We start from the raw sequence: 144,179 nt of genomic DNA, 5'->3' as shown, positions 1-144,179 counted from the left end.
AGCCCTTTTCCTTTGTATCACAATATGACAGGGCACGCAAGCCAATAAAGCCGCCATAACATAATCACATATATCATCTATCAGGTAGACCCAACTGAATCAAACTAACATACACAACCCACATATATATGTCTGCAGACCTCTAAAAATATAAATGAGAACATATGGCGGGATAGGGCCCTCGTCGTACCCTCAAATGGACAAAACAATGTTATACATTAGGGGACAGTATCAAAAACTAGGCCTCGATACAATGGAGCCTCTTCCAATTGAGCTGCATGAAATCCTAAGCTGATAGACTCCCAAAACATGTATTTGTACCTGCGGGCATAAATGCAGCCCCACGAGAAAGGGGGTCAGTACGACATATGTACGGAGTATGTAAAACGTAACATTGTACAACTGGAGGTATATCCAAAATAGAGAAGCAGGGGAACAATTGTCAAATCAGAAACATGTACCAGTACTCTATGAATCACAAAAACATACATGCTCAAATTTTCAATATAGCCGGCCCCGTCAGGCGTCCGGTGAATCATATATGTAGTATCAGTATCAGGACCGGTGCCATCACCACCTTATTACAACACATCATCATAGTGTCAGTAGCAGGCCCCAGACCATCATCACCTTATTACAATACATCATATAGTATCAGTATCAGGCCCCAGGCCATCACCACCTTATTACAACACATCATATATATATATACGGATGCCGGCCCTCTAGCGAGGGACTCAACAAATAATGCAGTGAATTGCACGAATCTGACAACCGTCTCGGGACTCAGAGAAGAAGTGTTACAGTAGACACGAGTAGAGTAGTGAGAAATAAAACACAGTTTAAATCATTATCTGAGACTCAATAAAGTCATCAAGTGAACCTTCACTTGGGGATCAGGGCAGAAGGTATCTGACATATACTCTCTATCTGTCACTAAGGACTATGTAAAAAGGAGTTTTTTGGAAATCTTAGACATATACCAATGTGAAATATCTTATAGCAGTCCGAGCATTGGTTATCTCAGAGCCTTTCTTTTTTACAAACAAGAGCTTAGTAGAATCAATTGTTATACAGTCATATAGAAGACTCGAAGATAGCAGCTTAATACTTTAAAGTTTAATCATTCAAAAGTGAGTGAGGGTCCTGAAGTCATATTCAGAACCTGGGAATGGAATTACCCCCAAAGCTCATATCATATCCTGCTTACATCTAAGACATGCCAAAAGAGAAAAGATAGGCTTTACATACCTATACCAAAACATACCAAGAGAAGCTTCACATACTTATGCCAAAAACATGCCAAAAGAAAGCTTCACATACTTATGCCAAAACATGCCAAAAGAAAGATTCACATACCTTGTCTGAATTATTCCTTATCCTGTTTGCCTCGCCGTCCTTTGAACCTATTCAACATGAAATTAATATGAATATCAACCCGTCTTAACTTTCTAGCACCCTAGGTTACACCTTAGTATTAATGGAATCTATTTCCTTAGTTGTTTCCCCGACTAGTTCTGTTATTTGCTAAGGCGTTGCCGAAAATTGGGCAGAACCTCCCCTATAATGTGCCTTATCCAAATTTCCAATTAGGTCCCTAATACCTAAAGCCAACCAACAACAACAATCTGCAGAAATTCACGCCAACAATATACAACATAAACTCCAAATGACTCATTCAAAAAGACGATATCAAAATAGGGCATCTAGTTTTTATTCTATAACTCATTTCATTGTACGACACGAGGGGTCGTGTGGCTTCAACCAGAAGAATACACACCCTTTTTAGAATGCATTTGGTCCCTGCAACAATACATTACACCCCTACAGCAACAACTCACAAGAACGACACTTTATTTCGACGACAATTCACTTCTAGCGACTCCAATTTAGTTTATTCCGAATGTCAAGTGTTCCAATGATATTTACACACTTCTAGACACCTATATTGAGTGTAACATGCTCCATAACAACACCATAAAGTCCAAATTAGAATGAGAAACCTTACCTTACCGAAAATTGGCCAAAATTGTCAAATCACAACTCAGAACTTCTTCAAACGCGCTGAAATTGAGCGGGCTGTTTGTGCGACCTCCCCGCTGCCCCAAATTGGATTTTCTCATTATTTAAAATCATCATATAACCACGGGATATCATAATTAATTAATTTATGGAATGAAAGGCGGAGGCTTACCTCCAATGGACTAACCCGTAGCCCCTCTCCCTAGGTTCTCTAGATTTTTCTTTCAACTTTCTCCTACTTGTTTCAAGTGCAAAGAAGAAAATATGGTTCCGTATACATCGTAAAATAAATATATACATATCCACGTATTTAAGGAACACCGTATATAATTAATTCACAGAAGAAAATCGAGAAACTTACCTTTAATCTTCCAAAGCCATGGCTGCCATCTCTCTCATGTTTTCTCTCTATTTTTTTGGACTGGTTTCAGCTGCAAAATGAACTAATAGTCATCAACACACATGTATCCACCTTTTAATAAGGTGCCACGTGGCATCCCCTTAGGGTGACAAATAGCAGCCCCCTAGAACGCCACCTAGGTTCATGCGGCCTATCACATGCCGCCACGTCGCAGTGGGTCCACCCCCCAAGTAGGCAGGTGAGTCACCTGCTTGCTTGTCACCTTCTTGGTTGAGGTGCTTGCTTGTCACCTGCTTGATTGAGGTTCTTGCTTGTCACCTGCTTGCTTGACTTTTGTAAGTTTGGAAACTAGGTTTTGCTCCCTCTCGTAGGTTCGTTATCTCGTCTTATTTTAAGAGCCTATGTAAACCATGCTACAGAATCTTGGTACATACTCCAATAGCTTAAGTATGTAATACTTCCAAGTTGGTAGCTTACATGGGTAAATCAAGTCCTACAACTTATTTTTTTAGCCTCCAATTGTTTCCGCATTCTCATGACTCTATTTCCAACCTTCCCTCTCACAGGGTATCACATTCTTCTTTCCTTCGAGTTATTTAATGTGTGAGGATAGTAGGGGTCTCATGTCTACTTTCAAGAAGATTAGGGATATGTTTCAAGGTTCAAAAGTTTGGGGTGTAACATTCTTCCCCCCTTTAGAACATTTGTCTCTGAATGTTAAATAATACTTTCCTCAAGACCTTATACCGATTGTAGGGAGATTGTTCTCTATTGCGATCACACCTATTCTTATCCAGGTAATTAACATACAAGTTTCAGGAGTTGGGGTTCCTGTAGACATCGAGAATATGTGCGAATACTTGTGTTTCATGTTCTCTTCAGCTTCTCCGGTTATCCTCTTTTTGGTTTTGGTTTTGCCACAATATCTTGACGGAAGGCATGTCTTTAGTCTACAATCTTCTAGTTTGCCAATATAAGATTGCGATAGGTTGTTCCTCATAGGATTCCTTTTCCTGGACATCATCTATGGAACATACCCGGCGTGGCTCATCAGTACCCTTACGAAGCATCCTTTATTTGGTGGGCTAGGCATATAGTTTCCAAATAAGGTGGTAAGCTCCACTTATCGGCCATGTTGCCCATCTTACGAGCAACTTCATACCGTCTAATATGGTTTGGGTTAAGTTTCCTTTCTTTTTTTTTGGGTGACCCTGTTATGAACATCCAATCATCAATTTGAACTCTATGTGTCGATATCGATCATCTGTATATCATTTCTGCTCACTCTAGGTTGTTAGTCACTAGTTTGCTTAATCCTGTTTGGCCTACCAGCTTAGTATTTTCCTCAATAGGGGGACTTATACACTCTGCCTTACCACATCTTATAGGAGGTTATCTGGTTACTAAAATAGTAGCCCTTCTTGTAGGCAAACTCAATAAGTGAGGGACGATTGTATCAGTTACTCTTAAAGACAACCATATTAGTCCGCACTTATATTTTCTAATGTCTGATAGTATGCTCAGTTTGTTCAGCAGCTCGAGGAAAAATGCGGTACGAAGACCTGTCTGTGCTCCCAATCTCTTCTTGGACTGATCTCTAGACGTTAATCATAATTAAAGTCCCTCTATCTGAGATATTAACTGGGGAAACCTCACGGAACCTTACCATCTCCATGTTCTATAACTCCCCCTAATTTCAGCATCATAGGTGCTCTTGATTGGAAGCAAATGGGCTAATTCATTAGCCTACTCACAATAACCTATATAGCACCCTACTTTTACAGAGTATAAAATGGGTGTGTAATGACGTTGATAATTTGGGAATCCTTAGCCTCGTATAGGCCTTCTCGACTCTTTTCAGAACTATAATTGGCATTCTATCTTTTGGGTCCTTCTTCTCCTCTTTTTTCCCACTCCTTAGGGTTGGCTACCAAATAATGCTGCAGTCCCATCATGTAATAGCTCTCATAGTCGTTCTATGCTTTGTTTAACATAATCTGGTATAATTCCGATGGAATTTTGGCGTATATACTTTCCATCTTGTAGTAACCGACTAGTTCTACCAATTTCGTTTAAGATCTTTCACCACTTTCCTTACCCCCACTTGTAACCCTCTAGACACATTATCCTGTGTCATTTTCTTCCTTACAAAATAACGAGAGGGTACAAGAAGTATACTAGCGTTACCTCGCTAGTCTTCATGTTTTACCTTGCTTTTTTCTACCTTATCCTACATTCGATGTCGGGGGAGATCTTTGGCCCAATAATGTCCATGTATTATGTCACCCGTAGTACCAATTCCATCTCAATAGTTTGGCTTAACTTATCTTCACATCTCTCGGTAGTTAATTGTAACTTGGGCTCCTTCGCTTGGGATAATAGCTGTGGGGACTTTGTACGGTCCTACCACCCTTTTACCCTATAATTTTTCACCTTCTCGGCTAAGTAGGTAGCCTGTAATCGAAGGAGCAGGGGCTAATATCATTAATCCCCGAGTAATATTCCCTCTAGAGTCATCTGGCGCTGGAGTGCAAAGTGAGTCTTGTAGTCCTGGTCATATTGTGGAATTTTCGACCTTGGGTATTACTTCCTATCATCCGTAACTTACATCAGCTGGTACCCTTACCTTTTGGGTTTTGCTTTTTTGCTTTCAGAGTTGGCTGCCAAGTGGTGTCGAAATTCCCTCGCCCACTGGCTCGTATAGCTATTCAGTCTTTTGCTTATTATTAACTTATACTATATCGACGAACTGTGGCATTCAAGTGCGCCATCAGTTAGCAGTTAGCTAATCCTTTTTTTCTTGCTTAAATCCTTCTTACAATATCCGCAATATAGCATATAGTAATCCGGGAACATAATCTTGTGTCTTTTTTCCATTGCTAGTTCAGATTCTTCTATCTTGCGCGATCATACCAGCACTAACACATTAAGTTCCATCGGAATTCCGAAGTTAAGCATGCTGGGGAAGGAGTAATATTGGGATGGGTGACCTCCCTAGGAAGTCTTTATGTCGGTTTCATTGTAACCTTTTCCATAATGTGCGGGCACTCAACTTAGCTCCAGAGTTACCTCAGCGTTGTCTCGCGAGTCTTTATTTTTTTCCTATCCTTTCTTCTATTATCTTGCACCCAGTATCAGCGTAGACCTTTAGCCCCACTATCCTCTATTCACTTTGTGTTCTCCTCAATTTCTACCACAGGAGGCTTTCTATTCCTTTTTCTTTGGTTATTTATCTATCGCAACATCATTTGCGACTAACTCTATAATGAACATTTTGGCTTTTGGTCTAGCATGCTATCATTATCCTTTGTAATGTATCTTAAGTTGATTGATATCCTTTCGTGGTTACATTCTTTTGTTTTTGTACGCAGTCGCCTTTTAGTGTTATATTTGTTCAGGGTCTTGTCACAACTCTTTAACGATGCCTTATGTAGCACTTTGGCTTCCATCCAATTATTGGCGGCTTTTAGACATTTCTAACTTGGTGCAGGCACTTAACATTTTGCTCATTAACTTCCCCCCTTTAGAGGGTACTCGTACTTTCATCTACTTGTATCTTGCTCTATGTCTCTTTGTCCAGTCTCAATTTCACAAATATCTTCCTTCAATCTACTTGGCACTGCATCATGTCTCCGTCTATTTTCATATTTTATAATTAGACTATCCATGTACGGAGCCTTGGCTAAATCACGAAGTGATGAGAAATTTTCTATACATAGTACGACATCTCCTTTATTAATCTATACTTGAGTAGTGGGGCTCATGGAACAACTCATCCAAGGCCACCTTCTACTTATCTTCATCAAAATTTAACTAGTACTTGTAGTCGTTCCAATCTCAATTAGGCAGTGCTAGTATTCCGACAATAACTGTTCAAGGTTCTTTTGAAATAGTAGCTTTACCCCAACCTATATCCTTTATTCCTTGGGGTGAATGTAGGCTACACCAATTATTCCTTAAGTTTGTCGTCCTCGTCCCTTAAGGGTTCCACAATTTTTGGGGAGACGTTGTATTCACGCGTCATTGTTTTTTGTATCTTAAGCCTCATGCTCTTACTGCATTCTCAACGTAGGCCTTTAACTTAGTCAACGCGTACTAGGTGCGTCTTACTAGTGGTTCCACTTTGTCCCTACATACTCGTATCACACTGTTCACTTCATACTTACATATCCCCTTTTTAATTCGTATTCGCGTTCAGTTCCTAACATCTCTTTGAGGTGCTTCTGTTAAAAGTTCTATCCCCAATTAGTCGGTGGAAAATTATAAACTGTTATCGTAAACCATTTTCAACCATTGTTGGAAGAAACCAGAACCTCTTAAACATCATAGTACTTCCATTTTAATACTTTCCCGACCTGGTCTCCTTCGGGGTTTATCCTCGATTTATGAACAACCTATCTAATTTATAATTAGGAGTTGGGGGCTTGGTACTTTCAAAATGAGTGAAGCTTAATTACTGGACATCTTACCTTTCAACCTGAGAATCTTTTTTTTTTCTACAGCTTAATTACGGCTAGAGATACTGTGGTCTGAACTGTACTGCTCAGATAGACTTTTGTTTTTCCGAAATAAACTCCCCCAAGTAAAGAGGGTATCCCTTATCGATGACATGAAGAGTGTCTCTTACAGCTTTAATTTAGCATCCTATAGGTACCCGGTATCCATTTCCAAGATATGTTATAAACTATGTTTTATTCCCTTCTTCTTGTATTGGGAAAATTTCGGCAGAGTTTCCTCTACACTTCTTACTATCCCAAAACCTGCGCGCAGAAAATATCAATAATGCCTCACAGGGCTAACATATATATATACATATCATATCACAACCGCACAGGGCTTTCAATGTCATCTCATATTGCAGTCACACAGGGCTTTCAACATCAACAATAATATAAAAATATTGGACTTACCTCATACGTCAAACTTCAAACTGCATTTGTTGCACTTCCTGTCTTCTTTCCTTTCAAGTCTCGACATTACATTCCAATATTACTTCCATACCTTACTCAAATAGAAAGATATCTTTCGTGCCTTCACTTTACTTACTTGCATGCTTCGTGACATCCCATATCGTCAATTACTTCCTTCGGTTGATGTCGTCTTTCTGTTAAGATCCAAGGTTAGTATAAGGAATTTTTCTATGACTCGGATCTATAGCACGATCTCAGATGTAGAAGAAAGGTAACATCCTAAATGTCTTGTAGCTTCCTGTTTATAGATATGGCGCAGAACACATCGATAACCAAGACTCTACTAGACACGGTCTGCAGACAATCCAAGGACGAACTGCTCTGATACCACTTCTGTCATGACCCAACCCCGTAGGCCGCGACTGGGGCCCGACCTTGACCCTCCATATACCTAGCTATCAGTTGTGGTCAAATTGAACTATAAATAAAACAATATTATGTAATAGAGCCCCGTTGGGCGATAACATTTTCATAACCCTATAGCCCTTTTAATTTGTATCACAATATGACAGGGCACGCAAGCCGACAAGGCTTCTATAACATAATCACATATATCATTTATCAGGTAGACCTAGCTGAATCAAACTGATATACACAATCCACATATAAATATTTGCAGACCTATAAAAATATAAATGACAACATATGGCGGGACAAGGCCCCTGCCGTACCCTCGAATGGACAAAATAATATTATACATTAGTGGACAGTATCAAAAACTAGGCCCCGATACAATAGAGCCTCTACTAGCTGAGCTGCGTGGAATCCTAAGCTGACGAACTCCCAAAACCTGTATCTGTACTTACGGGCATGAACGCAACCCCTCGAGAAAGGGGGTCAGTACGACATATGTACTAAGTATGTAAAACATAACATAGTACAACTGGAGGTATATCCAAAATAGAGAAGCAGGGGAACCAATTATCAAATCAGAAACATGTACTAGTACTTTGTGAATCACAAAAATATGCATACTCAAATTTTAAATATAGACGGGCCCGTCAAGGGTCTGGTGAATCATATATGTAGTATCTGTATTAGGCCCCGTACCATCACCACTTTATTACAACAAATCATCATACTATCAGTATCAGGCCCCAGGCCATCGTCACCTTATTATAATACATCATATAGTATCAGTATCAGACCCCAGGCCATCGTCACCTTATTACAACACATCATATATATACATACGGATCCCATCCCTCTAGCAAGGGACTCGGCGAACAATGCAGTGAATTGCACAAATCTGACAACCGTCTCGGGACTCGGAGAAGAAGTGTTACAGTATACACGAGTAGAGTAGTGAGAAACAAAACACAGTTTAAATCATTATTTGAGACTCAATAAAGTCATCAAGTGAACCCTTACTTGGGGATCAGGGCAGAAGGTATCTGACGTATACTCTCTAACTGTCACTAAGAACTATGTAAAAAAGATTTTTTTGGAAATCTTATACATATACCAATGTGAAATATCTTATAGTAGTTCGAGCATTGCTATCTTAGAGCCTTTATTTTTTACAAACAAGAGCTAAGTCGAATCAATTGTTATACAGTCATATAGAAGACTCGAAGATAGCTGCTTACTACTTTAAAGTGTAATCATTCAAAAGTGAGTGAGGGTCCTGAAGTCATATTCAGAACCTGGGAATGGAATTACCCCCAAAGCTCATATCCTACTTACATCTAAGATATGCCAAAAGAGAAAAGTTAGGCTTTACATACCTATACCAAAACATACCAAGAGAAGCTTCACATACTTATGCCAAAAACATGCCAAAATAAAGCTTCACATACTTATGCCAAAACATGCCAAAAGAAAGCTTCACATACCTTGTCTGAATTATTCCTTATCCTATTTGCCTCGCCGTCCTTTGAACCTATTCAATATGAAAGTAATATGAATATCAACCCCTCTTAACGTTCTAGCACCCTAGGTTACACCTAGTATTAATGGAATCTATTTCCTTAGTCGTTTCCCCCGACTAGTTCTATTTTTTGCTAAGGCATCGCCAAAAATTGGGAAACACCTCCCCTATAATGTTCCCTATATAAATTTACAATTAGGTCCCTAATACCTACATCCAACAAACAACAACAACCTGCAGCAAATCACACCAACAATATACAACATAAACTCCAAATGACTCATTCAAAAAGACGATATCAAAATAGAGGGTCTAGTCTTTATTCTATAACGCTTTTCATTATATGACACGAGGGGTCGTGTGGCTTCAACCAGCAGCAGAAACACCCTTTTTAGAATGCATTTGGGCCCTGAAGCAATACATTAAACTCCTGCAGCAACAACTCACAAGAACGACACTTTATTTTGACGACAATTCACTTCTAGCGACTCCAATTTAGTTTATTCCGAACGTCAAGTGTTCCAATGATATTTACACACTTCCAGACACCAATAAGGAGTGTAAAATTCTCCATAAAAACACCATAAATTCCAAATTAAAATGAGAAACCTTACCTTACCCGAAATTGGCCAAAATTATCAAATCGCAACTCGGAACTTCTTCAAACGCGCTGAAATTGAGCGGGCTGTTTGTGCGACTTCATAGCTCACCCAAATTGGATTTTATCATTATTAAACATCATCATATAACCATGGGATATCATAATTAATTAATTCACAGAATAAAATGCGGAGGCTTACCTCCAATGGACTAACCCGTAGCCCCTCTCCCTAGGTTCTCTAGATTTTTCTTTCAACTTTCTCCTACTTGTTTCAAGTGAAAAGCTGAAAATATGGTTCCGTAGAAATCATAAAATACATATATACATATACACGTACTTAAGGAACACCGTATATAATTAATTCACAGAAGAAAATCGAGAAACTTACCTTTAATCTTCCAAAGCCATGGCTGCCATCTCTCTCACGTTTTCTCTCTATTTTTTGGACTTGTTTCAGCTGCAAAATGAGTTAATAGTCATCAACACACATATATCAACCTTTTAATAAGGTTCCACATGTCATCCCCTTAGGGTGACCCATGGCATCCTCTAGAACGCCACCCAGGTTCATGTGGCCTATCACATGCCGCCACGTGGCAGTGGGGTCCACCCCCCAAGCAGGCAGGTGAGTCACCTGCTTTCTTGTCACCTTCTTTCTTGAGGTTCTTTCTTGTCACCTTCTTGCTTGACTTTCGTAAGTTCGGAAACTAGGTTTTGCTCCCTCTCACAGGTTCGTAATCTCTTTTTATTTTAAGAGCCTATGTAACCCATGCTACACAAGCTTGGTACGTACTCCAATAGCTTAAGTATGTAAGACTTCTAAGTTAGTATCTTACGTAGGTAAATCCAGTCCTACGACTCATTTTTTTAGCCTCCAACTCTTTCCGGATTCTCACGACTCTATTTCCAACCTTCCCTCTCACGAGGTATCACATTCTTCTTTCCTTCGAGTTATTTAATGTGTGAGGATAGTAGGGGTATCATGGCTAATTTCAAGAAGATTAGGGACACATTTCAAGGTTCAAAAGTGCGGGGTTTAACACAAAAACACCCTGCACCATATAAATATAAAACATGGCGACATCACGAAACATAAGCTCCAAATAACTTGCTGAAAATTACGACACCAAAATAGGTTTTCTAGTCTTTATTTCGCAAAGCCTTTATTTATACGAAACAAGGGATCGTTTGGCTGTTTCCAGAAGCAGCCACACCCCTTTTAGAAAAAATTTAGGCCCTGCAACAAACCCCACACACCTGCAGCAGTACACCACAAGCACAACACTTTACTTCGACAATAATTCAACTATAGCGATTCTAATTTAGTTTGTTCCGAACGTCAAGCGTTTCTATGATGTTTTCACGTTTCCAGCAACTTAAAAAACATATAATACACTTCATAACAACACCATAAACTCCAATTTGAAGGTAAAGGTCTCAACTTACCCGAAATTGGCTAAAGCTTGCCAAAACTGCACCTCGGAAACTTCTTGGTATGCTGAATTGGGGCGGACTGTTTGTGCGCCTTTTCCGCTGCCCCAAATTGGAATTTTATGTTATAAAATACCATTACATAACTTTGGGATACCTTAAATAATTAATTCACGGAACAAAACTCCGAGTCTTACCTTGGCAGCCCCAAACCCGTAGCTCCTCTTCTTGCCCTCCAACGTTTTCCTCTTCTTCTTTCATACTTTCTCTTATTTGTTGCAAGTGTAAAGCTGAAGGTATGGTTCCGTAGGCATAATAAAATATATATATATACCTTGACGTACTTGAGGAACACTATAGATAATTAATTCATGAAAAAGAATCGAATAACTCACCTTTAATTCTTCAAAACCATGGCTGACTTATTCATTTTGGGTTCTTCATGTTTTTCTTCTTCTTTGGCTAATGTTTTTGGATGAAAAATGAGTTCAGAGTCAGCCAACATGTATATATACACCTCCTTAGGAGGTGACACATGGCAGCCCCATAGGGGTGACACATGGCAGCCTCCTAGGGTGCCACCTCATCCAAGCTTCCAATCCAAAACTGCCACATGGCAGCGTGGGGTCCATCCAAAGTAGGTGAGTCACCTTCTTTCTTGTCACTAGCTTGCTTCTCACCTGCTTGCTTGTCACCTACTTGTTTTACTTTCATAAGTTCGGAAACTAGTTTTTGCTCCCTTTCGTAGGTTCCTCATCTCGTCTCATTTTAAGAGTCTATGCACTCCTTGCTACTTAAGCTCGATGTATACTCCAGTAGATTAAGTGTGTAGGACTGCTAAGTTAGTAGCTTATGCAAGCAAGTCGAGTTCCATGATTTATTAGTTGGCCTCCAACTCCTTTCAAATACTTATAACTCTATTTCCCACCTTCACTATCACGGGGCATCACATCCTCCCTTCCTTAGAGTTATTTGGTAACGTGATAGATAATAGGGATCACATGGAGATTTTCAATAAGCTTAAGAACACATCTCAAGGTAAACAAGTACAGGATATAACAGAGACACCCGGTGGTACCTCACCCAAGTCTCTTAGCATTCACTTAGCTTTTCATAGGTAATTTACTTTAAAATCTTTTTCATACTTTAATATAAGGACACTTGATAAATAAGCCATCTTACAAAATAATGAGCCAATATATGCTAAGATAGGTAAATAAACTTCAAATATTCAATAATTTATGCATTTGGAAATCATATTATGAAAACTCATAAAATCCACACTTTGAATGAGCTAAAAGGTTTAGAAAATTCTTGGGTTTCATCAGTAGAAGAACCCATGAATGAGATCCACATACCTTAGGGAAATAAATCCCTATGCAAGCTTAAAAATAGAGGCTTGAAGATGGAATAAACCCTAACTTTCCTTTGTGAGGAAGAAGACATTGAGAGGTTAGGGTTTTGAGTCTTAGGACTTGAGTGAGAATATTGAGTTGGGAGAGGCTTAGGTTCATTTAGATAGGGTAGATTCAGTCCCCAAAATGACCTCCATTTGCTAATAAAACATAGTAAAAGACCAAAATACCTTTCTTAAAACTAGAGAGACTGGGCTTCACGGAGGACCTTCGCGTTCTTGATCATCACCACGGCCCATGGTGATGTCTCGTGACAAATGACTTAGAGTAGAAAACTTAGGGTTTGCAGGGAAAGTCTTAGTACTTCCTCCACGGAGACCTTCATGGTTCGTAGAGGGTATTGCGGTTTGTGAACCGTGGTTATGGTATAGGACCAGCAGGAGGCCTAGAGGAGTGACCATCACAGAATACACCACGATCTGTGAAGAGCTACACGGACCGTAGTGGTCAATTGTGGTCCTTGCCTTGGAAAGTTTTCTTAGGGCCTTAAAGAAGGGGTCACCATGGAGAGCACTATGGTTCGTGGTGCTCACCACAGTATGTGGTCCCTTGTTTTAGTCCCTTCTCTACAGGACTTGATTTCATACCCACCACCATAGTGTCTCACCACGAGGTGTGGTGCGGACCACAGCCTCTGATAGCTTTCATGGTCATCACCTGTTGCCATTTCTGCATTTTTCTGGTATTTCATCCTTTGTTCATCATTTTAGGATTTTCAAACTTCTAGGGTCTCACAATGACCTCAAGTTCATAAAGTTTTCCAAATATGCTGCTTTCATGGTTGCATATCCAAGGGCTTGGATGAGAATGTTCATTTTGGGTGTGTCCGATTTGGTGGTCATGGAATATTGAACTTCCATGATAATCAAAGAGATGGATATTTCAAGACTTATAACACATGTCAAAATAATTGATGAGGAAAAGTTGAAGGAGCTTTTTTGATAACACTCAAACAAACTTTTTGTGATTCAAAGTGTAGGCGATTATTATCAATATATACCAACCATATAAGGTTGTAGTTGAATTCCACAAGGAACGAATAGGAATAAAATCCGATTAAGAAGTAAGAGATTGTTCTAGACTTTTATAGCATAAAAATAAGTGAATTGTAACATCAATTAAATCAATAGTTTCAGGATATCAATTTAGAAGAGTTAACTACATTCAAAATCAACACGATCAACAATAATTGCATTGTAACAAGGTATAGGAGGGTTTTAGGGCAGGTGCGTAGTTAAACTTGTTGTTCGGATAAGGGTAAATTCACAACCCAATTTCATTAATGATGCATGGATAGGTAGAGATTAACCAAATGTACGAAAAGCTTCTTTTGATCACTATTCATCTATCTATGCTAGCACTTCAAGCCTAAACATTTGTACTAGCACAACTAATCCGATCCTTATCAAAACCTCCTCTCAAAAGAGATTATAATTGATAATTTCAAATAGCAACTATTTGCTAATTTATCCACTTCACATGACCATTTTGGGCTAAGATGAATATTTAACATAGACATGTATTTGCAAACACAAATCATACACGAATACACGACAAATTAATAATATCCATATCAAATTAACAATTCTTGAGATGATATAAAAACCCAAATCCAAAAAAAAGGCATTCGAGTGCACTAAAGCTCCTGCTATACGTAGGGTCCGGAGAAGGGCCTGACCACAAGGGTCTATTGTACGCAACTTTACCTTGCATTTCTGTCAAAGGCTATTTTTGAAGCTTGAACCCGTAACCTTCTAGTCACATGATAGCAACTTTACCAATTACTCCAAGGCTCCCCTTCAAAAAAAAACCTAAATCCAAAATAACAAATTAACTACATAAGCACCCTCTAGAAGGATAAGGTTTAGCTACACATTGAAAAATTGAAAGGAGTTTTACCAAAATAATTGTCTTCCATTTAATTCAGCAAAGTGTCACCTCTAAATTTCAATGCCCAAGTCTATAATCCCACTAATTTACCCATGAACAATGTTAAAAACCCAAAGATAATTGAAATGTTTTATTCTCAGGTTCTTAGTAGTGTAAAAAGTAGTCTTTTCCGACTTTAAAAATCAATTTACAGTTTCTCAAAACACAGGCCAAAATTCCCTATGCAGACCATTTCGGTGAGTTTAGTTGTGCTCACCGAAGTGGTTGGAGAATCACTATCAGCATTGACTTCTAACCTTTTAGCACCACACTTCTTAATTTCCTGAACTAGCAAGTTGATATATTAATCGGGCTCAAATATTAATTCGGTAAGTAGTCATTTTGACCTTTTGCTGTGATCTTTAATCGACTAGTTTTCAGAAGTTTTGGATCTTTTGAGAGAGCTCAGTTGAGATTGCCTTTCCACTCATTATGTCTCCTTCTTCTCTCTTTTATCACCCATTTGGGCCTTCATGCAAATCAATGTTTCAGACAGTTTATGCAAGTAGAATATGCCTCGCCTTTTTCACCCGATGAATCACCAAGGCGCCTTTATCTCACCGAGTTTCCTTGGTAGTTGTCCTTGGTTTCAGGTCACTTGGGTAAGCTTTAGGGTCCTCTTGGTGAGTCACCATGGGTTCTTTGCAAGCTACAAAGTTTATTTTTCCCATTTTCTCACTTTTTAGCTCTTTTCTTCGACATCATGGTCATGACTTGTCCTTAACTCCTCACATATACAAATAATCACTTTGAAGTCTATATTGGACATAATGTAGGCAAAGAGTAGACTAGTTCATTGAGTTTTTAGCTTTAAATGAGTGCAAATTCCTGACTTATCATGGTATAGAAGGGATTTCAAGAAGGCTCAAAGCAATGGTCGTAATGTCTCTTAGGGTAATTCCAAGAATGGTGGTCATCCTTAGTTTTTTCAAATGAATTTCAGTGAAAACATTTTAATCACTCCATCTCCAAAATTTGATAAATATAAGGTGAAAACTAATCCTAAGACATAAGGAGTAGCTCTAAGTGGTCAAGACATCCCTCCATGTAAGAAGTGTGAGAGAAACTACTTTGAAGAATGCTTAGCAGAATCAGATGTGTACTATAGGTATGGAAAGCTGGGTAATCATATGAAAGAGTATAGGAGTGGTGCTAGACCCTGACTCTGACTTAGGCTACCGGTCGTCTAGATCAGCATGCTACTACTTCGAATGGCGGTCGGTGCCAAAATAGATTTTATGCCCTTCAGACACATAAAGAGTTAGAGGATTCGCCTGATATTATGAATGGTATGTTGAAAGTGTTTGACTTTGATGTTTATGTATTATTATAGATGGGTTCTACTCTATCTTTTTTTACACCTTATCTTTCTAAGAAATTTATTGTTAATCCATAGATCTTGTAAGAGCCTTTTTCGGTCAACATGCGTTTTGGTTATTCAGTTGTGTCTAAGAGAGTCTATCGAAATTTCCCAATTTTAGTTTTCCATAAAGTTGCATCACTTGATCTATTAGAGCTTAATATGACAGACTTTAATATTATTCTCAATATGGATTGGCTTCATGCATTTATGCTTCTATATGTTGTAGGACCCATATGGTCAAGTTTTAGTTTCCTAATGAGCCAGTCCTAGAATGGAAATATAGTAATTCCATGTTTAAAGTTCAATTCATTTCATGCATAAAAGCTCAGAAAATAATTTTTAAGGGTTGCATCTATCATATAGTGCGGGTTGGATATACAAATTTCAATGCTCCTATTCTTGAGACAGTGTCAGTTGTTAATGAATTTCCAGATGTTTTCCCCGATGAACTTCCAAGCATCCCTCCTAAAAAAGAAATGGACTTTGGTATCGATCTTCTACTTGATACGCAACTTATGTCTATTCCTTCTTATCGAATGGTCTCGACATAATTGAAAGAGTTAAAGGATTAGTTGAAAGATTTGTAGGATAAGAGTTTCACTAGATGGAGTATCTCTTTATAGGGTGCTCTAGTTCTCCTTTTAGGATGAAGGTTGGTTCTCTCCATATGTGTATTGACTACACACAATTAAACAAGGTCACAATTAAGAATAAGTATCCCATTTCAAGGATTGATGACTTGTTCGATCAACTTCAAGGAGCAAGCTACTTTTCAAATATTGATCTTCGATCGGGTTATCATCAACTCTGAGTAAGCAAATGTGACATTCTGAAGATGGATTTCAGAACTTGTTATGGACACTTCGAATTTTTGTTTATATATTTTGTACTCACAAATGCTCCTATAGCTTTCATAACTATGTTCATTGATGATAATTTGATCTATTCTCGGAGAGAGGAAGATCATACTGATCATCTGAGGATTTTCTTGCAAATTCTCAAGGACCGTCAATTATTTGTTTAGTTCAGCAAGTGTGAGTTTTGGTTGAGGTCAGTTACTTTCCTTATCCATATTGTCTCCGGTGAATGTATTATGGTTGATCCTAATGAATTAAAGCTGTTAAGAATTGGCCTACAACGTTGTCTCCTTCTGATATTCGGAGTTTTTTAAGCTTAGCCAGTTAATATAGACTATTTGTGGAAGGTTTCGCTTCCATCGCATCGCTCTTGACTACTTTGACTCAAAAGAAGGTGAAATTTCAATGGCCTGAGGCATGTGAGAAGAACTTTCAAGAGTCGAAGGATAGGCTTATCTTTATTCCAATGTTGACTTTGTCATAAGGCTCCGTTGGGTTTGTTATTTACTGTGATGCTTCATGAGTCGACCTTTCTTGTGTTATATTGAAAAATTGTAAAGTTATATCTTATTATTCTAGGCAACTCAAGGTGTGTGAGAACAACTACCCGACCCATGACTTGGAATTAGCAGAAGTGGGTTTTTCTTTGAAGTTGTGGAAATATTACCTTTATGCTTTCCATGTTGATGTATTCACCGATCATAAGAGATTGCAATATGTGTTCACTCAAAAGGATTTGAATCTTCAACAAAGGAGATGGCTTGAATTATTGAAGTATTATGACATGAGTGTTTTATACTATCTAGAAAAGGTAAATGTGATTGCCGACACTCTTAGTAGATTGTCCATGAATAGAGTTTCCCATGTTGAGGATGAGAAGAAAGAGTTAATTCAGAATTACATAGATTAGCTTACTTGGGTGTTTGATTGGTTGATTTTGAGATTGGTGTTGTTATTTTTCAAAATAGTTCTGAATCATCTCTTGGCGGATAATAAGTCCAAGCAAGATAATGATCCTACTTTGATTGTTTTAAAGAAAGAGGTTATGGAAAAATTATTAAGGCTTTCTCCCAAAGAGGAGATGGAATTTTGAGATATCAGGGTAGATTGTGTGTTTCCGATATTGATGATGTGAGGGAATTGATATTGTTCAAAGCTCATAATTTGCGGTATTTTATTCATATGGGTTCCAAAAAGATATATCATAATTTTAGGAAAGTATTTTAGTGGAATGGCATGAAGAGGGATAATGTAGAGTTTGTGGATAAATATCTTAATTGACAACAAGTGAAAGTTGAGCACCAAAACTTGGAGGGGGGAAGCCTTGAATATGGACTTCATTACAGGTTTGCCTCGTACTCTAAGAAACATGACTCGATATGGGTGGTTGTTGACCGAATGACTAAGTCAACTCATTTTCTTCCCATGACATCATATTCAATAGAACAATATGCTAGATTAAATATTCTATAGTTGGTTAAGCTTCATTGTGTTCCATTGTCTATCATTTTGGATCGAGGTACTCAGTTTACATCTAAGTATTGGAGATATTTTCAAAAGGGTTTTGGTACTCAAGTGAAGATTAGTATAGTTTTTCACCCTCAGACGGATAGTCAGGCCAAGAATACTATTCAGACCTTAGAGGACATGTTGAGAGCCTGTGTTATTGATTTTATAGGTAACAGGGAGGATCATTTTACATTGATAGAATTTACCTATAATAAGAGTTATTATTCCATTATTTAGATGACTCCATTTGAGTCCTTATATGGTAAGAGTTATAGATATCCTATTGGTTGGTTAAAAGTAGGTGAATTTACATTGATAGGATCCGAGTTGGTACATGTAGCTATGGAGAAGGTGAGATTGATTAGAGAAATATTGAAGACTACCCAAAGTTGACAAGAGTTCTATTCGGATGTGAAGAGGATGGAACTTGAATTTGAGGAAAAAGATTGGGTCTACTTGAAAATTTCACCCATGAAGGGTGTGATGCACTTTGGAAAGAAAGGGAAGCTTAGTCTATGCTAAGTGGTCCATATCCGATATTGAGGTGGATTAGCAAGGTGGCATATGAGTTGGACTTTCCTCCATATTTTGCATCTGTGCATTCGGTGTTCCATTAGTCCTTGTTGAGGAAGTTTGTTAGTGATCCTAACTCTATTATGCCTTTGGACAACATTGGTGTGAAAGATATTCTTTCATATGAGGAGGTTCCAAGATCCTAGACCGCCAATTAGGAAGTTAAGAAACAAGGAAAAAGCTTTGGTGAAGGTATTATGAAGGAATCAAGAGGTTGAAGGTGCTACATTGCAAGCCGAAGAAGATATGATATCAGGATATCCTAATCTCTTTCCTCTCATTCCTAGTTGAGGTATTGAATTCCTTCATGATCCACTTAATCGAAACCATGTGTTTCAGTTAGTCTCACATTTTCATATGCATTCATGTTCATTAAATGAGTTTTAAAATCATGCACTTTCTAGATGTTTTGCATGCATGTTTGGATGGTATGTCTCCTATATATCCTATTCATGCTAGTTTGAGTCCCATTCAAGGATGAATGTTCTCAATAGAGAGATATTGTATGACCCCAAAAGTTTGAAAGTCGAAAATGGAGTTCAAAGGAAGTTTTTTTTAGAAAATCTCAGCTTTTTGGCTCCAGGTGAACTTCAAGGCGACCTTAATAGGCCGTGAAAATGATCAATTTGAAGACCTGAACTAGGGCCTAGTCGTAACACGGCAATTAAAATCTCAAGGGACTCCAACCAAGCCTCTTAACATATCATTCGTAAGAATACATAAAGTAAATTAAGTAAATAAGGAAGATCAAGATACAGAAGCAACATCTCAATAAAAGTATAAGTCTCAAAATTAGAAAGTGACGACATAGACTCTTACTATCTAATATGCCTCTACTACTAGATGGGCGTAAAAAAACCTCCTAGCTCACCCATGAACATATAAGATTAATGACTTAGTCAAATGACAACATGAAAGTAAAATGTCATGCCCCGAGAACATGAGGACTCACAAACAAAGTATAACTATAACAAGCTCTAGCCATGAATAGGAGGATGAGCGTGATCGTCGGATCCTACATTATGATACTATGTAGGAAATAATCAATATGAATGATGAGATGCAAGAACAATATCTTAAAACATGAGTAAAATCATGGAAATATTAAAACATTCATCTCATTGGCCAATGCATCAAAATCTCATAATTATCATGAGAACTCATAACCTACTTTAACCGACATATAAGACTAGGCAAGGTAATACATGGAATTTGATGACTCCCACATCGAGACGGGGGAGGCTACATGGCCAAGGCTTACTCCATTAAGTAACTCTTTTAACTTTTCTATATGGATTCACTAGCTTTGCTATATTGGCTTTATTGAACCGACGTGGGCAACGTAGTTTAGGACTAAAGGTTTCCTATGATTCTCTTGGGTAGCTTCAATAGCATACCTCATAGAAACCCACCTATAATTCCTCTCATTCCTTAGTCAATGACATCATAAGGAAATATAATAATAGTATCAATCCATGATTATAAAGATAACATAAGAGTAACTCATCTATCATAATCATAGTAAAGTCATAAGAATAACTCATCTATCATGTGATTCATGTAATGTGGGTGTGGACCTTCCATCATTACGAATCCATGTTCATAAAACATCTTTAGGGTATTAGGTCACCCTATAATTAACTTTTTTGAAACATCATAAAATCATCATTCAAAACCTTTCATAAATCATTCATAAACTATGAAGATAATTCAAATAAGATTTCATTGAATATAACTTGAAAATCATACTCATAACTCATAAATCATAATTAAAACTAGAATATATCATGAATCATTAAATATATCTTAAAATAATGATATATGATGTCAATTATGCAGAGTAGGCTAATAGTTTTGAAATATATCATATCTAAAAAGACCTAATGCAAATCATGAAAAATTAGGGCTTTTTGATTGAAGAAATCATCAAGAAATTGGAGAGAAAACTTTGGGATTCCATAGGTGAAAGGTACCCATGGATGAATTCACACATACTTTGACATTTAGGAGCCCTATAATGAAGTGAATTGAAGATTGACCTTGAAGAAATTCTTTGAAATTGCTTGGGGAATAAGAAGACTCTTGAGAGGAACCTTAGGAGAGAAGATTTTATGATTTGGGGGTTAATGAGAGAATGAGAGGGTTAAGGGTACTTAGGTTAGTATTAGGTGAGAATATAGTCCAAAAAACCGTCCACATTCATTAATGAAGTATAGGGAATGAAAAAAATACCCTTCATTAAAAACTCAGACAAAGTGCTTCGATAGGACCTTACCACGGACCATGATGAGCAATACGATCCGTGCTTACCACTATGGTGAGGGACTTAGGATTCTTAAAAAGGGTCTTCAAAGGGGTGACCACTATGAGACACACCACTGCCCATTATGGGTACCATGCCACACCATGAGACATACCACAGCCCATTATGGGCAGCACGACCTACCATGAGACACACCATTACCCGTTATGGGCACCACGACCCGTGATGGTAAACGTGAACTTAGAGATTTGGGTTTTTTAAGAGGGGTTTACAAGACTTCCTCTATAGAGACCTTCACATTCCATGGAGATAAATATGGACCGTAGAGGGTGGTCGAAGCGAGAAGTAGGATAAAGGCATATATGAGGTGTTCATAATGGAGGACATAATGGTCTGTAGTCCACACCATGGCTCATGGTGTCCCATCACAAACAACACATCTAAAACCAGAATTGCAAGGCATGGACCATAGTGGTTCTTTATGTCCCGTGGTTGTAATACCCCGTAAGTTGAAGATTCAAAATGAAGGAATGAATTCTAGAAAATGGATTGAATGAGATCCTACAATTCAACCTAAGAGTTGTAGAAACTTCTACTAGTCGTAGGAGTGACAAGCAAGGCTGAGGATGAGGGCTGAAATTTGACAAAGGGAAAAGGGAAGTCTATGAGTAGATTTTATGACTCACAGAAGTTTAGATGAGTCATCGAAATGAATTATCAAGAAACTTATAAGGCATGGAATGCCAGGTTTTCCAAACCCTGCAGGATGACTCAATTCTATGACTCGTAGATATGAGTCGTACAAGGAGTTAAGAGACTTACTCCTTAGGGGTCCTAAGACCCTATAGGATGAGTCACTTCTACAAATCTTAGATGTTTCTATGACTCGTAGTCGTATAGAAAGTCCTGAGGGCCAGTCCTCATATTACCAAAAACCTACATGAAGAGTCATTCCTATGACTCGTCGCTCCTTCTACGAGTCATAAGGAAGACTTAGAGGGCCTTTCCAGCTCATATTTTTAAAAGGAATTTTAGTCCTTTCCCGTGTTTTATCATCAAATTATGGTCATTTTGGGTCTTAATTGACCCAATCTAAGGACCCTGAGCTATTCCAATCCTTCATTCTCACACTTAGACTCAAAAACAAAATTCCCTCCTCTCAAGTTCTCCTAAGGATTTCATTTTCTAAGTGTAGGATTCCACTTTAAAGATCTTCAAGTCTCCATTCTAAAAGTTGCATTAGGTTTTATTCCCCAAGGTATGTGGGTATCATTCATGGGTTCTTTCACCCATGAACCCCAAGTATTTTCCTAACCTAGCAACTCAAATTTAAATGGTGAATCTTTATGGATTTTTGTACTATAATTCCAAATATATAGATTCTTGAATATTTGAAGTTTATATATCTATCTTAGCTTATATTGACTCTTATTTACACGAAATGGATAATTCATCAAAGGTCCTTGTATGAAGTCATGGAAGTAGTTTTAAAATGTATTGGTGGTTTATTTATTCAAATGATTTGAAATTTAAAGGAAATAGAACCCACCAAATTCTACTATGTCTCAATGAAGTTTGAATTGAAAGTTTTGAATTCAAAATGAATGTTTATGAAAGAAAATGTCTATGTTCAAATGGGAAGCTTATGAAATGAAAGAATGCTGAAATAATATGAATGAGGGGCTCTTTATGTGATAAGAACAATTCTCATATATTTGAATCAAAGAAAGGTTATTAATGAGATGTTCTACTGATGGATGGTTTGATGATCTGAAGCTATGTAAATGATTATGTTCTTATTATATTAACTATTCTGTGGGAATAAATTAGCACCGAATTGAGCATTGAGGTGGGATTCGGTAGGAGAATCCTTGTAGCAACCCCTTGTCTTATAAACTAGGCATCAACATAGGATGCCTTGTATGCTCAGGCTAGTGGATCTACAAATAGACGTTAAAGATAAAGTTAAAGAAATGAATAAAATTGATGGAGTTCTACCCGAGAAGTACTCTCCATGACAAAGTAGGGGCTTATGTTGGATTCTATGTAATAGCTCGCATGTTCTTAAATGCCGATTATGGTCATCATCCCACAAAATAACATTTTAAATGTGATTTACATGATTGATCATGCATCCATTAGACTATGTTCCATACTATACCAATGTTCTAATGTTTCTTCAATGTTGATGCATACCTATGTATTTAGTATATTCAAACTACTAATGCATACTCTTTTGCCTACATGATATAACAATGTAGGAATCGACGTTACTCCATATTCACCTCCACGTGGCTAGTAGATTGCATTGAAGGTTATCATTTTGGCGAGTTTCCATGTTTTGGGAACAATACCCTTTTCTTTTCTAGATCATGTCCTATAAAGACTTTTGGATAATTTTTGTAATACTTGTTTCAATTTAATATGAGGGTAAGCTAGGGACATGTCTTAGCCCCCGCCAAATCTATATGTAGAGGAATGTTTGGACATAGATGTATGGTGTTTGAAGACATTGGCAACTCTTATTCTATGATTTTCTCCCTTATTCCTAATCCTTTTTTTATTTCCTCTTATTGTTATTGAATGTTATTATCTATGAAAAGCTAAATGAATGCTAGGAGGCTTAGGCGAGGTACCTCAGGTGTCTCATTTTCCATGTTGCGTCTAGGCCCTAGGCTTGGACCATGACAAACATGGTATCAAAACTCAATATTTTGAATGGTTCTCGAAGTCTAACATACCACATCGAATAGAGTCTTGTTCATGGTTGTGAAGCGCACCACAACTATGAATAGGAGACTATGGGACATTTAGGAAAGTTTTCACTTCTTTCAAATTCATGTTGTGCCCTAGAGTGTCATAAAACTTCCTCTAACTAACACATCATCTTTTGTTATCTAGATCATGCTTCAAAGAAGGGTACCTATTCCTAGAGAAAGGGTTGAAGATAAGGACCAAGCTCCTCTGGTTCCCGAGGCTCCACATCATGAGGGAGTGATGCATGCAGAAATTCACAACATCATTACTTTGTTAGCCCAATCCATAGCCAACCAAACCAATCAACGCATTTCCTCCTCCTTCTCCTCAAGTGACTACTCTGACTTATATGATTCAAGACTTCAAGAGAATGAATCCACCCTAGTTTGATGGTTCTAAAGTAGATGAGTACCCTATAGAGTTCATTGAGGAGGTCTATCAGATTGTGGCCTATCAAATTAAGGGCATGGAAGGGGTTTTATGAGAGTAATAGGTTGTTGAGAGGGTTGAAGATATGGGGCCTATACAATATGAAGAGTTCAAGGGTGCCTTCCTAGATCACTTTTTTCCTTTGGAGTAAAGGGAGGAAAGATCTAAGAACTCATTAACCTTTTCCAATGGAGAAGGAGTTTTAGGGAATATGCCATTAAGTTCACTAAGTCATCCCAATATGCTCCTTTCATGTTCTCTGACCTAAGGTCAAGGATGAGTAATTTCATTTCTTGCATTTCTAGTTTGGTGTCCAAGGAATGCAAGACGGCCATGTTGCTCAAAGAGATGGACATATCTTGTCTCATGACATATGCAAAACAACTTGAGGAAGAAAACTTAAGGTAGAGGTCAACAGGGTTCAAGAAGGCTATAGTTGATCGTATAGGCTTCAATCATCAAAGGTTTGGATATGGTGGTGGGTTAAGCGCTAGGGTGTACAATGATTTATAAAACAAGGTTCCACCAATACTCTTCCTCCAAGGTTCAACAAAGACAAGGGTGCTATCCTAATGGTTCGAAGAGAGAAAATTGGTACTCAAGCTCTCCCCACTTATATAAAGTGTGAAGGACTCATAAATGGGAATGCTTATTCGGCTCTAATGCATGCTTCAAGTGTGGTAACAAGGGTCACCATGCTTGGTATTGTAGAGGTGGTAGTGGTAGGTCTTAAGGACAAATTTATCATGGTCAACAAGCTCAAGGAAGCAGGAAATGCACCAACTGCTTTTATGCTTTGCATGGGAGACAAGAGGTTGAGGAAGCAGCCGACATTTCTACCTCTATGTAAAGGTCTTTGCCAAAAATTTTTTCATTTTTTATTCCATTTCTAGCTAATAGGTTTGATGTGTTACCTAAAATATTATTAGAACCTTATTTGGTGTCTACCGCCATTGGTGAGTTGGTTATTGCTAGAAAGGCCTATAAGGGTTGTCCCATATCTATCTTGCACAAAGTAATTCCCTGTGATGTCATTGAACTTGACATTTTATATTTTGATGTTATTCTTACGATGGATTGGTTTCATGAATCTTATGCCTCTATATATTATAGGACTTGTAGAGTCAAGTTTTAATTCCAAAATCAGTCTATTCTTGAATGCGAGGTTCATGATTCGGTAGTGAAAGGTAGGTTCATTTCTTGTCTTAAGGCCTAACATCTGATTTCTAAAGGTTGCATCTTGATTGGGAAGTTCATGATTCGGTGGTGAGGGTTAGAGATATAGACTCTGAAAGTCCTTCTCTTGAGTCGGTTCCCAACATTAATGAGTTTCCTGATATCTTTCTCGATGACCTTACCGGTGTCTCAAAAGGGAAGGTTATTTTGGTATAGACCTTCTCCCTAATACCCAATCTATATCTATTCCTCCCTACGAAATGGCCCCCAGCTGAATTATTGAAGTTAAAGGAAAAATTAAAGTACTTGTTAGATAAAGGGTTCATAAGGCCAAGCATTTCACCATGGGGTGCTCTTGTATTGTTTTTAAGGAATAAGGATGGGTTACTTCAAATGTGCATAGATTACCGACAATTAAATAAGGTGACCATTAAGAACAAGTATCTAATTCCTAGGATAGTTGGCCTATTTTTCCAATTGTAAGGGGCAAGTGATTTCTCTATGTTTGATATCTTTTCCAACTATCATCAACTAAGGATGAGGGAATATGACATTCCTAAGACGACATTTTGAAAAAACTATGGTCACTTTGAGTTTGTAGTAATGTCATTAGGGTTGACAAATATGCAGACGATGTTTATGGATCTAATGAATAGGGTGTTCAATCCCTACCTTTATACTTTTGTGAAAGTCTTCATTGAATACATTTGATTTACTCTCGTGGTAAGGAAGAGCATAAGGACCAATTAAGGATTGTTTTTCAAACCCTGAGGGATAGGAAATTGTTTGCCAAATTTAGTAAGTGTGAATTTTGGTGGAAAGAGGTGGCATTTTGTCATGCCCCAGATTGGAAGGAACGGATAACAAGGACATATTTGAGCACCTACGAATATATGAATTTAACTCATAATAAAGTTGTAGACTCATAAGCAATGGGACATACATCCAAATGCATACTAAACATATATAACAAAAAGGCCCACTAAGCTAATTACAATTGAAACAAAACTAAGTCTAAGAAGGCTCTAACAAGTGCATCTGAGTTTCTGATAACTGGTCGGGATAGGGTCTAGAGATATCCATTCCAACATATGTACATACATAACAAAATAAAGGCTCTAGATATCTGATAGCTCCAGATAGAGGTTGAGCTTACCATTGATAAACTGGAAGTCTATGGGCTACTAGAAATGTCTGCTATCTTGAGTACCTAAGCCTGCATCAATGTAACTGCAGTGCCATAATAATAGGGACATCAGTACATATAAAACATACACTGGTATGTAAAGCAGACTGAATAACAAGTAGACAAGTAAGAATGCTCAAATGAATCAAATATCAAGATAGGCAATCTGAGCATATGTATGTGGGAGATGTAATTCAACACTGGAACTGTGACCAATCTCAAGGGTCCTCATCTAGTGCTACATGGCTTATTCATTTATATATATAAGTGTTATACCCCATACATTTATGCTTCAGAACATTTTCTTAAGCTTCTTCAAAGTTGTTCCATGACCTAGATTATCTATAACATGATTAAATAACTTTAAGGAAGGGAGGACGTGACGCCCCTTAAGAGTGAGGGTTGGAAATAGGTCTATAAGGATTTGAAACGAATTAGAGGTCAAAATAACAAGTCATAGGACTCGACTTACTTACGTAAGCTACCAACTTGGACAACTTACATAACTAAGCCATTGGAGTATATGTTGAGCTTACGTAGCAAGGATTATATAGGCTCCTAAAGTAAGACGAGATTATGAACCCACGGGAGAGGCGGAAGGAGGCGTAGCACCTACTCGGAAGCAAGCAGGTGATGCACCTACTTTGACTAAGTAGGTGATTCACCTACTTGGACCAAGTAGGTGACACACCTACTTGAGGTGGGTCCCACATCGCCATGTGGTAGTATGTGATTGGTTGCATGAGGTGATGTGGCTGCCTAAGGGTGTGACATGTGTCACCCTTAAGGGCTGCCACATGTCGCTCTCCAAAAAGTCATATATATATATATATATGGATGACTAGGAACTTCATTGTTCATTCTTTGCTACTCTTAAAAATTCAGAGAAAAGTTAAGAGGGAGAAGAGAGGAGCTACGACAGCACCTAGAAAGAGGTAAGTCTCCAAAACAATTTCTGTCAATTAATTATCTATGGTGTTCATCAACTACGTGTGAGGTGTATATATGTATATTATGATTCATACGGAACCATATTTTCAGTTCTACACTTGGAAAACTAAGAGAAGCTAAAAGAGAAAACGCTAGGGAACAGACCCATTTTTGAATTAAACCGCTGTTAGTAATACAAGTATAAATCTTTGTGTAAGCCTTCGTTTCAAGTGATTCAAGATGTTTTGGAAAGATATTTTATAGGTATATAACTTTCATTTAGACTCTAAAACCCTTTTTTTCTTTTCTCTGCTCGAAAAATGGTGGTGAAGCATGGGGGAGCTGCTGCCCAGATTTCATTTTAGAAATTCTACAAGGACTGTTGTTGGTATTTTGGGCATATCATTTTGTACAAAATTGTTGTAGCATTAATTCGTAATTGTATGCGACCATAAGACACATGTATATAACTTTAATTGAGGCCACAAATATTGTTTCCCTCAATTACCCCTTCGAAACTAAGAGACAATACAAGAAAGTAGGCTGTCCAGAATTCACGTTTTGATAGTTTTGGCGAGTTTGATGAGTTTAGGTTAAGGTAAGGGTTTTCCTTTCAATTTGGAGTTTATGGTGTTGTTATGAATTTTATTACACGTTTTGTAAGTGGCTGGAAATATGAAAATTCCATAAATATGCTCGACGTTCGAAACAAACCAAATTGGAGTCGCTATAGTTAAATTATAGTCGAAGCAAGGTGTTGTGCTTGTGGTGTGTGGATGCAGGTGTGTGGTGTGTATTTCAGGACCTAAATGTGTCCTAAAATAGGTGGGGGAGCTTCTGGTTGTAGCCACACGACAGCCCCACTTCGTACGGTTAAAGGTTTTGCAAAACGGAAATTAGAAACCTTACTTTGGTATCGTGGTTTCGAGCGAGTCGTTTGGAATTTATGTGGTATAAGATTGATGTGAATTGTATATATATATGCTGCAGGTTATTGTTTTTGGTTGGCTGTAGCTATTAGGAGTATAATTGTAAATTCGGATAGGGCACATTATAGGGGAAATGTTGCCTGATTTTCGTTAACTCTTTAACTATTTAGGTAACTAGTCGAGAAGGCGAGCGAGGGGATGAGTTCTACAAATACTCGTGTGTATCCTAAGGTACTGGAAAGACAAGGGTTGTTAATACTCATATTTCTTTTATTTTACTTAGGTTTAAAGGACGACGAGATGAACGGGATAAAAAGTAACCCGTAAGAGGTATGTAAAGCTAACGTTTTCTTCTTTTGGGCATGTTTTGGCATACGTATGTAAGGCTTATACTTTATTTTAGCATGTTTTTGGCACAAGTATGTAAATCTTATTCCTTCTCTTAGCATGATTTGACATAAGTATACAAAGCTAATCTCCCTTTTTGGCATGGTTTTTACGAAGCAAGTATATGATATATATAAGATTCCCAGAAGTTCTATTTTGATATAGTCCATAGCAACTTTCAAAAGGTACTTGATATGACTTTTGTATCGATTTTGAATGAAATCTCATTCTGATTATTCCATTGAGTCTCAAACATGATTTAAATTGCATATAGTTTCTCACTACTCCACTCGTGGATGCCTCAATATTTCCGTCACCGAGCCCGGGCTAGGTTTTGTTATCGTGCGTACTTCTCTGCATTATTCACTATGCCCCAATGTAAGGGAGAAGGTACGACCTGTACATGGGATTTGTGGAATTATGATGTTCCATATACACATATGATATGATATAATATGACTATCTGATATGATATGATCTATTTTGGAGATATTCCCTACTCTTGATGTATGCTTGGCTGTGGCGCCAGTGACGGGGTGGCGACCACGTTTTGTTCACCGTATCCCATAATAAGGCCAGATATGGCATATGTTTATCTGCATACATTATTTTTGGTTATGAAAAACATTTTGATATTCTAGGTATTTAGCTCACTTTTGCACCTTCTGTTCTGGTAATGGCTTTACTTGTTACACTCTATGCTTTACATACTCAGTACATATGTCGTACTGACCCCCTTTCTTCGGGGGGCTGCATTTCATACCTGTAGGTATAGATGTTAACTTTGGAGATCTACTAGCTTAGAGTTTCCACTCAACAATATTGGAAGTGCTCTACTGTTCCGTAGCCTAACTTTTGATACAGGTCATTTCATATAAATGTTTGTTTATTCAGGGGTACGATATGGCCCTGTCCCATCATATGACTAGGCTAGCATTCTGTAGAGGTCTGTAGACTTGTGATGTGGGTTCTGTATATATGTTTTGGGCTTTATGTTCCGTGATGGCCTTAACGGCCTTCGTATGTTACATCTATTTTCGTGCGCTCTCTACTGATTTTTTTTCATTTCTTTATATGTTTATTTGGATAACATACTCAGTGGGGATAAGGCTACGTATGGGTGCCCTAATCGGACACCAGTCATGGCCTACGGATTTGGGTCGTGACAATAAGATTCCTAAAATTTACCTAAGCGATATCTTTAATTCATTATATAACTTTGTGGCAATTTATAAAACTAATTGTAAGGGAGTCAAATGATGGTCTTCTACATGCAATTTGTGAACCCTGTACGACATATGTAGCCCACTGTCATGACCACGCGTGAAATATTATAGTTCAGGTAACAAGGTCTATCAAGGTATGCCACCCCCGGGCTCTTGTACGGTATATCTGTTGGCCTATATAGGTCAGGTGAATCCACTATGAGAAATTCCAACTGAATCTATTTGAATTCTATGCATAGAATAGTATCGCACATAGTGGGCCTATAAATACCCACTCCATGCTGCAGAATAGGCTATAATCTCAACTTGCATACAAAGACTTGTAATAAGAAACTCATGAATCATATAGCTCATAAAACATTTGTTATTTATCTTTTTAGCGTAAGAATCATATAGCAATGTGATATATGGATAATATGTGACCAATTGCTTCTTTTAACTTTATTATATATAAGTACCCTGTAGCTTCTTGGAGTTTTAACTGAAAACACATATGGTGAGATGAAACATATGACTTTCCTCACTAGAAAAAGAATACTACAACTCTATAGATTTGTTATATCCCGTACTTCTATACCTTGAGATGTGTTCTTAAGCTTCTTGAAGATCGCCATGTGATCCTTATTATCTATCACATTACCAAATAACTCTAAGAAAGGGAGGATGTGATTCTCCGTGATAGTGAAGGTTGGAAATAGAGTTATAAGTATTTGAAAGGAGTTAGAAGCCAAGTAATGAGTCCTAGGAATTGACCTACTTGCTTAAGCTACCAATTTGGACGTCTTGCATAATTAAGCTCCTGGAGTACATGTCGAGCTTAAGTAGCAAGGAATATGTAGGCTCTTGAAGTGAGATGAGATTACAAACTCACAAAAATAAAGCAAGCGGGTGACAAGTAGGTGACACATCTACTTGGGCTAAGTAGGTGACCCACCTACTTGGGGTGGACCCCCACACTGACACGTGGCAGTGTATGATTGGTTGCATAGTGTGAGGTGGCACCTTAGGGGAATGCCACATGTAACTCTTATGGGATGCCACGTGTCACCCCTAGGGGATGCCACGTGTCACATCCTAGGGAAGGCTATATATACTTAGTCTTATGATGAAGCCTTCATTTTCCATCCTTTTTATGCAAAAAACTAGTATAACTCCTTGTGTAAAGCTTCATTTCGAGTGATTCATTTAGAAATATATTTCATAGGGATATAAATTTTATTTAGCCTCTAAAACCAGTTCTGCTTTTATTTGCTCGAAAAAAGATGAGAAAGTATAGGTGAGGTGCTGCCCAGATTTTGTTTTGGAAATTCTACACGGACTGTTGTTGGTATTTTGGGCATATCATTTTGTAAAGAATTGTTGTAGGGGTGACTCAAACTTGTATGTGACCCTAAGACACATGTATATAACTTTTCATTTAGGCCACAAGTCCTGTTTTCCTCAATTACCCCTTCAAAACTAAGCGACAATACAAGACAGTGGGTTGTCCCGAATTCACGTTTTGATAATTTTGGCGAGTTTGATGAGTTTAGGTTAAGGTAAGGGTTTTCCTTCCAATTTGGAGTTTATGGTGTGGTTATGAAGTGTATTATACATTGTGTAAGTGGCTAGAAATATGTAAATTCCATAAATATGCTTGACGTTCAAAACAAACCAAATTAGAGTTGCTATAGTTAAATTGTAGTCGAAGCAAGGTATTATGCTTGTAGTGTGTGGCTGCAGGTGCGTGGTGATGTGTTGCAGGGCCTAAAATTATTCTAAAATAGGTGGAGAAGCTTCGGGTTGAATCCACACAACCCCACCCCCACCCTCCCGCTTTGTACGGTTAAAGGTTTTACAAAATTGAAACTATAAACCCTATTTTGGTTGTGTAATTTCGAGCGAGTTGTTTGGAGTTTATGTTGTATATTGTTGATATGAATTTCTTAAACATATGCTGCAGGTTGTTGTTGTTGGTTGGCTTTAGGTATGAGGAGTTTAATTGGAAATTCGGATAGGGCACATTATAGGGGAGATGCTATCCGATTTCCATTAACGCCTTAACTAGTTAAGGACCTAGTCGAGAAGGCGAGTGAGGAAATGAATGCTGTGAATACTCGTAGGTAATATAAGATGCTGGAAAAGTCTAAGGTGGTTGATATTCGTATTGCTTCTATGTTAAATAGGTTTGCAGGACGACGACGTGAACGCGATTAATAGAAGTCCGTAAAAGGTATGTGAAGCTTTCTTTTGGCATGTTTTTGGCATAAGTATGTAAAGCTATTCTTCTCTTTTTTGGCATGTCTTAGACATAAGTAATGAATGATATGTATATGAGCTTGGGGTAATTCCATTCATAAATTCCAAGCATGAGCCATGAGTTTCATTGACTTCGTGATATTAGAACTCCTGTAGTAGTTGAGTTGTTGCCTTTTAGGGCTTCTATATGACAAAAGGTAGTATGTGTAAAGCCAGTCTCTTCTTCCTTTAGTAATGTGTTAAATGTAAGTGAATTGAGGTATGATATAAGTGTAAAGGCAATTCCAGTTGTAAGTCCCGAGTATAACTTGTTACTCGAGTTCACTCCTAAATGCTAAGGGTCTTGAAGTAGTTAAACGACGACCCTCAAGCCTTCTATAGGCTGAATAGTGATTGGGTGTGTAAATTCCTAAATCTGGGATTTCTTAGGCATATTTATGATAATGGTTGGGGGATGTCTGATATGTTACCAAGTCTTACATGCACGTATATACATTATTATATGATATGTGGATTGGACCGTCATTCCTCAGCATTATTATATGATATGCATATATACGGATCGGGTCGTCGTTCCTCGGCACTAATATATGAGATACGGATCTGGCCGTCGTTCCTCGGCACTAATATATGAGTTACGGATCGGGCCGTCATACCTCAGCATTATTATATAATATATGGATCAGGTCGTCGTACCTTGGCATTATCATATGAGATATGGATCGAGCCGTCGTACCTCGGTATTATCATACGATATATGGATTGGGCCATTGTTCCTCGGCATTATTACACGATATGTGGATTGGGCCATTGTTCCTTTGCAAGTGCTTGCTATATACATGGATAGGGCGGTACATTCCACAGCGCTAATAGTCTATATATGTCTATCATGATAGATGATGTGTTTATAACACCGAGTCCCCGAGCAGGCCGTATACGGTAGGTGATAATGGTATACAGGACTTTATTTTGTGAGGTGCAGGTACAGTACCCTATTAAATATTATACTTGGTTTCCTGCATCCCTGTTTCAGTTGTTATCTCAGTTATGTTATGCTTATATACTCAGTACATGTATTGTTCTGACCCCCTTTTCTTCGGGGGGCTGCGTTTCATGCCCCAGGTACAGATGTTCATTTCAGAGATCCGCCAGCTCAGGATTTCCGCTCACCTATGATTGGAGGTGCTCCACTATTCTAGAGCCTAGTTTTTTGTACTGGTCCTCTAGTGTATATATGTATTTGTTTATTCAGGGGTACGGCGAGGGCCCTGTCCCACCATATATTTCCGTACTATTCTTAGAGGTCTGTAGATATGTATGTATGGGTTGTTCATGAGTTTATTTCGGTTGTGCCTATATGTAACATTGTAAATATTTTTACGTTATGGCAGCCTTGTCAGCTTGCATTATCTTTCATGATACGACTCGAATGAAGGAGGTTGCATAAACATGAAAATGTTTTAACCCATTGAGGTTTTTGTGAGTTGTATCACATTATACATAGTCTAATTTGACTAAAGTTGATAGGTAGGTATACGGAGGTCTAGGTCGGACCCCAATCGTGGCCTACGGAATTGGGTCGTGATAAGATTTAGGCATCCAACATGGACAGATTTTCAATATAGGAAAACTTCATCATATTATATCATATAAAATATCTATTAGGAACATACGACCCTAGGTCGTGCCTTAATGGCGTAACAAGTTTTAGCTTTACATACCTTATTTCGAGACTTACTATCTTACGTCTTGTCATCAAACCCGTTTGCTAAGAACTTTATCTATAAGATAGAATCATATAGGTAAGTATAAGAAGAAAACAAAGAATAAAAACAAGGCTAGAAAGACAATAATGGTTCACGAGTGCCAAGCTCAAAATTTACAATATATAAATGGCATATCGCCACATTCTCATCTTTATCTACTCAACAAGTGGACTCATAAGTTAACTATGAGGTTAATATTACTCCCCAATCCATACTTCATGAAGAAACAACCCCTTAATCATTCAAATTATACATGTAAACTAAACCTCATAGTTTCTGAACATCATTCCGTGAGTTCATTAAAAAACGATGACAAATTCCCTTATAAGCTCGTAGTTTAAGTTGGTTGGGAACTACTACTATCAAAAAAAAAAATAGGAGCTCATATTAACACTTACAAATATTTATTAGCAATTTAGGAATTTCATAAAACACCTGGCGAGCAACAAGCTTGCAAGAACTATAAAAATCATGTTTTCTTTTCCTAGCCTTCCATTTTATTGTAATGACGTTTCTGTCTCAATACAATACAACTAAACCATATTTTAATAAAAAACAGCAAATATATCCATCTATATAATCCCTCCTCACCATTTACATCAATTACAATCGGTAAAAGATGGATTCACGGCTTCCTATCATCATTCCGTGAGTCCTACCCATAAATTGAACTTAAAACTTCTTTTAGAAACATATTTATGGAGATAGAACAAGAGTCATACCTCTATGATCAAGAGAAGAGATACCTACTTTTTAAATCTTCAAGGAAAAAGACCTTTTCCATCAAGAAAGTACTTATACATATATATGATCTTTGGAGAAAAATACACTTGATTCTTGAAGAAACCAACTTAGCTTAAGCTTGGGAGGATTAAAGATGAATAAGAGTTGAGGAAAACAATAAGAAACTATGAGAAATAAAATCACTATGTATTAATATAAAAAAAGGATGTATGGCCGACATTCCCTTAAGTACCACATGTCTTGCAAAAATTTGGTAGTACACACGTCAGTCGTAGAATTGCCATGACCTTTTACTCCGAAGTCGTATTGATGAGCAGTTTATTTTGCTGGAAATTAGATTCATATACCTTTCATTCGATAGGTCGTATACCTTCTAACTCCTTATATATTAGTATATATTATCGTTCAAAGTTAGATGATAAATTAGATTATTTAAAATACTCCTCCAAAATGAACCTTTAAACTTAAACCTTTCTTTAATGATCTCTTTGGCCTATAAATTTTGTATAACACTTCAAATGACTTAATATATGGATTACTTGATATTCATAACTATTTGCAATAATATTCTTCCAATATCACATCGATACATCGGTGTTTACGAGACACCGGCATACTTTATGTTATGGGCTATTACATTATAACCCCTTGGTATCATTCATCCTAGAATGCAGGCTGCACCTTAAAATTATTCTAACACTATTAATCTACAAAAATCATGGCAGAGTTTCCTTTGTAAACAGGCCTATCCATAACCTGTTAGCTAACCCGAATACATACAATATGCTACACAGAGCATCACAATAAAATAATATTCATAGATATCCACGAGGCCCTTCTTGGACTTATTTGAATGAGGGATGCATTAACTATAAGAACATACCTTTTATAGTAGGTATCTCAACTATGAGGAACATATGTGATACTAAAATGGTATATTTGTATCAAGCACCCTAACATATAACATATAATTTAAGTAGTAATACAAGGTAAAAATAAAACCTACACTTGAACAAAAGGAGTAATGACTTTAAGAACCTTTGTGTGGATACTAAAATAAGTGGGGATACTTGGCCCTCATATCATCCTATATTTCCCAAGTGGCTTCTTCTACATTCTGATTTTTCCAAACTACCTTGATGGATGCTATGTCTTTGTTCCTAAACTTCTTAACCTATTGGTCTAAATTGCCACTAGGACTTATTCAAATGATAACTCTTCTGAGAGTTCAATACCTTCTATGGGATTAACCTGTGTAGGGTCTCCTAATCATTTGCATAACATAAGCACGTGGAATATTGGATGAACTGTAGCTAACTCTGGAGGCAATTCTACTTCATAGGCTACTAGCCAACTCTTCATATAACTTTGTATGGCCCAGCATACCTGGGGCTCAGCTTACTTTTCTTCCCAAATTGCATAACGCCTTTTATAGGAGACACCTTCAAGAATACCCTTTCATTAACCTGGAACTTTAAGTATCTACACCGCACATCTACATATGAGTTTTGTCAGCTTTGAGCAGTGTTCAAATGTTCTTTTATCAATTTTATTTTCTCAACAACTTGGTGCACGAGACTTGGTCCTAATATTTGAGTGTCACCTTCTTCGAACCAACCAATAGGCGATCTATATCATCGTCTATAAAAAGCTTCAAATGGAGCCATGCCATTGCTATAATGATAGCTATTATTATAGGCAAATTCTATCAAAGGCATATGATCATCCCAATTGCCTTTAAAGTCTAGTACAGATGCTCTTAACATATCTTCGAGTGTATGAATAGTATGCTCTGCTTGGCCATGTATCTTGGGTGAAATATGGTGCTAAGGTTAATATGTGTGCCCAAACTCTTCTAGAATAACCTCCAAAATATGCAGGAAACTGGGCACCCCTATCTAAAATAATGGGCAGCGGAGTCCCATGTAAGAAAATAACTTTACTTATATATAGTTTGGCATACTCTTCAGCTATGCTGGTGGATTTAACAGGAAAGAAGTGGGCTGAATTCGCTAATCGATCAACAATCACTCAAATAGAACCATGTCTCTTAAAAGAGAAAGGCAAACCTATCACAAAATCCATATTAATAGCCTCTCATTTCCATATTGGAATGTCCATAGTCTATGCTAGGCCACTGGGTCTCTGATGTTCTTTTTTAACATGTTGGTAATTAGAGAATTATGCCACATACTCTGATATATTTCTCTTTATGTCGTTCCACCAGTACACCTCCTTAAGGTCATGATACATCTTTGTAGAGCCTGGATGAATTAAGTATCAGAAAAAATATACGTTAGCCACAATTTACTACCTTAACCCATTTATATTAGGAACACATAGTCTGCCTTGGCAACTCAAGGTGCCGTCTCCTGCCAAATCAAAAGCAGTAATTCGGTGTTCTTGAATCCCTTCTCGATAATAGACCAATAAAGGATCATCATACTATTTTGCTCTCACTAATGCTAATAGTGATGACTCTGCAGTATTTTGCATAACTATGCCTCCATCTTCAGAATCCAGTCATCGAACTCCTAAGCTGGCTAATGTGTACACATCTCGTAGTACTTCTTGTTGTACCCATGGTAAATGTACTAGGCTACCCATAGATAGTTGATCGAGTGCATCTGCTACAATATTAGCTTTTCCTGGGTGGTAGAGAATGTTTACATCATAGTCCTTTAGCAACTCTATCCACCTTATTTGCCTTAAATTAAACTCTTTTTGCTTGAAGAGATATTGAAGACTCTTATGATCTGTAAATATATCAACATGTACCCGATATAAATAGTGATACCAAATCTTAAGAGAAAATACAACCGATGCGAGCTTCAAGTCATGAGTTGGATAGTTTTGCTCATGTTTCTTCAATTGTCGAGTAGAGTATGCTATAACCTTTCCATGCTACATCAAAACGCACCCTAGGCCAACTCTTAAAGCATCATAATAAATTTTATACCCTTCTGTACCCCTGGTAAAGCCAATATTAGTGTCGTAGTCAATTTATCTTTAAGTTCTAGGAAGCTTGTTTCACAAGCATCTAGTCATTGGAACTTGGCTGCCTTCTCAATAAACTTAGTCAATGGGGCATAAATAAAAGACAATCTCTTTACAAATCTTTGATACTAGTCATCTAGCCCTAATAAACTACGTACCTCTATCAGAGTAGTAGCTCGAGACCAACTCTTCACAGCCTCAATCTTCTAGAAGTCTACACTAATGCCTTCACAGACACCACATGGCCGAGAAAAGCCACTGAATTTATCCTGAACTCATATTATAAAACTTGGTATATAGTTGGTGTTCTCAAACTATTTGTAGGACTGATCTCAAATGATTTGCATATTCTACGACATCACGTGAATATATCAAAATATCATCTATAAATATAATCACGTACAAATCAAGAAAAGGTTAGAAAACCATATTCATCATATCCATGAAGGCTATTGGGGAATTTCTTAGTCTAAATGACATGATGAGGAACTCAAAGTACCCATATCTCATTTGGAAGGCTATTTTGGGAATATCTACTTCCCAAATCCTTAGTTGATGATATCCGGATCTCAAGTCAAATATTGAAAAGCATTTAGCTCCTTGCAGTTGATCAAATAAATCATTTATCCTAGGAAGGGGTATTTGTTCTTTATTGTCACTTTATTCATTTTCTTGTAATCTATACATATTCGTATGGTGCCAACCTTTTTGCATACAAATAATACTATAGCCCCAAGGCAATATGCTAAAGTGAATAAAACCTTTGTCAAGTAATCTTCCAGTTGCTCCTTTAACTCTTTCAACTCTACAGGCGCCATTCTATAAGGACGAATCCATATAGGTTGGGTACTCGGATCTAAATTAATACCAAAATTAATTTCTCCAATTAGAGGTAATCCAAGAAATTCATCAAGATCTGGATATTCATTCACAATGAGCACAGATTGAAGTGTTGGCACCTACTTCTCAACTGCAAGGTCTCTTAATTGGACCAGGTGATATAAACACCCTTCCTCTATAAGCTTTTGGTCCCTGCATAGGAAATAAAACTTTCTCTAGGCATGAAAGAATTTCCTTTCTAGTCCAGAACTGGCTCACCAAGGAAATGTAATTGAGCAATCTTAGATCGGCAATCAACTATATCATAGCAAGAGGGCCACCAATCCATGCCCATATTAACATCAAAATACACCATTTCTAGCTCTATTAAATTTTCCAATATGTCCCGGCCACATATTATTACTAGGCATCCGTAATAGACCCTTCTAGATATAATAGATTATTCTATTGGAGTTGATAATGCAAATGGCTCACGTAATAACTTTGGCTCCACTCTAAAGTTCTTAGAACCCAATAAAGTAACATATGATAGGGTAGACCCTAGGCCTATCAATGCATGTACGTCATAACAGAAAATAGATAAGGTACCTATAACCATATCTAGGATGCTTCTAAATCCTTCTAACCAGCCAGTGCATATATGTGGTTTGGGCCATCTCCCAAACCAGATCCTCTGCCTCTGCTTGAACCCCTATCTATTGATGATTAAAGACCATGCGATGAAGAAGGTGCTGGTGATGAGGATGCTTCTGCCAAATCAGTATACTATGGTCCATCACCTCTACCCTCAGCTCCAAGTCTAGGAAAGTTACGCATCTTATGACGCTCAACTCCACACCTATAGCAAGCGGTACAGCCAAATCAACACTTTCTTAAATAAGACCGAAAAAAACATTTTACAAGTAGGTTATTGTGGTAGTCCTCAGCTAGCACTTCTCCGATAGTGAGGGCCTGGTGCTCCTGAAGTCTGACTCTACTCCCATCAAGATCTCTCTGACTGAGTTGAGGCACTAGCTATGGAGCAGTCAACTAACTGAGCTTGCCCTTGTGAACCTCTACTGTAATAAGCTTTATCATCTCTCTGAAATATGTTGGCGGTCTTAGACCTCTTATTTTGTTCTCTTTCTCTCTCAGCCCTATATTTTTGTAAGCGTTCTTCTGTCTGCTAGGCATGTGCCATCAATAGAGGAATATCCATATCCCGATTTAATGAAGAAAACACAATAAGAGCCAAATAAATAATCTCTAAGACCAACCATAAAGCGGTGTTTCCTTGCATCCTGGGTGTTGACCATCTCAGAAGAGACTAGCAAACTGAGTGAATCACATGCTATACTCTCTAACACTGAGGTTTCTCTGTCAAAAGTTTAGAAATTCTTTAACCCTCGCCTCCCTCTGCTCTTGTGGTAAAAAGTTCTTCATAAAGGCCTTAGAAAAGTCATTCCAAATTGGTGGGGGAGCATTTGGTCCCCTAGAATCCACTAACATCGTATACCATGCAATGGTGATATCTTTCAACTAATAGGAGGACAATTCAACTACCTTAGTCTCTGAGATATGCATGACCCTAAAAATTCTGTTGATCTCATCTATAAGATGTTGTGGGTCCTCTTTCACACTAGATTCGATGAACACTAGGGATTCATATGGAGCAAATCACTAATTGTGGATCCAGCTGCCTCTCTCTAGATATTCTAGGTGCAGATGCATTTTTTCCTTGGACCTTAGCAGTTACTAACCGAGTAAGCAATTGTACTTCCCCTCTAAGATCTTGCTCAGAGGCACCTAGTGTTGTTATAGGCGGTACATGAACCACTATTAATGCTACTAGAGGTGTAGAAACTCCCGCAGACCCTTATGTCCTTGGAATCTAAGGATCTGAAAGTATAAGACATGGCAAGCTTTCCTAAGCGCTGGTTCGATCACCTAATAGTGGAGTCTACTTAGAAATAGCTACCTCCTAAGTAGTGCTAGCAGTGGCCCTCGGGCCTACTTTATCCTTGTTTGTAATAGACATGATCTATATCACAAATAAAATGAATATACGTCAGAATTGACTATCTACAACTTAGATCTATTGTATAATCTATATTATGAAATAAGGTCAAATTTCTAAATCACCGTGTAGTCTCTTAACTATAAATATGGTGCGTAACATATTTATAAGAAAGGTCTTACTAGAAACGTCTTTATAGACTCCCTAGGACACTTGAACCTTATTCTTTGATACCAAGTTTTGTCATGCCCCAGCTAGGAAAGAGCAGAAAAAGAGGACTTATTTGAGCACCTACTAATATATGTATTTAACTCATACTAAAGTTGTAGACTCATAAGCAGTGGAACATATGCCAAGACACACACTAAACATAGATAACAAAAGGGCCTACTAGGCTTCTTACAACTAAAATTAAACTAAGTCTAAGAAACCTGTCAATAGTGCATATGAGAATCTGTTAACTGCCCAGGATGGGGCCCCGACATACCTATTCTAACATATGTACATACATAACAAAATAAAGGTTCTAGATATGTGATAGCTCCAGGTAAAGGTGGAGCTTACCACTGCTAAATTAGAAGTCTCTGGGAATGTCTGCTATCTTGAGTACCTAAGCCTGCATCAATAGAAATACAGCTACACAAAAATAGGGATGTCAGTACATATAAAATATGTACTTGTACATAAAGAAGACTAAATAACAAGTAGACATGTAAGAATGCTCAAATGAATCAAATATCAAGTTAAGAAAATTTGAGCATATGTATGCAGGAGATGTAATCCAACACAGAAACTATGACCAATCTCAAGGGTCCTCATCTATAGCTACATGGCTTATTCATTTATATATCTAAGATACCTAAAATTTGCATAAGTGATATCTTTAATTTGTTATATAACTTCCTTGATCTTTGTAAAACTAACTATTAGGGAGTCACATAATGGTCTACTGTCTTCAATCTGTGAACCCTTTATGGCATTTGTAGCCTACTGTCACAACCACATATGAAATCTCATAGTCCGGATAACTAGGTTTATAGAGGTACGCCCCCTGGGCTCTTATATGTTCTGCTTGAAGGCTAGGATAAGTTAGGTGAATTCATGACTAGAAATTCTAACTGACACTATCTGAATTCTTTGCACAGAAAAACATCACACATAGTGGCCCTATCAATACCTACCCAACACTGCATGGTAGGCTATAATCTCATCTTGCATACAAAGACTTGTAATAAGCAACTCATGAATCATATAACTTGTAAAACATTTTTTATTTATCTCTGTTATCTTAAGAATCATATAGCTATGTGATATATAGAGACTCTGTGACCAATTGCTTCTTTTAACTTTATGATACCTATGTACCATGTAGCTTCAAGGAATTTTAACTAAAGAAACATTTGGTGACGTGAAACATATGACCTTTCTGACCAGAAAAAGAGTAATACAACTCTATAGATTTAGGCATCCAACATGAAAAGATTTGCAAGATATGAATACTTCATCATGTGATCTCATATGAAATTTCTAATATGAAATTTCTACTAGGAACATGCAACTCTAGGTCGTGCCTTAATGGCGTAAAAAGTTTTAGCTTTACATACCTTACTTCGAGACTTACTATCTTATGACTTGTCATCAAAATCCTTTGCTGAAAAATTTATCTATAACATAGAATTATATAGGGAATTATAAGAAGATAACCAAGAAGCACAAAAAGGATAGAAACACAATAATGGTTCATGAGTGCGAAGCTCAACATTTATAATAGATAAATGGAATATCACCACATTCGCCTCTTTATCTACTCTCCAAGTGGAGTCATAACTTACCTATGAGGTTAATAATACTCCCCAATCATACTTCACAAAGAACCAACCCCTTAATCATTCAAATTATACATGTTAACTAATCCTCATAGTTTCCAAACATCATTCTGTAAGTTCATAATGATGTCCAATTCCCTTATAAGCTCGTAATTTCAGTTGGTCAGGAACTACTACCATCAAACACAATAATAGTAGCTCATATTAACACTTGCAATATATTCTTTAGAAATTTAGGCATTTCATCAAACACTTGGCGAAAGACAAGCTTTCAAGAACTATAAAAATCTTGTCTTCTCCGCCTAGACTTCTATTTTATCATAATAAAGTTGTTGCCTCAATACAATACAACTAAATCATCCTTTAATCAATAAAACAACTAATATATCCATCTACATACTACCTCCCCACCAATTACATCAATTACAATGGGTGAAAGATGGACTCACGGCTTTCTATCACCATCCCGTGAGTCCTACCTATAAATTAAACTAAAAATATCTTTTAGAATCATATTTATGGAGATAGAACAAGAGTCATACCTCTATGACCAAGAGTAGAGATCCCTAAACTTTTTACTTTTCAAGAAAAATACCTTTTCCATTATGAAAATACTTAGCTAAGTACATATATATGATCTTTGGAGAAGAATACACTTGATTCTTCAAAAAACCAACGTACCTTAAGATTGGGAGGACTGGAGATGTCCAAGAGTTGAAGAAAACACTAAGAAATAGTTCTTAAATGTTTTGAAGATTATGGGAAATAAAATCCCTAAGTCTTAATATAAAAACAAAAAGTTTAGCCGACATTCCCTTAAGTTCCACATGTCTCGCAATGATTGGTCAGTGCCCAAATGGCCATAACTTTTTCTCTGAAGTCGTATTGACGAGCTTTTATTTTACTAAAAATGAGACTCAAATACCTTTCATTTCATAGGTTGTATACCTTCTAACCCCTTATATATTAGGATATATTTTCGTTCAAAGTTAGATTATAAATTATATCAATTAAAATATTCCTCCACAATGAACCTTTAAACTTGAACCTTTCTTTAATGGTCTCTTTGGCATATAACTTTTTTATAACACTTCAAATAACTTTATATAAGGATTATTTGTTATTCATAATCATTTGCAGCAATATTCTCCCGATATCACATTGATGCATCAACATTTATTAGTCATGGACAAACTTTAATTTATGGGTTATTACACATTTCTTGGTCAAAATGTCCGGTGATGGGATCAAGGTTGATCCTAAGAAAGTAGAGGCGGTAAGAAATTGGGATAGACCATTGTCTCCTTTGGACATTAGGAGCTTCTTGGTTCTAACCGAGTATTATAGAAGCTTTGTTAAAGGGTTCTGTTCTATCTCATCTCCTATGATAAAATTGACTCAAAACAAGGCAAAGTTCCTATGGACTGATGAATGTGAAAAGAATTTCCAAATTTTGAAAGATCAACTTACCTATTCTCCTATTTTGGCTCTACCAAAAGGATTAGAAGGGTTCATAGTGTATTGTGATGCTTCAAGGGTTTGTTTGGGTTGTGTCTTAATGCAAAACGGCAAAGTTATATCTTATGCTTCTAGGAAATTAAAGGTGCATAAACATAAGTACCCTACCCATGATCTTGAATTAGAGGTTGTGGTTTTTGCTTTAAAGAATTGGTGGCATTACCTTTATGGGGTGCATGTGGATGTGTTTGCTGATCACAAGAGTCTCCAATATGTGTTTACTGAAAAAGAACCTCAATTTAAGACAAAGAAGGTATCTAGAACTCCCCAAATACTATGACATGAGTGTGCATTATTATCTAGGTAAAGTCAATGTGGTTGCTGATGCACTTAGTAGAGTGTGTATGAAGAGTGTGGCTAATATTGACAAAGGGAAGAGGTAGTTGGTGAAGGATGTTAATTGGTTGGCTAGATTCGGGATGAAGTTAATTAGATCCAATAATGATGGTATGTTTGATCGTAACAGGTCCGAATCATCTTTGATGGTGGATGTTAAGTCAAAACAAGACCTTCACCCGACATTTGTGGAGTTTAAGAAGTTGGTGAAATAAAATAAAGTAGAGGTATTTTCACAAGAGGGAGATGGAGTACTTTATTAACAAAATCTGTTATGTGTTCCGGATGTTTATGGCCTAAGGAGTTTGATCTTGAAGGAGGCTCATAATTCTTCATTATTTATTCATCCTAGTTCAACTAAAATGTACTAAGACTTAAAAGAGTTTTATTGGTGGGGGTGGCATGAAAAATGATATAGCAAGGTTTGTGGTCGAATATCCGAATTACCAACAAGTTAAGGTTGAACATCAAAGGACGGACGACCTAGCAATATACGTTGAAATCCCTACTTGGATGTGGGAAGATTTGAACATAGATTTTGTAGTGGGTTTTCCACGTACTCAGAAATATCATGACTCAATTTGGGTTATTATTGATAGAATGACAAAGTCGACTCACTTTATATCAGGCAAGACACCTTATAGTACTGAGGATTATGCTAAGTTAACTATTTAGGAATTAAAAAGGTTGCAGGGTGTGCCTTTGTCAATTATTTTAGATCGTGGTACCCAATTCACTTCTTATTTTGGAGATCATTTCAAAAGGTTATTGGTTCAAAGGTGAAGCTAAGTACCACATTTTGTCCTCAAACCAATAGGCAAGCTGAATGAACAATTTAAACACTAGAGGATATGTTAAGAGCTTGTGTGCTGGAGTTCAAAGGGAGTTGAAATGATCATCTACTACTTATTGAGTTCTCCTACAATAATAGATACCACTCAAGTATTGATATGACACCATTTGAGACTTTGTATAAAAGACCATGTAGGTCTTCATTTGTTGGTTAGAAGTGGGTGAGATGACCTTGTTGGGTCCAGATTTTATGCTTGATGCCTTGGAGAAGGTGAGAGTCAGTATAGAAAGGTTAAAGATGACTCAATGTCACCAAATGTCCTATTTCGATACAAAGAGAACGAATCATGAGTTTGATGTAGATGATTGGGTATACTTGAAAATTTCACCCAAGATGGGTGTAGTTTGAATTTCTAAGAAAGGGAAATTGAGTGCTAGATATGTAGGGCCATATAAAATCTTGAGACGTGTTGGCAAGGTTGCCTATGAATTGGAGTTGCCTTTAGGAATGGCTATGGTTCATCCGGTGTTCCATGTGTCTATGTTGAGGAAATGTGTGGGTGATCCTAGTTCTATTGCGCCATTAGAATTGGTGAATGTTGAAGAAAGCTTAACCTATGAAGACGTCCCAATTGAAATGTTAGACTGGAAAGTTAAGATATTTAGGAACAACGAAGTTGCATCTACCAAAGTCCTTTGGAGAAATTATTGAGTTGAAAGAGTTCTGTGGGAGGTGGAAGCGGATATGTGGAAGTGTTACCCTCATCTCTTTCATTCTACTAAAGCCTAAGGTACTAAGCTATTCATGAATTGTTTAGTACTCCTACATTTTAGATTTCCTTAAGTCTTTCATATGCATACATTTTCATGAAGTTCAATTTTAGATTCATTTTTTTATGCTAAGTTTAAAGATCTCATGTTCTATGCATTTCAAAGTATCATTGTATTCATGTTGGGTTGGTAGGCATGTCCCTTCTATCCTTCTTAAATATCATTCGAGGATGAATGTTTTCAAGGGGGAGATATTGTAATACCCCATATATTGAAGAGTCGAAATGAAGGAGAAAATTCTAGAAAATGGATTGAATGAGCTCCTACTACTTAGTCTACGAGTCATAGAAACTCCTATGAGTCATAGAAGTGACTTGTAGGGTTGAGGAAGAGGCCTAAAATTTTACTAAGGGAAAAAGAAAGTCTACGAGTCAATGTTACGACTAGTAGTAGTTTAGACGAGTCATAGAAATGAATCGTCAAAAAACTTCAGAGGCATGGAATTGCAAGTTTACAAAACCCTGTAGGACTACTCAAGTCTATGACTCATTGTCAAGTCTATTACTCGTAGAAATAAGCCATAGAGGGAGTTCAGAGACTAAGTCTTCAGGGGTTCTCAGACCCTGCAAGACGAGTCACTTTTATGAATCATAAAAGTGTCTACGACTTGTAGAGACTACTAGTAGAGAAAGTCCTAATGGCTAGTCCTTAGGGTATTCCCAAAACCATGCAGGACAAGTCATTCCTACTACTCGTCGACCCTTCTACGAGTTTTAAGAATGACTCATAGGGTCTATCTGGTTCAGCTTTTTAAAGGGTATTTTAGTCTTTTTATGTATTTTTCATCAAAGTGTGGTCATTTTGGGGACTGAATTGAACGTATCTAAGGACCCTAAGCTATTCCAATCCCTCATTCTCACACTTAGACTCAAAAACAAAATTTCCTCCTCTCAAGTTCTCCCAAGGGTTTCATTTTCCAAGTCTAGTGCTCCACTTCAAAAATCTTCAACTCTTAATTCTCAAAGTTACATTAGGGATTTATTCCCCAAGGCATGTGGGTCTCATTCATGGATTCTTTTGCCCATGAAGTCTAAGTATTTTCCTAACCTAGCAAGTCAAATTTTAAATGGTGAATCTTTATGAGTTTTTGTACTATGATTCCAAATGTAGATTCTTGAATATTTGAAGTTTATGTATCTATCTTAGCTTATATTGACTCTTATTTACATAAAATGGAAGATTCATCAACGGTCCTTGTATGAAGGCATGAAAGTAATTTTAAAGTGTATTGGTGGGTTATTTGAATATGTTTTAATTGATGCATTGCATTACTTTCATGCATTCTAGCACTGATTCAAATGATTTGAAAGTTAAAGGAAATAGAACCCACCAAATTTTACTATGCCTCAATGGAGTTTGAATTTAAAGTGTTGACTCCAAAATGAATGTTTATGAAAGCAAATATCTACGATCAAATGGGAGTATTATCAAATGAAATAATGATGAAACGATATAAATGAAGGGTTTTTAATGTGATAAGGATAATTCTCACATATTTGAATCAAAGAAAGGTTTTTAATGAGCTATTCTAGCGATTGATGTTTTGATGATCTAAAGCTATGTAAATGATTATCTTCTTATTAAATGAACAATTATATGAGATTTACTTAGCATCGAATTGGGCATTGAGGTGGAATTTGGTAAGGCAATCGTAGTAGCAACCCCTTGTCTCATTAACTATGTGCCAACATAGGAGCCCTTGCAGGCTTAGGCTAGTGGATCCACAATAGCCCTTAAAGTTAAAGTTAAAAAAATTAATGAAATCGATAGAGTTCTACCCGAAAAGTAGTCTACCCGAAAACTAGTCTACCCTTGCCAACATAAGAGATTTTGTTGAATTCCATATAATAGCCTGCATGATCTTAAATTTTAGTTATGGTCATTTTCCCAAGAAAAAAAATGTTTCAAAAGTTATTTACTTGATTGATCATGCATGCATTGAACTGTGTTCCATACTCTACCACTGTTCTAATGTCTCTTCAATGTTGATGCATACCTACATACTTAGTACATTCAGAGTACTATTGCATACTTGTTTTGCCTACATGATATCACCATGTAGGGACCGGCGTTGTGCCACATTCACCTCCATATGGCTAGTAGATTGCGTTAAAGGTTATCATTTTGGTGAGTTCCCATATTTCGGGAATAATACCCCTTTCTTTTCTAGCTCATGCCATGTAAATACTTTTGGATACTTTTCATTATACTTGTTTCCATTTATTATGTGGGTGAGCTAGGGACATGTCTTAGCCCCCACCAAGTCTATATGTAGAGTTATGTTTAGACATATATGTATAATGTTTGAAGTCATTGGAGACCCTTATTCTATGATGTTCTCCCTTAGTCCCGTTCCCCTTTTTATTTCCTCTTATTGTTTTTATATGTCATTACCTATGCAAAGCTAAATAAATGCTAAGAGGCTTGGGTGAGGTACCTCTGGGTGTCTCATTCACCGTGTTGTGTCTAGGCCCTAGGCTTGGATCATAGCAATTGTCCTCATCAGGGCCCGTTAGGGCCTGTATGAAAGTCATATGGTGCCTTAAGCAACATTTTTCTGGGAATTAATCTTTTGATCCTTGTTTTAGGACTTTTCACCTTCTGGGGTCTTACAATGCCTCCTCTTTGGGAATATTTTTTTCCTCGAATGAGACTCAAACTAGCATGAATGGAATATGAAAGGAACATAACATCCCAACGTGAATGGAAAACATCTCAAAAATGCATAAAATATGAAATCTTTAATCTCAAGCTAATACATGACTTTAAAATTCAATTCATGAACATGGATGCATACGAAAGCAATAGAATGATTGAAACACATGATTTGGGCTCATTGGATCATGAAGGAACTGAATACCTCAACTAGACATAGAAGGAAAAAGATGAGGATATCAGGACATCATATCGTCTTTGGATTCCCATGTAACACCCTCAACATATTGATTCCTTCATAAGACTTTAACTAAGGTTAGTTCCATGTTTATCAACTTTTTAACTTGCCAGTCCAAGATTTCAAAGGGAACCTACTCATATGAGAGAATCTCCCTTATGTCAATGATATCCAATTGCACTGTGGAACCAGGATCACTAATAAACTTCATCAATAAGGACACATGCCAAATCATAAGACAAATCCAACTCATAATCCACCTTACCAATCCGCCTCAAAATCAATATGGGCCAATATAGCAGGGATTTAGCTTCCCTTTCTTTCCAAAATTCATCACACCTTTCATGGATAAAATTTTCAAATAAACCCAATCATTAGCCTAGAATTTAAGTTCTCTTCTTCTCACATCTGAATAGGGCTTTTGTCGGCTTTGGGTTATTTTCAACCTCTCTCTAATGAGTCTAACCTTATCCATAGCCTCAAATACCATCTCAGGTCCTATCAAAGAAATTTCACCTACCTAGAACCAACAATAGGAGATCTACACCTCCTACTATACAAAACCTCAAATGAGGTCATCTCAATGCTAGAGTGATAACTGTTATTATAGGCAAAATCTATGAATGGCAAATGATCATCCTAATTTTCTTTAAAATTAATAATGCGTACTCTCAACATATCCCCTAATGTCTAAATAGTATGTTGGGCCTAACTATCCGTCTATGGGTGAAAAATGGTACTAAGATTTACTTAGCACCAAGACCTTTTTGGAAAGATCTCCAAAACATAGATGTAAACTGAGTACCTCAATCCGAGATGATAGAAAATGGATACCATAAAGCTTAACCAACTCCTACATATACAATCTAGCATATTCCTCGACTGAAAAGGAAGTCTTAATAGAAAGAAAATGAGCCTACTTATTCATCTAGTCAACAATCACCCAAATAGAGTCATGTTGCCTATGAGTACGAGGAAAACCAGTAATGAAATTAATATTCAAATCTTCCCAGTTCAAAGTAGGAAGCTCAATGTCTTGAGACAAACCTCTTGAGTTTTGATGATCAACTTTCACTTGTTGATAATTTGGGCACTTATCCACAAAATCTGAAATATCCCTTTTAATTCCATTCCACCAATATATTTCTCTCTAATGTTGATACATTTTTGTGGAACTCGGATGAATAAAATACCTCAATAACAAGCTCTAGCTACAAATGAGAGAATGAGTGTGATCGTCGGACTCTACATTATCATTCAATACAGGACATAATCAATATAAATTATGAGATGTGATACTATTATATTAAGACATAAGTAAAACCATGAAAACATTAAAATAATTATGTCATTGTTCAATGAATCAAAACCTTATAATTATCATACGAGCTAATAACCTGCTTTAACTGGTATGGGATAGGACCTTTAACTAACATATAAGATGATGTGAGCTAATACATGGAATTCGTTGACTCCTACATCTAGAGGGGGAGGCTACCTTCCATGACCCAAGCTAGGCCCTAGGCGTGACATGATAATCAGAACCCCGAGGGACTCCAACCAAGCCTCTTAGCATTCATCACATACATAAGGTAACCTGAAATGTAACTAAAACATAAGTAGAAGATAAGTCTCAATATAATTAATGCATAAAGAAATATGATCAAACATTTGGAAATATAACTCAATAGACATCTAAACATGCCTCTACTTTAGTCTAGATGGGGGCATAAGACATGTTCCAAGCCCACCCAACAAAAGAAGTAAATGTCAAGAAAAGAGTGAAAAATCATATTTGTTACATCCTCAAGACATGAGGACTAACCAAAATAAGATATACAATCAAAATGACTCTAGCCATGAATAGGAGGAGCGTGATCATCATTCCCTACATTATGATACAATGTACACAAAAGGGTATGCCTTAGTGCATAGAATGTACTAAGTATGTGAGAAGTATTCATGAACAACAATTATAGGACATAAACAATATGAACGTGAGATGCATGACCAATAATCTTGAAAACATGAGTAAACTTGAAAATGGTTGAAACATTGTAATCATGGTCAATGTATCAGAAACCAACATAACTGATCATATCATAGCAAATATCTATGTGGGATAGGACCTTTAACCGACATTTAAGATCATATGATTTATAATATGGAATCCGATGTACTTCGACATCGAGAAGAGGGAGGATACTTGCCAAGGTAGGCTCTTGATAGGATCTTTTTTTAACATGATGAGCTATACATGGATCCACTAGCTAGGAATAAGGAAACCTACGGTGGCAATGTAGTTAGGGGACTATAGGTTGCTACAAAGATTTCCTTGGGTAGATTTTTTGGATACCTGACCGAACCCCACCTAAAAGTCCTGTCGGTGCTTAGTCATTATTCCAATAGAATTCTTTAAAATATCATCAGAACATCATCATAAAATAATCATAAGAGTCGCTTATTACATGAGTGATTAGTAAGAATCCATGAGGCGGTGAGAAAATCCTTTCACCTCTTAAAAAATAAGTTGTGAGAAAACCTTTCACAATCTTCATATATTGCTTGAAATATCATTGAAACATAGTTCATAAATTTTCATTGAAAGCCTTTGTAATTCATGATCGTAAAACCCTTGAAATAAACTTGAAGTAACGTATAACATGGGTCAATGTAACTCAAGTTAAAATCATGCAATCTAATGTGTACTATGCATAAATTCATCAATAATCATAAGATACATCAATTATTAAAAGACCAATATAAATTCGTGAGAAATTAGGGCTTTCAGAAGAGAGTCCATTAATAGAATTTTAGAGACAAACCTTGACACTCCATGGGTGAAGGGACCAATGGATGAATTCTTACATACCTCAATTGATCAAGCCCAAGCAATAAAGATTGAAGACTTGAACCTTGAAACCCTAGCTTTTGACTTAGAGAAGAAGTTTATCTTTGGAAGAGGATTTCTAGATAGAGAAATATTGGTTTTTTTCAAATCCAAGTTTGACTCTGATTAAGCAAGCTACTACTTTGTGGGGTAAAAATTGAGGATATGGAGTGATTTGGGGTGAATGAATTGAATTTGAAGGGCTTGGGTTGATATATTCTTAGGATATAGGGTCAAAATGATGTAGTTTAGGAATTAAAATGAGTTAGAAAGAAAAAATTGCCCATTCTAAATATTGAAAGAAGGAAAAAGAGCGAGATACGTCATGTTCGCAGACACTATCAGCGAGTCGCGGTTCTCCCCTGTGGCCTCTCCAACTTTTCTCGACCCTGAGAGGATTCCTCGGACCCCATCAGTGAGTTATACATAGCTAGTATACACCTTCGGTGGGTCGTCGATCTTCCTCTTCCTTGTCAACTTTCCCATCCCTAAGACCCCTTTTCCATAATATTTCTAGAACTTTGGGCGAGCTAAGGTTGCCCGCCTAGATGACTCGGTAAGTCATAGAGTCCCCTCTGTACTCGCCTATCTTTCCAACTCCTGAACCTCCCATCCACATGATTTTTGCGATCTTATGAAAAGAAAGGGCGAGTATCCCAACCCGATGGGCGAGACACCTATCACATTAGGCGAGCTTCAGGCCAATTTTTCCCAACTTTTCCTTTTTAACTCAAAATTCAAGCCTTCCAATTTCAAGGACCTCACAATATCTCCCCGTTGGGAACATTTGTCCTCGAATGGGACTCCATTTGCATGAGTAAGGAAGAAAAGGAAAACATAACAACTCAACATGAATGCAACACAATTTTAAAATGCATAAACTATTTAAATTTCAACTTAACTTAAATCATAGCTTTTAAAAATCCATTTCATGAACATGCATACATCTGAAACCATGAGACAAACTTAGACATTTGGTTTTGAAAAAGTGATCATGGAAGAAATTTAGTACCTCAACTTGGAATTGTAGGAAAGAGATGAGGGTATCGTGACATCATATTTGCTTCAGCCTCTCATGTAGCAGCTTCAACCTCTTGATTCCTCCACAACACCTTAATGGATGAAATTTTTTTATTCCTTAACTTTTGAACTTGCTAGTCTATAATCTCAACCAAAACCTCATCATAAGACAAACTCTCCTTCATACGCACCTTATCCAAAGGAACAATCAAGCTAGGATCACCAATACACTTCTTTAATAATGACACATGAAACATGGGATGCACCGTGCCAATTTCAAAGGCAAATCTAACTGATATTCCACCTTGCAAAATCTTTTAAAAAATTTATACGGGCCTACATATTAGGGACTACGCTTCTTATTCCTTCCAAAATGTATCACAACCTTCATGGGGGAAATTTTCAAATAGACCCAATCATTATCCTCATACTCAAGTTCCCTTCTTATTACATTCGAATAAGACTTTTGTTGACTTTGAGTGTCTCTTCAATCTTTCTGTAATGATTCTAACCTTCTCCATAGCCTCGTGCACCAACTCAGGACCTATCAATGCAACTTCACCTTCTTTGAACCACCCAATCAGAGACCTACATCTCCTACAATACAAAACTTTAAATGGTTCCATTTGGATACTAGAATGGTAACTATTATTATAGGCAAATTCAATCAATGGTAGATGCTCATCCCAACTTTCATTGAAATCAATGACACATTTCCTTAATATGCCTTCTAAAATGTGAATTGTCCTTGTGGATTCACCATCGATTTGAGGGTGGAAAGTGGTACATAGCTTAACTTTAGTTCCAAGAACCTTTTGGAAAGAGCTCCAAAACTAAGATGTAAATTGCATACCTTGATCTTAATAATAGACAAGGGAACACGATGAATCTTTACCAAATCATGAATACATATTCTCACATAATCCCCAGCCGAATAAAAAGTCTTAACGGGAAGAAAATATGTTGACTTAGTCATTTGATCAACAACAACCTAAATCGAATCATGTTGCCTATGAGTATGAGGCAAACCCATAATCAAGTCCATATTGAAATCTTCCTACTTCCAAGTAGGAATCTCAATATCTTGAGCGAAAACTCCCAGCTTTTGATCCTCAACCTTCACTTGTTGACAATTAAGACATTTAGCCACAAACTTCGCAATATCCTTTTTCATGCCATTCCACCATAAACTTCCCTTAAATCTCTATAAATCTTGGTTGATCCCGAATGAATAGAATGCTATGAACTTTAAGCTTCGGACAATATCCTCTCTCTCAATCCATCAACATCAAGAACACAGAAATGGCTTTTTCGACAACCTCTTTCTTCAACTTAACCAAGGTAGTATCCTCATTGTCTTTTTCCTTAACATCCTCCACAAGGGATAATTCAGAACTATTTTTAATAACAACACATCCTTCCTCCAAAATCACTAAGAGGAGACGCAAATGAGCTAGTCTGTGAACATCACGGACCAACTCCTTCTTCTCATCCTTTACATGAGAAATATTATTCATAGATAACCTACTAAGAGCATTGGTAACCACATTAGCCTTACCCCGATGGTACAACACACTTATATCATAGTCATTTAATAATTCAAGCCACCTTCTTTGCCGAAGATTCAATTCCTCTTGGTTAAACACATATTATAAGCTCTTATGATTGGTAAATACATCAACTGGACACCATAAATATTGTTTCTCAAAATTTTCAAGGGAAAAACCACCACCGCTAACTCCAAGTCATGGGTGAGATAATTTTTTTGATACACCTTGAGTTTCCTAGAATCATAGGCTATCACTTTACCTTTTTGCATTAAAACGCAACCAAGATCAACCCTTGAAGCATCACAAAAAATAACGAACCCACCAAAACTTTTTGGCAAGGTCAACACCGTGGCAGAAGTAAGTTTATCCTTCAACTCTTGAAAACTTTTTTCACATGTCTTGGGACATTAGAATTTTACCTTCATTATATTCAAAGTAGTCAAGAGCGACACAAAAGAAGAGAAGCCTCTGATAAATTGTCTATAATAATTGGCTAAGCCCAAGAAACTCCAAAAATCAGAAGGAGACAAAGGCCTAGGACAATTCTTAACCTCTTTCGTCTTCTTGGGTTCAACCATAATACCTTCCTTGGAGATGATATGGCCAAGAATTACAACCGACCATAAGAAAAACTTGCACTTGCTAAATTTAGCAAACAAGTGATTGTCATTGTTGACTTGCAACACAATCCTCAAATGATTTTCATATTCCCCTTCACTCTGAGAGTAGACCAAAATATCATTGATAAAGACAATAATAATTATATCCAAATATTGCTTGAACACCCAGTTCATCAAATCCATAAAAGCTGTAAGAGCATTTATCAGTCTAAAAGAAATAACCAACCATTCAAAGTGACCTTACTGAGTTCTAAAAGTCATCTTTGGAATGTCACATTCCCTTACTGCACCTAAAGAATGCATTCGAACCCGCTAAGCACTCTCCCTTATGGTTCCTTCTATACTTCTTCCATGGAGGAATTACTTGGCCACTCAAAGCTCCTTCTTGAATCTTAGAGTTAGATACCCTCTATTTATCAAACCTTGGAGCCAGAGTTTTTGAAGAATTTTTTGCCAAATACACTTGGTGAAATTGAGGATGAACACCACTTCTGGACCTAGAGTGTGAAAAGTTACCACTATCGGTCCTTGCCTTCTTAAACTCTCTTGCCCTCTCCCTAAGTATCTCATCCTTAATTTTCTCGGCATAGGTCATGAGCCTTGAGATATCCATCTCCCTAATTAGGATGGCAATTTTTCACTACTTGGACATAAAGTCTAAAACACCCGACACAAACTTACTCACTCAGGCTCCTGAGTCGGATACCATAAATGGAGCATCTTTGAAAATTGCGTGAACTTGAGGATATACTCCCTCACAATCATATTACCATGTCTCAAGTTGATGAAATATTGGATATTTGCCTTCCTTATCTCAAGGGAAAAGAAACGGTCAAGAAATACCTCTTTAAAGTCATCCCAAGAAATTAGATCCATTTTTCTAGCCCACTCAACTTTCTATTGCTTAAACCAAATCCTGGCAACTCCTTTTAATTGGTACACAACTAACTCCTCCATTTCCACCAGACTAATCCCCATAATTTCCACAATCTTATGATTTCCTTCGAAGGACTCTTGTGGATTCTCATCAACCTTAAGCCCATGAAACTCTAGGGAACTCATCCTCATGAAATCACAACCCTTGTCACTGTCGTATACCTATTTTGGTTCATAGAAACAACTACCTCTCAGTTGTCTTTAGCAGCCACTGGTTGTGCAAGTACTTGATATGTGGCTCAAAATTTTGCATGAGAGACTTGATCATTCAAGGGATTATTTGGAGCTTGTTTCTCCTCTTCAGTGTTCCTTCAGATGGGGTTTCTTTGTGGAAGCATCATTCTAAAATTACAAAGAGATAGTATTAGAGTTAAACTCTATCAAACGATAAGTTCATGAAAGAAATAGAATTTCCTAAATGCCTTGTAGCTTTCTGTTCATAGATGTGGCGCGCGTCATACAGATGAACACGACTCTACTTGATATAGTATGTTAGACTCCCTAGGATACTTTAAACTTTATGCTCTAATACCAAGTTTTTCAAAACCCAAGCTAGGATCTAGGCATGACATGGTGATTGGAATACCAAGGGACTCCAACCAATCTTCTTAGAATTTATCACATACATATGGTAACTTAAAATGTAACTAAAATATAAGCAGAAGATAAGTCTCAATAAATAAATGCATAAAGCAACATGAACTAACATTTGGGGATACAACTCAATAGACATCTAAACATGCCTGTACTTCATTCTAGATGGGGGCGTAAGAAATATTCCTAGATCAACCAATAAAAGAAGTAAATAATGCAAGAGAATTAAAAATCATATCGGTTGCGTCTTCAAGAAATGATGACTCACCAAAGCAAGAGATAACAATCAAAATGACTCTAGCCACGAGAGGGAGCCTAATCATCGGATCTTATATTATGATATAATGTAGGAAAAATAGTATATGTTAGTACATGGAATGAACTAAGTATGTAAGAAGTATGCATGAATAATAGTAATAGGACATAACAATATGAACGCGACATGCATGACCAATAATCTTGAGAACATGTGTAAAACTTGAAAATGGTTAAGACATTGTAATCATGGTCAGTGCATCACTAACCAACATAAGAAATCATATTATAGAATACACCTTTGTATGGGATAGGATAATTAACTAAAACTTAAAACCATGCGAGCTATAACAAGGAATCTAATGTACTACCACATCGAGAAGGGGGAGGCTACTTTCCAAGCTATACTTCATCATAGGACCTTTCTTAACATCATGAGCTATACGTAGATCCACTAGCTAAGACATAAGGCGACCTGCAGTGGCAACATAGTTAGGGACTATAGGTTGCTATTAGATTTCCCTATGGTAGTTACTTTGGCTACCTGACTGAACCCCACCTGCAAGTCCTCTCTGTGCTTAGTCATTATTGTCATGACCCAATCCCATAGGCCATGATGGGTGCCTAAACTGGACACCCCTGTCTACCCTGGACAACTACACATAGTCTGTCCCCTGGTTATACTCAAAATATATCAACAAATAAGAAAACTCATAAGCCGATAAGGCTATTGTAACACATAGGGTTGTCAGTGACACATATATATGTGGGCCGATAAGGCGTCCACAACACAGGAAACGCCCTAAATCATAAGTCATATCAGCATAGCCGTACATACCCATATAGACAACCCATATACTACTCAGGCACAACTCATACACAGCCCATACACAACTTATATACAGCTCATATACAGCTTAGATACAGTCTATATACAATGTATATACAACTTATATACATATATTCTTTAAATAAATACAACCCACATCTGTATCCACAGAACTCTAAGAGTCAAAAGAACACTAACATAAGGTGGGACAGGGCCCCCGCCATACCCGTGAACAAAACTTATATACATGCATCAAGTTTTAGTATCCAAAATCAGGCTCCAGCACAATGGAGCGTTCTTGGACTGCTGATTAGGACTCCTGTGGTGGCGGATCCCTAACCTGTGTACCTGCACCTGCGGGCATGAAATGCATTCCCCCAAAGATAAGGGGTCAGTATGACATATGTACTAAGTATGTAAACTTTAATGTAACCAAACCAGAAGTACATCCAAAATAGAGGAGCAGGAGAACAATTTATCAAATCAGAAACATGTACCTGTACTCTGTGAATCATAAAAAAAACATGCATGCTAAAATTTTCAATATAGCCTACCCCGTCAGGGGTCCGGTAAATCATATATGTAGTTTCACTATCAGGCCCCATGCCATCATCGTCTTATTACAATATATCATCATAGTAACAGTATTATGCCCCAGGCCATCGTCACCTTATTATAACACATCATCATAATATCAGTATCAGGCCTCAGGCCATCATATATATATATATATATATATATATATGGATGCCGGCCCTCTAGCGAGGGACTTAGTGAACAATGCAATGAATTGCACTAATCTGATAATCGGCCTGGGACTCGGATAAGAAGTGTTACAGTATACACGAGTAGAGTAGTGAGAAACAAAACACAGTTTAAGTCATTATCTGAGACTCAGCTCTATAAGAGGACTAGGTTATTGTCTAAGAATTCGAGTAACAGTATAGTTATACTAGCTGCCCTCTAAATGCCATTAGGGGCTACATTAATTACATCTCAAGGTTCCTAGACATAAACCAAAGTAAGACTATTCACTTAAGAATTCTAGAGTGTTTATCTTCGAATAGTGTTATGACTAGTAGTCTGTATATTCATTAAGTCCTCAGTGTATAAAAGATTCAAGGAAATTAGCCTAACTATCACACAAGCTTTAACATTCAGAACTGAATAAGGAGAATTCAAGAATGGAATTACTTTAGATGGTATGTCACTGTTTACTTAGCTTTATGACATACCAAAAGAAAAGAAGGGATAGGCTTCACATACCTCTTATGGACTCCCCTTAATTGTGTTTATGTCATTGTCCTCGCAACTTATTTAACACGGAAGTAAGGCGAGTATTAATAACCCTTAGACTTTTTAGAAACTTAGGCTACCCACAAATATTCATAGCATTTATCTCCTCGCTCACCTCTCGACTAGTTCCTTAACTAGTTAAGGTGTTAATGGAAATTGGACAACACCTCCTCTATAATATGCCCTATCTGAATTTTCCAACCATGTAATTAACACCTCAGACAACCAAAAATACAACCAACAGCTCATATATATATAACATGGCAACATTACACAATATAAACTCCAAACGACTCGCCCGAAGTTATGATACCAAAAAAGGGTTTTTTGGCTGCACCGAACACTAATTTTATTCTACTAATACTTCCATATCATCATGGTATATGCTATATAGTTAATTTATGGAACGAAATCGGGACTTACCTTATTTTTCTCCCAAGCCATCGCAATTTTCTCTCTAGATTAGGGTTTGTTTATCTATTTTTGTTTGCCGGAAATTTGATGAAGGAAGTTGGAGTATATGATACATATCCATACATATATGTGGCCCTAGGGTGTGACATGTGTCATCCCCAAGAGGTGACATATGTCCATCCCCTATTGGGCCACAACCTCTACATGTTGAAGAAAGGGTTGCCACGTGGCAGTGGGGCCCACCTCCCCCAAGTAGGTAGGTCACCTGCTTGCTTAGGTGCTGCCACGTGTCACCCTCCCATTGGCTGCCCCACACATTTTTTTCCTCCTTATGGATTCGTAATCTCATTTGTAATCTCGTCTCACTTTAAGAGCCTATGAAACCCTTGCTACACAAGCTTGGTATGTAATCAAGTAACTCACGTATGTAAGACTTCTAAATTAGTAGTTTATGTAGATAAGTCAAGTCCTACGACTCGTTACTTGGCCTCCTACTCCTTCCGACTTCTCTTGACCCTATTTCCCTCCTTCCCTACCATGGGGTGTCAGATTCTCCATTCTTAGAGTTGTTCAATAGGGTCGTAACTTAAGTGGCTCACATACTAGCTTCTAAGTAACTTAAGGAACCTTCCGAGTTCAAAGATGTGGGGTGTAACAATTATCCCAATGGTATTCTTTAAAACATCATCATAACACCTAAGCTACGTAGGTCACTTCCGATAGAATTAATCCATGGATATTTTGTAAATCCATCATTCTTTTAACACCTAAGCTACATTATTTTGGGCTACTTTGGATGACCTATAACTACCCAAACACTTCAAATTTCCCACATTAACTCCCATCCTTCTAAAATATCAAAGGAATTCATGGGTTTTCTCTCTAAGGGTCATCTTCTTCTCCTAGCTAGGCTTCCAAAAAGTCAAGTCCCCTTTCAAGTTTCAAGGATAGACTTTAGTGAGGTATGTGGGAATTTCATCTATGGATCCTCTTCCATCCATGAAGTCCCAAAGATTTCCCTACATTCCCCTATAGGATGTCCCAAGTTGGACAATCAAAGCTTAAGCTAGTGGGTCCACAAATAGCTCATGATAATGGTCCTTACCTTGTAAGTAGGACAACCTCTTTTTAGTGTGGGGAAGATACTGGAATCTATGTTATAGCTCACATGACTTATGTCTATTGATGGTATATCTCAATATTACTCATGATTCTCACTATGATATGCTCTCATTATGACTCTCTTATGATTTTCTTATGAATATTGCATTGACAATATTTTATGCTCTAAAGATGTTTTAAAGGACTTTATTATGTTTTAGCTTGGTTATTTCATTATCACATTTATGTCATGCATTGCACATTCTCCATACTCAGTACATTCTATAGTACTGACGTATAATATTTTGCCTATATTATTTTATAATATAGGTCACGGCACTCCCACTTATTCTCATGACAAGCATAGGTCCAGTCGGTATTACTCTATTGGTAAATCCTTATGCTTCGAGTACACACCTATATTATGATGTTTTATTTCATTACTTTTAGTATAAAATTTTTTGGGTGAGCTAGGGCTTGTCCTACACCCTATTCTATGTTAGTAGAGACTATGTCAAACTTACCATGTATTTCTCACATTATCAAATGTCATGTTTAGATTTTGTCACATTGAGCTTTCTATTTTGAGAATTACCTTCCACATTTATTTCATGTTGATTTTATATTATCCTAAGTAATGCTATGTTATGCTAAGAGGCTTTTTAGGGTCTCTCGGGATCTTTTTCTCCATGTCACATCTAAGGTCTGGCTTGAATTGTGATAAACTTGATATCAGAGCATTAGGGTCAAGTGTCCTAGGGTGTCTGACAAAGATGCATCAAGTAGAGTCTTGTTCATAGGTGTGAAATGTGCCACATTTATGAATGAGAGTCTATGAGACATTAAAAAAAAAATACTCCTTTCATCACTCTTAAGTTGTGGGATAGAGTTGAACTCTATAAGGTATTTCTTCTAACTATTGTTCTTTACATTACAGAAATGCTTCCCAGAATTGCTTACATGAGAAAGAAATTGAATGTTAATGAAGATGAAGATAAGTAGCACCAAGAACCTCAAGATCCGGTTGATCCATTGGCCGAGCAAGTTACTAATGACAAATTTAGGGCCACTTTTCAAGTAATTGCCCAAGTTATATCGGCACAATTCAACTGAGAGGTGGTAGCTCCCATGAATCAAAATGTGAGTAAGGCGACCACAAAATTTCATGACTTCACAAGAATGAATTCTCTAGAATATCATGGTTGGAAGGTGAATGAGGATCCACAAGAGTTCATCAAGGGAATTCAAGATATTGTTGATATCATGGGTGTGACTCTGGTAGAGAAGAAAGATTTGGTCACTTATCAATTAATGGGAGTGGCTCAATTTTTTTTGAGCCAATAGAAGAAGGAGAGAGTTAAAAGTGAGGGTCCCTTGAATTGGGGCAATTTTAAAGATGTTTTTCTAGACTGCTTCTCACCCGTTGAGTTGAGAGAGGTGCATGTTGAATAAATAAGGAGGAAAAGCTTAAGGAGAGGGCTAGAGAGTTCAAGAGGGCTCGCACAAATAGTGGTGATTTATGTTATTCAAGGTCTGATAATGAGGTCGTTCTAGGTTTTGACAAAATTAATCTAGATAAAATTCTTCTCTTGTTCCATTCCAAAATATCAATAAAGATAGGGTGTCTAATTCTAAGGATCAAGGAGGAGTTTTGAGTGGTTAGACTATCGCCACATGTAAGAAGTGTAGGAAGAACCATCGAGGAGATTGCTTGGCTAGTTCAGATGCATGCTATGGTTGTGGTAATATGGGTCACAAGTTGAGGGATTTCCCTTCAATTTCTATCAACGGTAAGGATGGTCATCAGACTCATACTAGTTCTTCAGGTCGCCCAACTAGAAAGTACTTCATTGGGCTCTTATGGTGGTCAATGCCTGAACAGGTTTTATGCTCTTTAGACTATGAGAAATTTGGAGGATTCTCCAAATGTGGTCACTAATATGTTACGAGTCTTTTAGTTTGATGTTAATGCTTTGTTAGATCCTGGAGAAAATATTTCTTTAATGAATTCTTATCTATTTTGAAGTTTGATATCAAACCTAAAATCTTGTTAGAGACTTTCTCAGCCTATACTCCTATTAGTAATTCAATTCTAGTTAATCGAGTCTATTGAAATTGTTTGGTCTCAGTTTTTCATAACAACCCCTCAGTTGATCTTGTAGAGCTTGATATGACTTTCTTTGATGTTATTATTGATATATATTGTCTTTATACCTATTATGCCTCTGTTGACTGTAGAACCTAAGTGGTTAGTTCCAAATCCCTTATAGACTAATCATAGACTGAAAGGGTAGTAACTCGTATTTAAGGGTTAGTTTATATCATTCCTTAAGGGTCAAAAGGTGATTTCCAAAGGTTTCATCCATCATCTAGTATAGGTTAGGGATAAAAATTCTGAAACCCTGACTTTTGCATCATTTTCTATAACGAATGAGTTTCTAGAAGTGTTTCCTGATGATCTTCTTGATATTCCTCCCAAAAGGGAAATAGATTTTAGTATTGATCATCTCCCAGATACTAAACCTACCTCTATTCCTCCTTATAGAATGGACCGATTGAACTTAAGGAGTTAAAGGATCAGTTAAAGGACCTTCTGGATAAAGAGTTTATTAGACCAAGTATCTCTCAATAGGAAGCTCCAATTCTCTTTGTTCAACAGAAGTATGGTTCTCTCCGTATGTCCATTGATTATCGATAGTTGAAAAATGTTACATTCAATAATTAGTATTCCATACCAAGGATCAATGACTTGTTTGATAAACTTTAAAGTTCTAGCTACTTTTAAAAGATTGATCTTCGATTGTGTTATTGTTATCTTAGAGTGAGAGCATGTGATATTTTGAAGATAACCTTCAAAACTCGGTATGGTCACTATGAATTTTCGGTTGTCATTTGGACTAACAAATGCTCATGCTACTTTGATGGACTTGATATAAAGGGTTTCCAAGCAATACATGGATACGTTTATTATTCTGTTCATCAATGATATTTCGATCTATTCTTAGAGTGAGGATGAGCATGCCGATCGTTTAAGGATTTTCTTGACAATTCTCAAGGATCATCAATTATTTGTTAATTTTAGTAAGTGTGAATATTGGTTCAGGTCGGTAGCATTCCGTTGACATATTATTTCTCGTGATGGTATTAGAGTTGATCTTAAAAAGATTGAAATGGTTAAGAACTAGCCTAAACCTCTTTCTCCATTAGATATTCAGAGATTCTTAGGTTTAGCTAGTTACTACAGACATTTTGTGAAAGTATTTTTGTACATTGTTATGCCTTTGACTATTTGGATTCAAATGAATATGAAATTCTAATATTTCGAAGCATGTGAGAAGTGTTTCAAATATTTAAAAGATAGACTTACATCTGCCCCAATTTCAACTATATTAGAAGGATCTAGTGGGTTTGTTGTGTATCGTGATGCCTCGAGGATTGGTCTAGGTTGTGTTTTGATGAAAATTTGTAAACTAATAGTCTATACTTCTAGGAAACTTAAGGCTTATGAAAAGGACTACCAGACTCATGACTAGGAGCTAGCAGTGGTGGTATTTATTTTGGAGACACTATCTATACAGTGTTCATCTAGATGTGTTTACCGATCATGATTTGAACCTTTGATAGAGGAGATGACTTGTATTTTCTTACAGATTATGACATCAGTGTTTTCTACCATCCCATAAAGGCAAATAAGGTTGTCTATGTTCCTAGTAGATTGTCCATGAGTAGTATTATCCATATTGAGGATGAGAAGAATGATTTGTTTCATGATGTGCATAGAATAGCTCATTTGGGTATTTATTTGGTTGATTACGAGGATGGTAATGTTGTTGTACAGAATAGCTTAGAATTGTCTCTTGTGTTGAATGTGAAGGAAAAGAAAGATAATGATCCAATTTTTGTTGAATTAATGAAAGAGGTTTTTGGAAAAGCCATTAACGCTTTCTCTCAAGGTGAAGATAGTGTATTTTGTTATCAAGGTCGATTATGTGTCCCCGATGTTGATGCCTTGAGGGAAATGATATTTTCCAAAGTTCATAATTCTTGGTGTTATATTCACCCAAATTCCACAAAGATGTATCTTGATTGGAGGAAAGTTTATTAGTGGAATGGCATGAAGAAGGACATTGTAGAGATTGTGGCTAAGTGTCCTAATTATCAACAAGTGAAGGTCGAACATCAAAAATTGAGAGGTTTAGCTCAATACATTGAGATTCTTACTTGGAAAGTGGAAAGATTTGAATATAGACTTCATTACGGATTTACCTCGTACTCGTAGGCAATATGATTTAATTTGGGTTGTGGTGGACCGAATGATTATGTTGGCTCATTTTCTTCCCATTAAGACTTCTTATTAAGCTGAGTATTATGCTAGGATTTACATTTGAGAGTTGGTTAAGTTGCATGATGTCCCACTGTCTATCATTTTCAAACTAAGGTATGCAATTTACTTCTTAGTTTTGGGGATCGTTTTAAAAGGGTCTTGATACTCAAGTTAAACTTAGTATAACTTTTCACCCTCAGACCGATGGTCAAGTCAAACAGACTAATCAACATTTAAAGGATATGTAAAGGGCATATATGATCAACTTCAAAGTTAATGGGGATGACCATTTTCCATTAATTGATTTTTTCTATAATAATAACTATAATTCTAGTTTTCAAATGCCTCTGTTTGAGCCTCTCTATGGTAGGAGATGTAGATCTCTTATTGGGTATTTTGACATTGGTGAGGTCACTTTGATAGGGCCTTATTTAGTTTGTGAAGCTATGGAGAGAGTTTAACTCATTAGAGAGAGATGTTCAAAACTGCCTAATTTCAATAGAAATCCTATTCAGATGTGAGACAAAAAAAGCTTGAGTTTGAAGTTAATGATTGGATTTACTTGAAAATCTCTCCTATGAAGAGTGTGATGAGTTTTGGTAAGAAGGGGAAATTAAGTCCTCATTCTGTAGGCCCGTATTAGATTTTGAGGCTTTTCAGCAAGGTGGCTTATGAGTTGGATTTGCCTTTGGGATCGGCATCGATGCATCCGTTATTTCATGTCTCTTTGTTGAAATAGTGTATGGGTGATCCTACTTATATTGTGCAATTAGAAAGTGTTATTGTGAAAGAAATTCTATCTTATAAAGAGGTTTTTGTTGAGATTCTTTATCATCAAGTTCGGAAGTTGAGGAATAAGAAGTTCTTTAGAAGAATCAATTAGTTGAGGGTGCTACGTGCCAGGCCGAAGCTGATATGATGTCCCATTATCCTCATATCTTTTCCTTTGCTGCAGTTTAGATTGAGGTATTAGTTTCTCATATTTACTCTTTTGGATTCATGCGTCTCAGTTACTCTCGTGTTTCCATATGCATGCATGTTCATGAAATTGGTTTTAAAGTCATGTTTTACCCTCGTGTTCATTACTTCTTAGTCTTTATGTATTTTTGATGTATTTTGCATTCATGTTGGGTTGTTAGATCTCTTTTTCTACACTATTCATGCTAGCTTGAGTCTCATTTGAAGATGAATATTCCCAAGAAGGAGATATTGTAAGACCTCAAAAGTTAAAAAGTTGAAAGGAAGGAGAAAGTTACAGATTTGTTTTTTATTGCAGCTCAGACAAGGACTACTTATGGACCATACAAGGTGTTACGGTCTATAGGAAGGCATTTGTAGGGGATCCTAATACTTGAGAAAAATCTGGAAACTCAGGGTTTGACCTACAAGGGTCATCTATGGACTTTGCGAAGCCCTACGTTTTGTAGATAGGGATCGTAGGAAGACTCCTGAGGATTTGCAACTTCCAGTAGATAAGGTATATTCCATGAAAGAGTTAGAACTTTAATTTATACATGATGATTGGGTTTGATGACTTGTAGGGTCTTCGACGACCCATAGACTAGGGCCGTAGGGTCATAGGGCCAATTCCATTAGCTCTAAATTTTGGACATGGTTTCTACTAATCAAAGGCACGGATCGTAGGAGGACCTACATAGTTCGCTTCCGGTGGAATTAATCCAGGAGAATTTTGGACATTTTCCATTCTTCTAACACCTAAGATATGTCAATTTGGGATACTTGGGATGACCTAAATCTACCCAAACCCTGAAATTTTCCTTATTCACTCCCATTCTCCTAAAATCTCTAAGGCATTCAAGAGTTTTCTCTCTATTGGTCGTCTCTTCTCCAAGCTAGGGTTACAAGAAGTCAAGTCTCCACTCAAGTTTCAAGGCTAGATTTCAGTGAGGTATGTGAGAATTTCATTCATGGATACTCTTCTATCCATAGAGTCCCAAAGATTTTTCTACTTTTTCCATGAATTCCAATCCAATTTTTCTAGGGTTTTGATGATCTTGCATTGGGTTCATTCAATTATGTGTTTACCTAATCTCAATGATCTTATTATACATGAATTGGTATTAATTACATATTTGTGATGAATTTCACAAGAACCCATGCATTATGCCTATTTTATAATTATGAACTATGTTTGAAGAATTTTGCATACATCATGAATTTATGAACTATGTTTTGAAGGATACTTTAGATGAGTCACCAACATGAATTTTATGAAATTAAGATTTCCTTCAAAAGGGAAGTAGTCTCATCATAAAGGTTTTCCATGATTTAGTCACTTTGATTTAAGTATGATTTTTTATGAAATATTTATCATGATCTATATGCTTTTTATTAAGTATCTCTTATGACTTTCATTGGGTTGAGGTTCATAATATTTTTTAAGGAGCTATTATTATATTTTTTATGTATTCTATGAAGAACTTGGTAATACTAGATTCTTGCCTTTCTTCTCAAAAACTGACTTTTTATTTATGATATTCTTGTTGAGAGCTTACCTAGTACCAAGTGGACTAGAAGAAATTACCTAGGTTCCATAACTATGTGCCACCATAGGATGTCCCTAGATGGACAATCAAATCTTAATCTACTGGATCCACAAATAGCCTAAGTTGATGGTCTTTACCTGGCAAGTAGGACAACCTCTTTTCGGTGTGGGAAAGACACTGAACTCCAAGTTTTAATTCACATGGTTTATGTTGATTGGGTGTATTTATCACTATGACTCATGATTCTCTCTATGCTATGTTCTCATTATGACTCTCTTATGATTTTCTTATGAATATTGCATTGAATATGTTTTACGCTCTAAAGATATTTTAAGGGACTTCAGTATGTTTTAGCTTGGTCATTGCATTATTATGTCTATTTCATGCATTGCACATTCTTCATACTCACTACATACTATACTACTGATATATGCTCTTTTTCTTATAATATTTTATAATATAGTTCACGATGCTCCCATTAATCCTCGTAGCTAGTACAAGTTCCAATCGATGTTGCTTTATTAGTGAGTCCTCATGCTTCGAGGATGCATACATTTTATGATGTTTATTTCATTTCTTTTAGTCTTATATTTTTTTGAGTGAGCTAGGGCTTCTATTATACTCCATCTATGTTAGTAAAGGCTATATCAGACTTAGCATGTATTTCTCACATTATCGGATGTCATGCTTAGATTCTCATCAAGTTCCAATCGATGTTGCTTTATTAGTGAGTCCTCATGCTTCGAGAACGCATACATTTTATGATGTTTATTTCATTTCTTTTAGTCTCATATTTTTTTGAGTGAGCTAGGGCTTCTATTATACTCCATCTATGTTAGTAAAGGCTATGTCAGACTTAGCATGTATTTCTCGCATTATCGGATGTCATGCTTAGATTCTCATTAAATTGAGAATTTTATTTTAGACTTATCTTCCATATTTCTCTCATATTGATTTTTATTATCCAAATACATGCTATGTTATTTTAAGAGGCTTGTTTAGAGTCTCTTGGGATCTTATTCATCGTGTCATGTCTAGGGTCTAGCTTGGATCGTGGAAGATTTAGATCTACTTTAGACTAGGACTAGTCTTTAGTTAACTTTCGAAGACAGTCTGTACTTATATTTGTTTGTGTAAAATTCTTGTACTCTTATTTTGATTAGATGCTCGAATACTGTCTGATGTCAGGCATTTGGAGTGGTCCCTTGTATTACCTATTCAATTAATTCTCTTTTTTCAGAATATTATTGTCTTCCACTTTATTTATTTATTTATTTTCCACTTGTAGCCCGTTGATTTTGGTTCCCGCCTATGAGTTAGGGTTATCTACTACTTGTAGTAGGTTCCATCATGATCTGATGAATCATATCGTGACACATACCACATTTCCCAGTTGTTAGTCATACTCATAAGGTATCTGAAAATGAACTCAAAAGCCTCGAAACCCATACCAAACATACGTCTAGACCAAAATTGACATTTTGGAGCCAACAGAACTATCAAAATTATGATATGAGGTTGTTCACCTAAAGTTTTGATCAAAGTGAAAAAATATAAATTTAGAAGCTCAAAAACAAAAAAACTCACATAAAAACCAAATAAACTGCTCGGTGACTGAAATATCAACCCCACCAAGTCATAAATGACTTGGAGAGTAATAAAAAATCTATAAGCACTAAAAATGCACGGAAAAAGTAGAAATAATCATGAGGGTCATTATAGTTATAGAGTGAAATCTTAGGGAGGAGGGGTCTCTGAAATAATCGATTGAGTTTATTATTTTGATGATCAAAATAATATTCCACTCATCTTCTAGTAAAATTTATTACAGATATCCCATTTATAATTTGCGGATACAAAAAATAAATTACAGACCCACAAAAAAATAGTTTAAATATTTTTTTACTTTTATCTTTTTTTCCGTTCATACTTCTTTATTTTTAATTCTTATATTTTCACAATAAAGAATGAAAGAGAAAAGGTGAAATTAGATAAGAAACTCAAATAAAATAAGCAAATAGATCTATAAGGGAGATATCTAAAAGGTAAATTAGCCTCAAATTAAAGAAGCTAAAAAAGTTCACGTGCAAAAAGGATCAAATTTACTTCTACTCTTTTCTAGAAGTAATATTTATATCCTATATGGATATTTCTTGTTTTATTGATAGCGAATTTAAACATGCAATACAATATATTTAAATAATTTTAAAAAATTAAATTTAAATATAAGTAGTTACTATTATGTGACCATGATTAATTGGTAGTATTCATTAATTATCAATTTATTCAACCTTCTAAACATAGACAATAATTTATCAATACGACATGTATACATACAAATAAATATTTACTGTGAAGCCTGTTAGAAAGTCTTTGGGTGCATGAATCACAATTTATTTCTGGTTATATTGAGAAATCAACTAAATAAATACTAAAAATGCTTTCATAAATTACCCATCTCGAATTTGTCAAGAAAATGATTTTCATTTCCTTTAGCACGTTAACCCAGATTATCATATTCTCTTTGTGTTTATGTCCTTTACTTGATTTGCCTCCCTCCAAATGTCCTTGTCTAGTTTTTACAAATATTTATGATCTTTAATTATAGCCATAGAAGGTGGCGCTTTTTTGGTGAGCTTGACAATAATAATGACACAGTTCATTTTCACTTTCAGATTATTATATTTCAGATCTTTTTCTAGTGTGTTTTTGTTATAAAGGATATTTTTCAATCTTTTCATATTTGGTTGGCTTAAATATATGTAAAAATATATTCAAAATCAGCTTATTTTCCTCAAATTTAAGTAAAATAACTTACCTCAAAAAGTAAGAAAAAATATTTTTTAAAACACTTTTTCAACCTCACCCTAAACTTTCCACCCTAACTCAAGTCTAGGGGGACCGATTGTCGATACTAATCTAAATTTCGCTCCTCATTCTTGATTTGGGTCCCAAATTGAGACCCAACTCCCAAGTCCTAGGTTGGGTTAGAGTTGATTCTTAGTTTGGATGTTGGATATCGAGTTAGGATTCATGGTCTAATCCCGAGTTAGGTGCCATGGTGGTGTTCTGAGTTCAGTATCATAGTCAAGTTTTGTATTGAGAGTCAAGGTTGAGTTACATGTCAAGTGTCGGGTTTGGGTCCTTAATTGATCATCGAGGTCGAGTTTCATGGACAGATTTTGGTTTGGATTTTGTATTTTAATTTGAGTCTCGAGTTGGGAGTTGGCATCGAGTTTTGGGTTGGGTTGAGTCTTGGGTTAGAAGTTGGATCCTGTATTGGGTATCAAGATCATGAGTCGAGTGTCTACATTGAGTCCTGACTAGCAGTTGGGTCCAAGTTCAAAAGATAGATCCTAAATCGAGAGTTGGGGTTGGGTCTAGGTCGAAAGTTGGGTTTTGCATCAAGTGTTAGGATCTGGAGTTTTGTCTTAATTCAAAAGTTTGATCCCATGTTGGGAGTTGGGGTCGGGTCCTAATTCAAACGTCAGATCCTAATTCAGGATGTTTTGTCTTAGTTTGAGAGTTAGTCCTAGGTCAGGAGTCGACACTAATTCCTGAATAAGTCATTAGAGTTGGTGTCAATGTTGGGGTTAGGGTCGTGTCCATTTTAAATATTGGGCCTTAAGTTAGGAGTTAAGGTTAGGTTTCTAGATAGGTGTTGGAGTCGGATCTAGATCAATCATCATGGTCGTGCTCAAGTTTGGACATTGAGGTAGGGGCCAGGTCCTAATTCGAATGTTGGTCCTGAGTTAGGAGTCGGTATCAGTTCTTAGGTCTTATCCTTGGGTTGGATTATGGATTGGATGTCTGTATCATGTCTCGAATCTAGTGCTAAAATTGGAGTCAGGTCCTGGTTCAAATATTGAGTCTTGAATTGGGAGTCAAATTTAGGTCTTCGACTAATTATAGGGGTCAAATCTCAGACTAGTTGTCGAATTTGTATCTATTTATGGGTCGATGTAATTTCCCAAACTAATTATCGAAGTTGTTTTTTGTCATGACCCAAGCTAGACCTTACAGGTAACACGATACTCGAAATCCCAAGAGAACCCAACTAAGCCTTTTCGTATATCATTCATGACCATACATAAGGTAAGTAAAGCAATAAAGAAAGGCATAGATGTGGAAATAAATACTAAACATGAAATTCTCAATAACGGAGAACAAGTTTCAAATTTGAAGGAAAGACAACATAGAATATCTAATATCTAATATCCAACATGCCTTTACTAACTATATGGGGAAATGAGACAAGATCCTAGCTCACCCATGACAACATAAAAAAGTTATAAGAACAATAAACATGAAATTCTTGTCTTCGAATCATGAGGAATCACAAACAATAGAAAGTAAAGATCAACTATAGCCATGAGTAGGAGGTGCGCGATGATCGTCCGACCCTACATTATGATTCAATGTATTCAAAAATATGTTAGTAAATGGAATGAACTAAGTATGTGAGAAGTATGCGTGAACAATGAATATAGGAAGTAATATGGGATGCATGATCAATATCTTAAAACATAAGTAAAACAATGAAAACCTTGAAACATCATGATCATATGGTCAATGCATCAAAACATCATCATGAGAACTTATACCTTTTCTTTTATCTTGATGTGGGATAGGACCTTTAACCAACATATAATACTACATGAGCTATAACATGGAATCCGTGCACCCCACACCATGAACGGGAAGGCTACCTTGCCAGGGTTGTCTCGATGATGATACTTGCTCTAACTTTGTTCTATATATGGATCCACTAGATATGCTATATTGGCATCATAATCCTACATGGGCAATATAGTTAGGGACTAAAGGTTGCTACTAGGATTCCTTTGGGTAGCTACAAGGGATATCGGACCAAACCCCAACTTAATGTCCTCTCGGTGCTTAGTCATTAACCCAAAATAACTTCATGAAAAAATAGTCATCAGCATCATTAGAAAAGGTTATAATAGATATCAATCGAACATTATAATTAAACATATGAGTAGCTCATTTATCATCTTAATCTTGAGTGTGTGAGGAAAACACATCAAAACCTTTAAACTTATTTAAGATGATTGAGAGAGAACTAGCTTATCACACTATAACTCCTTGCTTAAAGAATTATGCAAACATCATTCATCATCATTTACGAGTCATTCATAAACCTTGGTAATCCTTAATAAAGATTTCATTGAAAATCATGATCATTGTTCCTTGAAAACATACTTAAAAATAGTATATAACATGGGTCTATAAAATTTATCTTGAAATCATGCAATATGTTGTGAATTATGCATAATTATACTAATAACAATAAAATATATCATAATTAAGAAGTCCCAATGCAAATTCATGAAACTGTGGCTTTTAGAAGAGGAATTCATAAGAAATCATAAAGAGAATTGGAGAAAGATCTTGTGACTCCATGGGTGAAAGGGCGCGTGGATGAATTTCCACATACTTTTAATCCAGGAAGTGCTAATTTTTCTCTTGATTGGAGACTTGACTTAGATTCTCCTTCGAATTTCTTTACGAAGAAGATGATTCTTAAGCGAACACTTTAGAGATAGGATTTTGTTTTTTGAGAGTTAGGGTAAGAATGAGAGGGTTAAGAGAGTGTAGGGTAGTTAATAGGTTCGAATAAATCCCCAAAAACCATCCACATTCATTAATGAGACCATAGGTAAAGGACCAAAATACCCCTAACTTAAACTGAATTCAAGCTCCTACACGAAAGGGTTTTCATGAATTGTGTATCCCTTCACGGTCCGTGAAGATTCTTTTGAACTAGAAGGGAAAAAGTGCCTAAGGGCGATCACCATTCACAAGGCTCATCACAGACCGGGAAGAGCTCCACGGGGATGACCTTGAAAAAAGCTTTCGAGGTTGGGCTTTCCATGGACCCTTCCAAGGTCTTTGATGATGATTATAGGTCATAAACCCGTTCATGGTCCCTTCAAGTTTCCTTCCCCTGATCCTTGTCCCCACCATGAGGAAACTCCATGGCCTGTGGTGGACTCCGTGAAGGAATACCTGGTGCTGAAAGCTGTGGTTTTAAACTTAAACTTAATTTTTCTGACTTTCTAACTTCCGGAGTCTTATAATATCTCCCCCTTGGGAATATTCTCTCTTGAATGAGACTCAAACTAGCATGAATAGGATAGTAAGAAGATATATCAGCCAAGTGTGAATGCAAAACATATCGACAATGCATAAAAACATTGAATATTCAATACCAAGCTAAAACATAACTTAAAAACTCATTTCATGGACATCAATTCATATAAAAACATGATAGTGATTAAAACACATGGTTTTGGGCTGAGTGGGTCATGAAGGAACTCAATACCTCAACTAGGAATTGAAGGAAAGATATGAGGGTATCGCTACATCATATCGTCTTCGACTTTCCAAGTAGCACCTTAACTACTTGGTTCCTCCATAAAACTTTAACTGAAGCTATTTCCTTGTTACTCAACTTTCTAACTTGTCGGTCTAGGACCTCAACTAGAACTTCCTCATATAAAAGATTCTCTTTCTGACCAATTCTATCAAAAGGCATAATAGAGAAACGATCACTAATAAACTTCCTCAACAAAGACACGTGGAACACCGGATGCACCGATGCCAACTCAGAGGGAAAATCCAACACATATGCCACCTTGCGAAGCCTCCTCAAAAACTAATATGGGCCGTCATAATGAGGCCTTAGCTTCCATTTCTTACCAAAATACATCACACCCTTCATGGGTGATATTTTCAAGTAAACCCAATCATTAACCTCGATTTCAGGTTCCCTTCTTCTTACATTCGAATAGGATTTTTGTCAACTCTGGCATCCTTCAATCTTTTTCTAATTGACCTAACCTTTTCCATAATCTCATGTACAAACTCGGATCATATCAAAGCAATTTTACCAACTTTGAACCAACCCATAGGAGACCTACACCTCCTACCATATAAGGCTCAAATGGAGCCATCTAAATGGTGGAATGATAATTGTTATTATAGGCAAACTCTATCAACAGCAAATGATCAGCGTAGTTATCTTTGAAATTAATGACACAAGCTCTCAACATGTCCTCTAAGGTCTTATCGCTCAACCTAACTATCCATCTAAGGGTGAAAACTTGTACTAAGCTTCACTTGAGTACCTATCATGACCCAATCCCATAGGCCGTGACTAGTGCCCCAGTTGGGCACTCGTGTACATATCTATCACAATTCATTTTCCCTTGTACTTTTGTCTTAATCACACTGTTACTTCTTTTAACTATAACTCAACATAATTTATCCCTACTTATCAATTCAGTCAGTACCTTAATATAACACTCTATCAAGATTTGCCAGTCTTTTTTAAATCATCTCTTAGTATTATAAATCCTTTCAAAATTCATTTTTACCCTATCGATATCGACTTAGTATTACCATTTTTTCAGCAGTTAACTTATTTCTCGAGGTCAGCCATACTCGTATCTTAGTCAAATATTATCATCACTATGGGCATGACCTTTCAATACATATTACAAACCTGTATCTCATTCTCTTTTTATTTCTAAGAACATTTTGGCAAAGTTTCTTCTATCTTTCTTACTATTTGAAAACCTGAACGCAGGAAATACCAACAGCGTCTCACAGGGCTGATATATATATATATATATATATATATATATATATATATATATATACATATCATATTATATCATGGCCACATAGGGCTTCCAATATCAATAACAAGTATGAAAATGATAAACTCACCTTGTATATCCAACTCAAACTGTACCTATTACATTTTCCTGTTTACTTCCCTTTCGATTTTCAACCATATATTTTAATCATACTTCAATATCTTACCTGACATATATCTTTCTTACCATTTCTTACCTGTGTAATTTATAACTTCCAACATCATCAATCACTTTCTTCTATCGGTGTCGTTTTTCTGCTACAATCGAAGGTTAGTATAACGAATCTCATTTCCTATGGATCGACTCTATCATACAATCTTAGATATGAAAGAAAGGTAACATTATAAATGTATTATAGCCTCCTTTTTATAGATATGTTCATGGGTGGCTAACTCGGGCACTAGTCATGGCCTACGGGGTTGGGTCGTGACAGTACCAAGACCCTTTTGGAAAGATCCCCAAAACTAACATGTAAATTGAGTACCTTAATCTAAAATGATAGAAAATGGGACGCTGTGAAGCTTAACTAACTCTTGAATATACAATCTACCATACTCTTCGACCAAATATGAAGTCTTAATAGGAAGAAAATAAGCTAATTGAATCATTCGGTCAACGACCACCAAAATTAAATCATGTTGCCTTTGAGTACAATGCAAACCTGTAATGAAGTCCATATTCAAGGCATCCCACTTCCAAGTAGGAATATCAATATCCTGAGTCAAACCTCCCAGTTTTTGATATTGAACATTCACTTGTTGGCAATTAGGACACTTAGCTACAAAATCCGCAATATATTTCTTTTCATGCCATTCCACTAATACACTTTTCTTAAATCATGATACACCTTCGTGGAACCTGGATGAATAGAATACCAAAAACTATGAGTTTCAAAAAATATCATTTCCCTCAAACCATCTACATCAGAAACACATAATCGGCCTTGATATCTCAAAACACCATCTCCCCCCTTAGGAGAAAGCCTCGATGGTTTTTTCAGCTACATCTTTCTTTAACTCAACCAATGTAGGATCATTATCTTTGTTTCTCATAACCTAAGCCACAAAAGAAGCCTCAAAACCATTTTGAACAATAACACCACCATCCTCGAAATCGACCAATCGAATTCCCAAATGACTTAATTTATGAACATCCTGAACTAACTCTTTCTTCTAATCCTCAACATTGTTCATGGGTAATCTACTAAGAGAGTCAGCAACCGCATTCGCGTTCCCTAAATGGTACAACATACTCATGTCATAATTCTTTAATAATTTAGGCCATCTCTTTCGTCGAAGATTCAAATCCTTTTGAGTGAACATATATTCCAAACTCTTGTGATAGGTGAATACATCCACATGAAAACCATATATAGATAGTATCTCAGCAACTTTAAAGCCAAAAAACTACCTCAAAGCATAGGCAATCATTTTACCATTTTACATTATCATATAACCACGACCAACTCTTGAAGCATCAAAATATACAACAAACCCATCGGAAGCTTTTGACAAAATCAACATCAGGACTAAAGTAAGTCTATCCTTCAACGGATCCCTTAACTCCTAAAGTTCTATTAGGGAAACTCGATAAGAAAGAATAGAGATAGGTTGGGTATCGGTGAGAAGATCGATACCAAAGTCTATTTTTCTTTTGGAAAGGATACCTGGGAGGTTATCGGGGAAAACTTCTAAAAACTCATTTAAAAATGAAACTAACTCAAGAGTAGAAGATTTGAAATTTGTATCCCTAACCCAGACTAGATGATAAATGAAACCTTTGGAAATAATTTTCTGAGCTTTAAGGCATGAAATGAATTGACCCTTAAACATTGAATTACTACCTTTCCATTCTAGGACCACCTCATTAAGAAACTGAAACTTGACCACACAGATCTTACAACATATAGAAGCATAGCATGTATGAAGCCAATCCATATCGAGAATAATATCAAAATCAGTCATATCAAGCTATACAAGATCAATTGAGGTTATTTTATAGAAAATTAAAATTGCACAATTTTGATAGACTCATTTAGCCACAATTGAATCACCAACAGGAGTATAGAACGAAAAGGTTCTAGCAAGATTTTGGAACTACCAATGAATTTTATAGCAACATAAGGAGTAAGAGATGATAAAGTACCACCCGTATCTAAAAATGCATAAAAATCAAAGTTAAAGACTTTCAACATACTCGATGAAGTACCCTATAAGGTTGCAATCTGAAAAACTACTAGGCTCAACCTGTGGACGAGTCTTCCTTCCCTTCCTACAAGCTAGTAGACTATCCCTCCTCTTATGTCCACTCTATCCACAACTATGAAAACTCCTTGTACCGGCCAAGCACTACCTTAAATAATTTCTACCACACTAGTTGCACAAGGGGTAGGACATTTTTTAAAAATTAGTCTTTCTTGAATACGAACCAGATGATTCCTCATTTGCCATCTTCTGACAGTTAAAGTCATTCCCCAACCTAATATTCCATTTTCTCAACCATTTCCTCTTCTTAACATTCATGCTCACAAGAATTACAATTTGTTGATTTAATTGAGCGGTCACAGCTCGAGCCAATAACAAGATGGCATCACAAAACTCTACATTAGAGATATTGACACTTTAGATGTGTTCTAAAATGTACAGGACATGAGTTAAAATGAATCCTTAGAGGGTTCACTCTATCGAACGACATAAGAATGATGAAATAAGTGAAGTATTTCCTAAATTTCCACATAACCTCCTATTCATAGATGTGGAGTAATTGACATCGATGAACAAGACTCTACTTGATAAGGCATGTTGGACTCCCTGGGTTAGTTTAAACCTTGTATTCTGATACCAAGTTTTTCATGACTTAAGCTAAACTTAGGGGTGACACGGGAACCAGAATCTAGAGGGACCCCAACCAAGCCTCTTTGTATATTATTTATGATCATACATAAGGTAAGTAAAGAAATAAATCAAGGCATAGACGCGAAAATAAAGCCTCAACATGAAGGTCACAATAATGGAGAACAAGTTTCAAACTCGAATGAAATACAACATAGACTCTATAATATCCAACATGCCTCTACTAACTAGATGGGGAAATAAGATAAGCTCCTAGCTTACCCATTATAACATAAGAAAGTCATACGAATGATAAAGATGAAAGTATTTTCCTTGAAGCATGAGGAGTCACCAATAATAGAAAGTAAAGCTCAACTCTAGCCACGAGTAGGAGGTGCGCGATGATCACATTATCCTATATTATGATACAATGTAAGAAAAAATTATATGTTAGTACATGAAATACACTATATATGTGAGAAGTATGCATGAATAATGAATATAGGACATAATCAATATGAATATGAGATCCATGACCAATATCTTAAAACATAAGTAAAACCATGAAAATCTTGAAACATCATAATTATATGGTCAATGCATCAGAACATCATCATGAGAACTTATACATTTTTATTTAACTTTATATGGAATAGGACCTTTACCGATATATAAGACTATGTGAGCTATAATATGGAATATTATATGCCCCACATCAAGAAGAAAAAGGCTACCTTGCCAGGGTAGACTTCGTAATGGTACTTTCTCTAACTTTATGCTATATGTTGATCCATTAGCTACACCATATTTTACATCATAAGCCTGTATGAAAAATGTTGTTAGGGACTAAAGGTTGCTATTAGGATTTTCTTAGACAACTATAATGGCTACCAGACTGAACCCTACCTTAAAGTCATCTCGATGCTTAGTCATTATAACAACGAAACTTCATGAAAACATAGTCATCAATATCATTAGGAAAGGTATAATATCTACCAATCCAAAATTATAAAATAAACATAAGAGTATCTCATTTATCATCTTTATTATAAGTGTGTAAGGAAAACCAATCATAAACTATAAACTTCTTTAAGGTGATTGTGCAAGAGGTACCTTATCTCACTATAACTTCTTGCTTAAGGTGTCATTGAAACATCATTCATAATCTTTCATTAGTCATTCATAAACCTTGAAAATCCTTCATAAATCTTTCATTTAAATTACTTGAAAATCATAATCATAGTTCTTTGAAAACATACTTGAAAATAGTATATAACATGGGCCATTCAATCATGTATTAGTGTGAATTATGCATAATTAAACTAATAACAATAAAATATATCATAATTAAGAATATCTAATACAAAGAATGAAAGGGAGAATAGATGAATTTCTACATACCTATTTTCTAGAAAGCCCTAATTATGCCCTTGATTGGAGACTTAACTTGGATTCCCCTTTGAATTTCTTGAGGAAGAAGAAGACTTGGGACAAAACTTTAGAGAGATGATTTTGTGTTTTAAGAGTTAGGATGTAAGACCCTGGAAATTTGAAAATTTCTAAAATGAGGAACAAAGAATGAAGGTGCAGATAAAAGTAGAATACTTGCCCCAGGTACCGACCATGGAATGTCACCATGAGCTGTGGTAAGCACCACGCCTCATAGTGAACCATCGTGGTTGTGATTCAGAGACTTAGACCTATAGAGAAGGGACCATAATGAGGGACCATAGAACATGGTGAGCACCAGGGCCGTGAAGCCCTCCATGGTGACCCCTCCCCAAAGCCGTAGGAAATATTCCAAGTTAATGACCATGGACAACCACCACATACCATGGAGCTTTTCACAGAACGTTGTGTGTTCTGTGGTGGTCACCTCTGCAGGCCCTCCTATAGGACGTGCACCATGACCGCATTTCACGAAGCTTTATGCCCTCCATAAACCATGAAGGTCTCTTTGAAGGAAGTTCAGAGACTTTCCTGCAAGCTCCAAAAATATTCCCTACAATTCCTTTACCATGGGATACCACCACAGACTATGGTCATCAACACAGGCCGTGAAGAGTCCTCTTGTTGGAAACTTCTTAACACTATCCTGTAAAGCATGCTAACTTCTATCTAATTATTGATGACTTCTAGATCCTTCTAACTTGGTTCAACAAAGGATCTTATTGAAGTTCACGCATCCATCTCAAATATGTTGCCACATCAATTGCCTTTATCTTACCCTTTGCAGTTTTCTAACTTGCTTCCCCCCTTTAAAGGGTACTTATACCTCTCTTATATCTTGCTCTATGTCCAGTTTCCTTCCCCAATGTACTTGGTACTATATCAGGTCCCTATCTTTCTGTATTTCTTTTTTGCCAACCTGATTATCCAGGTATAGAATCTTAGCTAAATCATGAAACGATGAGAAACGTTTCATACGCAGTGTGACACCTCATCTATTACTCTGTACTTGAGTAATGGGACCCATGGGACTACTCGTTTGAGGCCACATTCTACTTATCTTCATCAAAAATTAATTAGTATTTGTAGTCATTCCAATTCTAATTAGGCAGTACTAGTATTCCGACGATAACTATTCCAGGTTTTCTTGAAGTAGTGGCTTTGTCCCCACCCTATATCCTTTATTCCTTGAGATGAATGGAAGTTGTGCCTTTTATTACTTGGGGTGAATGTAGGTTACACCAATTATTCCTTAAGTTTGCCATCCTCATCCCTTAAGGGTTCCACTATTTTTAGGGCGACATGGTGTACCCGCGTCATTCCTTTATATATAAATCTCCATACTCTTGTTGCATACTGAATGCAGGATTTTAACTTAGTCAACGTATACTAAGTGCGCCTTACTAGTGGTCCTACTTTATCCTTGTATAATTGGATCACACCATTCAATTCATAGTTACATATTTAAATGTGTTTGAAGATTATATGAAATGAACCCACCTAGTTTCATTATGTTGAAATGAAGTTGAATTGAAATCTTTGACTCCAAAATAAAAGTTTACGAAATTAATATTTATGATTAAAAGGAGTCTTACAAAATGAAAGAATGATTGAATGATGATGAAAGGGATTTTTAGCCAAATAATTGATTCCACTTGTGAAAGGCCAATTCTCTATTATATGAATCAAATAAAAGGTTTTAATGAGCTATTCTACCAAAGGATGTTTTAATGGTGTAAAGTTATGTAAATGATTATGTTCTAACTACGTGAACTATTCTATGGGATTTGACCTAGCACCGAATATTGTATGTAGATGGAGACTCAACCTAAGGGGTCCTTAAATAAAGACTCATGTTGCATTAACTATGTGCCAACATAGTAGCCCTTGTAGGCTTAGGCTAGTGGATCCACAAATATCCCTTAAAGTTAAAGTTAAAGAAATGATTAAAGTTGACTGAGTTCTACTCGGCAAGTAGTCTCCCCATACCAACATTGGGGGTTATGCTGGATTATATGTTAGCTCACATAGTCTTAAATGTCAGTTAGAGTCACCTTTCCATAAAATGAACGTTCCCAATGCTATGTACATGATTGATTATGCATGCATCACACTATGTTTCATATTACACAAATGCTCTTACGGTTCTTAAATATTCATGCATGCTCACATCCTTCGTACATTCAAAGTACTAAGGCATATTCTATTGCCTACATGATATTACCATGTAGGGACTGGTGTTTCCCCACACTCACCTCTACATGGCTAGTTGATTGCATTGAAGGCTACTTTGTTGGTGAGTTCCTATGTTTTGGGAACAACATCCTTTCTCTTTCTAGATTTTTTATGTAAAGTCTTTCGGGAAATATATCACACTTATTATTTCCATTTATTATTAGGGAGAGATAGAGACATGTCTTATCCCCGTCCAAGTCTAAAGTGGTATAGGTATTTTTGGATAAATAGATGATGTAAATGTTGATAATTACTCATATGCTATGCTGTTTTTCCTTAGTCCCATTATTTCCTTATTTTCGTTAATGGTTGTAATGTAATTACCTATGAGAATCTAAGTGAATACTAAGATATTGGGTGAGGTACCTCCAAGTGTCTCATTCGTCATGTCACGTCTAAGCCCTAGGCTTGGATCATGAAAAACTTGGTATCAGAGCTTGAGGTTTTGAATTAGTTCTCGGAGTCCAACATACCTCATTGAATAGGGTCTTAATTATGATTTTGAAGTGCACAAAATCTATGAATAGGAGACTATAGGATATTTAAGAAAGTTTTAATTCTTTCAAATTCATGTCATGCACTAGAGTGTCCTAAAAGTTCCTTTAACTAACACCTCATTTTATGTCTTCTAGATCATGCCTCCAAGAAGATTACCTCCTCCTAGAGCAAAGGTTGTTTCTGTGGACCAAGCTCCTTCGGTTTTCCAAGCTTCACACCATGAGAAGGGAGTGACCCATGTAGAATTTTGAAACATTATGACATTATTGGCTCATGTTGTATCCAACCAAGGCATTGTTCCTCTTCTTCCACAAGTTCCTACTTTGGCTTCTAGGATTCGAGACCTTAAGAGAATGAATCCGCCCATGATTGACAGTTCCAAGGTAAATGAGGACCCTATGTAGTTCATTGATGAGGTTTATCTTATAGTGGCTATCATGAATATACCACCATATGAGAAGATCAAATTATTGGCCTATCAACTGAAGGGTATGGCAAGGGTTTGGTATGAATAATGGGTGGTCGATAGAGGTTAACATATAGAGTTTATTGAATGGGAAGAGTTAAAAGGTATCTTCCTAGACCTCTTCTTTTCCTTGGAGCTAAGCGAGGCAAAGATCCAAGAGTTTATTAACCTTTGCCAATGGGGAATGACTGTGAGGGAATATGCCCTCAAGTTCACAAAATTCTCCAAGTATTCTCCTTTCATGGTCTCCTACCCAAGGGCAAGGATGAGCAAGTTCATTTCTGGCATTTCTAGCTTGGTGTCCATAGAGAGTAAGAAGTTCATATTGGTCAAAGAAATAGACATCTCCCGACTCATGATATATACAGAACAAATTGAGGATGAAAAGTTGAGGGATTGGTCAAGAGAGTTCAAGAAGGCTAGAGTTGATGGTGGAGGGTTCAACCCTCAAAGGTCCTATTATGGAAGTAATGGAAAAGGCCAAGGTGGGCAATGATTTGTGGATCAAGGTTCCACCAATACTCCTTCTCCAAGGTCAACAAGAACAAGGGTGATAAACCAATTTTTCCAAGAGAGAATGTCTATGCTCAAGTTTTCCCCACTTGTAAGAAATATGGGAGAACATATAAAGAGGAATGCTTAGCCATCTCCAATTCATGATTTAAGTTTGGCAAGCCAGGCCACCATGCTAGAGATTGTAGAGAAGGTGGTAGTGGTAGGCCTCAAGGCTAAATTGCTCATGGTCAACAAGCTCTAGGAGGTGGCCAATGCACCAACCACTATTATGCCTTATTTGGGAGATAAGAGGTTGAGGAAACACCCAATGGTATTACCGATATGTTAAAAGTCTTTGCTTTCAATGTGTATGCATTATTAGATCTGAGTGCAAATTTGTCATTTGTTACTCCATTCCTTGCGAATAGGTTTTATATGTTACCTGAAATATTAGTAGAGCCTTATTTAGTGTCTACCCTAGTTGGTGAGTTAGTAGTTGCTCAAAAGGTCTATAAGAGTTATCTCGTGTCTATCTTGTATAAAGTTCTTCTTTGTGATCTCATAGAGGTTTGAAATGATATACTTTGACATTATTCTTGGGATGGATTGGCTGCATGCATTTTATGCCTCTATTTATTATAGGTCTTTTTTGAGTCAAGTTTTAATTCCCAAATGAGTCTATTCTTAAATGTAAGAGTCATGATTCAGTGGTGAAGGGTAGGTTCATTTCATGTATTAAGGCCCGAAAGTTGATTTATAAAGGTTGTATTTACCACATTATGAGGATTAGGGATATCGACTCTGAAAGTCCTTCTCTAGAGTCGGTCCCCATAGTCAATGAGTTTACCAATGTCTTTCACGATGACCTCCTCGGTGTTACTCCCTGAAGAAAAGTTGATTTTGATATTGATATTCTCCCTGATACCCAACCTACTATATTCGTCCTTACAGAATGGCCTCGGTGGAATTAAAAGAGTTAAAGGAATAGTTAAAAGACTTATTAGAGAAAGGATTCATAGGACCAAGTATTTCACCATAGGGTGCTCCTGTGTTGTTTGTGAGAAAGAAAGACGAGTCGCTTTGAATGTGCATAGACTACCGATAATTGAACAAAGTTACTATTAAGAAAAAGTACCCAATCCCTAGGATAGATGATTTTTTTGATCAATTACAAGGGATATGTCATTTCTCCAAGATCGATCTTCAGTCCAACAATCATCAACTAAGGGTAAGGAAATGTGACATTCCCAAGATGGCATTTTGAACAAAGTATGGTCACTTTGAGTTTGTAATAATGTCATGTAGATTGAAGAACGCCCCGACGGTGTTCATGGACTTAATGAATAGGGTGTTCAAACCCTACCTTGATTCCTTTTTGTTGGCTTTCATTGATGACATATTGATTTACTCTTGGGGTGAGGAAGAATATAACAACCATTTGAGGATTGTACACTAAACCTTGAGGGATAGGTAATTGTTTGCAAAATTTAGTAAGTGTAAATTTTAGTTGAAGGAGGTGGCGTTTCTTTGTACCATAGTGTCCAGTTATGGGATCAAGGTCGATCAAATAAAAATGGAAGAGGTCAAGAATTGGCGTAGACCATTGTCTCCTTCAGATTTTAAGAGTTTTTTTGGTCTAGCCAGGTATTATATAAGGTTTGTTGAAGATTGATTTTCCATCTCATCTCCTATGACAAAGTTGATTCAAAAGAAGGAAAAGTTCCTGTAGATGGATGAGTTGGAAAGAGTTTCCAAACTTTGAAAGATCAACTAACCCCCTCCTTATTTTGACTCTACCAGAAGGCTTAGAAGGGTTTGTGGTTTATTGTGATGCTTCAAAGATTTGTTTGGGTTGTGTCTTGCTGCAAAATGGCAAAGTTATAGCCTATACTTCTAGGCAATTGAAGGTGCACGAATATAACTACCCTACCCATGATCTTGAATTATCAATCATTGTTTTTGCTCTAAAGATTTGGCGACATTATCTCTATGAGGTGAATGTGGACGTGTTCACCGATCATAAGAGTCGCCAATATATGTTCACCCAAAAGGATCTCAATCTAAGGAAAATGAGGTGGCTTGAACTCCTCTAGGACTATTACATTAGTGTGAATTATCATTCGGGCAAAGCCAGTGTGGTTGTCAATGTAGTTAGTAGAGTGTTTATGGGGAATGTGGCTCATTTGATGAAGGAAAGAGGGAATTTATAAAGGATGTTCACTGGTTGGATAGATTAGGGGTGAAGATGAGTGGTTCCGATGATGTTGATATGGTTATTCATAATGGGTCCGAATCATCTTTGATGGTGGATGTTAAGTCAAAACAAGACCTTAACCCGACATTAGTAGAGTTAAAGAGGTTGGTGAATGAAAAAAGCAGAAGTCTTTTCACAAAGGGGAGATGGGGTACTTCACTACTAAGGCCAATTATGTGTTTCGGATGTGGATGGCCTACGGAGTTTGATTTTGAAGAAGGCTCATAATTCTTCATACTCTATTCATCTTGATTTGACGAAAATATATAAAGGAGCTTTATTGGTGGAGTGGCATGAAGAAGGACATAGAATAGTTTGTGGCCGAGTGTCCAAATTTCCAACAAGTTAAGGACAAACACCAAAGACTGGGTGGCCTAGCCCAAGACATTAAATTCCCACTTATAAGTGGAAAGATATGAATGTGCACTTTGTAATGGGTTTGCCTCATACTCGGAAGCATCATGATTCTATTTGGGTAATTGTTGATAGAATGACCAAGTCGGCTCACTTCCTACGGGTCAAGATATCTTATAGTGCCGAAGATTATGTTAATTTGTATTTTCGGGAGTTGTTGAGATTGTATAGTTTTCCATTATCGATTATTTTGGATCATGGTACCTAATTCACTTCCCATTTTTAGAGATTGTTTTAAAGGGGTCTTGGTACAAAGATGAAGCTAAGCACTACATTCCATCCTCAAATTGATGGTCAAGCCAAACAGATAATTCAAATTCTAGAGGATATGTTAGGGCTTGCATGTTGGAGTTCAAAGGGAGTTGGGATGATCATCTACCGCTCATCGAGTTTGCCTACAACAATAGCTACCACTCAAGCATTGAGATGGCACCGTTTGACGCCTTGTATGGGAGATGATGTAGATCTTCAGTTGGTGGGTTCAAAGTAGGTGAGATGATCTTGTTGGGTCCCAATTTGGAGTTTGATACTTTGGAGAAGGTGAGGGTCATTAGAAAAAGGTTGAAAATGGCTCAAAGTCTTCAAAAGTCCTATTTTGATACTAGAAGAAGAGATCTCGAGTTTAATGTAGATGATTTTGTATATTTGAAAGCCTCTCCCATGAAGGGTGTAGTTAGGTTTTGTAAAAAAGAAAAATTGAGCCCTAGGTATGTAGGGCCTTATAGAATCTTGAAATGTGTTGGCAAGGTTGCCTATGAGTTGGAATTTCCTTTGGAAATGGCCATGGTTCATCTAGTGTTTTATGTTTCCATGTTGAGAAAATATATGGGTGATCCTAGTTCTATTGTCCCATTGGAAGTTGTGAATGTTGAAGAGAACATGACCTATGAAGAGGTCCCTATTGAAAGTTTAGACCGGCAAGTTAACAAATTAAGGAACAAAGAAGTTGAATCTGTTAAAGTGCTTTGGAGGAACTAACAAGTTGAAAGTGCTACAATGGAAGCAAAAGCGGATATGATGAAGCTAAGTTATTTAAGAAATGTTAAAGACTCCTATGTTTCAGTTTTCCTAAGTTCTCATATGCATGCATGTTCATGAAGTTGAATTTTAAAGTCATGTTTTATGCTAAATTTAAAGATCTCATGTTTTTATGTATTTCAATTGTCATTGTATTCATGTTGGGTTGCTATTCCTCCTGCCATGTCCTTTTATGCTAATGATCTCCATTCGAGGATGAATGTTCCCAAGGGGGAGATATTGTAAGAACCCGGCAATTTGGAAAGTCCTAAAATGAGGACCAAAGAATGAAGAAAAATGCTTCTACAGGTACCAGGTCCCGACCACGGAAGGCCATCACGAGCCATGGTAAGCACCATTCCTTGTAGTGAGCCATTATAGTTGTGATTCAAGGATTCAGCCCTATTAGGAACTGACTATGATGAGGGACCACAGAATGTGGTGAACACCACAGGCCATGAAACCCTCTGTGGTAACCCTTCCCCAAAGCTCCAGGAACCTTTCCAAGGAAAGGACCATGGATCGTGGAGCTCTTCATGGACCATAGTGTGATCCATTGTGGTCACCACTCTAGGCCCTCCTATAGGACCTGCACCACAACCACATTTCACGAGCCATGATACCCTCCACGGACCATGTAGTCTCCATGGAGGAAGTTCAGACACTTTCCTGCAAGCTCCAAAAATATTCCCTCCATTCCTTTACCACGGGACACCACCATAGAACATGGTGAGGACCACAGGACGTGAAGGGTCCTCGTGAAGCCCAATCCAATCAAATTGTTAAAGGGCATTCAAATTTTTATAGGGGCATTTTGTGTTTTCCTGTGTTTTAACAAAAAGTAAGGTCGTTTTGAGGGAAGAATTCACCTGTCTAAAAGACCCTAGGCCTTCCTACATTCATTCACTCTCACTCAAAGTTCTAGGACCCAAATCCTAACCTCTCAAGTCTTTTTCTTTATCAAGAAGGCTAGGATTCACACTCCTGTCAGACTGATCATTAGTCTATGGATAGAATATTGTGTTGAGCTCAACTCTAGTACCCAACTCCCTCTAAATAGACCTATAGAAAATGTGAAGTGAACTGAGTACCACGATATGAAGTAATGGACACCAGCACTCCATGTAATCGGATAATTTTTGGATATAGATATGAGATAACCTCTCTGAATTATAGGCAATATAAATTGGTAAAAAGTGAGCAGACTTGATCAATCGATCTATGATGACCCAAATTGCATCAAAGATCTAAAAGGTAAATGGAAAGCCTACTACAAAGTCCATATACCTCATCCCACTTCCACTCCGGAAAGGATAATCGTTGGGTCAAACCACCCGGCTCTGGTGCTCGTACTTAACCTGCTGACAGCTCAAACACATACCTACAGAAGTTAAATTTTCCCTCTTTATCACATACCACCAATAGTACTACCTCAAATCATGATACATCGTCACTACACATCGATGAATAGAAAAATCTTGAACAATGGGACTCCTCCAGAATTAGTCTAACCAAGTCTACAACTTTAGGAACATAGGTACGACCCTCAATCCTCAAAATACCCTCTAGATCTAAGGTTGCTTTCCTAGACTAGCCACAAAGCATCTTATATTAAATCCCCCTCTAATGCAGATCAGCAAACTTTTATGTCCGAATATGCTCTATCAAAGAAAATCGAGCCTCCAGATAAGCAAGTACCCTGCCTAGCTCAAAAATGTCAAGTCTAATGATTTGGTTAGCTAGGAATTGAATATTCAAATCCATAGGCCACTCCCCCATAGCTAAGTAAGCTAAAATCTCCATTCTCACTAACTTTTGGCTCAAGAAATTTTCCACAACATGTAAGACCCTACAAGTCGGAAGGTTGGAACCAAGGAGAAATTTCCAAACAGTGGATTGATTATAAGACCACGAGTCACTTTATGAATTGTAGAGGTTCCTACGACTCGTAAAGATGAGTCGTAGAAGGATTTCTTGGTCTTGATCAGGACTAAAACTCAACAGAGGTCCTATCAACACTATGACTCATAGTCTACTCAATGAGTCATAACATTCAGTTTCACCAAAACTTTAGATACCCTTAAACTTGCAGGTTTTGAAACTTGTAGGATGAGTTAAGTACACGTAATCCTTTTGATGAGTCATAGACATAACTCATAGGAAAAGATCAGAGATCCTGAAATCAGGGTCTTCTCAGAGACCTACAGGACCAACAGATTTGATGAGTCGTAAGAAAGTTGATGAGTCATAGACATGACTCATAAGAAAACATTAGTGGCCCTAATTTTTAGATTTCCTCAAGCCTGCATTATGACTCAAGTCTACGAGTTGTAGATTTGTGAATGACTCATAGAACCTTAGTCGTAGGTTCAAAATCCAAAATTAATGAAGGGTAATATTGTCTTTTCCCAAAGTTCGGTTCAATGTTTCCAGACACTATTATGACCAAGTTCAAGCCTATAATTATCTAACCCTTTGAAATTCCCTCTATTTTAAATCACTCTTCGAAATTTATCCTATGGCAAGGTCACAAATTCTCTCAAAGTTCTTCTTCAATTTTCAAGCTAGGTTCAAAAGCAATCAGATTCTTCTTCAATTTTTAAGCAAATTCACCAAGGTATATGAAGTTTGATCTATGGGTTTCTTTAACCCATGGAGTATCAAGGTTTCTTTGATGTTTTTCTTTAATTTTCCTATGTGTATTAACCCTAGTTTTGATGCATTGCATTGGGCTATTTCAAATTCATTTTTAGATGTTATCTATAAGCATGATTCTATATGAATTGCATGATTTCAAATTGAATTATGAATGAGTATGCATAAAGATATTTTCAATTATGATTATGAAGTTCAAAGAGGATTTTTCATGAGTTGATTATGAATTCAATGATTTTAAAAAGAAATCTTTTACGAATAAAGTCAAGATTGATGATTTAATGATGAAAGATATGATGATGATCAAGTATGATCCAAAAAATTTATTATGGTATTATAAGTAAAATTCTAACACAATTATATTTAGAAGGTGATAAGGACTATTTTCACTGAAGTTATGGATTTCTATGAATCACTAAAGTTAATGAGCTACTCTATGATTATTTTCATAATCAAGTTACTATGATGTTTTCAATATTTTAATGAATTCTGTTGGGATATTGACTAAGCAAAGAGAGGAATTGTAGGTGGGGTTCGATCTAGTAAAGTAGTCAGTTACCTAAGATTATCCTAATTGAAACCTAAAGTCCAAAACTATGTTACCCACGTAGGTTGCCTTTATGGCCTAACTAGTGGATCCACATATAGCTATTGAGGTTAAAGTTGTTTCTCACGGAGTCTACCTTGGCAAGTAGCCTCTCTTTTCTTGATGTGGGAGTTACATCAGATCCTATGTTATAGCTTGCATAGTCTTAAAATGTTAGTTATCGGTCTTGTCCCACATTCAAGATATATGCGTAGATGAAAAGTTTATTATTAAGTTGTGATGCTTTGGCCATAGTTTACATGATATTTCAAAGTATTTAAGGTTACTTCATTCTCATTATGTTGGTCATGCATATTATATCACATTATTCATGTTCCCTTACTTGTTCATGCATATGTCACATACTTAGTACATTGTATGTACTAACACATATTTTTCCTGCATTGTCTCATAATGTAGGGATGGATGACACTCATGCTCTCATATTTGTGGCTAGAGTTTCTTAGTTCTTAAGAGTTGGTGAGTCCATAATTTTTGAGGACATGAGTATCTTTCATTTTGCTACTTTGACTTTGTCTTATAAATTGGGTGAGCTAGGAGATTGTCCTAAGCCCCCATTTAGTCTAAAATAGAGGCATGTTTAGACATTTTTAGTTGATGTAAGTTCATTTTGGACCTTTGGTTAGAGTTAATTTCCTTGAATTCTATATTGAGATGATACTTTAACTTATATTATTATGTTTCCTTTACCTCATGTATGCAATGTATGCTAAGATGGCTTGGTTGGGATCTTTTAAAATCCTGATTACCATGTCACGTCTATGCTCTAGGCTCAGGTCATGACAAACTTGGTATCAGAGGATAAGGTTTAGGAGTATCCTAGGGAGTCTAACATGTCATGTTAAGTAGAATCTTATTCATTGGTGTGAAGCACGCCACATCTATGACTATGAGGCTATGAAGTGTCCTAAGAAAATCTCACTTCTTTTATAATCTATGTCCTGTGATAGAGTGGTACTCTAAGGCTTTCCTTTCTAACGATTGCTCTTTGCAATTTTCAAAAAATTCCTCCACGAAGATACCCCACTCAAAGGAATGTGGTTGAAGAGGGGCAACAAATTTGAATGAGCCATTTGATGACCAAATGACTAATGCCAAATTTTGAGTGGGTATAGTGGTAACAAGGGTTAATGGTGGGGACAATTCAATCATGAGGTGGTCTCTCCCATGAAACCAAGAGTGGGTATGGTGGTAACAAGGGTTTATGACCTCATGAGAATGAATCCTTCAGAGTTTTGGGGTTCTAAGGTGGAAGACTCAAGGGTTTTTTAATAGCATTCATAAGATTGTAGAGATTATAGGGATTAGCACGATTGAGAGGGAGGAGTTGGCCACATACCAATTGAAGGTTATTGCTCGAATTTGGTTTGTTCAAAGGAAAAGAGAGAGGCCTAGAGAGGTGGATCTCGTGAGTTGGGATGAATTCAAAGGAGTGTTTCTTGATATTTTTTCCCATTAGAGTTGATGGGGGATATGATACAAGAGTTATTCAATCTTAAGCAAGGTGGTATGAGTGTGAGGGAGTATGCCCTCAAGTTTACTCAATTCTCAAAATATGCTCCATTCACTGTGGTCGACCCAAGAGCTCTTTATAAGCAAGTTCATGTCGGGTGTATTGAATATAGTTTCCAAGGAATGTAAGATAACCATGTTGATTTGGTAAATGGACATCTCTAGAATCATGACCTATGCAGAGCAAATAGAGTATGAGAAGCTAAGGGAGAAAACTAGAGAGTCCAAAAGGGCAAGGACCGATGGTGGTGATTCATTTTATATTAATTCCAGAAGTGGTGTGCATCCTCATTTTCTCCAAAGGTAATATGGTCAAGGATATTCTAATGCTAATACTCCAAAGTTTGACAAAGATAGGGTGCCAAATTTTAATCCTCAAGGAGATGCTCCTATTGTCCAAGTTACCCTTACATGCAAGAAATATAGAAAGAATCATAAGGGGAGTGTCTAGTGGGTCTCAATGTTTGCTATCGATATGATTAGCTAGATCATCATGCTAAGGGATGTAAGGTTAATGATGGTCATCCTCTAGGCTAGGTTGCTCATGAAGACCGAGTGCAACAAGGTGCCCAAGCTCAACCAATGGTTGGTCAAGGCAACAATCGGTTTTATGCTCTTCATGGTAGGTAAGATATGGAGAAGACCCCTGATGTTATTATCGGTATGTTACTGGTCTTTCACTATGATGTTTATGCCTTAATTGATCTTGGTGCAAATTTTTCCCTTTATACTCCTTAGTGGCCATGAGGTTTGACGTTAGTCCCGAGATATTGTTAGAGCCTTTTTCCTTTTCTACTCCCAAAAGTGAGTCGTTATGGCTAAAAGAGTCTACAGAAGTTGTCCGATTTTGGTTTTTCACAAAGTTACCTTATGTGATCTATTGAGCTTGCTATGACCGATTTTGATGTTATCCTTGGTATGGATTGGCTAAAAGCATGCTATGCTTCTATTGATTGTAGAACCTGAGTGGTTAAGTTTCAATTTCTAAAGAGCGGTCCTAGAATGGAAGGGTAGTAATTCCGTGTTCAAAAGTCAATTTACTTCATGCCTTAAAGCTCGTAAAATGATCTCTAAGGGTTGTATCTAGCATCTTGTGAGGGTTAGGAATACTAATTCCAAAACCCCTACTCTAGAGTCGGTCCCTATTGTTAATAAGTTTATGGATGTATTTCTCGGTGATCTACCCGATATTCCTCCTGGAAGAGAAATTAACTCTGGCATAGACCTTCTTCCCGATACTGAACCCATTTCTATTCCTTCTTACCGAATTGCTCTGGCAGAACTAAAGGAGTTAAAAGATCAATTAACAGACTTGTTAGACAAAGGTTTCATTAGACTAAGTAAATCTCCATGGGGTGCTCCTATTTTGTTTCTAAGAAAGAAGGATGATTCATTTCATATGTATATTAATTATCAGAAATTGAACAAAGTAACCATCAAGAATAAATACCCAATTCCGAGGATAGATGATTTATTTGACCAATTACAAAGGGTAAGTTACTTCTATAAGATTGACCTTCGTTCCAGTTATCACCAACTAAGGATGAGGGAGTGTGATATTCCCAAGATGACATTTTAAACAAGGTATGGCCATTATGAGTTATTGGTTATGTCTTTTGGTTTGACCAATGCCCCTGCGACATTTATGGACTTGATGAATGGGGTGTTCAAACAATATTTGAACATGTTTGTAATTGTGTTTGTTGATGACATTTTGGTTTACTCTCAAAATGAAGAGGAAGGAGCATGCTAATCACTTGAGGATTGTATTGCAAACCCTAAGGGACAAGAAATTATTTGTGAATTCAATAAGTGTGAGTTTTGTCTAAGGGAGATTGCTTTTCTTGGTCACGTTATATCCGGTTAAGGGATTATGCTTGATATTAAGAAAACCAAAGCGGCTAAGAATTGGCCTAAACTGCTGTTCCCTTCGGATATTAGAAGTTTCCTGGGCCTAGCCGAATATTATAAAAGGTTTGTAAAAGGGTTTTCATCGATCTCATCACCTTTGAATTAGTTGACTCAAAAGAAGGTAAAGTTATAATGGTCGGAAGCTTGTGAGAAGAGTTTCTACGAGTTGAAGGATTGTCTTACTAATGCTCCTATTTTGACCTTACTAAAATGGTCCAATGGTTTTATTGTGTATTGTGATGCCTCCAGAGTTGTTCTCAATTGTGTTTTGATGCAACATGGTAAGGTGATAGCCTATTTTTCTAGGCAACTTAAGGTGTATGAAAGAAATTATCCGACCCATGACTTGGAACTCACGGCGGTGGTATTTTCTTTAAAGATTTCGAGACACCATCTTTATGGTGTCCATGTGGATGTATTCAGTGATCACAAGAGTTTTGCAATATGTGTTTAAGAAAAAGGACTTGAACCTTCAACAAAAGAGATGGATTGAATGGTTGAAGGACTATGACATAAGTGTATTGTACCATCCGGGTAAAGCTAATGTGGTTGCCGATGCACTTAGTAGATTGTCCATGAATAGTGTTGCATATGTTAAAGAGGGTAAGAAAGAGTTGGTTAAGGATGTGCATATATTGGCTCGATTTTGTGTCTGGTTGGTTGATTCCAATGATGGAGGTATCCATATTCTAAATGGTTTGAAATCATCTCTTGTAGCGAATAACAAGGCTAAACAAGATAGTGATCCAGTGTTGGTTGAATTAAAGAAGTTGGTTGCCAAAAAAGCCATAAAGGATTTCTCCCAAGGGGGAGATGGTGTGCTTCACTACCAAGTTCATTTTTGTGTGCCTAATATTGATGGTTTGATAGAGTTGATTTTAAATAAGGCACATAGTTCATGGTATTTAATTCATCTGGGCTCCACCAAGATGTATCGTGATTTAAGGAAAGTGTATTGGTAAAATGACATGGAAAAAGATATAGCGGAGTTCGTGTCTAAGTGTCCAAATTGCCAACAAGTTAAATTTGAGCATTAAAGACCGGGAGGTTTAGCCCAAGACACAAAGATTCCTACTTCGAAATGGGAAGATGTGAATATGGACTTTGTAATGGGCTTACCCTGTAATAAGAAATAATATGATTCTATTTGGGTCATTGTTGATCGAGTGACTAAGTCGGCTTATTTTTTATCGATTAAGACTTCTTATAGTGCCAAATACTATGCTAATTTGTATGTTCGTAAGTTGGTAAGATGACATGGTGTTCCCTTATCCCTTATATCAGATCGAGGTACTCAATTCAACTCAAATTTTAGAAGTCATTTCAAAGGGGTCTTGGTACAAAGGTTTAAGTATAGTACCGCTTTCCATCCTCAAATCGATGGTCAAGCCGAAAGAATGATACAAACCTTAGAAGATATATTGAGGGAATGTGTGATTTATTTTAAAGGTAGTTGGGATGAGAATCTACCATTGATTGAGTTTGCCTACAATAACAGTTATTACTCTAGTATCCAAATGGCTCATTTTGAAGCATTGTATGGGAGAAGATGTAGGACCTCAGTGGTATAGTTAGAAGTAGGTGAGATGGCCTTGATTGGTCCAGATTTGATAATAGATGTTATGGAGAAGGTGAGACTAATAAGGGAGATGTCGAAGATGGCTCAAAGTCGTCAAAAGACCTTTTTGGATGTTAGGAAAAGAAAGCTTCAATTTGAGGTGGACGATTGGGTCTATTTGAAGGTTTTACCCATGAAGGGTGTAATGCATTTTTGTAAGAAAGAGAAATTGAGTCCTAGATATGTTGGACCTTGTAAGATATTGAGACGTATTGGTAAAGTGGCTTATGAGATAGATTTGTCATTTGAGTTAGCTATAGTTCACCCGGTGTTTCATGTATCCATGTTGAGAAAGTTTGTGGGTGATCCAGATTTCATTGTACCATTGGAAGATATGAATGTTGAAGAGAACTTGACTTATGAGAAGGTTTTGGTGAAAATCTTAGATTGAAAAGTGAAGAAGTGAAGAAGCAAGGAGGTCGTGTGTCACGACCCAACTCCGTAGGCCGCAACTGGGGTCCGATCTGAACCTCTGTATATGTGTCTATCAGCTGTGGTCAAGTCGAACTGTAATTAACATAACACCATGCAACAGAATCCCATTGGGTGATAATATTTTCATAAACTGGTAGCCTCTTTCATTTGTATCACATCATGAAAGGGCACGTAAGCCGACAAGGCTGCCATAACATAATAACATATATAGTACATCATATAGACCCAGCTAAACCAAACTGACATACACAACCCACATATACATGTATGCAGACCTCTAAGAATATTAATGACAACATATAGCGGGATAAGGCCCCCGCCGTACCCCTGGATAAACAAAACAATTTTATACATCAGGGGTTAGTACCAAACACTAGGCTCTGATACAATAGAGCCTCTTCTAGCTGAGCTGAGAAGAATCCTAAGCCTATGGACTCCCAAAACCTGTATTTGTACCTGCGGGCATGAAACGCAGCCCCCTCGAGAAAAGGGGGGTCAGTACGATATATGTACTGAGTATGTAATACATAACACAATACGATTTGAGGCATATCTGAAATAGAGAAGTAGGGGATAAAATATCAAATCAGAAACCTATACCTGGGAAAGTAAAATCATGCATGCTCAAATTTTCAATATAGCCGGCCCTATCAGGGATCCGGTGAATCATATTTGTAGAACCATCACCTCCTTATTACAACACATCATCACATATATATATATATATGTACCCAGCCCTTTAGAAGGGGCGATGAACAATGCAGTGAAATTAAGCTTCAATCCGATAAATGGCCTGGGACTCGGAGAAGAAGTGTTACACTATACACAAGTAGAGTAGTGAGAAACAAAATACAGTGTAAATCATTATTTGAGACTCAATAAAGTCATTAAGCGAACCATCACTTGGAGATCAAGGTAGGAAGTATCTGACGTATACCCTTTGAATGTCACTAAGGACTATGTAAAAAGAAGGTTTGGAACTCTTAGACATATACCAATGTGAAATATCTTATAGCAGTCTGAGCATTGGTTATCTCAGAGCCTTTCTCTTTTAAAAGAAGAGTTTTTTCTAATCAATCACTATACAGTCACATAGAAGACTCGAGAAATAGGAGTTTATCTACTTTAAGAGTCTTAACATCCAGAAGTGATCAAGAGTCCTGAAGTCATATTCAGAACCTAAGAATGAAGTTGCACCAAAGCTTACATCATCCATAGTCTACATCTAAGACATTCCAAAAGAAAGAAGAGATAGTTTCACATACTTATTACAAAACATGCCAAAAGAAAGCTTCACATACCTCGTATGGACTTCTCTTAATCACATCTACGTCGTCGTCCTCCAAACCTATTTAACATGGAAGCAATGCGAGTATCAACAACCTTAAATTTTTCATCACCTTCAGTTGCACCTTAGTATTCACAGAACCTATGTCCTTGTTCGTCTCCTCGACTAGGTCTTTAATTAGTGAAGACGTTAACGAAAATCAGGCAGCATCTCCCCTATAATGTGCCCTATCCAAATTTCCAATTACACCCCTAATACCTAAATCCAACCAACAACAATAACATGCAGCATATGTTTAAGTAATTCATACTAACAATACACAACATAAACTCCAAACAACTCGCTCGAAACTACGATACCAAAATAAGGTGTCTAGACTTTATTTTGCAACACCTTTAATTATACGAAATGAGGGGCCATGTGGATGAAACCAGAAGAATCCACACCCCTTTTAGAATACATTTAGTCCCTGAAACAAACCCCCACACACCTGCAACAGTACACCACAAGTACAACACTTTACTTCGACGACTATTCAACTATAGCGACTCCAATTTAGTTTGTTTCAAACATCAAGCATTTATATGAAATTTTCACATTTACAGAAACATATAGGGCGTGTAACACACTCCATCAAAACACCATAAATTCCAAATTGAAAGGAGAAACCATACCTTACCCGAAATTGGCCAAAACTGCCAAATTGCAACTCGGAACTTCTCTAAACGTGCTGAAATTGAGCAGACTGTTTGTATCACTTCCTTTATGCCCTGAAATGGAATTTTATGTTATAAAAAACCATTATATAACTGTGGGACACCTTAAATCATTAATTCACGGAATAAAACTCGGAGGCTTACCTTGGCAGCCGCAAACCCCGTAGCTCCCTCTTCTTGCCCTCCAGCATTTTTCTCTTCTAGTTTCTAAGTGTAGGGCTAAAGAAATGAATCCTTAGACATCATAAGATGAATATATACCTCCTCACATGCTTGAGGAACATTGTAGATAATTAATTCACAGAAGAAAATCAGAACTCACCTTGAATTCTTGGCCTTGGCCGTAGGTGCTCTCTCTTAGTCTTTAGGATTATATTTTCCTTTTCCAAGTACTAAAAATAAATATTTGAGGTGTAAACTGAATTTTACTCATACTTACATGTCTATATACACTCCTTTAGGAGGTGACATGTGTCAGCCCCCAAGGGTGACATGTGTAAAGCCCTTATTGTCCACGAATCCATACATAGCCTCTAAGGCTGCCACGTGGCATGGGGCCAACCTCCCCCCAAGAAGGTGGGTCACCTGCTTGCTTGAGGTACTGCCACATTTCACTCCTTCATTGGCTGCCACGTGTCATCTTTTCCGCTTCCTTGTGGGTTCGTAATCTCGTCCTATTTTAAGAGCCTATGTAATTCATGCTACGCAAGCTTGGTATGTCCTTAAGTAGCTCAAGTGTATAAGACTTCTAAATTGGTAGCTTACGTAGGTAAATCGAGTCCTACGACTCGTTACTTGGCGTCCAACTTCTTCTAGATTCTTACGACCCTATTTCTAACCTTCCCTCTCACGGGTTATCGCATTTTTCTTTCCTTAGAGTTGTTCAATGTGTGAGGACAGTAGGAGTCTCATGGCCACTTTCAAGAAGGTTAGGAACACGTTCCAAGGTCCAAAAGTGCGGGGTGTAACATCATGTCTATTAAAGTATTGTGGAGAAATTAACAAGTAGAGAGTGCTACTTGGTAAGCAGAGGCGGATATGATGAAACGATACCCGTACCTCTTTCCCTCTACTCAAGCCTAAGGTAGTAAGTTGTTCCTATTCAACTCAATTGAACTCTTACGTATTCAGTCCCTCTTATGTCATTCATGTGCATGCATGTTCATGAAAGTTGATTTTTAAGTCATGATTTATGTTGAGTCTTAAAATTTTCATGTTCTATGCATTATGAGGTGCCATTATATTTATGTTGGGTTTCTATTCCTCTTTTCATGTCTTTTCTGTGCTATTTAAATATCAGTTGAGGATGGATGTTCCTAAGGGGAGATATTGTAAGATCCTAAAAGTCGGAAGGTTGGAACCAAGAAGAAATTTCCAAAAATGTAGACTTATTTCAAGACCACAAGTCACTCTATGAATTGTAGAGGTTCCTATGACTAGTAAAGACGAGTCCTAAATAGAGACCTTGGGCTTGATCAGGACTAAAACTCAAGAGAGGTAACATAACTCAGCACCACAACTCGTAGTCTATTCGACGGGTCATAACATTAAGCCATACCAACACTTCAAAGACCCTTAAACTTTAAGGTCTACAAGATGAGTGAAGTTAATGACTCATAATCCTTTTGAAAAGTCGTATACACAACTCGTAGGAAAAGATCAGAGACCCTGAAATCAGCTTCTTCTCAAAGACCTACAGAACGAATGGATTTGACTAGTCATAAGAAAGATGATGATTCATAGGCACGACTCATAAGAAATCATCAAAGGCCCTTATTTTATGAGTTTTCTCGGGCTTGCACTATGACTCAACTCTACGAGTCATAGAATTGAGAACGAGTCAAAATCTAAAATTAATCAAGGGTAATATTATCTTTTTCCAAAGTTTAGTTCAATGTATCTAGTAACTATTATGGCCAAGTTCAAGCCTATAACTACCCAACCCTTTGAAATTCGCTCTATTCTAAATCACTCTTCAAAATTTCTACTAAGGCAAGATCACAAATTCTCTCAAAATTCTTCTTCAATTTTCAAGCTAGGTTTTCAAAAGCAATCAGATTCCTCTTCAATTTCTAAGAAAATTCACCAAGGTATGTTGGGATTGATCCATAGGTCCCTTTCACCAATGGAGTCCTAAGATTTCTTCAAGGTTCTTCTTCAATGTCCATATGTTTATTAATCTTAGTTTTCATGAATTGCATTAGGCTATTTCAATTTCATTTTTAGATGTTATCTATGATCATTACAAGAATTATTCTATCTGAATTGTATGATTTTAAGTTGAATTATAAATTCCCATGCATAAATCTATTTTTAATTATGATTACGAAGTTGAAAGAGGATTTTTCCTAAGTTCATTATGAATTCAATGATTTTCAAAAGAAAGCTTTTACAAATGAAGTCAAGATTGATGATTGAATGACGAAAGATACTATGATGATCAATTATGATCCAAAAAAGTTATTATGGTGTGATAAATATCCTGCCAAACCAATGAAACTTCAAACCTCAATGGGAGAAGTGGGCCTCGTCCAACCACAAACATCGGCGACCTTTGTCGGATCCACCCTAATTTCATCCTTGGACACCACGTACCCCTAGAATGCTATAGACTTAAGCCAAAACTCACATTTAGGGAATTTGGCATACAACTGCTAATCTCGCAATGTCTAAAGTACAATAGTTAGATATGGCTCATGCTGCACACTACTCCTAGAGTAGATTAGAATGTCATTAATGAACAATATCACAAAAGAGTCTAAGTAGGGACTGAACACACAGTTCATCAAGCCCATGAAAGTTGTTAGTGCATTACTCAATCCAAAAGATATGACTAAGAACTTATAATGGTCGTATCAAGTCCTAGACATTCTTAGGGATGTATGTCACCCTAAGTCTCAATTGGTGGTAGTCTAATATCAAGTCTATCTTAGAGTACACTACTTCACCCTAGAGCTGGTCAAATAAATCATCAATCCACGACATAGGATGCCTATTCTTGATGGTCACCTTGTTCAACTGTCTGTAGTCAATACATATATGCAAGGTACAATCCTTCTTCTTTAAGAACAGGAAAAAATCACCCTAAGAAGACACACTGGCTCTAATGAACCCCTTACTTAGGATGTCCTAGTGTTGCACCTTAATCTCCCTTAACTCAGCTAGAGCCATCTAGTAGGGTGGAATAGAAATTGGTTGTGTACTTGGCTAAATATCAATGATGAAATCAATATCACCGTACACATTGGGATAATCTCTAACCACTAGAATTGAATCAAGACAAGGAATGTCGGTACTAGTATCACAAACATAAGAAATATATGATAGACACCCTTTTCCTACCAACCCCCTTAGAAAAGAGATCACACCCCTAAGTATATGGATAATAGTACCCATCCATAAAATTGAGGGAATGTAAGGCATGCATAAAGTAACAGTCTTGGAAAAACAATCCAAGAACATATGGTGAGGAGCTAGAAAATCTATGCCTAGAATTAAGTTGATGTCTGCCATATCCAACAAAACAAAATCTACCCTAGTATCATACCCTAAGATAGTAACCACACATGATCGATACACTCGATCTAGTACTGAAAGATCACTTACAGGGGTAGCTACATACATAGGCTCAGGCAAAGGCTCACACAACATATCCAAATAAATAGTATAATAAAAAGAAACATATGAGTAGGCCGACCCTGGATTAAATAAAGCATATGCAGGATGATGAGAGACAAAGATCGTACCTATGATAACGACATTCGAAGCCTCTACCTCTGGCCTCCAAGGAAAAACATCCACATGACGTCAACACCGACCACTAGACCTGCCTAACTGTGGACCACATCAAGCATCCTGGGTAGCAACCATGCCGCCTTGAGCACCACTTTTAGTAGAGTGAACCAGAGTCATAGGGGCCTGAACTTGATGATCATATTGGCCCTCTATTTGAAAGGCTGACCCATATGACATTCTCTAAAAAAGTGGCCAAATTCATCACACTCATAAAAACCCTTACCAGAACTGACCTACTGAGATGACTCAGCTGAACTTGACTGGCCACTATGGCGTGAATACCCAGAATATGACCCTCGAGAAGTCTGAACTAGAGCCAAAAATATCTGACCACGAGTACCCATAATATTACCACCATCTATAAGGTGAAGAGGTTCATGAACCATCCTAGCAGGCTAAAAGTGTTGCGGGTAAGCTCTTTTCAAAAACCCCTACCATAGGACTAAGACTTGCTGAAACCACCCTTACGATAGGGCCTTTGATTGATGCATCCATAGGCCAAAAATGGATTCCCTCAATGGTGCGTGCATGATCAACTATCCATAGAAAAAACCCTCTGATGCGACCTTCTCTTCTATAGCTAGCCGAAGTTAGAATGAGAGCCCTCGAACAAATCTGTGCACCTTATTGTGCTCTAGCAGCATAAGCATAGCCACATGTCTATCCAACTCATGGAATTGTGTCTCATACTCTACAACTAAAAATGATGAATAAGTCAGGTCTGTGAATTCATCCTACAACCACTCCCTCAAGCTGTGAGGTACGTACTTCTTTAAGAAAGCCTTAGAAAACTACACCCAAGTCATCAGAGGTGACTCGTCTGCCCTGCAATAGAGATAAGAACACCAACAGTAGTTCACTGATCCATCTATATAGAATATAGTATAATTAACCCTGTAGGACTCCATAAGTCCGAGGTTATGCAACCTCTCCTAATAACTGACTAGAAACTCGTGGGCATCCTTGCCCGCAGCACCCAAGAACCTTAGAAGGCCCAATTTGATGAACTGGCCCAATATATTCTACTCCTCGGAAGTCATAATAGAAAAATGTTCCATAGGTGGAGAAAAAGTCAGGACTGGCCTTTGACCCTCTGATAGATGTTGAACGTGCTAAACCTCTATCTCAAGCTTTTATGATGGTCCCACTCCTGATCTCAAGTTGGTATTGTATTTCATACTCAGACTCGACCTCTACTACTTGTAGGGGCTTTATATATAGGTGAAAGAGGCTCGTGCCCACCCATAGATGACCTCGTCCTAGCCATCTGAGAAAGAATAAAATGAAAGAAACGCAGAAGTTGCAATAGTAAAAAATGCACTATATAACACAAGACAAGGGGAATATTACTAGGAATGCCCTATAACCTCTCGAAGATAAAATACAGACGTGATAGTACCGATCCATAAAACTCTATTAGGAACTTACTCCTGTACTGGTGATAGTGGTAACCTAAAGCTCTGATACCACTCTATCATGATGATGGCGCTTACTAAAAACCCCATGTAGGAAAGCTAAACCCAAACAAAATTTTTGAAACACAAAATTTAAGCATAATAATAATAGGAATATCATATAAGAAATGGGACATCTCATAATAAATGTAGTACAATACAAAATATACAAAAAAAGGCCCAAAAGTGATCGAAAAGACCAACTGACACAAGACTAAACCCCCGGACCTAGAATCACGTATATAGGAGCTACTAAGTACAAATAAACTATGTATACAAGGGACTTAATTAATAAAATACAAAAATACAAGTTAGTACAAAAGAGGAAAGTCATCCACTCTTAGGACGCCTGGAGCTTACCATGATCAGCATCAATGATAGCCAAAGAAGATTGAACACTCACGGAGGGTAGATAATATTAGGATCTACATTAAAAAATAATGCAAAAGTATAGTATGAGTACCAAAACATGGGGTATTCAATAGGCATCATAGGCCAACCGAGCTCAGAAAGAACATATACATAAGTAAGCAGCGAAATAGTTCTAACATAAGACTGATAAAAGGGGGAAAAGTAACTCATAACCACCAACAAGTAAGTAGTAACTAATCTACTAGACCAAGCAACATCATATTTAGTCAACCACACAAAAGGTGCAATGCATATGTGGCTAATAAAGAATGAGTGCAAAAAATTTTAGAGTTATCTAGTCGGTTGTCCCATTGATCCTTGAGGCAACTACTGAACCCTGCCTCAGCTTATTACATAAATGCAAAAAATAAAACCTAGAATTCAATTTGTAGGCTTCTAGATCTTTTCAATAGATGCCTTTACAAGGCAAAAATGATATATTTTCCTTGAAAACCATGTTTTTATTGGTAAAATCAGTCGAAAATCAAAAATATTTCTCCTTTGGAGCTCAAAATCCATTGGGAAGTGTAGTGTAACCAAAAATAGTTCAAAAACCTCTTTCTCTAGAAATCATATGCAAATATTCTATGAACATGTTGTTTCACCAACAAAAATCAGTAATCTTCACAGAACTGTCCAAATTATACACACAACTAAATAAAACACCCGGCACAGCTCAAAAGAACTAAACTGGAATTCTGCTAGTCCATGGTTATAGCCTTAAACCCAATAGTTCAATTACAAAAAGGAAATTCACTTAAGCATAATACAAAGAGGAAGCACACAATCCACCAAGCAACCAACACGTATACAAACTAAGTTTCACATCATCTAGAAGCAATGTGAGGATCTAAGAAACAACCTAGCCAAGAAAATCACCCTAAACTAAGGTTCGTCGATTAAAATACTAAGCTAGATAACCCAAATGGCCAATAAATCTCACCAAGGATCCATTACACCAATAACCTAATCCTAACACCATTCTAACTATCAACTACTCATTTATATAGATAATCAAACTATGCCTAGTCTAAAAAGGAAAATTATAACCTACCTTAAAGCTGAAACTGTACTGGAGTCTCTGTTTTAGAGATTTTCCTTTATAAAGAGCCTACGAATTGTGTCACACTATCAAATTAGTGAGATAACGTCAAAATAAAACAATTGATACCCATATTCTGTTAAATAAATTTAGAAATGGAAACAGGTTGAAATTGAAACTTGCGATCCTCACACGAAATCATAAAAATGAATTTGTCAGAAGGTCCCAATAAGCTCAAGGAACTTGTGCTCCAAAAAACAATCTGATCTATAATCATCCAAAAATAGTCTCACCATTAAAGGAGCTCAAAAGGAATAAAAACTAAAATTTAGAAAGAAATTGGCAAGAATTACCAAGAGAAATGGAAGATTGAACGATCCCAAAATGTACCTATGCAAATTTCCAATTCCCTCGAATAAGAATAATCAAATTTGGCCAAGAATTTCTGTAAAAATTGCACCTTCTCTAAGTTGGAAATGTAGAATGCACGTTGAAATCGGGCTTTTAAAATTTACTATTGTCAAGCATTTTATTCTATGCAAATGTCGAGCCTTGTCCGCGAAAATAGAGGTCTGCATCAATGATCCTCCAGGAATGTAGAACTCAGCATCACTGACCCTCCACAAATACGGTATGCATCCCACGAATATGGAGGTTTGGACTAATGACCCTCTGCAAACGCAAATGATGTTCATGAACACAGAGGCATGGGAAGCTTCTTCCCATGAATATGGAACTCCTCACGTGAATGCGGAGGGTAGGTCAGCCACCACTTTGTAAATACAGCCATGTGCCTATGTTTGTGGAGAAGCAAAGTGGGTTGCACCAGAAGCTCAACATGAGAAACTTCTCAAAGATGGAAATTTCCCCGACCGAGACTCGAAACTCATTTCGAACCCCTTTTTTTAATTACTTTGATGCACTTATCTTCAAGTAGAGTGGTATTATATTTTCAACATGAGACATATTATTTTTGTTTTATTGCAAGAATTACACCGGCAACCCTCTTTGTTCTTTTCCACTAAAATAAGGATACACAATTCGTATTGGCCAAGGATATTGAATTTTGATTGCTTGTGATCTCTATAAATAGCCTACTAATCTTTATTATTTTGCAACACCACAATGGAGAGCACAATGCAAGGTAATCTTTTTCCCTTTTTCTTTTGATTTTCATTACTTTTTTTCCTTTTCTTATAGACCAAGGTAATCAATATTTATACCTTGTTGATGTTACACAATGAGGACTTTTATCATAGTACAAGCATTTAGTATTGAGGTATGAAGGGATGGATACTTTTCCCTACCAAGATAATTTGAAGGTATTATTACGGCAGAAAGTGATGGATACTTTTTTCACCCTAAGAAAGGTAATTTTATGGTATTATTATGGTGAAAAGGGGATGGATACTCATCTTCTCCCTATGAAAGGTAATTTTATGGTATTTTTATGGTACAAAGGGATGGATACCCATTTATACGCTCAAATTACACCTCCCTAAAGAAATATAAAGTGATTTTTAATCAAATATAGAATCTAATGAAGGTTAGGGTCGATCCCACGAGGAATATGGTTTAGACTTTAGATCAATCATTTATTATTTTCTTTAGTAATCAAGTTATTCCCATAAAAAGAGAAAACAGAGTGGAGATTTTTATAAACTAATCAATACATCAAAAAGAAAACGTCAATAAATGAAAGTACGATTTAATGTGGTTTAAATCAATAAGAAGTGAAACTAGGATTTTATGTATTCCCCACGAATCCTTAACTAAGTAGACCTTTTTTATTAGTAATTCTTTCCTTACTGTATTACATGTATAATAGGTAAGTTAATTTCACCTAAGTCCTTGATCTGGAAAATAGATGAATTTCACTATGCAACTTGATCCGTCTACGAGTGTACGCTTTACTAACCCTTACCAATGATTCCAGATTTATCTATCCCTTGATCTATTCAAGATAATTAGATGAGGATGATTAGCCTCAAATCTCGTTGTTTAATCCATTTTCCCATCCGTTACCTCCTTGATCCGACAGGTAAGGTGTTATATTCCGTATTTTTGTACATTGGAGTATTCATTATCTAATGGACATAAATTCAATGATTTTTAATTTTGAATTTTAAAATGGCATGACTTGTTTTTAATCAAAGGGGAAGCCATCCAAAAATATATATATTTTTAAGTTACGTTTTTAGGTGATCTGACTTCGGGAGACCATAACCCCTTCAACATTTGGGAATTTGGGAAATCAATAAAAGTTGTAGATAATTGAAATAGCTTTCCAACCATAGGTTGTGGGTCTGAATGTGACATCAGGATAAGGAGATATAGACGTTTTACGATAGAAAGGTCTAGTTGAACAGTGGACCCGACCCAACCCGATTCCAAGTTGGGTCAGGCCCAACACCCATGCCATTTAAGGAAATTTTTTAGCTTTCTCCTATATTTTTCAGACCAAAACATCCAGGAATTTCCTGAGAGAGAGAGAGCGGAAAATCTTAGAGAGAAACATCAATTTTGACAAAAATCTGAGCCCCGAATCCCGATGCTCATGAACAGAAAAGTTTTATACGCCACGTTGCCTTCAATTTGAGCTAAAAATCATCCAAGAAGGAAAGTGTTAATGTGGGTGCTGCATAGTTATGGTAATATTAAAGTCTCTTTTTCATTGTTAACTAGTTTATTTAGAGTTTTAATAGATTAGAACGGAAAAAATAGGGTTATAAACTCGTTTGTTATTTTGTTGAGATTTATGAATTAAGGGGTTAGTTTAGGTGGATTAAATAGATGGAATTAGCTGATTTATGATGTATAATATTTTTTGATATTTTTTTTGATATTGTTGATGAGTTGTTTTTCTTGAATTTGAAAGAATAAAGTGTATGAAGATATTGTATACAAAGCGCATATCGGACTGTTTTGTGACAATATTTGGGGTTGTTTTACATGATTTTTTTGGCTTTTTTGTGATGATATTTTGGAGACTGTTTAGTGGTTTTTATGAGCTGTTTGTGGTCTGGAATATCGGGGGATTGGATGCAGTTATTGTTGATATACTATGTATATACGAAAATAAAGAAGTATATACAAGCATTCACATCCCAATGTATATTGGGCTATTTTGGAACTAACTTAAGGCTGAATTTAATTCTAGTTTGATATGAGATTGTTGGTATTGTTGTTGTTGATATTTTAGTTGGTGTTTGGTTAAATTGGAATTTCGAGGATTATTAAGTTTGCAGGGGAAATGCTACTCGAATTTTTTTAAGTTTCATTCGTACTTGGATTAGTTAGTAAGTGATGTGGATATCCAACTGTGACCTATGTTATCAAAATTTTAGACCCACGAGCTCGAGAAGTACACGTGGGACATTTAGATAGAGTTCAAGGTATGTAAAGTTACACTTCTTTCTTTTTTCATGATCCATATGAAACAAATGGATGACGAATGTATAAATCCAAAGAAGCTCCTATTCTTAGAGACACTAGAAAGGCTAATGTTCTTGATTTCCAGAACTTATATCATTATATCTTGATACATGTGTAGGATTCCAGTCATCACATTTTGGTATAATTCACATTTTAGTATAATTCATATTTTGGTATAATTCATATTTATTATAATTCATAATGACATTCGAAGGGTACTTGAGATAACTACGATCTTGATTTTCAAATGATGGTTCATTTTGATTATTCTATTGAATCTCAGATGATAATCTAATTGTATATGGTTGCTCATGATATTCCACTCGTGCATATTGTCATTGTATTATTCACCGAGTCCAGGTTGGGTACGTTATCATGCACAGTTTTACTACATCATTTATTGAGTCCCATGATTGATTGGAAATGGTATACCCGCACACGACTTTATTCACCGAGTCTCTTACTAGAGGGTCGGGTACAGTATATGTATATGATGATATGATGATGTAACATCCCTAAAAAAATCAAAAAAAATGCTCACAAAATGCTCATAAGTGTCTTAAGAATGCTTTGAAAATAGACCGCTCATTTAATGGTCTCGGTGAATTTTTAGAACCCGTAGAACGGAAGAAAGATTTTTGAAGAATCCACAAAATAGTGTGGTCCATGACAGGACCGCATTGCGGACCTGGGAAGTAGTTCTGGCCAAATTTAGTTTTTTTAAGGACGTTTTAGAATTTTCTCCAAATTATTAGTTATGAATTTAGACATTTTTAGGACCTAATTCAACTCTATAAATTAACCTAAACCTCTAATTCTATTCATTCTTCTACAATTCATCTATCAAATAATTCTTTCTCTAAAAAAAAGCTCTCAAGGGTTTTCATTGAAGACTTCAAGCAAATTCACTTAATTTCTCCATCAAAATTTTCAAGTTCTTCCAAATTAATTGGTGTTCTCACTCATGGTATGTGGGTATTGATTCATGGATTCTTTCATCCATGAAGCCCAATCAATTTCTCAAGGTTTTCTATCAAATTAAAGTATGATACTTTATGGGTCTTGTGATCTCTGTTTCAATTGTATGAATTTTGATTAAACATATGATAATGAGTCTATTTTGATATAAATTGGTGGTTATTAAATTAAATTGAAGATTTTTTCCATGAATTCTCCTAGTTTGATTTCTAGGGTTCATGATGTAAATTATGGCTATTATGATTTATACTTCTAAAGGATATTATTTATATGAATTATGTATGGGATGATATAAAGTTTATGATCATGCATGTTTTCAAGTTAGTTTTATGATTTTCAAGTCAATTGATCATTCATTCATTTCATACCCTAATTTCAAGTTCAAGCTATGGTCATGAATTTTCAAACTATGAATTACGACTATGTATGTCCATGATGATCATGAATTATAAGTATGTTTCAAGGTATGAATTTCATGCAGGTTATGAAGTAAGGTGACTTAGGATCCTATGTGGTGACCTAAGGCCTAACGATATAAATTATGCAAAAATGATTGTAATAATGAAAGGACAATTCTCACATTACAAGTATGTTATGAGAATGAGCTACTCTATGATTTCAAGTCTATGATCATTACTATGATATATGATATTATAATCTTATATTATGTATGTATTCTGTGGGATTTGATTTAGCACTGAGTGGACTTGAGGTGGGGGCCTACCAAAATTCTTAGTAGCAGCCTCATGTCCTATAAACTATGTGCTATCGTAGGTTGTTTTTATGGCCTATCTAGTGGATCCACAAATAGCACATGTTCATGATTAGGATTCTACCTTGGAAAAGTATCATCGGATTCCATGTTAGAGCTTGCATGGTCTTATTGTCGGTTATGGTTTCTATCCCACATATGTATGATCTCTTAAGTATGTTATGACTTGAATTTATGTTTTTAAATGCTTTGTTCAATATGATTTTTTCATGACTTTACGTATTCCAACTTATCATGTGTTTTCCTTGACCTTTGCATTCTATGATTTATGTTGCATGCATGCCCTCATACTTAGTACATTCCAATGTACTAATGTATACTTTTTGCCTACGTTGTCTCATAATGTAGGGGTTGAGGTTGAAGATCCTAATCATCCACGTAATTAGTAGGCTTTCCTATCCCAAGGTATTGTGGTGAGTCCTCATTGACCGGAGACTAGTTTTAAGTTACTTACTGTTTTCTTATCAAAATACTTTTGCTTATGTTTTGTATTGAGGGTGAGCTAAGGACATTTCTTAGCCCCCGCCAATACTCATGTTTAGAGGTATCTCGTTGGACATATTTTTTAGTCTATGTTGTCACAAGATATTTTTAGATTTTTATTCATATTTTAGAATCTCTTATGATGTTTTCGCTTTTATATTTCACCTTATGTATGCTTATTATATGTACAAGAGGCTTGGTTAGAGCCCTTCGGGGTTTCGATAATCGTGTTACGACTAGGCCCCTAGGTTGGGTTGTGACAAACTTAGTATTAGAGCACAAGGTTTTCCAAGTGTCCTAGGGTGTCCAACATGCTGCGTCAAGTAGAGTCTTATTCATGGGTGTGAAGCGCGCCATACTTATGAGTAGGAGGCTATGAGGCATTTTAGAAATTCTCTCCTCTTTTATGATCTATATTGTGCTATAGAGTTTACGTTAAGACCTTTTTTCCCTAATAGTCTTTCTTTGTAATTTTCAGAAAAATGGCTCCAAGAAGACCAACATTTCCAAAGGGAGAGAATGTTAATAAAGCCCAAGCTCCTCCAGCTCCTTAAGACAATGGTCCTCTATCGGACCAAGTGACTAATGTGGAGTTTCGAACCGCTATCACTATGCTAGCTAGAGTGGTGACCAACCAAGGTGTCGTGGCTCCTCCTAATATTCCCACTCCAGCCTCAAGAGTAAGGGACTTTGCACGAATGAATCCTCCATAGTTTCATGGCTCAAAATTTGATGAGGATCCTCAAGAGTTCATTGATGAGGTCTATAAGATAGTGAGTATTATGGGGGTGACTTCGGAAGAAAAAACGGAGTTGGCGGCTTACCAACTCAAAGGTGTTGCTCAACTATGGTACACTCAATGGAAGTCGGAGACGATGGATGAAGGTCCTGTCAAATGGGAACTTTCAAACTTGCTTTCCTTGATCATTTTTTTCCTCTTGAGTTAAGGGAGGCTAAAGTGTTGGAGTTCATAAATCTTCGAGAAGGCAATATAGGGATGAGGGACTATGCCCTCAAGTTTACTAAGCTATCCAAGTATGCTTCTTCAATGGTTGCCGATCCACGTGCCTAAATGAGTAAATTCATAGCAGGGGTGTTTGACTTAGTTTCTAAGGAATATCGCACTGCTATGCTTGTTAAGGAGATCAAAATATCTTGGCTTATGACTTTTGCCTAACAAATTAAAGGAGAAAAGCTCAAAGAAATCAGGATGAGGGATTCTAAGAGGGCCAGTATGAAGGTGGGTTCTCTAATTCTAGGACCGTTGGTAGCAGTCCGAATCCATGATGATAAACCGTACTATAATCTGCAGGGGGCAGAAGTATAGTATGAGTACCAAACAAATGGTACTTAGTAGGCATAGGCAAACTGAGATCCACAGATAAAGAAATTGTAAATAACATATAGCAAGGTAAATATAGCACAAGTAACTAATTAGGAATTAAAATAATATAATCAAAAATAAGGCAAAAGATATATATAGAGAAAAGAGAAGAGTCAAGAAATACACTTGAAGGCTCCAACCAACAACCTATTTATGATAAGAAAGCACTATAGGAGTCAACTACTCAAGAATGGAATATTAACTATAACCGCTAAAACACATAAGCTGCCTAAAGACTAATCCAACTGAACCTAGCAAACAATTCCAACGACATGTCCAATCTAGAACATCCTGCAGACAAACTACAATACAACAAGAGGTAAGTACAAGTATAATCAAACAATAACTGACCACACGTCTATACCTCCGTCTCTCATAAAATCAGGGGACCAAACAACAAACAAGTATAATGGTGATAGGCGATGCTAATGAATGCAAGCTTGTAGTAAAACCCAGTAACATCATCGGTGACTCTCAGAGATCATCAACCAAGTGTATAGACCCATACTTACCCATCGTCTTTCTATATGGGACCTATTCATCTCCCTCATTGAGTTCAGTAGTACACTGGTCAGAGGGACCGGGGATGCGAAAAGCCCATATAAATTACATGGGCCCAAATTAGGTCTTATATAAACATACAGTACCCCCGTACTGGTACCGGAGAATAAGTATCAAAGCTGATGTAGAAAAAAGAGATGCCACCACAGATAATCAAGTACAGGATAAAGGAATCCCAGATGCAGCCAAACTGTAAAAAAGGTGAAGCCACGTCGAATATCAATAAAAATTGAGTGCATCCTCGATGCCTATAAAACTGTTAGTATAAGAGGATTACATCCTCGATGTCTCGTAAATCTTAAAACTAGTTTCCAAATGATCCAGGTTGTAGGACTCCCGTTAAAACTTGTTTAAAAGTGGCAAAAGTGGGAGGAAGTCTTCTCAAAATTAGTAGTAAGAAACACATAATGAATACGGGATCGTAGCACAAAACATGTGAATATGCCCAATCAATGCAAGCATGTCATCACTAGCATCTAAACAAAACACATACTTGACTGAAGAGTACATAAAGTCATAAAATACTAACAAGGAAAAGGAACTAACCTGGGTCCAATTGCTCCACAAATACGTCCTCAGGCCCACAAAAAGATAATAGATATACTAGCATCTCAAGCCTACCGCTAAATAAAAATTAAAGTAATCGGAGACCGACTCAATATTAGATAGGGGGAGAAAATATCTCTAGTATTGATACTTACCCCAAAATATACTATCTTAGCACTCAATGAGCACAACTAAACCAAACATATGGCTACAACGAGCCATAGAGGTCTCAGGCACTAGCACAAAGTCACTCCAACCATTACAAGCCCTACTAGAAGTTACACCCAGCTATATTGGCATTGGAAAACTAGCTCAAGCATCTAAATCTCAGAGCGAGCCTAAGGCCATCAATATCAATCCTAAGAAGGATAATCTCGCCAATCCAACACGCAACGAAATCCACAAACCTAAGATAAGGATTTCAAGGGACTACGCTAGTCTAAGGCTCACTCGGAGTCAAGAAAATGGAATAGAAGGAGAAAATTCCTAAACTCAGCAAATACAAACCTAAATAATATGGAATAGATACTATATAATATCTACTAAAGCTCAATCAAAGTGGTAGATCGTAGCCTACCTCGAAGCCAATCACACACGCTCTAAATCCTCCTATTTGAAGATTTCACCCTTTGAATCACATCCAATTACCACAATACTAACAACATATCGATCACAACGTCAATACAAATGTTTTGACACCAAATTCACATTTTTCGCAAATAGACCCAAAATCAGGTCTAAAATGAGATTGTGGGACTCGCACTGGGAATCCTGAATTTGACTTTATAAAAAGTTCCATTTTACCTCCCCAAACTCGTATCCCAAAATGGAGGAGAATTCGAGGCTTGGAACAGCCCGAACTCAGTTCATGCAACAAAACCCTGTTAACACTAAAGAAAAGAGGTTTGGCAGCCTGTCAGGACAAAATTTCCTCAAACGATAACCCCCCAATGATCCCCGAGCATTTTAATATGTAGCTATGAACTTCCCAAACACGCTGGACTTTGAATCACCCAAAATAGAGGTCTAGAGCACTCACGACCACATTTTGAAAATGGGGAAGAAAGCTAAAAATCATACGGGACTGTTCTTAAAAGGCCTGAAAATTGTTCATTGCTATCGTAAGCCCAATGGGTCGCAATCACGATAAATAAAAAGTGTTTTTTCAGAATTTTTTCATCGCTATCGCAAGGCCAAAGGTCGCGATTGTGATGAACAAAATGCTAGGCACCATCAAAGTCGAAAGATACAGCAAAGGCTTTGATATTCAATTAGGTGCTCCAGATTCATCTGAGACCCTGTGAACACAAACCATATATGAAATCTGATTTTAAATGACATTCTAGACTCAATGGAATCGATGAAAAAACCATGAGAGATCATTTATTTAACAACTTTGCTAAAGTCAACACTTGAACTATCATAAGAAAGCAACTGAGTGCCCAAAATCAAGAAGAAGACCCCGAAACCCAAACCAAAGGTCCTACTAGACCAGATTTAGCATTTTGGAGCTAACAGTGTTGATGAAATTCTAATAGACAACCAATTCTCCAAATGCTGACAAAAGAAAACTCTTGGACTTTAAGCTTTTCAACATTTCTTCTAAGTGCTAGAATTCATACCGAAAGACTTGGGACTCGGACTAAAGGTCCTTCTAAACCAAACCCAACGTTCCAAAGCTAACAGTGTTGTCAGAATTCTCATCTGAGCATATTTTTTAAGAATATTTACCAAGGTCAAACATAGGCTAAAGCTTAAAGGCTAAAATGACAAATGGGTCAAACTCACAATGAAAGGCTTGGGACTCAAGCCGAACATGCTACTAGCAAAAACTGACCATTTCATAGCTAATGGAACTATTAGAATTCTATTCTGAGGTAGTTTTCCTAGAGTTTTGACCGAAATCAACTATTCAAACTCTAAGAGCTCCAAAATAGGGAAACGGGCATAAAACTGAATGAATGACTAGGTGACTGAACTGTCAATGACACCAAGTCATATATGACTTGGGGTCACTACAAAAAAGCTCTAAACGCTGAAAAGGTCAGAGAATAGAACAAAGGACTTGGAGGGTCATTTATTTTTTCTTTGTTATTATATAAATAGTGTACATCTAATTTATTTATCTGTTATAAACAATAAGGAAAGTGCTAGAGTAAAAAAACAAAAAAAGGTATATGTTTGCCCCAATTTTCTTTATAAAAATGTTGGCCCTTATTTGTAACCCTATGCAATTAAATTATTTGTGTGTTAGTTATTTTTCCATTGAATTTATAATCCAAATATTTCAATAGTTGAAGTCTTCCATGATAAGAAATTAATTTACAACATCTAATTTTGTTGATAATTAACTACTTCCTTGGTCAGAGGTGGCACAATTCACTATTAAATAATTTTTTGTCCACAAAAGTAGAAGTACAATTACTGCCTAAAAGAATGAAAAGGCGAGGGTACTAGGCCCGCACGATCTGCCAAACCCTCGGACATCCTCTCAGTCGGACAAAGCCATCACAGAACTTAGGTTGAGAGGAAAATTCTCAAATTCACTTCAAATTTCCAAAAACTCCTCTAATTCCTTTTTGGGATCCGGCTCTTGCTTAACTAACTTGAACTCGACCAAACACACTAGAGCCACCTGAGGAAAACCAAAAACACACCAAAACAACCAAAAGGGGAAATATAGGACCATTGCAGAGCCAACTCAACCAATGAATACTTGCCTCAAGCTTCCAACTCGACCTCCTCTCAACCACCAACGGCGTTCTATCGGTCTTTTGATAACCTGAATGTCACCAATACCATCACAAACTTGTGTACAGAACCATACAACAGAAATCTCGAAGGAGTCATATACCTCAACTGAACCTCTAGGGTTGTCAACACCCAAAACAAGAAAAATAGTTAGGGGAAAAGCACAAAACTACAATCTCAACTTTAAAAAGGAACAATCCATGCTAAATCTCAACCTTCTAGAACTAACACTCCACTCCGAAGGAAGATAATCTTGCGAACAACAAGACCGCATTAAGCCCAGCCCCAATGACTTACTTTAGCCATAGGAACTTCGGACAAGCAAGCACTATGTGCCCATAACCCACTTTGCTGCCTTATGGCTGAGCTAACCATCCTACTCCAAGGAAAACCAAGTTGGTAGGCAACGTACAAACATGGAAAATTGATCGATAATGGTCCAAGGACATCAAAACAAACACCACAAGCTACCGAATTATGCCAAAAGCAAACCTCGCATCCTAAAAAAATTAAAATCATGAATTCTATAAATTATTTTGACCTTATCCTGTAGATGAACCTTCTAACCAACTTTCCATCCTACAGCTTAGGCTATATCTGAAGCCAATACCGAACACCATTGCTCCAGCTTTACTGATAACAAAAGCCTCGAAAGCTACCAACACAACCATAGAGAACTAATAATAGTAGTAATAAGTCACAATGAGAGATCACCCTTCCCAAATTCTCAACCAGCCATATCCAAGTACCAAAAACCCTCAAAAGAGATAACTTCAATAGCCACAATCTCCCAACTACCAATAAACCCAAACACTGATACTATTATAAAAAAGCCAACTAGGTAGGTAAAAGAGCAAGCCTGTACTTCACATCCTTAGGACTGAACCAAACAATACCAAGAAATAAAGATAGTCGTCCAAGCTAAGAAAACTAGAATGGTAGAGGAGGATTACTAATTGAATTAAGGCTAGTAATGCACAATATAAAAAGACCCATACAATGACTACCCCAATGGGACAACATGTAACTAAGTTGACCCTCGAAGCCAACTAAATTCATCTGTACCACAACTCCTAAAACTAACAAAATTAGTCTAGCTGCCTATTTAACAAGGGTTAGCACCATAGAAAAATCAATGGTAAGTGAGATAAAAAGGTAAAAACTAACTAGTACGGCTGCAAACTCATCTCCAAACTGCCAAGGAAAAGGCACGGGGAGTTTCTCACCCACCTCTATTCAAAATGAAAATTTGACATAGTCGATCCACTACTAAAATAAATTAGCTACAACACTAAAACATATACACATAAGTCTAGATAATACAGTCGGAATAGACAAGGGGTAACTAAGAAGTCAAATAGGAACGTATGGGTATGAAAACCCCAAGACCACAAAAAATGAGCAATACAGAGCAAAACAAAGAAATCAGTCAAATACAATAGATACCTAGATTCTCGACCTTTACCTGACTTGTAGAAGCATAAAAGAGATCATGAATAACCTCAACCTAAACACCTGAAGTACCACCACCAATACACTGAGCACTACATTTAACTAGAGGCGACATAAACCCATGAAACTGACCTGGTAGAGAAAACTCCATATGGGTCCCGCACGGGACACTCTCTAGATTAATGACCAAGCTCCCCACAAATATGGCAAGTAGAAGAAGCCATAAGTGTCTGAAGTATCAACCCTCACCTAGGGCAATTCCTTGACCACTGATCAAACTCCCCACAATTATAACATCCCTGAGAAGAACGACCCATAATAATGTGACTGTGGTAGAAAGAGAGCGAATTTGATCCCTTCAAACTCTGGCCTACACTAGAACCACCCTGATATAGCTCTTATAGTTGTCCCTGCCCCTAGCTAACTACATTGGGGACCCATGACTAAATCTCTAAAATGCAAACCTCGAGATACCAAACCAAATTTTTTCCTACCGTAAGCTCCATGACCTGCCTCAATACCCCCTGGAACCTGAGATACTATCATTGTAGGCCTGATGGGTCAAGAAGGATGATGACCCTCGCTGAACCGATACTCACCCTAAAGGGGAATGCTGTCACCACTGTGCTGATGGCAAGACCTCTTACAATATTTGTTGTAACCCTCAATACATGCTTGATCCATAGTCCTCGCATGACTAACAACTTGAGGAAAGATAGGCACAACCTCTATCAAGTGTTCTGATACCAAATGTAGTGGCAAAGACAATCCCCTAACGAACTCCAGACTCATATCCCGATTCATAAGGGATGATGTGGGGTTATTCCCAACCCACTAAAGAAATTCAATAACATACTCCAATACTGATGATAAACCCAACTTGGTAACCACCATCCCATCTCTGGCCTAAGATCAATCTATGAAACTCTAGTAAAATCTGTTGATGCTCCGATTGGCTCCACTTAAAACCTCATGCTATCCATCTAAGAAGGAATGGGTTTAAGTATCAATTTTAGAGATTATTTAAAGCAAGGAAACATGATAAAGAGCCAAGAATAGAATTTCCTAAATATTCCCCATAGCCTCCCGAAGATAGGATATGAATGTCTCCGCACTGATCTGCAGGACTCTACTAGGCATTAATATTATACCAATGATGCCGGTAAACCTAGAGCTCTGATACCAACTTTTCACGACCCGAATTCTCAAGTCATGATGGAACCTGCTAATACCCACCAATAAGTAATCCTAACCCTTAACCCTTAGCCAAAAACTAAAGGCTATATGATATCAAGAGGAAGATGAACCAAATAAGACGAAAGTAAATAGCGATGAGAAGAAAGATCACAACTAAAGTAAAACACAAAGAACCATCCCAAGACCTAACACCAGTTAATAATCGAGAATCTAAGTAAAATAGATGTACAAGGCTTTTAGAATATAAACATAAGTACAGATAATCTTTAAAGGCGAGTAAAGAATAGTTCTAATCCAACATAGATGGAAATCAACAACTTTGGATGCCAGAAGCTCACCAAATTTCCAAACTAAAAGTTGTTCCGCATCTATCCAAATCAACAACGATAACCCGTACTATGATCTGAAGAGGGCAGAAGTGTATTTTGAGTACCAAAAATGGAAATCAGTAGGCATAGGTCGACTGATCTTCACAAATAAATCAAGTATAAATAACATTTAACAAGGTAAATATAGCACAAGAAACTAATCAGGAATTAAAACAATATAGACAGAAATAAGGTAAAGGATATATATAGCGAAAAGAGCATAGTCAAGAAATGCACCTGAAGGCTCCAATGAATAACCTACTTATGATAAGAAAGCACCATATGAGTCAACTACTCAAGAAATACTAACTATAACTGCTAAAACACATAGCCGCCTACGGACTAATCCAACTGAGCCTAGCAGAAAATACCAACCACAAGTCCAAACCAAGACACCCTGAACACTAACTACGATATAACAAGAAGTACAAGTATAATCAAATAATAACTGATCAAATGAACATACCCCTGAAAGGTACAAATAATGACAAATATACCCCCGCCCCCCATAAAACTGAGGGACCAAACAAATAATTATACCCAGGATAGGCGATGCTAATGCATACAAGTCTGTAGTAAACCCAATACCATTATCGGTAACTCTAAGAGATTATCAACCAACTATATATACCCACCCCATCCCTCATCTTGCCAGGTGGAACCCATGAAGCTCCCTCGTTCAGTTTTGTGGTGCACTGGTCAGAGTGCCCATAGGGGATGTAAGAAGTCTGTATACACTGCCTAGGCCCCAATCAGGTCTTAAATAATTATACTCTATCCCTATAGTGGTACCATAGAGTAGTAGCCAAGCCGATGTAGAAAAGACCAATGCCTCATCGGATAATCAAGTACAGGCTAAAGGCATCCCAAATGCAGCCAAAGTGTTAAAATGGTGATTCCCCATGGATATCAATAAAAATTGAGTGCATCCTCAATGCCTCTAAACTGTCAGTATAAGAGGAGTACATCTTTGATGCCTCGTAAATTTGAAAATTGGTATCCAAATGATCTAGGTGGTACAAATACCTTAAAATTAGTTTAAAAGTGAAAAATAGTAGAGAAAAACCCATAAAGAATCTCGGATTGTACTACAAAACATGTGAAAATGCTTAATCAATGCAAGTATGCCATCCTAAGAAGGATAATCTCGCTAATCCAATACACAACTAAAGCTTTAGACCTAAGATAAGGATTTTAAGGGACTACGCTGGTCTAAGTCTCACTCGAAGTCAAGAAAGAGGAATAGAATAAGTCTTAAACTTGGCAAATACAAACCATAAATCATATTGAATAAATACTAGACAATATCTACTTAAACTCAGTCAAAGTGGGAGATCATAGCCTATCTTGAATCCGATCACGTGCGCTCTAAATCCTCTAATTCGAAGCTTTTGCCCTTTGAATTACATCCAATTTCCACCACGCTAACAAAATATTAATCAAAATGTCAATACGAACATTTGAATACAAAATTTACATTTTTGGGAGACGGGCCAAAATCAGGTCTAAAAAGGGATTGTAGGTCCCGCACTAGGAATGTCAATTTTGACACTTTGAAAAGGTCCATTTTACCTCCCTGAACTTGTGTCCCAAAATAGAGCATAATACAATGCTTGGAACATCCCAAACTCAGATCATGCAACAAAACCCCATTAAAACTAAAGAAAAGAGAGTTGGCATCCCCTTCAAGATAAAATTTACCTCAAACTACGAGCCCTCAATAACTCCTGAGCATTTGAATGCCTGGCCACGAACTTTCCAAATACGTTGGACATTGAATCACCCAAAACCGAGGTCTAGAGTTCTCGCAATTGTTGTTTGAAAATGGGGAAGAAAGCTGAAAATCGCAGGGGACTGATCTTAAAAGACCTGAAAATTATTCATCGCTATCAAGAGCCCAATGGGTCGTGACCACGATAAAGAAAAAGTGTTTTTTTCAGAATTTGTTCATCGCTATCGCAAGGCCAAGGGTTGCAATTGCGATGAACAAAATGCTAGGCACCAACAAAGGCTTCGATGATCGCTTAGGTGCTCCGGATTTATCCGGGACCCTATGAACAAAAATCATATATGAAATCTAATTGTAAACGATATTCCGGACTCAATTGAATCAATGAAACAACCATAAGAGGTCATTTACTAAAAATATTTTTCAAAGTCAACACTTTAACTATCACAAAAAGAAACTGAGTGCCCAAAATCAAGAAGACCCTGAGACCCAAACCAAAGGTCCTACTAGAACAAATTTAACATTCCAACGCTAACGTTGTGGATAGAATTCTCATATGAAAACCAATTCTCTGAATATTGTCCAAAGTCAACTCTAGGCCTTTAAGCTTTCCAACATCTCATCTAAGTGCTCAAACTCACTCAGGAAGTTTCGACACCCCGATCTAAAGGTCCTTCTAGACCAAAATTAATGTTCTGGAGCTAACGATCCTATCAAAATTCTCATCTGAGCACATTTCCCAAGAATATTGATCAAGGTCTAACTCAGCAATTTTTGGAGTCATTTCAATCCAAACAGTGTAAAGATCCAAGAATTGTTATGGTAATATCTTGCTAGAAGGTCCAAAAAAAGACCACCATTTAATGAACTAAGTAGGGATGGTTGTGCCTCTAAAAACTTGAGCACATACTTTGATAAATCAAGAGTGTTTGTGATCATCGTTTTCATAGTATAAAGTTTTCGTAAAAGCTTCAACATAATCCCAATAGTTGAAATTTACACTTGTTTTTGAAATTGGGTGATTATATTGAGAATTTTTTAAAGTACTGAGACCCCATTCTTCTGGCAAAATCAGCCTTTTGATAATCATTTTTGAGTAAGTAAAATAAGATTTGTTTGGACCTCCAGCATTATTATGGGAAATTTCAACAGATCCTGTGGAAGTTAAAATCAATTCAAAGTGTAATCTAGTTTTATAAGTTTGCATCGGAAATAATGCATTGTTTAAATATCTTTTCATCACAATCCAGGGATTGTGTTTCCATTGTAAATCTTTTGGTTCCACCAATAAAATTAATTCTCGCTTAGAAAGATTGGTTTCAAAAATCTCTTTGTCAGTCTTGCCAATAATTGAGGCAAAAGAATCTTCATCAGTAACATCCTCAACAGAGGTGGGTTGAATGGTAACATTATTACCCCCAGTAGTTCCAGCATAGCTGGCATTTATAAAATTCAAATAATGTTGGTAATCTTCATAAGAAGGTCTAGCATTGACATTGCCAACCGTTGAGGATGATGCCCCTGGAGTAGAAAAAGCTCCACTTAGACTTGGCCTTGGAATCTGGCCTAGGGACTGGAATTTGTTCTCATATTGAGGTCGGGCTCTTCCTCTATTAGAGGACCCAGACTAATTCTGATGCATCATGTTCATGAAAATAGTTAATTTAAATATTCCCTGGTAAGAAAATCAGGTAAACTATTTTCAATTCCTTTTTTATATTCAATATTAAAATCAAAAGGGGCTAACAATGCTTGCCACCTAGCAAACATTTGCTTAGAAACCTTTTGTTTGCAATCTTTAGTAAACATAAATTTAGCAGCTTGACAATCAGTTTTAATAACAAACTTTTGATTATATAAATTAATTTGGAATTTTAAAACACATTTAACAATACCTAAAATCTCTTTTGCAACAGTCGCATAATTCTTTTGACTGCTATTCCATTTACCAGAATAAAATTGAATAATAATAAAAAATTATCAATAGGAGAATATTGGGTTAATATACCTCCATAACCAATATTTGAAGCATCAGTTTCAACAGTTTTTTCCCAATTTGGATTAGCTAAAGTTAAACAAGGTAATTCCTTAACTTTCAATTTAATATTTTTGACAGCATTTGTATGTAAATCACTCCATGCTTTAGGATCCTTTTTTAATCTATCATACAAAATAGCAGTATCTGTAGCCAAATATTTAACAAAAGAAGAAATATAATTTAAACTTCCTAAAAATCTTTGCAACTGGGTTTTGTCAGTTAATACATCAGAAAATTTAGAAGCAAATTCAATACTCCTATTTATAGGACTAATCTTCCCTTTTTCAATATTATGACCTAAAAATCTAACATTTGTTTGAAAAATAAACACTTTTGGTTTAGAAATAACCAACCCATTTTGAATAACAATCTTTTGGAATAATTCAAGATGCTTAAAATGTGTTTCAATATCTTTAGAGAATACAAGAATATCATCAATGTAAATAATAATAAAATTAGTATATGGAATAAAAATATTATTCATAATTTTTTGGAATTTAGAAGGAGCATTTTTCAAACCAAATGGCATAACATTCCATTCAAACTGTCTCATAGACACATTCAAAGCGGTCTTATATTTATCACATTCAGAAATTTAAATTTGCCAATAACCAGACTTTAAATCAAATTTAGAAAAAATAATAGCATCATTCAATCTATCTAATAAATCTTTTTTATTGGGAATAGGATATCTAATCCATTTTAAAACTTTATTAAGAGGCTTGTAATTAATAACTAATCTGGGAACCCCTATTTCCTGTTCAGCATGCTTATTAACATAAAAAGTAGTACAAGACCATGCAGAACTAGAATATCTAATTAAATTCTTTTTCAATAAATTATCAATCTCATTTTTGCATAATTCTAAATAATCAGAATTCATTTGACAAAGTCTAGCCTTGGTCGGAATATTCAATTCATCAAAAAATTCTTCATAAGGTAAAGTAACAACATGTTTTTTCCTATTCCAAAATATACTAGGATGATCAGCACAAATATTAAGAATTAATTGATTATGTAATAAATCTATTTTTCTCTGTAACTTGGGGTTTTTTAAAACCACATCTATTTCCATCAAATAAATTTCTTGTTTAATAAAATCTATTTGTTGATTTTTTAAAACTAATTTATCAACAATCTGATTAATAGACTTAGTACATGGTTTTGTAATAAAATCTAATAGAAAATGTTTACCTTTATACGTACCAATTAATTTATTACTATCCCACCATTTTAAAGGAAAAATGGCATTCATAAAAGGCACACCTAAAATAATAGGGCAAGAAATATCTTCTACAATCATAAAATTTTGAGGTAAATAAATACCCTTATTACACAAAAATGCTTCAGGTAATTTATATCTTAATTTCATTCTACTTCCATTAGCAGATCTCAAACAATGAGTAGTTTTATGAAAATATTTAGAAGGTATAATCTCTTTTTGCACACAATTAACATCTGCACCGCTATCAAATAAGGCAATAAATTCTTTTCAGAAATTATAATCTATTTGGAGAGTAATATTGATATAAAAATTTTGGGAAGTAATAATACTAAGTTTTTGTAAAAATTCAGTGTCATCCTCAAATCGAATAATTTTCAAAAAATCTTCATTCTGTTCTAAATCATCATTTTGGTTTTGCAAATTAGTTTCTGGTAAAACATTTTTTTCAGGTTTATTAGCCTGTAACAGTAAATCAAAAGTTCTATTATCTTCCAAACTCAAAATTCGATTTTCATGATTTTTATTTTGATTTTTTAATTGAACAATCTCTTCTTTTAAAATAATAATCTCTTGTTGTAAATCAGAAATAGTAATTTCTTTTTGAATAGAATTTCTTTGATTTAAAATTTGTTTTAAATTAGACATAGAATAATAATCAGGTTGTGTAATAATATCAGTAGATTTTTCTACTGTATTACTACTAGAACCTTCATCAAAAACAGTATCAAAATCTTATTTCTTAGATCTTTATTTTTAACAGTTTTCAAAATCTCAAATATTTTATCATCGTCGATAACATTAACATCCAATTCTTGAAAATTAGACAACAAATTGTAAAGATTGTCATCTTTTTCACAAGGTAAACCCTTTTGACAGGGTACACATTCATCACCAGAAAAAGATCTATCAGAATCAGAATATAAATCTTCATTATGTAAAACCTGTAGATGATTTTTCACAGAACTAGAAGAATTAGAACTAATTTCATTATCAGAAGAAGAGTATTCATGCTCAGAAATTAAAAGTATCTTACACAAAGAATCTTTCAATTTATCATCTAAATCTAATTGCCTAATCTTTTCCTGAGTCTTACACTCATTAGCATAATAACCAAAACGACCATATTTATGACATTTAATACCAATCCATCAATAAATTTGGACTTCCAATGCTCATGGCTACAATCATGCAATTCCATAACTCTACTTAAGAAAACATCTTTATACCATCTAAAATCAGACAATTGTCTACATCGTAAATTCTATAAAGTAGTCCTAATAGTCTCAGCTTCATCAGTCCAACGACCACAAAATGCTCTACCATAGTGGTAACCAAAGTATAAACAACATTGGGCTTAGCCTCTTCAGAAGTACTAGTTTCATCAGCATTTTGATAAGCTAATTGACCAGCTATGTGATGAATACTAGTAGTGTTCATAAGTTAAATGTATTTTATGTAAACCACGAATTAATCATCTAAAAACCCAATCGGGAATATCCCTAGGCGATTTAATCAGCCATATAGGACTTACCAACAAAATCACAAGGTTTTTAACCCAATTAACTCATCACAAATCATGTCGAGAACACCCCTATTAGGACTTATCAACGCCATGATTTAAGCTTAGTTTACTATAAAATTATTTTAACTTAACCACAAGATAAAACCTTAACCCATTAAAGAAAAGCAATTCCATAACTCTACTTAAGAAAACATCTTTATACCATCTAAAATCAGACAATTGTGTACAACGTAAATTCTGTAAAGTAATCCTAATAGTCTCAGCTTCATCAGTCCAACGACCACAAAAATGCTCTACCATAGTGGTAACCAAAGTATAAACAGCATTGGGCTTAGCCTCTTTCGAATTCAAGTATTCAAATAATTTATAAAAAGTTGTTATTTAACACTTAAATCTCATCATTATTGATTGGTTTAAAAAACCAAAATTTGTTAAAAATATGATGAAAGAATAGATTGACTTACCTGTTAATCAAGATTTATTAAATACTTAGACGATTCCTAAAGTAGATATTCAGACTATTTACAAACTTGGTACTTTTGAGAGATATGCTGGTAAGACTACTGAATTAAGTTTTACTATGGAAAGGGAGAGTGATATTTTCCATTTATCTACTCAAGATGACATTGATTATTATAAGCATAAAAATTTTAATTATTTGAATATTGGATTAATACAAGTTGCTTTTAAGCCTTTGACTTTAAAAGGATTACCTGAAAGTTAAATTGCTTCTTTAAGAGATAGTAGAAATTTAAATTGGCAAAATTCTTTAATTGGTACAATACAGTCAAGTTTGGCTTATGGTGCTGTCTATTTTAATGCTTATCCAAATTTGAATGTTGCATTATCTGATGTGAATATTTTCCAGTCTTTAATTTTGAATGTAAAAATTAATGGTTATAATTATTTACCTGATACAGAAGTGATTTGTATTTATACTAGAATTGTTTATAGACCTTTGTGTACTTTATATCCTAGATGTCAACTTGCTAACAATAATAATGAAACTGTTTTGTTTGAAAATAAGTTTTCTAAATCCAAGATTATCACACGTAGATTAATTAAATGGGAAGAAATTAATTTTCCTGAAGAATGAATTATTGAGGAGGCTGCTGTCCCTCAGAATATTACTTGTGAAGAGATTTCTGAAATTTCCCAAACTTCTGATGGTATAGTTAGACTTCGTTTTAAAAATCATAATATTCCTAGAATTACTAATTCTTCTTCTAAATTAACCAGATCTGTTTCTTCTTATATTTCACCTACTAATTATTTAGTAGAAATGCCATCTAGGGCATCCACTTCTCAGATTAGAGAAACTGTTCCCCAGACTTTTGATCATATTGTTATAGATAATAATAATATTGCTAGGGGAAGGGATAATAATTTAGGTGATCCTACAGATTCTGAAATAGATTTTCCAAATGGTTTAGATGGATAGTACACCTATTGATTTTAGTCCGGTTTCACCGGCAAGAACACAAATATCTGCTGAGTTTAAATGTCAAAAGTGGGAGGATTTTAGAAAATGTTTTTTTTCATCATTTACAAGAGAAGAACAAAAATATTTTCAAGATGATTTTTATGATTTTTATGATTTGAAAATATTTTTGTTCTTCATTCCTCTCAACAACCCATTGTTCGTACCACACTCGAGCTACACCTTTGAGTTGATATACCACTAGCTCGGCCTTCTCATTTGGTGGCACACCCATGATAGCCACAATCCGGTACACCTCATTAATGAACTCCATAGGGTCTTCATCTAGTTTAGAACCATCGAACTCAGGTGGATTCATCCTTTGGAAATCCCGAATTCTAGAGACTGGATTTTGCATTTGGGGAGGAGGAACACCTAGATTCCCTTGGTTAGCTACGACTTGAGCTAACAAAGTAATAACACTGCGAAACTCGGCATGGGTTACCCCATCCTCATGATGTTGGGCATTAGGAATCAGAGGAGTTTGGTCCTCATCGTCAACCCTTGCTCTTCGAGGTGGTCTTCCACGAGTCATTATCTAGAGAACACAAACTGGGTCGTTAGTTAAAGGAAAGCTTAGGACACTCTAAGGCACGACATGAATTTGAAAGAAGTGAAAATTTTCCTAAACGCCTCATAGTCTCTTATTCATAATTGTGGCGCGCTTCACAACCATGAACAAGAACCTATTCGACGCGGCATGTTGGACTTCCAAGGATCATTCAAAACCTCGGGCTCTGATACCAACTTTATCACGACCCAAGCCTAGGGCCTAGATGTGATATAGCGAATGAGGAACCCGAAAGTATCTCAATCAAGCCTCTTAGCATTCTTTTAGCCTTTTATAGGTAATGATGATAAATAAACAAGCGGAAATCATAATAGTAAATCTTCAACTTACATATGTCCAACAATACCTCTAACTATTAGATTTAACGGGGCTAAGACAAGTCCCTAGCTCACCCTCAATCATAATAGAAGAAATGTCATAGTAAAATATCTTAACATATCATAAACTAGAAAGATAAAGGAGTATTGTTCCCGAAACATGGGAACTCACCAAAAGTAGTCTCCAATGGAATATCAACTAGCCACGTGGAGAAGAACGAGGAGGAGCACCGATCCCTACATGGTGATATCATGTAGGCAAAAGAGTATGCGTTAGTACTTTGAATGTACTAAGTATGTAAGGATGCATGAACATTGAGGAAACATTAAAACATTTATGTAATATGAAACTTAATTTAATGTATGCATAATAAATCATATAGATATCCTTCAAAACATTCATTTTGTGGGAAATTAACCATAACCGACATTTAAGACCATGCGAGATATTACATGGAATCCAACATAACCCCCTACGTTGGCCGGGGAGACTACTTGCCAGGTAGAACTCCGTCAACTTCATTTATTTATTTAACTTTAACTTTAAGGGCTATTTATGGATCCATTAGCCTAAGCCTACAAGGGCTCCTATGTTGGCACATAGTTAATGAGACAAGGGGTTGCTACTAGGATTCCCGTACCGAATCCCACCTCAATGACCCATTCGGTGCTAAGTCAATCCCACGGAATAGTTTAATACTTTAAAATAGTTATAACATATAGCTTGAGAATTCAAAACATCATATTCGGTAGAATAGCTCATTAAAACATTTGGTAATTCAAATATACAAGAATTTTCCTTATTGCATAAAGAATCCATCATTCATATCATTTTATCATTCTTTTATTTAATAAGACTCCCTTTTGATCATAGATATTTCTTTTATAAACATTCATTTGGAGTAAAAGCTTTCAAGTCAAACTTTATTAAAAACATAGTAAAACTAGGTGGGTTCAAATCACTTCAACTTGAAAACATATATGTAAATAAATATACATAAATACTTTAAAATTCATTAATTAAAAATCATGCTTTAGACAACCCACCATGAATTTCAAGAACCTTTAAAGATATAAATAAATAAATTACTTGCAAATCATCAATTCATACATATAAAATTATGTTGTATCAAAATAGACCAATAATCATTAGTTTAACCATGATTCATACTATTAAGTAAAAATAAAAATTACCATAAGAAAAATATTACTTAAAATCAAGAGACTTAATTGAAAGATTTTTGTACTACATGGGTGGAAGAACCCATGGATTAACACCCACATGACTTAGAGTAAAGCATAAAGAAAATAAACATAATTTATCATATAATCAAAATAATTTAGGCATGAGAGTGGAAGAAATACTCTCATTGAAACCTTACATACCTGGAAACCGAAGCTTTAGTTGGTACCGGAAGACTTAATGAACATTCTTGAGTCCTAGCTTCTCTCCTTGCCGGAACGTTTTGTGTACTACCCGGAATACATAAATCACCGGAATAGTATTTCTTCACTACTAAGAACTAAAACTATATTTGAGAATGTGTAAAGAAGTGTATAGAGAGAAGATTTGCTTGAGAAAGCTTGATGAATAAAATGAGAAAATAAGGTGGGTATTTATAGGTGGGAAAGAGGGACCTAACAATAAATAAAATAATTATAAAAAAAATCTGAAAATTTAGTGGAATATATTGATGTCATGGATGATGTTAAATGGAGGACAATTTATGTCATGAGTGATGTCAAATGTATCTAGATCTTTCTATGGTAGGTGAAATGAGTTATTTTTGACAGAATACTCTTTGTGGGAGCTGCGTTTGAATAAGATAAATTCCTTATTAGGATTTGGTGTCTTCATAAGAATTGTAGATATGGAAGTCTAATTTCATATAGTTCAAGAATCAACCAATTTGGATAAACCTATAGTGAGATATGATTTTTCTTCTATAAATACTCATTTCCGTCACAGCATCCTACCTTACAAAAATTAATTTATTTGACCTACTTAACCTCCGAATCTTAAAATATGGTCTTCCTAAAAGTTGTAGGTAATGATCTTGTGGTTACGTAGAAATTTAAATCACTCAATTTGGATATTCCTATGAAAAGGTATGCCCAAAATACAGAGGTTGTATCATGTTTAGGCGAAAATTAAAACATCATATACAACGTTTTTAGGGGATGTTACATTATCTCCCCCTTGGGAACATTCGTCCTCGAATGAGAAAAGACTTGGCTTGAGTAGACTAGAGTGTTAACAAACAACCTATCATTAATGCAACAGTGTAATTTAAAATATCATTTAAAATATATTTCATAATTTTGCAAGCATATGACAAAAAAAGTTGAGATGTAAAGATTTCAAGTAATTGAGCAAGGACAACTTAATACCTTAGGTTTGGGTAGAGGGGAAAAGATGAGGGTATCTCTTAATCATATCCGCTTCCGCTTCCCATGTTGCACTTTCTATTTGTTGATTCCTCCAAAGGACTTTAACAGAGGCAACTTTTTTGTTTCTCAATCTCTTAACTTGCCGATCCAAAATTTCCACAGGAACTTCTTCATAGGTCAAGTTTTCTTCAATATTCACTACTCCCATAGGTACAATGGAACTAGGATCACCCACACTTTTTTTCAACATAGACACGTGAAACACCGGATGAACCATGGCCATTTCCAATGGTAATTCCAACTCATATGCAACCTTACCAACACGTCTCATGATTCTATAAGGCCCTACATACCTAGGGCTTAATTTCCCTTTCTTACCAAATCGAACCACACCTTTCATGGGTGAAACCTTCAGATACACCGAATCATCCACATTAAACTCAAGATCCCTTCTTCTAGTGTCAGAATAGGACTTTTGATGATTTTGAGCCATCTTCAACCTTTCTCTAATGATCTTCACCTTCTCTAAAGCATCAAGTACCAAATCGGGGCCCAACAAGGTCATCTCACCTACTTCGAACCAACCAACCGGTAATCTACATCGTCTCCCATACAAAGCCTCAAATGGCGCCATCTCAATACTTGAGTGGTAACTATTATTATAGGCAAACTCGATGATAGGTAGATGATCATCCCAATTCCCTTTAAACTCCAACACACAAGCCCTTAACATATCCTCTAGTGTTTGAATCGTCCTTTCGGCTTGCCCATCCGTTTGAGGATGGAATGCTGTGCTCAACTTTACCTTAGTACCGAGGCCTTTTTGAAATGATCTCCAGAAGTGAGAAGTGAATTGGGTACCACAATCCGAAATAATGGATAATGGCACACCATGCAACCTCACTAACTCCTGAATATACAACTTGGCATAGTCTTCGGCACTATAGGAAGTTTTAACCGGTAGGAAGTGAGCTGACTTAGTCATTCTATCAACAATTACCCAAATCGAGTCATGACGTTTCCGTGTATGAGGCAAATCCACTACAAAATCCATATTCACATCTTCCCACTTCCAAGTTGGGATTTCAATGTCTTGGGCTAGGCCACCTGGTCTTTGATGTTCGGCCTTCACTTGTTGGCAATTTGTACATTCGGACACAAACCTTGCTATGTCCTTCTTCATGCCACCCCACCAATACAACTCTTTTAAGTTTTGGTATATTTTTGTTGAACCGGGATGAATGGAGTATCTAGAATTATGAGCCTCCATCAAGATCAAACTCCTTAGGCCATTAACATCTAGAACACATATCCGACCTTGGTAGTATAGAACCCCATCTCCCCCTTGGGAAAAGACTTCTATCTTCTTTTCCTTTACCAACTTCTTTAACTCGATAAACTTTGGGTCAAGATCTTTCTTTGATTTAACATCCACCACCAAAGAGGATTCAGACCTATTTTGAACAACCATACCCCCATCATTAGTACTACCCAACTTCACCCCTAATCTAGCCAATCGGTGAACATCTTTCACCAACTCCCTCTTCCTTTCATCCACATGGGCCACACTCCCCATAGACATTCTACTAAGGGCATCAGCAACCACATTGGCTTTACCTGGATGATAGTGTACACTCATGTCATAGTCCTTAAGGAGTTCTAGCAACCTCCTTTGCCTTAGATTAAGGTCCTTTTGGGTGAACACATATTAAAGACTCTTATGATCAGTATACACATCCACATGCACCCCATAGAGGTAATGCCTCCAAATCTTCAGAGCAAAAACAACGGCCGCCAATTCAAGGTCATGGGTAGGGTAGTTGCGCTCATGCACCTTTAATTGCCTAGAAGCATAGGCTATTACCTTGCCTTTTTGCATTAAGACACAACCTAAACCAATCTTTGAAGCATCACAATAAACTACAAACCCTTCTAATCCTTCTGGGAGAGTCAAAATAGGAGCAGAGGTAAGTCGATCTTTTAAGGTCTGGAAACTCTTCTCACACTCATCTGTCCATATGAATTTGGATTTCTTTTGGGTCAATTTTGTCATAGGAGATGAGATGGAAGAAAAGCCTTTGACGAACCGTCTATAGTACCCAGCTAGACCTAAGAAGCTCCTAATGTCTGAAGGAGATAATGGTCTAGGCCAATTTTTAACTGCCTCTATTTTCTTAGGATCAACCTTGATTCCATTACCGGACACTACGTGACCAAGAAATGCTACCTCCTTTAACCAAAATTCACACTTACTAAATTTTGCAAATAATTATTTATCCCTCAATGTTTGAAGCACAACTCTCAAGTGATTTTTATGTTCTTCCTCACCCCGAGAGTAAATTAAAATATCATCAATGAAGACTACTATAAAGGTATCAAGGTAAGGTTTGAACACCCTATTCATCAAGTCCATAAACACCGTCGGTGCATTCGTCAATCCAAAACTCATCACCACAAACTCATAGTGACCATACCTTGTTCGGAAGGCTGTTTTGGGAATGTCACACTCCCTTACCCGTAGTTGGTGGTAGCCGGACCGAAGGTCGATCTTGGAGAAGTGACTTGCCCCTTGTAATTGATCAAACAAGTCATCTATTCTAGGGAGTGGGTACTTGTTCTTAATGGTTATCTTATTTAATTGCCGGTAGTCTATGCACATTCGAAGTGACCCATCCTTCTTTCTTACAAATAGAACGGGAGCACCCCATGGCGAAATACTTGGTCTTATGAACCCCTTCTCTAACAAGTCCTTTAATTGTTCCTTCAGCTCTTTCAATTCTACTGGGGCCATGCGGTAAGGAGGAATAGAGATAGGTTGGGTATCGGGAAGGAGATCAATACCAAAATCAACTTTCCTTTCGGGAGGTACACCGGGAAGGTCATCAGGAAAGACATCGGGGAATTCATTGACTATAGGAACTGACTCAAGAGAAGGACTTTTGGAGTTGACAGCCCTAACCCTCACAATATGGTAAATACATCCCTTAGAAATCATTTTGCGAGCCTTAAGATAAGAAATAAATTGACCCTTAACCACCGAATCACGACCCTGCCATTCAATAACAGGCTCATTTGGAAATTGGAACTTGACTCGACGATTCCTACAATCTATGGAAGCATAAGATGCATGTAACCAATCCATCCCAAGAATGACATCGAAATCTATCATATCAAGCTCAATGAGATCACAAGGAATAACTTTATGCAAGATAGACACAAGGCAACCCCTATTGACCTTTCTAGCAATAACTGACTCACCAACAGAGGTAGACACCAAATAAGGCTCTAATAACATTTCAGGTAAAACATTAAATCTATTAGCAAGGAATGGAGTAACAAAAGATAAATTTGCACCCGGATCTAATAGTGCATACACATCAAAAGAAAAGACCTTTAACATACCGGTAATGACATTGGGTGCATCCTCAACCTCTTGTCTCCCATGCAAGGCGTAAAAGCGGTTGGTGCGTTGGACACCTCTTTGGACTTGTTGACCATGAGCAATTTGTCCTTGAGTCCTACCACCACCATCTCTACAATCCTTAGCATGGTGGCCCAGCTTGCCACACTTAAAGCATGCATTGGAGCCGGCTAAGCATTCCCCTTTGTGAGTCCTTCCACACATCTTGCAAGTGGGGAAAGTTTGAGTAGCAACATTCTCTCTTGGAATCATTAGTTTACCACTTTTGTCCTTGTTGAACTTTGGAGGAGGAGTATTGGTGGAACCTTGTCCCATAAATCGTTGCCCACCTTGACCTTTGCCATTGTTACCATGATCGGACCTTTGAGGGTTAAACCCTCCACCATCCATTCTAGCCTTTTTGAACCCCCTTGATCTCTCTCTAAGCTTCTCTTCTTCGATTTGTTCTGCGTAAGTCATTAACCGAGAGATGTCCATCTCCTTGACCAACATGGCCGTTTTGCACTCCTTGGACACCAAGCTTGAGACACCGGAAATAAACTTGCTCATCCTAGCTCTTGGGTCGGAGACCATAAAAGGAGCATACTTTGACAACTTAGTGAATTTGAGAGCATACTCCCTCACGCTCATACTCCCTTGATGGAGGTTGATGAAATCTTGGATTTTGGCCTCCCTTAGCTCTAAAGGGAAGAAGCGGTCTAGGAAGGCACCTTTGAACTCTTCCCATCCTATCGATCCTATTTCTTCATCCCTCTCAACAACCCATTGTTCGTACCACACTCGAGCTACACCTTTGAGTTGATAGGCCACTAGATCGTCCTTCTTATTTGGTGGCACACCCATGATAGCCACAATCTGATACACCTCATTAATGAACTCCATAGGGTCCTCATCTAGTTTAGAACCATCAAACTCAGGTAGATTCATCCTTTGGAAATCCCGAATTCTAGAGGCTGGATTTTGCATTTGGGGAGGAGGAACACCTAGATTCCCTTGGTTAGCTACGACTTGAGCTAACAAAGTAATAACACTGCGAAACTCGGCATGGGTTACCCCATCCTCATGATGTTGGGCATTAGGAATCGGAGGATTTTGGTACTCATCGTCAACCCTTGCTCTTCGAGGTGGTATTCCATGAGTCATTATCTAGAGAACACAAAATGGGTCGTTAGTTAAAGGAAAGCTTAGAACACTCTAAGGTACGACATGAATTTGAAAGAAGTGAAAATTTTCCTAAACGCCTCATAGTCTCTTATTCATAATTGTGGCGCGCTTCACAACCATGAACAAGAACCTATTCGACGCGGCATGTTGGACTTCCAAGGATCATTCAAAACCTCGGGCTCTGATACCAAGTTTGTCACGACCCAAGCCTAGGGCCTAGACGTGACATGGCGAATGAGGAACCCGAAAGTATCTCAATCAAGCCTCTTAGCATTCTTTTAGCCTTTCATAGGTAATGATGATAAATAAACAAGCGGAAATCATAATAGTAAATCTTCAACTTACATATGTCCAACAATACCTCTAACTATTAGATTTAACGGGGCTAAGACAAGTAACTAGCTCACCCTCAATCATAATAGAAGAAATGTCATAGTAAAATATCTTAACATATCATAAACTAGAAAGATAAAGGAGTATTGTTCCCGAAACATGGGAACTCACCAAAAGTAGTCTCCAATGGAATATCAACTAGCCACGTGGAGAAGAACGAGGAGGAGCACCGATCCCTACATGGTGATATCATGTAGGCAAAAGAGTATGCGTTAGTACTTTGAATGTACTAAGTATGTAAGGATGCATGAACATTGAGGAAACATTAAAACATTTATGTAATATGGAACTTAGTTTAATGTATGCATAATAAATCATATAGATATCCTTCAAAACATTCATTTTGTGGGAAATTAACCATAACCGACATTTAAGACCATGCGAGATATTACATGGAATCCAACATAACCCCCTACGTTGGCCGGGGAGACTACTTGCCAGGTAGAACTCCGTCAACTTCATTTATTTATTTAACTTTAACTTTAAGGGCTATTTATGGATCCATTAGCCTAAGCCTACAAGGGCTCCTATGTTGGCACATAGTTAATGAGACAAGGGGTTGCTACTAGGATTCCCGTACCGAATCCCACCTCAATGACCCATTCGGTGCTAAGTCAATCCCACGGAATAGTTTAATACTTTAAAATAGTTATAACATATAGCTTGAGAATTCAAAACATCATATTCGGTAGAATAGCTCATTAAAACATTTGGTAATTCAAATATACAAGAATTTTCCTTATTGCATAAAGAATCCATCATTCATATCATTTTATCATTCTTTTATTTAATAAGACTCCCTTTTGATCATAGATATTTCTTTTATAAACATTCATTTGGAGTAAAAGCTTTCAAGTCAAACTTTATTAAAAACATAGTAAAACTAGGTGGGTTCAAATCACTTCAACTTGAAAACATATATGTAAATAAATATACATAAATACTTTAAAATTCATTAATTAAAAATCATGCTTTAGACAACCCACCATGAATTTCAAGAACCTTTAAAGATATAAATAAATAAATTACTTGCAAATCATCAATTCATACATATAAAATTATGTTGTATCAAAATAGACCAATAATCATTAGTTTAACCATGATTCATACTATTAAGTAAAAATAAAAATTACCATAAGAAAAATATTACTTAAAATCAAGAGACTTAATTGAAAGATTTTTGTACTACATGGGTGGAAGAACCCATGGATTAACACCCACATGACTTAGAGTAAAGCATAAAGAAAATAAACATAATTTATCATATAATCAAAATAATTTAGGCATGAGAGTGGAAGAAATACTCTCATTGAAACCTTACATACCTGGAAACCGAAGCTTTAGTTGGTACCGGAAGACTTAATGAACATTCTTGAGTCCTAGCTTCTCTCCTTGCCGGAACGTTTTGTGTACTACCCGGAATACATAAATCACCGGAATAGTATTTCTTCACTACTAAGAACTAAAACTATATTTGAGAATGTGTAAAGAAGTGTATAGAGAGAAGATTTGCTTGAGAAAGCTTGATGAATAAAATGAGAAAATAAGGTGGGTATTTATAGGTGGGAAAGAGGGACCTAACAATAAATAAAATAATTATAAAAAAAATCTGAAAATTTAGTGGAATATATTGATGTCATGGATGATGTTAAATGGAGGACAATTTATGTCATGAGTGATGTCAAATGTATCTAGATCTTTCTATGGTAGGTGAAATGAGTTATTTTTGACAGAATACTCTTTTTGGGAGCTGCGTTTGAATAAGATAAATTCCTTATTAGGATTTGGTGTCTTCATAAGAATTGTAGATATGGAAGTCTAATTTCATATAGTTCAAGAATCAACCAATTTGGATAAACCTACAGTGAGATATGAGTTTTCTTCTATAAACACTCATTTCCGTCACAGCATCCTACCTTACAAAAATTAATTTATTTGACCTACTTAACCTCTGAATCTTAAAATATGGTCTTCATAAAAGTTGTAGGTAATGATCTTGTGGTTACTCAGAAATTTGAATCACTCAATTTGGATATTCCTATGAAAAGGTATGCCCAAAATACAGAGGTTATATCATGTTTAGGCGAAAATTGAAACATCATATACAACGTTTTTAGGGAATGTTACAGTCCGAGAGAGATCATCTTGTTTTGTTTGCTATTCAAGAAGTCTAGGATATCGACTCCGTATGGAGAAAATGATGATTTTATCGAGTCTTAAAGACTCAAATTTCTTAGAGTCCCGAATCAAGACTCCATTTTCTCTCCCAAAATGTTCATGCAAATAAGAAGAGAATAACGAAATTAGGGAGATAACATTTTTTAGGACAATATTTTGTCATAATGACAATGAAAAATAGAGGAACATGGAGTAAATATTACCTGTTATGGGGCAGTGAACGGAGATGACTTGGTCACGAATCTACTTTTGCTCTTTAAGTAAAATCGAATATAACAGAGAGAAAACTAAAAAAAATATAAAAAAAATATGCAACTTTGCCTTTCAAAAAATTTGTCTCCCCCGTTTCTGTCTATGCCCGCCTTTCTTATATAGGGAAATACTAGGGAATGATGGATGATTAAAATAATACGGAGTGAGTAAATTAATAAAATAATGCGGAACGGATAAAAATATAAAATAATGCGGAATGAGACGGATTATTAAAATAATGCAGAATGGAAATTAGTATATATATATATATATATATATATATATCAAAGACAAAGGATTATTTTTTTTAATCTTATTATTATTCTTATTATTAATTTTATTTTATTTTTTATTATTATTTTTTAATCGGATGAATATATTTTAATGGAGACAAAGGGGTGTGGGCGGGGCATGCATATCAGTGTTATATTATTTTATATGGAAGGGGGGCACGCCTGAAAATATATATATATATATATATATATATATTATTATTATTATTTTCGGATGAATAAAAATTATTATTATTATTATTTATTATTTTTATCTTTTATTATTATTATTTTTATTATTTTTTTTAAAAGAGGGGACAAAAGTGTGGCGGAATATATATATATATATATATATATATATTATTATATTCATTTGTTTTTTAATTATTCGGATGAAAAGAAAACAATTATATATTTTTATTATTATTTAATGTTTATTATTATTTATTTTTTAAATAGGGGACAACGGGTGATGGGTATTATTAATATAGTATTAATATAGATATGGGCTGGGGCACACGTGGATTTAATTAATAATTTTATTTTATTTTATTATTATTATTTTTTTAAGAATAATATCCAATGAATAGTATATGTATATATATGTATATATTTTCTTTTTATTATTCATTCATTATTATTTTTTATTTTATTTTTTATTTTCTTATTTTTAAAATTGGATTAATGATTATTATTTTTATTTCTTATATATTTATTTATTTAAGGTTATTATTACATATTTTCGAAAAGAAGATAATATATATTATTCACATAATATAGTATTAATGTTGGAATTAAAATGTTGTTAATATAATATTAATTATGTGTTATTTAGGGGAAGAAATGAAAACGTAAAATTAATCAATTAATTTATGAAATAATTATTAGAAATAAATAAAATCTTTTTATGGGCCAATTTTAAATATTACTAAAAAAGGTAATAATTATACAAAATATATACATTATCTTAAAACAATAAAGATGACAAAATTATTTCAAAATAACTTGAAAAATATTTCGAGTTTTTTTTTATTTTATAAAATCTAATTATTTCAATTTATTTGAAGAGTTTAGAATTAAAATAAGATGGGTAAACGTCAATTAATTAACAAGTTTCTTAATTTTGACAAAGTAGAATAATTAACTCAAGTTTAAACTAATTAACTTAAAATGTGAGTCTATTAATTAGGCCAAACTAATTAACAAAATATTTATATATAAAAAAAATCTTTCTGAGATAATTTTTGAATAAATGATAAATATGTATATACTAATGTTCAAGAATTATTTAATATATATATATATATGCCAAAATTATTTTAAAATAATAATAATATATACATATTTCGTTATTGTATATATATTCTTTTAATTTTTTAATTTTTTTACTTATTTTTATTTTTTAAATTATTACGTTGTGGAGAGTCAAAATTGGGTGTCAACATATAATACTATTTGTAAGGTTAATAACAATTCTGATAAGACTATTGCTTCTATGATTGTTGCTAGTTTTACTGGTCAATTAAAAGGCTAGTGGGATAATTTTTTAAAAGATGAACATCGTTTAATGATTATGAACACTACTAGTATTCATCACATAGCAGGTCAATTAGCTTATCAAACTGCTGATGAAACTAGTACTTCTGAAGAGGCTAAGCCCAATGCTGTTTATACTTTGGTTACCACTATGGTAGAGAATTTTTGTGGTCGTTGGACTGATGAAGCTGAGACTATTAGGACTACTTTACAGAATTTACGCTGTAGACAATTGTCTGATTTTAGATGGTATAAAGATATTTTCTTAAGTAGAGTTATGGAATTGCATGATTGTAGCCATGAGCATTGGAAGTCCAAATTTATTGATAGATTGCTTTCTATTTTTGCTGAACGTGTATTAAATGTCATAAATGTGGTCGTTTTGGTCATTATGCTAATGAGTGTAAGACTCAGGAAAAGATTAAGCAATTAGATTTAGATGATAAATTGAAAGATTCTTTGTGTAAGATACTTTTAATTTCTGAGCATGAATACTCATCTTCCGATAATGAAATTAGTTCTAATTCTTCTAGTTCTGTGGAAAATCATCTACAGGTTTTACATAATGAAGATTTATATTCCGATTCTGATAGATCTTTTTCTGGTGATGAATGTGTACCGTGTCAAAAGGGTTTACCTTATGAAAAAAATGACAATCTTTATAATTTGTTGTCTAATTTTCAAGAATTGGATGTTAATGTTATCGATGATGATAAAATATTTGAGATTTTGAAAACTGTTAAAAATAAAGATCTAAGAAATAAGATTTTTGATACTGTTTTTGATGAAGGTTCTAGTAGTAATACAGTAGAAAAATCTACTGATATTATTACACAACCTGATTATTATTCTATGTCTAATTTAAAACAAATTTTAAATCAAATAAATTTTATTCAAAAAGAAATTACTACTTCTGATTTACAACAAGAGATTATTATTTTAAAAGAAGAGATTGTTCAATTAAAAAATTAGAACAAAAATCATGAAAATCAAATTTTGAGTTTGGAAGATAATAGAACTTTTGATTTACTGTTACAGGCTAATAAACCTGAAAAAAATATTTGACCAGAAACTAATTTGCAAAACCAAAATGATGATTTAGAACAGAATGAAGATTTTTTGAAAATTATTCGATTTGAGGATGACACTGAATTTTTACAAAAACTTAGTATTATTACTTCCCAAAATTTTTATATCAATATTACTCTCCAGATAGATTATAATTTTCGAAAAGAATTTATTGTCTTATTTGATAGTGGTGCAGATGTTAATTGTGTGCAAGAAGGGATTATATCTTCTAAATATTTTCATAAAACTACTCATTGTTTGAGGTCTGCTAATGGAAGTAGAATGAAATTAAGTTATAAATTACTTGAAGCATTTTTGTGTAATAAGGGTATTTGTTTACCTCAAAGTTTTATGATTGTAGAAGATATTTCTTGCCCTATTATTTTAGGTGTGCCTTTTATGAATGCTATTTTTCCTTTGAAATTGTTGGATAGTAATAAATTAATTGGTACGTATAAAGGTAAAAGTTTTCAATTAGATTTTATTACAAAACCATTTACTAAGTCTATTAATCATATTGTTGATAAATTAGTTTTAAAAAATCAACAAATAGATTTTATTAAACAAGAAATTTATTTGATGGAAATAGATGTGGTTTTAAAAAACCCCAAGTTACAAAGAAAAATAGATTTATTACAGAATTAGTTAATTCTTAATATTTGTGGTGATCATCCTAGTATATTTTGGAATAGAAAAAAACATGTTGTTACTTTACCTTATGAAGAATTTTTTGATGAATTGAATATTCCGACCAATGCTGAACAGGAAAAAGGGGTTCCCAGATTAGTTATTAATTACAAGCCTCTTAATAAAGTTTTAAAATGGATTAGATATCCTATTCCCAATAAAAAAGATTTATTAGATAGATTGCATGATGCTATTATTTTCTCTAAATTTGATTTAAAGTCCGGTTATTGGCAAATTGAAATTTCTGAATGTGATAAATATAAGACTGCTTTTAATGTGCCTATGGTACAGTTTGAATGGAATGTTATGCCATTTGGTTTGAATAATGCTCCTTCTGAATTCCAAAAAATTATGAATAATATTTTTATTCTATATACTAATTTTATTATTGTTTACATTGATGATATTCTTGTATTCTCTAAAGATATTGAAACACATTTTAAGCATCTTAAATTATTCCAAAAGATTGTTATTCAAAACGGGTTGGTTATTTCTAAACCAAAAATGTTTATTTTTCAAACAAATGTTAGATTTTTAGGTCATAATATTGAAAAAGGGAAGATTAGTCCTATAAATAGGAGTATTGAATTTGCTTCTAAATTTTCTGATGTGTTAACTGACAAAACCCAGTTGCAAATATTTTTAGGAAGTTTAAATTATATTTCTCCTTTTGTTAAAGATTTGGCTACAAATACTGCTATTCTGTATGATAGAATAAAAAAGGATCCTAAAGCATGGAGTGATTTACATACAAATGCTGTCAAAAATATTAAATTGAAAGTTAAGGAATTACCTTGTTTAACTTTAGCTAATCCAAATTGGGAAAAAACTGTTGAAACTGATGCTTCAGATATTGGTTATGGAGGTATATTAACCCAATATTCTCCTATTGATAATTTTTTTTTATTATTCAATTTTATTCTGGTAAATGGAATAACAGTCAAAAGAATTATGCGACTGTTGCAAAAGAGATTTTAGCTATTGTTAAATGTGTTTTAAAATTCCAAACTGATTTATATAATCAAAAGTTTGTTATTAAAACTGATTGTCAAACTACTAAATTTATGTTTACTAAAGATTGCAAACACAATGTTTCTAAGCAAATGTTTACTAGGTGGCAAGCATTGTTAGCCCCTTCTGATTTTAATATTGAATATAAAAAAGGGATTGAAAATAGTTTACCTGATTTTCTTACTAGAGAATATTTAAATTAACTATTTTCATGAACAAGATGCATCAGAATTGGTCCGGGTCCTCTAATAGAGGAAGAGCCCGACCTCAATATGGGAACAGATTCCAGTCCCTAGGCCAGATTCCAAGGCCAAGTCTAAGTGGAGCTTTTTCTACTCCAGGGGCATCATCCTCAATGGTTGGCAATGTCAATGCTAGACCGTCTTATGAAGATTACCAACATTATTTGAATTTTATAAATGCCAGCCATGCTGGAACTACTGGGGGTAACAATGTTACCATTCAACCCACCTCTGTTGAGGATGTTACTGATGAAGATTCTTTTGCCTCAATTATTGGCAAGACTGACAAAGAGATTTTTGAAACCAATCTTTCTAAGCGAGAAGTAATTTTATTGGTGGAACCAAAAGATTTACAATAGAAACACAATTCCTGAATTGTGATGAAAAGATATTTAAACAATGCATTATTTTTGATGCAAACTTATACAACTAGATTACACTTTGAATTGATTTTAACTTCCACAGGATTTGTTGAAATTTCCCATAATAATGCTGGAGGTCCTAACAAATCTTATTTTACTTACTCAAAAATGATTATCAAAAGGCTGATTTTGCCAGAAGAATGGGGTCTCAGTACTTTAAAAGATTCTCAATATAATCACCCGATTTAAAAAATAAGTGTAAATTTCAACTATTGGGATTATGTTGAAGTTTTTACAAAAACTTTATACTATGAAAACGATGATCACAAACACTCTTGGTTTATCAAAGTATGTGCTCAAGTTTTTAGAGGCACAACCATCCCTTCTAGCAAGATTTTACCACAACAATTATTGGATATTTACAATGTTTGGATTGAAACAACTCCAAAAATTGCCAAGTTAGACAAAGAAGAAAGATTATTCCAGGGGACACCTTTACTCAATTTTTTCCTTGAATTTTCAATCCCATGGATTTTAAGTGGACTGTCGAAGTAACTACTGACAATGACAGTATCCCTTGCCTGAGTAGAAATTTTCATACAAAATTTTGGTCCAAATTAATTCAAAAAGACAAAGATGACAGATTATGTGGCCAAGACTTATTAGATGATATTACCACTACCATTGCTAAGTATGGGGAGACTAACAAGATTCAAATCCCAACTGAAGAGAACCATTTTGCAAAGGTAACCCAAAAATTACAGATTAGAAAAAGCGGATTATTAACCCAGGAAGAACTTGTTACAGCTTACATGGAACAAGTTAAAAGAGATATACAGGCCTAATTCGGCACTGATGATGATGATTCCATGCCAGACAATTCTGGTAATAATAATCTTTTTGATGATTCTCAAAGTGTTAATAGTATTGCCTCTAATGAGATTCCTGCTATAATTAAGAAAGTAGAAGAAGAGATTCTCCAATACAAAAATAAGAAAAAGATTTAAAAAGAGACAGTTGGAAAGCGACAAGCAGACAGATTTTGACCACAAAGTACAATGGATTTATTGTATAAACAGTGATTTTTACTGTTCAGCGTTGAAAAAGACACCATTATTAAAGAATTTTACTATTTGGCACTGTGCATTACTATTTGCCACTATAGCCTTTTTGACTTTTTTGTCATTTTACTGTTTACTTTTTCGTCTATAAAAGAATGAATTTAGTATTCATTCTGTAAGTTTTCCTTTACCTCTTTTCTCTCTGCCTTCTCTCTACTTTCTCTCTCTAAATATTGTAAGTAGTTTGTATTAAGTTTGTGAATCATAAATAAAGAGTTGAAGTTTGCTACACAACCCCAGGAGACTGGTGGTTTTCCAGGTAACTATTTCTTTCTTTTATTTAATTCTGTATAACTTAGACCCATGATGGGCTAAGTATTTAAGTGTTAAATAATAACTGATATGAACTGTTAGCATACTAAATGACAATGACTCTAAAATAAGAGCTTTTCTTTAATGGGTTAAGGTTTTAATTTGTGGTTAAGTTAAAATAATTTTATAGTAAACTAACCTTAAATCATGGCATTGATAAGCCCTAATAGGGGTGTTCCCGACATGATTAGTGATGAGAAGGACCTTAGGATTTATTTGGACTTTTACTTAGCTGGGAATTTTTTCAAAGTTAAATATATTTTATGTAAACCGCGAATTAATCGTCTAAAAACCCAATCAGGAACATCCCTAGGTGATTTAATCAGCCATACAGGACTTACCAACGGAATCAAAAGGTTTTTAACACAATTAACTCATCACTAATCATGTCGGAAACACCCCTATTAGGGCTTATCAACGCCATGATTTAAGCTTAGTTTACTATAAAATTATTTTAACTTAACCACAAGCTAAAACCTTAACCCATTAAAGAATAATAATAATAATAATAATAATAATAATAATAATAATAATAATAATATGAAAATGGCTCCGTGTCATGGAGCTGAGCACCAAAAGGTTTTTTGAATTGCCAGTGAAGTTTGCGTCCGCGATGTGACACGGACTTGGACGCTTAAATGTTTTCACAACGTAACAAGGGAGTCTGTTTTTCCCGACTCAAAACCAAACCTTGATGATGCCTAATATTAATCCCTAGTAGGCAAGCCAAAACCCAAAGTGCAAGAAAATAATTATTTAGAAAGAGAAAATGCCAAAATAGAAATAGAGATATAAAAGGGGCCCGTATAGTAGATATGTAAAAATGATACACAGTATACAAAAAATTAGCCTAAAGGTTACTGAGAAAGAAATAT

The sequence above is a fragment of the Solanum dulcamara genome, chromosome 2 (assembly GCF_947179165.1).
Source record: "Solanum dulcamara chromosome 2, daSolDulc1.2, whole genome shotgun sequence".
NCBI classification, from domain to species: Eukaryota; Viridiplantae; Streptophyta; class Magnoliopsida; order Solanales; family Solanaceae; genus Solanum; species Solanum dulcamara.
The sequence above is the reverse complement of the archived record's forward strand: the minus strand, read 5'-3'. Positions refer to the sequence as shown.